Source organism: Vipera berus (genome assembly GCF_964194415.1).
Source record: "Vipera berus genome assembly, chromosome: Z".
NCBI lineage: Eukaryota > Metazoa > Chordata > Lepidosauria > Squamata > Viperidae > Vipera > Vipera berus.
Genome location: NC_138205.1, coordinates 32,214,406 through 32,319,099, shown reverse-complemented (window position 1 = coordinate 32,319,099; position 104,694 = coordinate 32,214,406). Strand labels below are relative to the sequence as shown.

Here is a 104,694-nt window from a genome sequence, read left to right as displayed (position 1 = left end):
TCCCTGATGTAAAAGTCAATCGTGATGTTTTTTCAGATGCCAGCAGGGATTCCCAAAGATGGCCAACGAATGTTGGCTCACTCGTTAGAAAACTGATATATTTCCCACCCACAAAACATAAGAGAACAATGGATTCCAAGTTGTCCAAACGATGGAAAATTAAAAATCTTTCCATCTCAAAGCTAGACAAGGGTCCCACCCTCCACCCCAACCATGTCGAAAGATTAAGATTCAGGAAGCAAAATGAAAACCGCTGGTCTTATTTGTCACCATCAGAGTTTTTCTATGTTCTAGTTTGTTGCCTGCAAAACTGAAGAGCCAACAAGTCAATGTATAGACATGGGGCATCAGTCCCAATCCATAAAGATTCTCATCAGGCAGATGGGACAGAAGACACAAATCACTGGACACAATGCCCACCTCCCCGCCCTTCATGGTCTGTTTCTCCAGTTGACACAAGACGCACACCGGACATAGAAACTGACAATGATTCATCACCATCAAGAGGAGGGTTGTGTCTCTGCAGTCCATCTAGAATTTCACCACCCCACCTGGTCTTTCACAGCCTCATACTCAACAGACGGCAAGATCATTTACTACTTTTGTTGTAGTAGTTCTTCTGACATGTTGGGCTTTACAGTACTTTCCCTGCAGTAAAATAAAGGGAACGAGGCATAGGATGAGGAAGAATAAAGACTGGGCATGGGTGGAAGAAAATTCTAAAGATGTCCCTTGCGAATAATAGTAATAATAGTTAATAATAAGATGAATTAATTTCTCTGTTGGTTTATATGTTTTTCTGCTCTCTCACTCTTTTTTTAAGTCGTGTTGGAATTTTTCAAAGTCTGCAGCTTCGCCTCCAGTTCAGAGATCTGAAAAACACATAACAGAAAGGGATAAAGAGAAATTCTCCAGGCAGAGTAAGGAGTGTTTGGGATGGGGAAGAGGTAGGAGGACTTAGGAAAGAAATGCAGATAATGTGGCTGGAGACACCAATAGTCTGGCTGGCTCAGAGTCACAGATAACAATAGGAAATGGCTAAAGGAAAAGATGGTGAGAAAAAATAATTAAGGACAATGAAGGACAGTAAGGATAATGATAAAATGTATATAAATATAAATTAGGAGACCTCGTTTACTGCAGATTTCAAATGGCTTAGGTCTGTAATGTCTTTTCATATTATTTTCATTCCCTGTTGCACTGCTATACATCAAGTTCTTTATAGTTTGTTGAATTACCTTCCCAGTACTCCTCATTACTAAACATGCTGACTGAGGTTGAAGGCATGAATTAGAAAAAACTGCAGGACTGTACATTATACACATGACATAGATATTTCCAGATGACTCTGTTTCTTATTCAACAATAGAAAGAGAATAAATGAGCCCCTACTAAAATAAAATAAAAATAGACTTACCTCCCATAATAGTGCAATTATGCTTTCAGGTCATTCACTGTTATATGCGAGCGAATGTATGTAAATCCTTGACAATAATAATGGATTACTTGGATATGGGGGCCACACTTGGGGATAGGAATTCTATCTATTAAAAGAAGTGGCTGTATATCCACATCCACAAAAGATCTGTGGCTTGGCCATCTAGCTGATTCAATGGTAACTGTAGATCTTTAGGCAGTAAAGATGACAATGAACACATTTACACAACTATGCTTTTGGCATTAGAAACAAACTTTCCTGAATTGGTATAATTGTTGTAATTTGGCAACATTTACCAGTGCTTCAATTATATTGTATTTAGATTACTACAATGCAGTAAGACTACTCTGAAGAATATGAAAAACTTCAATTGATAAAAAAATGGTGGTACCTTTATAGGCAATGGGCTCCCTAAGTTAGAGTTGAAAATTTTTTTTTTCTCATCTTAGAAAGAAAGAGGTCCTTTTTAAAAAAAATACAGAATCTGGTTTAAAGCTACTCCTAATTAACAAAGGGAAAAATGCAACCTTGCTGCCAAATATCACAGTCCTGGAGAAAAGCTCTGAAGAGTCTCAAAAATGGGGCTTAGGGTATGCGTACATTTCATGAACCATGGTTTGCTTACTTCTGGAATAAATGAATAAACAAATATTTCAATTAAAGCTTAAATAGTAGGGAACCTCTGGATATCTAGATGTTGGACTACGCCTATAGTCCTTGATTTTTGGCATGCCAATGAAAGACAACATCACAAAGACCCCACTTCTGTTTTCAAGTTTGGACTTGACAATCACAAAGCTATTGTCTTAGAAACATTACTGCAGTGGGTAAATAGATTCAACATGTTTAGAAACTCAATTTTGGCTATCCTTCCTTACTAACACTTGTCCCAAAACTTCTACCATCGTGTCCTTTATTTATTTATAGCTGCCCAATTCCATCAGAACTGTCCATCAAGGTACTTGTTTTAGAAACCTTGTGAACAATTAGATGTTGTGCCAAAACAGAGAAGACAAGAAAAAAACGTTGATCAGCAACATACATCGGGAGCAGGTCAAGGAGAAATCAATGGAGCGATGATGATGATGACGATGATGAAAGAACTGCTTGGGAGAAAAGAGAACATCATGGGAGCAATCCACTGGCAAAACAGAGCTAAACCCTTGACTTTGTGGCTTGAATAAAGGTTAAACTCCTTAAAAAGGAATGGAATTATAGTGCAATCTTGTGCTTTTCATAATAATGATCTGTAATGCTTAAATTTGTTAAATAAAGGTTAGACTGTTGAGATTTCAAAAGACCTAACATAACTGAGCATAACTAGTCCTCTGCTCATAAATCTATGATTTATCTAAGCCCTAAGTCTGAATATCGCAGCAGAAAACAGGAACTAAAAAAAGGATCTATCATCTACAATCTAGATTGAAGCAGCTCATTTCTATCATTTCTGTAATCAATCACTACCTCACACAAGTGTACTTCCAGACTAGATCATCATTTTGCGCACCATAAGATCTCTCTGGGATATAACAGCTTGTATTCTTGCCTGGCCTATCCCAAGGTCATGCTCTTACTTTGTCCAGCCACCATAATCATAGCAAATGTTCCCCAATTCTGTTATTTTTCCATCTGGCAGAACAGGAATAAAAATGTTGCATGAAACTATGTAAAACTGCAGAGGGAGCTAGTGAATAAATAGCCATTAGAGTTTTCAAGATACTCACAAAAAAGGTTTTGACTTTGATTTTGCTCCCATATCAGGCATTCCTATTACAGAAACTCAGAGCCAGTCACACACACAAATGTGCATGCATGTGCACCAACATTTAACATATAGAAGCATGAAAACACCCTGACAAACCTGACATGGTCATACTGCCTGATGCAAGAACCAAGATGTGGCAGCTTCCCTATGGCCCAGTACGAAAATCATATATAGATTTGACCATAAGATCTGTTGCAGAGTCAGTGAGGCCTGGTATGTAATTCCCACTCAGAGCAAATGTATATGAAGAAGAGACAATTCCTAAATTAAGACTGAATCCTAGAGATCTATATGGAATCTGATAGGCTGGGGTAAAATCAGATAGGTTTCTCAGATTGCAGGACCTGGGGAAGAACAATAGATTTAATAGCTGATGGAAATGTTCTCTGGTGGAAGCTTCAGAAAGATACAGTTAAAGGATTTCCACTATGCAAATATAGGATTCTGTGTGAAAAGGGCATGAGATACAATTATCAATCAGCTGGAAGGATTCAAGATCTTCCCCTCTCCTCCCAGCTGCAGGATCTATGCTTAACTAATGACTGCTTCAGATGAAATCCTGTAAGATCAAAACATTCATGCCCAGCAATAAAGGAGTTCAGAAAGGTTGGTGTGTCCCCCTCTTCCTCCCCCCCATTTGTCAACCTTTTGACAAGTACTCATATTTACAGCTATGTCCTTCCAACAGCAGCCATTCTCTCATGTGTCTCCATCCCTTTCTTTCTTTCTTTCTCCTTCCTTTTGGGCTTACAGTAAGCCCCCAGCACTGTCCTTGATGCCCACCTTCTCTTGCAGCTTGTCAACTTCCTCCTTGTGAGACAATTCAGACTCCTCTTGGATGCGACGCTGAGCTGTCTCTTTCTTGAGGAACTCAATTTCTCTGCAAGTGGAGAAAGGAGGTGGGGGTTAAAAACCCGTCAGAAATGCAGACAATACCCAATGGTGAAAAAGGAGGCATCATGCTAGCATAGGATCATAACTTCTTTTAGGCAGAAAAATGACATTTGCATTTGCATGACATGTTGTAAACTAAAAGAATGTACAAAAAGGTAAGTAGGCCCAATGGAAAAAGTAAATTTTATTTAGTATACAATTACATTTTAAATTAATTAAATATTTGTCTCTATTTAAATAATAATTTTCCCTTTTGTTAAGTAAAATGGCAATTTAGTAGCAACTTCAGCAACAATTGTGCAAACTGCGCCCAAATATTTCAAGGAAGTATGTTTGATTCTGGAATCGTCTAGCTTAGAAGAATGTTCTACTTTAAAAGAAATCTAATTGGTATATTCAATATACGCCACGGAACAGACAATTTCATTTTAAATGCTTTCTCTGTGTCAAAAATCTTTACCATAAGTGAAACATGTTTCAAAAAACAGTAATATCTTCTTCTCTCTTGAAGTACTATTTGCAAGAAATTAGATGATAGATAGATAGATAGATAGATAGATAGATAGATAGATAGATAGATAGATAGATAGATAGATATAATTCCTTCATACCTATTGAAATGGACCAGCCTTTTCATTCATCTCCAAATTCCATCCCACTTATATAAATCAGACTATAGTTTCTGCCTACAATGCACATATTTTGTCAAAAGCCATTCACTACCAATCCCCAAACTGTGAAATGGTTCATATATAACATATAAGTAAGTAAGTAAGTAAGGAAGTAAGGAAGGAAGGAAGGAAGGAAGGAATATTTTGCTTAGTTACTTTTCCTATCTGCCTCACTAGAGGGTTGTGGTGGCTCAGTGGGTTAGGACGCTGAGCTTGTCGATCAAAAGGTCGGCAGTTTGGCGGGTCGAATCCCGAGTGCCATGTAACTGAGTGTTACTGTAACTGTTACTCGTCCCAACTTCTGCCAACCTAGCAGTTTGAAAGCACGTAAAAATGCAAGTAGAAAAATAGGGACCACTACGGTGGGAAGGTAACAGCATTCCATGCGCCTTTGGCGTCTAGTCATGCCGGCCACATGACCACGGAGACGTCCTCGGACAAACGCTGGCTCTTCGGCTTTGAAATGGAGATGAGCACCAGCCCCTAGAGTTGGAAACAACTAGCACGCATGTGCGGGGGAACCTTTACCTTTTATCTGCCTCACATCCTTTATCAGCTTGATTTTTAAAAAATTATATTACAACTACTAAAGATGTTTTAAGAAAGCAATTGGAGTTATGCTTATTTTGATAGATGGCTAGATCAGGCATGCTACCCATTCTCAGTAATTGTTCCATGTGCCTACCAATCCCACTGAACGATATAGTGCTAATCCCAGGACTCTAGCTTTGGGAAATGGCTTTGTAAGCATGATAAAACATGAGCTGAAGAGATGGAGGTTGAGAATTATGAAGTGATTTCGCATTCCAGTTCTTACTTCTGTTGATACTCCTTAATAAGTCGCTTAGCTTTGCTGTATTTCCTTTCCAGAGTCTGGTACTGGGCCTGGGTCTCTTTTAAGTGCTCATCCACAGCCTGGCACAAGTTCTGAGCCTCCATCCAATATCCCTCCAGCTTCTCCATCCGCTCCTTGTTTTCTTCTACACTCTGTTCCAGCTGGGCTTTCTCAATGCGCCAACGAGCTTTCTCCTGTTCAATTGATTGTAGCTGAAGATAGAGAATATTAGAGGAAATAGTTATGTGTTAATGGATAAGTTAATTACACTTGCATTGCATGCATTTCACTTAGTGTTGGATAAAATAAACAACTAAACAAATAATTATCTTAATGAAATCAAGGCCAGACAAACAAAACCAACAAAAACAAAGAACATATCAAACAACTATTCATAAGCACCCATAGCTGCATATCTTTACACTGGAATGAAAGCTTGAGAAATTCATATTGTTTGCAAAGCCAGCAACTGTATTTGAAATCTAAACATTATCTTGATAGGTTAATATAATCCAGAGTGGCATAAATTTACAAATTTACAACCAATAGTAATGTACAGCAGGATAGAATTGGAATCTGATACTCTCCTTTTTTTTCTAAATTCTGTCCATCTGCCATCATGGCAAATGGTAGGGGGTTTGTAGAAATTGCAATTAAAAAAACCTGAAAAACATTAGGTTGAAATATGTTGTGCTATGCTTACTTTCCTTCATAAGCAACCTCATACAAAAGTTGCAACTTTTCTTTCAGACATGGATGATAATGGATAGGTGTTAATTGGAAAGGGGAAAATTAGTACTCTAAGCATGACTTGAAATAGCTGTAGACAGTATGTTGCAGGCTGGATTATTCTTGCTTCAGCTCTTTTTAATATCAAACCAGCTGACTTAAGAACCTTACAGCTTAAAACAGTGTGAAGGAAGTTATAACTGGGCAGCTAGCAACTTACACAACAGAACTCTTGTTATGGAAAGAAAAAAAATGCATTGATTTATTGCCATTGTAACTATATTTTAGAAACCATTTTTGTGTGTGGAATAGCTCATCTCAAAGATAGTAAGGGCAAAGGAAAAAGCATGTAACATATTCCAATTAAAGTTCTGATGGGCCAGAAGGAATGTTCAAGCAATAAAGTAGGAGAGGCCCTCCAACTTTTGACAAAAGATCTAGACATGGGAAACAAGGAAGGGAGGCATAACAAGACAGCTACCCAACTGGTAGCATCCTAACAGTTCAGTTGGAAAGTCAAAACAACAAAGACAATAAAATTATCCATGAAAGAATTGTACTGAATTCATACAATTGTCATGGTGGCATTTTACATACTTACATCCGAGTCATTCCATTTTAACTTTACAAAAACTCCCATACCCAGTGAGCAAAAGCTAAATATAGATCATGCCCATGTCCTCCCAGTTCACTGCTTTGAAAATTCAAAGAGAAGTCCTTCATTTGTTCTTCTGCCCACCCCATTTCAAATGCTTTGCACAGCACTATTAAAAATAGTCCAGCTATTACAAGGTACATCCATAGAGCCAGTTCTTGCAGCTTTTCTGGAAAACATTCTCAAGAATGGATTTTGGCAAGTCTCCAAGAGAAGCAAAGGATTTTATGGCTGTCCTCACAGCCTTGATTCTTACCTTTCTTTTCAGCTGCTGTATTTCAGCTTCAGTCACAGCATGCTTGATCTGGAGCTGCCAAAGGAAGACATAGGGAGTTTAACTCCTTCCCTGGTTTTCATACATAAAACAAGAAGCCCCACAGCTCATGACCGCATTTCAGTGAGAAAGGGCTTGCTTTAGGATTTATTTTATTAAAACAATAAAAATTAGGCAAAACATTTTCTAAAGATAAATAAAAAAATTAGGTCAACTTTAATTTCATTTGGATATTTCTGATGTGTTGTTAATAAAACTAAGTGCTATGAAAATGACCAGGAAGAGCAGAATTAGTTTTGTAAGCATTGCCAGAATGTTTCTCTTCTTAAACATTTTAGTCATGTTCAGGCTGCAATACTTCAACCATCAAATTATGTCCTTTTCCATCTTGATCTACTTATTATTCCTTCTCTGCACAAGATACTTTTTATTTGACTTCTGTCAACATTTTATAGGGACTAAAATTAAATACAATAAAACAATGACTGCCTTCTGCAGAATTTCAGGTGTGTTTTATCCAAGTAACTTGCATCACAGCAATTTTTGCATGCCAAGATATTTTTCAACATAGACACAGGCGTACATGTTTGCATACTTTTATCAAGAATTAGAAGTGCCATCCCTGTGCCCTCTGCTAAAGTCATCAGCACCTCACAGTTAAAAAGAGAAAACTGAGCAAGCAAGATATGCAGTACTGCATTTTCTGGAATAGCCTTTCCTTAGGACAAACAGGTAGGCACCCCAGGGCAGGTGTTTACATGCACTCTCCTGTCTTTCACCATGTCAGTAAATCAACCCTGAACAGCCTTGACTGGATTGCTTAAACAAAAACTTGCTGACACAGATTCACATGTTATTGGTGGGCCAATGAAACATTAAACATTTAATGTTTTCCAACCATTTCCAAATCCTTCTCTTTTTTAATTACCATTCATAGACTGCAGATACTTGGACCTGAGAGTTAACCATCCGCAGCACTTCATAGTACCTTTCTATAGTTGAGGGAAAAGGAGGATAGATATGGATGCGCCAGATCTGCATACCAAAGCTAAGTATTCATAAAAAGGTACACAGCCATTTTGTGCACAAAGAATGCCAGGAAGAGCAATGTGAGCTGTGCAAGTGTTGTTATGACTCATTCCCAATTTCTACTGTTTTATCATTATCACTTGCAAGATGTATGACTGGAGTCATCTTGAATGGACTAATATAAAGTGCACGGTTCTTGGTCATTGCAGAGATGAAGAAAATATAGTTTTATTAGGACTGTAGCACTAATTCAGATGTCCCAGTACCAACTGTAAAGAATATTGTAGCTCAGAGTTGGACTCCTGGTTGCTCTCTGAACTTAGTTGCTTGCACTAAAGATGTTACAGGTTGGGCAATAAAGCATCTGCAAGAAAACAACCAAGGGCCCCAGATGTCTTGCTCTCTGAAGAGTGGAACTAAGAAAGGTGAAAGTAAAAGCCTTCAGAAGCACTTTATATACTATACTTCAAAACCATTCACTCCCAAAAGAAGGTTATGACTACTACTATGACTCTACCATGTCACTAGTACTTCTGTTCTGACCTCTCCTCTCAGCTATTTATTTTGCTGCCCCTTTGCATTTTACCAACTAGCAGAAAAAAACAAAACTGTCTGCCAATCAGAATACTTCAGCAGAAATGGAGGTTGTCTACCTACAGGATTCTATCCTTCATCAGTAGGCTCTTTCTTTTGTTCTTCTTCTTCTGCCATCTTCTGCCATAATCTGGGTTAGAATTCAAACTGGATTTAACAACAACGGATCAGTCATGAAGAAAGCTGAATCACAAGGTAGCACTTTCTCTTTCTTTATAAAGCTAACAAATTTTCAGCTTCCAAATGCTGTCATGTTCTGTGGAAGCAGCAACAGAGGTGGCTGTTATGCTATTTCAGCATCACACTAAATCATTAGGGATCACAGAGTTAAACGACTATTGGCACTGCTGGTTGAGTTTTCTAGTGTTATTGTACAATTCTGATAGCTGTTTACATTATCCAGTTGCCAATTTCCATCTTTATACACTGGCGATATCTACAGGCCTGATTGTCTCACATAAGCAGATAGGTAATCATGATTGGAAACAATTTGCAGGTTGCAAGAGAAAGTGTGCCAGAGGCATGCAAAAGAAAATCCCACACACAATTTCAGCTCTACTGCTCCTGCACAAATCTGAAGGACCAGAGGCACAGTGCTGCTTCCCCCAGGAAAGAAGAGAAGAATGGCAGAAGATGGGTTGATCAGGGTTGAGATATTATTGGGTATGCTGATACCAGCCTGATATGGAGTACAAATGCCTCGCTGATCCTATCCACTATTGATCCTGATATATTCAATGCAATAGGTAGCAAAATACAAGAAGTTAAGAAGGAAAAATGCAACCAAATGAACCTGGAATTTTGATCGTGATTCATCGTGGTGTAAATCAAGTCAATGACTTCATTTGATTTTATGACTGTTTTTACAATTTTCATTAAGTGAATCACGTGTTCATAAATCCAGATCCAGCTTATCCAATGGATGTTTTTGCAGGGTTTTTTGTTGGAAAATGGGGGGAAATTGCACAGTGCAATCAGGTCTGTTCCCAAGTGCTGAAATGCGATCATAAGATAGCAGAGATGGTGTGGCAGCTGTAAGAGAATGCATTGTAAGTAACTTTTACAAATTCTGTTGTAACTCTGAATGATTGTTAAACAACTGTTCATAATCTGAGTTCTACCTATATAGCTAAGAACAACTTAAGACTGCCCCATTGTGGACTGGAAACCAAATGAACAAAATTATAAGTTGCTGACAGTAATGTTCAGGCTGTGGGTGGGTACAAATGGGAAAAGGGCCACAGAGGAATATATTCCTTGAAATTCAACAAGGGCCAAATTAATTGCATCTTAAGCTAATGTAATAATTTCCTGATGAGCCACTTGATTAGTTATCTTAAAGAAATCCTGAAGAAATGGTAAAGTACTAGAAGATAGGAAAAGGGCAAATACTGTCCTTGTCTTCATAAAAAGGGAAAATAATGACGCAGGGAACTACAGCCAATCTGTCTAATACTGATACCTGGGAAGAGTTTATAGTACATCATAAATAAAGAGGTAGGTGTTTTAAATACAATGTGATGATTAGTAGAAATCAGCACAGATTTGTTAAGAACAGATTTCTCATTACTAGTCTTCTCTCCTTTTTAATTGGGCAATTTCCTTAATAGGTTTTGAAAATGCTATAGACATAACCTATTTTAACTTCAGCAGAGACATGCTGATTAAGAAACAGATATAATAAGAAAGTGATATACTGTTGACTTGGAAATTATATTCAATGAAGGTTCTGCACTGAATTGGAGAGAAGTATTAGAGGATAATCCTGAAATTTCTAATACTTTTATTAATGACTTGAATGAAAAGATGGCAGGAATACTGAAAAGATACAATATACATCCAATGAATAAATAAAACATATAATAGGAAAATCCTCCTTTAGCAAAGATGTACAAATGACAAAAACTGGGTGAGAAAAAATATATTGTGTAAGAAGAAACACAACTGAAAACAATTACTTACAGGTTAGAGAAATTGGTTCAAAATAACAAAAATTTAATAGATTCAGATCTTAAGTGCAAGGCATATAAAGAGGGATACCTGGCTTGGTACTTGTGAAAAAGATATTGGAATATAATTGGTTATAAACGGAGTATGAATCTGCAGTGGCTGGGAAAAAATGGTTGAAAAAAACCCAATGCAATTCTAAGATGCAATGGAAATAGATTTTCCAACTCATAAGAAATATTTGGCCCACTATGCTTTGCAATGGTCATATCTGACCTTAAATATTAGTCCTGTTTGGACCATCATAGTTTAGGAAATACTCAGAGAAATCAGAAAACCACAAGGATGATTAGAGGATGAAAAACTACGAAGACAAATTCATCAAGCTAGAAACTTTGAAAAAGATGCTTGAGAGAGATATGCAATAGAATTGCTCAAATACCTGAAAGAATGTCACACATGAAACCATCATATTATTTTTTGCTTCAGAATATAGAACTTAGAATTATGGAGTTAAGGTACAGAAGGTCAGATTAAGTTATAAAAAGTCAGATTCTGACTAAATGTTAGCAGAATGTCTTAATAATAAAAACACATTTATGGGTATGCTTCATATGGAAGCAAGGCAGCAGCCTGTTAGAGACAATTTAGGCTCCTGCACTAAATCAGGAGGTTATATGCCATGATTGCCTGAGCAGGGGGTTGGACTAGATGACCTCTAAGGTCCCTTCCAACTTTATTATTATTATTATTATTATTATTATTATTATTATTATTATTATTATTATTATTAATTATTATTATTATTATTATTATTATTATTATTATTATTACTATTATTATTATCATTATTTAAATTACCCTAATTCTATTAGATCTACTTACTTCTCTTTTCATGTCCCACTATCAACAATGTTTACATTGTCTTTTCCTTCTTCACATGTTTGCTTCTGATATTACAGCTTGTTTGCTGTAATATGCTGTCATTCTTTTTGGAGTACTGAGAAATTCAAAACCTTAAGAAAACAACTCTTTCCTTTTCCTTGTGCCATCCTGAGAATCAGGTAATCCTAACAGAAATATGCAGTTACTTCAGAATCCAAATTTAAGGCTGACTTATAGAAGAAGTGAAAGACATTCAGAGGTTGTTTTTACAGGCTTTCCTAGCCTAGTGCATCCCAGGTGTGTTGGGCATTTATCCCCAACTTCACAATATAGCATTTTGGTGAGCACCAGATTGGAAAAGGTTGATTTATACAATTAGAAATAGCAGCTAAAAAGGCCAATGGTTACATTAGAACTGCTGGGCATAAAGGTTTTTTAAGTCCCTTTTCTTAAGTAATGTTGTCTTTAAAAAGCTTTTTTTTTCTTCTATCCAATCCATTTTCCTTTTTTGTTTTGTCTTTCAGGAAGCCACCTTGGGGACAGAGACTGTTTTATGAATGATACAGGATATCCCTTTATAAAAAGAGCAACAATTAAATAATAAATATTAAAGAAAGTGTTTCATCTTTTATGAGGCATTCCTCTTACAGTATAAGAAGCAGTTTACAGAAATACTATCTACACTTATAGGTAAAATTAATTCTCCCTCCCACCAAGTAATAGTTTAACATTTAACTAGGAGGAGTGCCTTAATATAAGACTATGGAACTGTCTTTGTCCCATTACATGGGCCAATCCCACCAGGTCAGGTAGAGGGAGGTATATTGTGGACCCTGCCATTGAAGAATTACAACTGGTAGGTCCATTGTGGAATGTTCTCCCCACCCACCCCCAGAGGTGAGGCAGACACCACTCTCCTGACCACCCAGACAGGGGTAGAAACATGTTCTGTGGCCTTGCTTGGAAAGCAGAGAGGAGCACGCAACTGTGGGCCTGATTAGCACCCTGAAAGCCCTCCCTTCAGCTTTTAATTAATTTTTAACATTGTTTTTATGTTCTGTCTTTTTAACTTTTATATATTGTTTCTGTGTTTTAATATTTTAATGTAGGCCATCCAGAATCCCTCTGTGAAGAAGCTGGGCAGTTCCAAAATACGATAAATAAAAAATAAAAACTTCCCTGAGAATATTATAATAGAGGCTAATTAATCTTAGTCGTAGTCTTGCTTTTAAGTGAATGGGTGATCATTTAAAAGTCAATATTGCTTTTTTGGGGGTAAGTTTTGTACTTACAAAAAAAATAATTTTGGGAAAAAAAGTATTACTGGCTTAAGTCAAAATGTATTTTAGAGTCAATAAAATACTTTTCTGAACTAATTAACCTAACTGATCTAAGAATGAACAACTGTGGATTACCTTGTTTCTCTAATCATAGCAAGAAGGAAGGAAATGCAACTGGTTTCACTACTGTGTATTACCAAATTGCTGCTAATATTCATTGCAATGAAATCTAAGTCCCCCTCTTGTTTCCCATTCAGCTACCCCTCAACGAGTTTTATTTTTAAATCCAGATTTAGTGGTAGTGCTGCTATGCACACATTTAACATAAGTTGTAAGTTTCAGCTACCTTCCCACCCATCCTCCACTTTAGGAAGCCATATACCTCCTTAAATTTATGCACTAGCTTTTCAGGATCCATCTCCACTGGAGACAGCATGTCTTCATTTTCAGCCAATTCAAAAACTTCAATAGCCATCTCATTGTTGGGGAACATGGGGCTCATCTCTTCATCTTCATCTGTAGCATATTCCCCTGTCTGCAAATAACAAAAACAAGTTTTATCATTAGAGATTCTGATGTTCATCCGGACAGCACACTAAGTACAGAACTAAGACTATTTTAAATAATTCCTTAGAATTCAGGAACTAAGTAGTAAGTTAAAAAAAAATTACACTTCCTGATTTCAAGCAGGAGAAACTTTATCATTAACATGTTTAAATGTTTTGAATAGCCAGATTCATTGTGAGGTGCAAATATGTATTTATTTATTTATTTATTTGTTTGTTTGTTTGTTTGTTTGTTTGTACAGAGTAAGGTAGGTATACAGATTGAACAATAGAGAAAAACAATAGTAAAAACAACTGAGACCCCAAGAACTATCAGGCCAGGCCGGACTGCTGGAACAGGTAAGTTTTTAAGTCGCGCCGGAAGGTGCGAAGGTCGGGGGCCATCCGGATTTCGGTAGGCAAGCAGTTCCAGAGGGTTGGCGCACCCACTGAGAATGCCCTCCCCCTGGGGGCCATCAGCCGACATTCCTTGAGCGGTGGCACCCTGAGGAGGCCCTCTCTGTGGGAGCGCACAGGACGGAGGGGTGTTGACATTGGCAGAAGGTGCTCCCGTAGGTAGTCCGGACCCATGCCATGTAGGGCTTTGTATGTCATTGTTAGCACCTTGAATTTCACTCGGAAGGCAACCGGAAGACAGTGCAGCTCACGGAGGAGAGGTGTGATATGGGAGTATCGGGAGGCCCCCAAAAGTGTCCGTGCAGCTGCACTTTGCACCAGTTGAAGCTTCCGAGTGGCTCTCAAGGACAGCCCCATGTAGAGAGCGTTACAGTAGTCTAGGCGAGAGGTCACAAGCGCATGGGTGACTGTGCGTAAGGCATCCAGGTCCAGATAAGGTCGAAGTTGGCGCACCAGTCGAACCCGGGAGAAGGCCCCCTTGGTCACAGCTCCTATGTGATCTTCCAAGGATAGCTGTGAGTCTAGGAGGACACCCAGGTTGCGGGCCCTATCAATAGGGGGTAATAACTCATCCCCGATGTTAAGGGATAGAATGATCTGAGTATCCTGGCTTGGCGGTATGTACAGCCATTCAGTCTTGTCAGGGTTGAGTTGAAGCCTGTTCCTCCCCATCCATTCACGGACCGCTTTCAGGCAGCGGGACATCACGTCGAGGGCATCACTGATGCTGTTTGGAGTTGAGATGAAAAGCTGGGTGTCATCAGCATACTGATGGTACCCTACTCCAAAACCACGAATGATCTCACCCAGCGGTTTCATGTAGATGTTGAACAGGAGAGGCGAGAGGAACGACCCCTGAGGGACTCCTTAAACGAGAGGCCTCGGAGTCGACCTCTGTCCTTCTGCCAGCACCGACTGCAAGCGACCCAGGAGAAAGGAGGAGAACCACCGCAGAACCGTGCCTCCCACTCCCAGTCCCCTGAGGCGCCGCAGTAAGATACCATGGTCGATGGTATCGAAAGCCGCCGAAAGGTCTAATAAGACTAGGACAGAGGAATGGCCCCTGTCCCGGGCTCTCCAGAGATCATTCATCAGAGCGACCAATGCCGTCTCCGTGCTGTAGCCCGGCCTGAAGCCCGATTGGCACGGGTCTAGATAAACCGCTTCATCCAGGACCTGAGGAAGTTGATGCGCCACCACACTCTCAACAACCTTCGCAAGGAAGCGAAGGTTGGAGACTGGACGAAAGTTATTCAATGTAGCTGGGTCCAAGGTGGGCTTCTTGAGGAGAGGTCTCACCACCGCCTCCTTCAGGGAGGCGGGGAAGTGACCCTCACTCAGAGAAGCAGAGATGACCGCCTGAAACCAGCCTCGTGTCCCCTCTCGAGCTGCATAGGCCAGCCAGGAAGGGCACGGGTCCAGTAAGCATGTGGAGGAGCTCAACCTCCTCATAATCCTGTCTACTTCCTTCGGAGTCACAGGATCAAATTCCTCCCAGATGACGTCGACAAGACTGTCCATGTCCTGTTCCTCCAACTCTGCCCAGTTGGAGTCCAGGCCGGTTCGAATCCGAGCGATTTTATCCAACAGATATTGACCGAATTCCTCGGCTCGACCCTGTAAGGGTTCCTCCCTCACCTCTTGGTTCAGTAGGGAGCGAGTCACTCTGAACAAGGCAGCCGGGCGATTATCTGCGGACGCGATGAGGGTGGAAAAGTAATTGGATTTCGCCACCCTTATCGCTGCGAGATAAGACCTGGTGAGGATTCTTAGTCGCAATCGGTCGGATTCGGATCGACTGGATCTCCAACGGCTCTCTAGGCCCCGTCTCCGACGCTTCATCTCCCGGAGCTCCGCGGTGAACCATGGGGCTCGCTGGGATCTGCGCCGGGTCAGGGGCCGCAGGGGTACAACTCGGTCCAGAGCCTCCGTGGCTGCCCTTTCCCAGGCTTCCACTAAGGCGTCCGCCGAGCTGTGAGCAGGGAGTGCATGTGGGTTCCCAAGCGCTGCCTGGAACCTATCAGGGTCCATTAGGCGCCTAGGGCGGTACCATCTGGTTGGCACCGTGCACCCACGGCGGGGGGGTGGCAAAGGGGAAGTCTAGCCGTAGGAGGTGATGATCGGTCCATGACAGGGGCGTAACGGTCGTGGTGCCTCCACCGATATCATCACGCCACCGTCCAGACAAGAACACCAAGTCGGGGGTGTGGCCTCCCTCATGAGTCGGTCCAGAAATTATTTGCGACAGGTCCATGGCCGCCATGGAAGCCATGAACTCTCGAGCTAGTTCGGACGATCCTCCCAGGGACGGTAGGTTAAAGTCGCCCAAGACCATGAGTTTTGGGTATTCAACCACCAACCCTGAGAGGACATCGAGTAGCTTGGGCAGGGCTGCCGCTGCACGATTAGGTGGTAGTATAGTAATATAGTAATAAGCAGCACAGAAAAGGATTCCAAGAAGAGACCAGACCTCCACCAGTTATATAAAAAAAATTGGGAGCTTAAGGAAATTCATGAGTACTCCAAATTTAGCCAAAGCATAGTTTCATTACAGTAGCTAAAATGGTCTTCACAAATGTTAATAGTGGTTTAGCTTCCCTGAATTTAAGGTTGGAGCTCTACTACTTTCCTCTCTCCCCAAAGGCAAAGAGAAATAGATTGTACTTACTTCTTCATCCTCCTCTGTATATTGGGTATATCTCTGTTCCATCATTTCTCGCTGCCATCGTTCCTGTTCCAGAGTCTGCTGGATCAGTTGCGCCACTTCACTCTGCTCTCCTGGCTTCTCCCTGCCAATAAGGAACCTAAAGGAAATTAAAGTGAATAGAATGAATGCATGGCATTAATATAATAAGGGAAATCTTGATATGGTTGAATATCTGGAGTTGGGTAGTCAGGTTATATCTCTATCTCTATATCTCTATCTACAACAGAGTGAAAAGTATTCTTGCTCTTGAATAAATATGCACAGATCTGTTTATTTCTACTCTTCAACCACAGCAAATGACAAGCAGTAAAGACTAACACACACCAACACTACTTTCTGCTACTAACTCAGGGGAAATTAACTTTTTAGTGACTTGAGTTGTATTTTTTTTCTTTGCAACAAAAGACCATAATAGATATAATCCCAAATGGCCTACAACGGTAGTACAGAACTGATGACCAGTTAAAATATTTCTTTGGAATACAGGAAGCAGTACATTCAAGAAAATTACATTTCCTGTTTTCACACTAAGGTAATGCTGAAACGGTTTACATCAAGAATTGGGCAAGCTAATTTCAGTCTGAAAAAAGTCTCTTTTCAAATATCAACTCATGTGAAAACAGGAAATTCACTGGAATGTGTGGGGTCAGGCTTGGACTTCCCTAACCCACAATCATTCAAGGAGGAGCTTGTTCTAGGTATGTTAAATTTATCTGAAACTTATGACATGAGTGTTCCTTTGCTTCTGGCTGAAAATAGGGGAACTGTGCTACCACTGTTCTGGTGGTTTGCCGTGGAAATTTGGGGGATATGATCACTGGTACTCAGCGAATGCAAACAAAACAAAAATTCTAAGTACAGACTGCTTATTACCAATAGACTACCTACAGTACTAAATGGACACATCAGAGGATTCTCGAGCCAAAATAAATTTTCTTAATGTTCAGGCATATGAGACCAGAATTTTCCTTAAATTCTTAAGGAACAACTACTAAGCTTTCGTAATTAGATTAGCACCATATGCTGGATGAGGAATTGCTCATTCTTCTTTACTAGTAAGCCTCCTTAAATAGCCACTACCATTTCTATTAATTTTGGAGAAAAACAGAAATGCCTCTTTTTTCTAACCAACAGGGGAGAGGCAAGGGAGGTAGATTCCAACATAAATATGGTTCAAAGAAAGATTTAATTTGAGTTAAGTTTAGCACAACTATCTTTAATGCTGATTTTTAATATGGGCTGATATAGTTCCCATCTTCAAAAAAAGAAAAAAATCAACCAGGAAACTGCAAACCTATCAGCCCGTCATCAATACCTGGGAAGATCCTGAAAAAGATAATCAAGCAATGAATCTGTGAACATTTAGAGGCAAAGTCAAAACAAAGCCAATATGGATTTGTCAAAAACAGATAGTGCCAGACAAATCTTGTTGCATTCTTTGACAATGTGACAAAATCAGTGGAGCAGAAAAATGCTGTGAATATAATTTACTTGGACTTCAGTAAGGCATTTGACAAAGTAGACCACAACCCACTTCTTGGTAAGTTAGAAAAATGTGGGTTAGACAGCATCACCACCAAATGGATTAATAACTAGCTGACCAACCACACTCAATGTGTAGTCCTTAATGGAACTACATCTACATGGAGAGAAATAAGCAGTGACATACCCCAAGATTCTGTTTTAGGCCCAGTGCCCTTCAATATATTCATCAATGATTTATCAAACTTATCAAATTTGCAGACAACACCAAGCTGACAGGAATAGCCAACACTCTAGAAGATAGGCTCAAGACCCAGAAGGATCGTGACAGATTTGAACACTGAGCCCTATTTAACAAAATGAAATTTAATGAAAAAAAATTAAGCAAAACAAACAAACAAACAAAAAACCAAATGCACAGGTATAGAATAGGTGGTACCTGGCTTAATAGTAGTAACTGCAAGAGGGATCTTGGAGTCCTAGTGGACAATCACTTAAATATGACCCTGCAGTATGCTGCAGCTGCTAAAAAAGCCAACACAGTCCTAGGTTGTATTAACAGAGGGATAGAATCAAGATGACATGAAGTGTTAGTACCACTTTATAATTGCTAGGTAAGACCATCCTTGGAATACTGCATCCAGTTTTGGTTGCCAAGGTATAAAAAAGATGTTGAGACTCTAGAAAGAATGCAGAGAAGAGTAACAAAACATATAAAGAACAGTTGTAGGGATTGAATGTTGTTTAATGAAAAGAAAGACTAGTAGTGACATGATAGCAGTGTTCCAATAGTTAAGAGGGGGTCAACGTATTCTCCAAGTACCTGAAGGGAGGACAAGAATTAATGGGTGGAAACTAATTAAGGAAAAAACAAACTTAGAACTAAGGAGAAATTTTCTGACAATTAATTAGTGGAGTGACTTGCCTCCAGAAGGTGAGGGTGGCCTAACATTGGAGGTTTTAAGACGAAATTGGATAACCATTTGTCTGAAAGGGTATAGGGTTTCCTGCTTGAGCAGGGGGTTGGACTTGAAGACCTTCAAGGTCCCTTCCAACTGTGTTATTCTATTATTCAAGGTTCAGAATTGGGAGAATAAAGTTGAATGCCTCTGAACACATGGATGAAGTTCTGAACAATTCCATAAAGACACCAGCATAGTTGCATCAAGCTTCCAGATTACAGGAAATTACTATCAGATTTATAAAATGTTCCACCTTTCTGCTTTCACAAATTAACCTCTAGGCAGAAATTTCCAATTTTGTGAAACAACATAATTTAAAAAAAACAAACAGAGAAAATCGTGGCTAAATTGCGTCTGTTCAACAATTAAATTGGTCATCAAACACTTTATTGGTTACTAAAATCTCTTGCCTGCAAAGGCAGAATGAGCGCTATGAAATATGTTAGTTGCCTAGCAACACATTCTCATAGTTGAAGTTCCTGTCGCTTGGGAATAGAGCAGTACGTAAGTCTCAGAGTAATGGACTGAGTTCTAGATCTGAGTCGCTATATTGTACAGGTCTTCTGATAGAAAGTGTCTTCTGTAATCACTCATCATCTGTGTCTGCTTGTGCTAGATGGGTTTGGTGACAGACCATTTTCAAGCGGCTCATTCTTTTAAAACCAACATTACAAGGACGCTGGGCTAATGCCAAGCCTTGAATTCTTAATACTGCCAGGAAAAGGCAGTCCAAATGCCTCTGGTGAAATTTTAAAAAGGCCACAGAGGCAGCTGTATGGATAAAGAACAAATAGAAACACAGCTGACAGGAAAATGCAGTGAACCCAAAGCTCAATATCACTTCCCCCCTCCGAGTACATTCAAAACTTCTTGATTCATTTCTTAGAAAATGAAACGGCCCTGACATGGAACACTTCTCTATGATGCAAAGATATATATTCTGAAATAATGGGTGTTGTGCCTCAGTTTCTATAAAATGGTCCTAATCCTAACAGGGCAACGTTGCCAAGTAAGGGTTCTTGCCAATTTCATTAAACAAAATGTCTGTTTCATAAACCATTTTCTTTAAAAAGATATTTTTAAAAACAAAATCTAAAACTTCCACCTAATTTTCTCTTCCAGTTTTGATCACAATTCTTTGGATCCTCTGCATATCTATACCTATATATCTTATGCAGAGAATGTGTGTGTGTGCGCACACACAAACACACAGAGACACAATACAAATCCACAAACTTCATCATCATTAATCTGGTGGGGATGAGATGATTTTTACTCTTTTGCCTATGCTCTAAAATCCAGCAATATCAGCACACTCCCATTTGCTTTTTTGCTTTTTCAAATGGACTGTAGGTTTTGAAGAAGAAAAGGGTAAGTAACCACAGTGGAGTGTGGGCAGGGGAGAATACAGATATTAAAAAGTTGCCATAACTCTGTAATGTTCTCTTACTCAACAAGAGTTATATTTTAAAAATGCATCTGACCAGCACTGTACTTAAGCAATGCTATCAAATTCAAACACCCATTGAGAATTTATTGTAACATGTAATACTGTAATATAATATATGCAATGTAGTACTGTAATATAACTTGATGTATACAATGTTGGCCTTCAACTGGGGGTAACAGGCAGATACTCAGCACTTGATTTCCATGATGGAGAAGGATTCCACTTACTAACCTTCATCTGCATCTTCAGCATTAGTACTTTTGTTACTATTTCAAAGCACTGCAATTAAAATGCTTGTGTCTTTAAAAAGGGTGATACATCACTTAATTTAGTAAGTGAGCTTCTACCACTGCACATCCAATAGTTGAATTTGTGCCTGATAGAAAGTAGCTAAAAATCTTTATGTCCTGTCAGAATGAAAGATATAAACTCTGCCACAAACACATATAATCATCCAACTTCTTTTATCTCTTTTGTCTGATCAGTAAAAATACTGCATCAAAGGGAATCTTTATCCTCATCTGATTCATGCTGTTTGTCATGTGAATTCCTTTTTGTTTCCATTGTTCTTGATTTGCAAATAAAGGTTCTGTTGACAGCAAATGAAAACCAAATGTATTGTTTAAAACCATTAAGACTACAGTCTCTTGGCTGCCCCATGATGTAATAAATTTGCTAAGTCAATATTATCTATCTGCTTGACATATAATCTGAAGAAGCAAAACCACGGCTGGCAGGAAAACCTATCGGTGGCCCTCTTACCCCTACAATGGTTTCACAGGAAACAAAAATAACTGCTTAAAGGAATTTTTTCCTATGCTGCAGTACAAGTCCCAATAAGATCATATTTTTCCTTTTCTGTATTTTTACACAGATAAACTAGCTACATATTCTGGTCCCACCAGAAAACTAGGCTGCACATTGTTCCCCTACCGGACTCTACCCTTGGTATTCCTCAACACAGAGGCTGCAAAGCTTTGAGTCACGCCCACCAAACTGGTACCATCCACCTCAACGATAAGGTCATTCACCTGGATCCTAAGAAAGGAAAAAAAGAAAGTTAGAAATATTTATGATGGTCATACAATGAACCATCACAGTCATTAAATAAATCACATAGCTAAGTGGATCCATTCTCCCAAATGGGCTTTTTTATGGCTAGAAAATAGCAAAAAAGTGTAGCAAATTGTGATCACGTGACCATGGGATGCTGCAACCATAGTCATAAATGTGAACCAATTGTCAAATGCCCAAAATGTAATCACATGATCATGGAGATTGTGTGGGATAGTGGTATGTGGCAGTTCTAACTGGAAGGATGGGTCGCACCTTTTTCAAGTACATTGTAACTTTGAACAGTCATTAAGTGATCAGTCGTTATGTTGGGATTACCTATATTTAAAGAGTTGAATATTATCTTTAGCTTCATCTGGTTTAGACTGAAATTAGCTTTCTTACTTTCCTCAGGGCTACACAATAAGCTTTATGGATAATTGGGACATGAATTTTGGACTCTTCCATCCAAATTTCATCTACTAAAGTATGCACATATTTCTATACATGTTTTTGACAGTGAAACGGAGTACAACGTTATTTTTATTTGTATCACTCTGGGACCAGGCCAAAGGTAAAAATACTACTGGAATAATCTTTGATAAATTTTGAAGAAAATTTGTAGCCTTTTTATAAAATTAAAAGGAACATCAGGTAGAGAAGGAAATGCACAAAGGATCTTCGGTGGGTGCAATGTGCAGAGCAATTTCTGAGATTCTACTGAGCTTTCACCCATGAAGGCCTCTGTTTATATTTTGCTGGTGTTCTGGTACTGGGCAAGAAGCCATGTTGGTTGCCATGACAGCATGCAGGAGCCCTGCTGGCATTTAGTACCAGGGCTGCTTTTCTCTCCCATCGTTCAGTTGCATGAAAATACACAGGCAACAATGAAGCATTCCAGTTCAGCAAAAGATAGCAGTTCCTTCTTTATTTAAATTAATGGTCTGCCAAATCTCAGAGGTCAATTGCTGAGGAGACTAATAGGACCATTACAATATATTGAATCCAGCTTATATTCTACCCCTTCACAATGCTTCACCCTGGGTAAATGAAGTACATGAAGAATAATGGTACAATACTCGTAAAACTGAGGCACCTCAAACAATCCAAAACAATCCTTAAAGGTCAGCTCTAGAGCACCTGAATCATTGCCTCCCAAAGTCAACCTCAATTAGGTTAATATATAGCAACAGTTGCAACTACAGGATACACAAAAGAGTACTAGATGACTTTTTTATCACTGAAAATGTTTATACAATGATCAACTTGACCTTCCTTTTAAAAGACTCATGGAAAGAAAAAGATTACTGATAATTTTTTATCATATTCTGAAACATTACATAAAAACTAACAGTTATTTCTTTATTCCACTGTAACTTTGATGGTAGTGACATAATATTTTAGTTCTTCCCCACATTACACTCTGTGAAAAGGAAAACACAGGAATGGTGCTGGACTACTATATTAGGTTTAACTATCCTTTTTCTTACTGTACTGTACAATTACTTTTATTAGTTCTACTACTTTATATATCTTCATCATTTAACCCATTTTCGTCTGCTATATTTTGTAGTACTTTTACTACCAGTTTTTCTCCTACAGTAAACACAGAACATGGAAACTTAAAAATATATTTGTTGTCCATCAGTATTTAGATTAGCTGATGAGCATTTTTTTAAAATATAAAACTTCTCACAAACCTGCAAATACTGAGGTTTGGGGGCTTATAGTCTTGTAAACATTGAATCTTTGATGTTTGTACAATAATCTTGCATTTAATTGGCATTATTTATGAGATATGTAAGTTCATGACTTTTGGGGAAAAAATGGATTGACGATGCCTCCACAAAAAGCAGAGCTGATGACTGCAGTGGAATGAAGAGCTAGCAAGTAGATGATTTCTTTGATAATTTTTCTCCTTAACTATTAACTAAAATTAACTATTTTAATTTCAGATAGTCCTGTAGTCTGGAAAATGGCCTACATTCTGAAAAATGTATGTTCCATACTGTCCAGCCCAACCCACCACATGTGCAGAGTTTGTGTCTGTGTTAAAAAACCTGAAGATGGCAGCCAAGCAGCATAATTAAATCCAACTCCTTTTATACATAGATATCAATTAAATCCAACTCCTTTTATACATGGATATCACATCACAGACACACAGAAAAGAGATGAGGTTTCATTTGTGCTGCTGCTGGGATCATCACCCTGCTTTTTTCATCCCTTGCAGTGAATGCCCCTGGCTCACACATGTGTTATGCTCTTGATGTTCCCTAGTTGGGTAATGAAACAAACAAACCAACTCAGAGAATTCAAAGAACGCTATAGTTCAAACTTATACTACAAATATTCTCTTTTATTTGAATTCAAATAATTTACCACTCAGTTATCTATACCTGAAGTTAATACTGGTATTTTCCTTTTTTCCTTAAGCATTTTAGTTTCTATTTAAAATTGCCATCAGATAATAATGTTACATCAGATTATTTTAGATCAGGCATGTCAAACTGCCGGATGCATCACGACGAAACCGCACCCACCCCATTGCTGGCAATGGGGAAAAAGTTGCGATACATTGCGTGATGTCATGTGACGTTGTGAGTTTGACATGCCTGTTTTAGATGAATGAGGTCTACAATCTTCTGTTATGAGCTTAAAATATAGCAATTAAATAAAATGAGTACAGCAGTGGATACAAATTCAATAGCAATAGCATTTACTGTAGATTATATACTGTTTCACAGTGCTTTTTACAGCCCTCTCTAAGCGGTTTTACAAAGTCAGCTTATTGCCCCCAATAATTTGGGTCCTTATTTTACTGACCTGAGAAGGATGGAAGGCTGAGTCAACCTGAGTCAATAATTCATGTAATGAGCATGGCAAGACCAGTTAAATTTCATAATCCAAAAATAGATAGTAGGAATGAATGACTGGTGGTCCTCAAAAAATAGAATTTAAACTTCAATCTCTCACTATTGACTGGTGGGAGTTCCTTTACACCTAGAATATCATAGGGTCTCCACCTGATTTATAGCACTGATAGCTAAGCCTTAGCAAATTAAGTATAAAAACACTCTTTTAACCTTTAGAGAATTAGCAAAATTAGAAATTTAAATTTCCACAAAGAAGTGTTTAATCCTTCTTCTGCCTGCTACTTCTTTGCTGAATATTCCCTTCTCAATTGTTCTTTCCATCCATGGAATTCCAAATGGTTTACGTGATTGGGACTAAAATATTGTAAACAGGAAGCATTTGGACAAGATTTTCAAGGGCAAATCAACTGCCAGGTGAAGGGTTAAAGCGTATTTTTTTTCCTAATGCAAACTGTATCCTCCAAGGACAATTTGAAGTGGAAAATGAGCTTTTGAAGCTACAGATAAGATGTAGCTAGCCTTCTTAACAATTCTTTAGGAACAAAGGCTGCATTTTGTTGCATAACACTGTTTCTATTTAATGTTTCCATTTATAATTTGTTTTTGACATGTTCATGATCTGTTATGAGAATGAAAACACAGATGCTTAAATACAGTTTCTCCTATAAAATATAACAAATAATAAATAAATGAGCTAGATAGTTTTGGAAGGCTACATCTGAAGGTATTTCTATGCAATCTGGGTTTCTAAATAAAATTCTAAGGGCTTCCCCATATGATCCGCATTGATCACATTCAGTTTATTAGTTACTATTATGTGCTTTTGTCCTTGGTAAATGAGAACCACATTTAAAAATGACTACCGGTACATTTCCCTTGATTTTCCTACCAACGTGTGGAGAGAGATGAGAAACATCTTTTGGTTTGATATATGAAATATGGTCACCTTATAACTAAATTACTTTGATGTTGGAACCTGCCTGCTATTCTAAGTGGCAAATATAACCTCTGATTACATTTCATTGGGATATTTTGCTTCAGCTCTTTAATGCTTCAGCTCTTCTAATGAAGTACAGAGAGGTGAATATCTGCACATTGCTTTTCCAGATTTGAACCACAATCCTAATGTTTCATGTTCTGCAGTAATACAGTGCATTCAGAAAGTATTCAGACCCCCTTCACTTTTTAAAAAAATATTTTATTAATTTTTTAGTTTTACAATTATAAGTACTTAATAAGCAACGTGCGTCTGGGTCTATCAGTAATTCAGTGGTACATATTAACTTTCTTAATCTAGATACACCATCCAGTGCTTCCTTTCTTTTACATTTTTCTATACTAGGCAAATACAATTCTTATATACATATACAACTGAATATCAGCATCTTTGTTACATTTTTCTAATATTATATATAATATCAGTACTGTCAGTTTAAAATAACGTTTCTAACCAAAAGATATCCTAATTGCATTTGCACTTAATATCCACTTGTTGAATCAATATCCTGTTTTTCCCAAGGTTTCCGGTTTGCGCGTGCAGTGCTTGCGGACATTCAGGAACAGTCCCCTCCCTGCCATTCGATCTTTCTTCCTTGGAGGACCCTGAAAAGGGTCGAAAGTCGCCCTGGAGGGGCGACCACCGCGAGGAGGCCCTCCTTGTGATCGCAGAAGGGCAGCAGCCCTCTGCTTGAATCCGGAGCAGCTCCTTTGGCCTGAAGAAGAGATCAGCCATTAAGATAGCCGATCATTAAGCCGCTCCCTGCCGAAAGCCCAAAGCACTGCCTAGCACTACCTAGCTCTAAGAAGCAATCTGGAGGACCTGGGTGAGACTTTACCTTTCTTATTCCCCTAACCACCTTCCTGTAGGACTTTTCTGAAAATTTCCTCCCCCTCCTTTGAAAGAACAGCAATTGTATACGTGGGGAACAAATTTTTAAAGCCTTAAAGCCTTAACAGAAATCAAGTGACTAAGCAAAGAAATCAAGCAATTTTATTTGTACTTATTAAAAAGCTTCTATTTTTGTGGGGATCTACTACGTTTACGTTTACGTTTACGTTTATTTGATTTCTATACCGCCCTTCTCCCTAGGGACTCAGGGCGGTTCACAGGGCATATATAAAAATAACGGTACAAAAGTTAAAAGGAAATTAAATCAATGCCCAGTTAAAAACAAGAATACAATACAAAAACACCAAATTTAAAACCCATAATCCCCCATCAGGCCAGACCCGCTAATTCAAATAAGTGGGTCTTCAACCCGCGACGGAAGGTTCGGAGGTCTGATGTCGTCCGGAGCTCCACCGGCAGTTGGTTCCATAATGCCGGAGCGCCCACAGAGAAGGCCCTCCCCCTGGGGGCCACCAGTCGGCATTCCCTGACCGGAGGCACCCTGAGGAGGCCCTCTCTGTGGGAACGCACAGGGCGGAGGGGAGTTGACGCCGGCAGCAGGTGGTCCCTGAGGTAACCCGGACCCATGCCATGTAAGGACTTAAAGATCATAACCAAAACCTTGAACCTCACCCGGAAGACAACTGGTAGCCAATGCAGCTCGCGGAGCAAAGGTGTAACATGGGAGTACCGGGAAACTCCCAAGACAACTCTCGCGGCCGCATTCTGTACCAGTTGGAGCCTCCGAGTGGTCTTCAAGGGAAGCCCCATGTAGAGAGCATTACAGTAGTCAAGGCGAGAGGTCACGAGCGCATGAGTGACCGTACACAAGGCATCCCGGTCCAGATAGGGCCGCAACTGGCGCACCAGGCGAACCTGGGCGAAAGCCCCCCTAGTCACGGCCACTATATGATCTTCCAGGGTAAGCCGTGAATCTAGGAGGACTCCCAAGTTGCGAGCCCTATCCACGGGGGGTAGAAGCTCACCCCCCACAGAAAGAGATGGAACATTTTGAATGTCCCGGGATGCCGGAATGTACAGCCACTCAGTCTTGTCAGGGTTGAGTTGAAGTCTGTTCCTCCCCATCCAGACCCGAACCGCCTCCAGGCAACGGGACATCACAGCGAGGGCATCACTGGGGTGGTTTGGGGTCGAAAAGAAAAGTTGGGTATCATCGGCATATTGATGATACCCAACTCCAAAACCACGAATGATCTCACCCAGCGGTTTCATGTAGATGATGAACAGGAGAGGCGAGAGAACCGACCCCTGAGGAACTCCACAAACGAGAGACCTAGGGGCCGATCTCTGCCCCCCTGCCAACACCGACTGCAAGCGTCCCAGGAGATAGGAGGAGAACCACCGAAAAACTGTGCCTCCCACTCCCAATCCCCTGAGACGCTGCAGCAGGATACCATGGTCGATGGTATCGAAAGCCGCCGAGAGGTCTAATAGGACTAGGACAGAGGAATATCCCCTATCCCGAGCCCTCCAGAGATCATTCACCAATGCGACCAATGCCGTCTCCGTGCTGTACCCGGGCCTGAAACCCGATTGGTAGGGGTCCAAATAATCCGCTTCATCCAGGACCAGAGGGAGTTGATGCGCCACCACACTCTCAACAACCTTCGCAAGAAAGCGAAGGTTGGAGACTGGACGAAAGTTGTTCAATACAGCTGGGTCCAAGGCAGGCTTCTTGAGGAGAGGTCTCACCACCGCCTCCTTCAAGATGGTGGGGAAATAACCCTCACTCAAAGAAGCAGATATAACCGCCTGGAGCCAGCCTCGTGTCCTCTCCCTAGCTGCATAAACCAGCCAGGAAGGGCACGGGTCCAACAAACATGTGGAGGAGCTCAGCCTCCCCATAATCCTGTCCACTTCATCAGTCCACTACCCTATTTTCTGTTTAAGCTGTGAATTAAGGAGAAAAAGAAATGGACTAATTGTACAAAAGCTTTATATTAATTTTTTGGGGGGGAATTTACATCTTATTCTACACGCTACTGATGACATCTTCTGGTGAAACATGGTACAACAAGTAAATGTTTTTCTATTGTGAGAGCTGACTGAATAACAGAGCTGTCCTTGACATTATTTTCAAGATAAGAGTGGGAACACCTGGCACTGAAAACAACCCTTAAGAATATTGGAGGTGGATAGTTACTGACTTTTATTAAAATAGCCTCCATGGAAGACTTAGCTGTAAACACCAACGAAATGGATGAATATATCCCCTCACTTGGTTATAAACTGATACTGGACACAATCTTGGCAATAACTGAAAAAATTAAAGCCAAACTGCAAGATACGTCTGGCAACTCAAAGCCACCAAATCAAATTTTGACCTTAAATGATGAACTGACAATCCAAGAACAAACAGAGGAAGTGGAAACTAACATTAAAATAGGAGACTTCAAAGAACAACAAATGCAACTTACAGACAACCTTGAAGTCCAAACTTCAACCTCAACTACAAAACTTACAACTCAAAAAATAATAGCACCTGAAGAAAACAACATTAAGAGTGAAGATATTAAAGGCCTTCAAATATAGTACGTTGAGGATTCAGCTAATCAAATGATAACCATAACACCAGCTACTACTTTCTACCTCAGCCAGATGGAACTTGAAGAAGAAAAAGACGAGAATGAATTAATGACAACTATACTACATCAAACATCAAAAACTGAGCTATTAAAGCAACACTTCAATGATTACAAAGGGGACACTTTCTTTGCAAAACTGATATTTGGATGGCCTCCCTGGATCCAAATAAGGGGTGTAGGAAGAAAGGGAGATGCATTTGAGAATGTAAAGGCACCAATATGGAAGATTGATTGGCACAAAAAGAAGGTGAGAGTTAGATTTAAAAAATTAAATTTGTCTCTTTTTTGGGATTTGTAAGGATAGAGCTTAAAAAACTTCTTTTAATGGATTAAGGGAAATCTCAAAAAAATATAACTTGATTTTAGATTTAGGTTTTAGATCTTTAAGGGAAAACAAAATTAAGCTTTTACAATATAACCCTGAACTATATTATAGAATCTGGAATGATATGACAAAATATAGTATTTTAATAATTGATCTACTGTTAAGATGACATATAGCATATATTAGTTGTAATGATAATGATAGAAATTCATCTCATATTTAACCCTTAAAGGAAAGTTGACTATTAGAATTGATGTATATTATAGAATTTGGAAAGGTATAACAAAATATATTTTTCTAATAATTGGTGAATTGTTAAGATGATAAATAGATTTTACTGGTAAAAAATAAAAATGTTTTGAAATGAACAATGTAAGTTTTGTTGACAGGATAATTACTCTTTATTGAAAAAGGGAAATGTGGGTTACCCAAAAATTAAGTTTTCTTTGACGTATCATAGGCTACTGTAGACTATTTTATTGCAATTAGGTAAAACTTAAAAACAGGATATTGATATGTATTAGTGAAAATATATTGAAAACTCTTTTAATTGACTAGGTTACAATTAGAAATGTATTATTTTAATTAATTTGACTATGTTATAACTAAGGGAATCAGAGAGGGAATTCTTGTTGATGCAACCTGAGTTATCTACAAATAACTTGTTATTTGCCATTGTTTATTTTTGATTACCCAACCACCGTGTTGCTTCACAAATATTTGAATGTAAATACTACAAAATTAATTAAAAAAATATCCTGTTTTTTCCACTTTTTAAAAATTCTGATTTCCCATCAGTATTCAAAGTATCTGTATCGCTTATAATTTTCTCATAATAAATTATATTTGGGCAACCAAATACTTCCCTTTTGCAAACCCTCTTAGCATTTTCATATTTCCCTACTCATACAAAAATGTAAAATTCTAGTTATAAATTCTATCTTTCTAGTTCTAATAACACTTCTATTTTTAACAATTATGTATTCTTAGCCAGTGTTTTTTTTCTAAAAAAGGTGCCAGAACTCTCATCTTGTTAATCTTTTATTTATATAATTTTATTTATATTTATTTATATAATTAAAAAATTATATATTCAATTCTTAACATAAATTTATCGTATTTAAGGCAAATGTTCATAGTAAATTCCAGTTTTGTCCAATTCTCATCTGGCAAATCTTTGAAATTTGAGCCAAGTTTAATTCATAATTGCTTTTAGTTTTTTCATCTGTTTTTGGCTTAGATCAGGGGTGTCAAACTCAATTTCATTGAGGGCCACATCAGCATTGCGGTTGCCCTTAGGGGGCCGGGTGGGTATGGCCAGGGTGGGCGTGGCCTACTGGGTGGGCGTGGCTAGAGTGCGTATGGCCTACTGGGTGGGCATCAAGGGTGCCTATGAGGCCTGGTCAGGAGTGGGACAGATCTGAGGGTCTCTGGCAGAAGGAGGGTCTCTGGGCCAGGGCCAAGGCAGTGGGAGCCGTTCCCTCACTGTTTCCAGGATGGCTTCGCGGGCCACATGAAACCTCTTCACGGGCCGGATCCGGCCCCCGGGCCTTGTGTTTGACATGTCTGGCTTAGATGAAGTAATACATCTTTCAGGCATTCACCAAATAAACTAGAAGTTGTTGTGAGCATCTCCTTAAATACAAACAGCTCATAAGCTGGATCTACCTATATTAGCAACCATATTATTGATTGCTTGTACATATCATTTTAAAGATATGATCACATTGGTTCAAGTGAATGTACTATGCCTGCGTTTCCCTCTTGACTCCCTTCCGTGATTTCTGCAAACAGCTCCCTGCCCCAATTCACTTACACGTATGACTTTCTTTCAGTGCTTATCCACTGATCTTTATCTGAAAGCAAGGGCAGCATATGAATAAACAAAAAACATTGGGGTGGCTAGTCCAGGGATCAGATAAATGGCCAATCACAAGCAAGGAGGGTAGAGAAGGAGGACACAGAACAAGGAAATACAAATATCAACAGCTATGACATTGGATGAGGAACAATAAAAGAAAACAAGATCAGTTAAGGTAGTCAAACCGAAACAGATAGGGAGGAGAAAGATTTTAAAAAGGGACAGTAAGACCAGATTGCAAGGGAAGCGATGTGAGACAGTCTGAACAATCACAATTGGCTAGAGCAAGGTCCATCACGTGGCCAACGAGCAGAGCACGGAACCAAACAGGCTTACCAATGGTTTTTCAATGCTTTCTCTGATGACGCTGGCAGAGGACCAGCAAAAGCTTAGATTAGGTAGATATGCTTTAAACGGTTACTTTTTATTGCTTATTATGATCTTTTAGCAATAAACGACTGTTTTTTATCCATCCCGGTGTTCGAAGATTTTATTTTTATACATATTGATTGCAAATTAATCTTGTAATTTTCTGTTTTCCCCCAAGCAATTAATTCTCTGCTTTTCTTTTCCTAAGGGAATGGGGTGGAAATTCCCCTTCCCTCTCTCCTCGGGTAGGATTCTTTGCTTTGGGAGGGTTTTTTCCAGGAAAAAATCTTAAAGTCGTAAAGAGAGGATAGAGTCTCACCCACTTCCATCCATGTTGCTCGAAAGTTGCTCAGTGCTTTTTTTTTTTTGGTGTCAGCAGCTTCTGACTGGCCACATGAATGTAGCCAGTCTTTCTCCTGCCGGTATGGAGGGCTTCCTTGGATCAAACGGAAGGGCCACCACCCTCCCGCGATCAATGAGGGTCCCCTCCTCCTTCATTGCCTCTCCGGGGCAACCTTTGACCCTTTTTAGGGTCTCCAGTGGGGCAAAATCAAATGCAGAAGATGAAGCCCAAGATGTTAAACTGGAAGTCCCTGACCCTGCCTCCAATTTTGTCAGTTCTGTTATGCTGCAGCCTGATTCTACAGTTGTTGAAATTCATTTTTTTCTCATTAATCTACACTCAGTATCCCACAATGACAGTGAAAACAGAATTGTGGAAATGTCTGTAAATTTATTAAAAAGAAAAACTGAGATATCATATTGGCGTAAGTATTCAGATGCTTCACTCATTACTTTGCTGAAGCACATTTGGCAACAACTACAGCCTCAAGTCTTTTTGGGTATGATGCGACAAGCTTTGCATACTTGGATTGGGGGATTTTCTGCCAATTTTCCTTGCAATTCCTCTCAAGCTCAGTCAGGTTGGATGGCAACCATCTGTGGACAGCATTTTCAAACAGGGTTCTGGCTGGGCCACTTGTCCCTGTGAGGCCCTCTACAAAAAGGTGTGTGCCTTACCAAATCATGTCCAATTAATTTAATTTACCACAGGTAGACTTAATCAAGATGTAGAAGCATGTCAGCAATGATCAAGAGAACTGAGAGGCAGCTGAGATAAATTTCAAATGTTGTTGTAAACGGTCTGAATATTTATGCTAATGTTATATTTCAGTTTTTTTTCTTTTTAATAAATTTACAGACATTTCTAAAATTCTGTTTTCACTTTGTCATTATGGGGTACTGAGTGTTGATTAATGAGGAAAAACTGAATTCCAACAACTATAGAATCAGGCTGCAGCATGACAAAATTGACAAAAGTGAAGGGGGTCTGAATACTCTCTGAATGCACTGTATTTGCATGTGCATATATGGAGAGAAACAGCTATCACTGATATTTATTAAAAAAAATCAGTCCTATGCCTAATTAATACATTTATTTTTAGAGAAGAACTTGAATGAAATATCAAAAAGGCTGATATAAAACAAACACTGTCTTCATTTTGAGCTAGTTCTCCCACTGCTGTAATGTGCATATACAGATAGGCCTCGACTTACAAAAAGTTCATTTAATGACCTTTAGAAGTTACAATGGCGTGAAAAAAAATGACTTATGACCATTTTTCACACTTCTGACCACTGTAGCATCTCCATGGTCACATGATCAAAATTTGGACTCTTGGCAACTGGCTCATATTTATGCCAATTATAGCTTGTCCTTGAGTCATGTGATCATACTGTGCAACCTTCTGACACACAAAGTCAATGGGGAAGCCAGATTCATTTAACAACTGTGTTATTAAAATAACAACTGCAGTGATTCAACTTAACAACTTAATAACTAAAAAAGGTCATAAGGTAAAGGTAAAGGTTCCCCCGCACATGCGTGCTAGTCGTTTCCAACTCTAGAGGCCGGTGCTCATCTCTGTTTCAAAGCTGAAGAGCCAGCGCTTGTCCGAGGACATCTCCATGGTCATGTGGCCGGCATGACTAGATGCCACAGGCACACAGAACACTGTTACCTTCCCACCGTAGTGGTCCCTATTTTTCTACTTGCATTTTTATGTGCTTTCGAACTGCTAGGTTGGCAGAAGCTGGGACGAGTAACAGGCGCTCACTCTGCTACGCGGCACTCGGGATTCGACCCGCCAAACTGCCGACCTTCTGATCGACAAGCTCAGCGTCCTAACCCACTGAGCCACCATGTCCCTAAGAAAGGTCATAGAATGGAGCAAATAAAATTAACAACAGAAAGTTTGGGTTCAGTTGTGGTTGTAAGTTGAGGACTACCTGTAAAAGTAGAAGAAACTGACTAAAAGCTTTTTCTAATCCTAGAAGCAATTATTGCTTTTTATGCTAGCTTCTTTGTATTTCATTAGGAAATATTACACATAAACTAAGATAGCAGTCTTAAACTGGCAATTTATTAAAACATAGAACAGAATTCTATATGCTTACTCAGACATAAGTCTTATTGACTGTTCCTATGCAAATGAGTGGAGAATTAAAGCCTAACTCCTGTCAAACATAATGAACCCTATTTCTGAATAAATCACTCTGTAAAATTCTTAGTGCTTATATTCACGTTATAAGAATACGCCCAGCACCTGAAAAGTTTGACTGTGGAGTAGAATAAAAAAAAAAGTAGACTCACATAGATATAGTAAAAAGGGAGCTTATTTTTATGTGTTCCCCCTTTCACCTTTTGAGGGAAAACAGCCAAAATAAATCCTGGTTGGAAAAAGAGAGCCTAATGTTCCTTAATCAGGGTTAGTATAATTTTTCACTATCTGTCAAAGAGAAAACTTTGAATTTTTCAGCAAAATTATTTCATTCTGGTATTATGTTAACAGAATGCTACACCGACAATGATGATACAAATATAATATATGGGAGGTGAGTTTTTAAAACTTATGTTGTGACATCTTATGATCCTGAACTTTTAGGGAGGAAAAGATTTGTCAATTTTTTTACAGAAAACAAGGAAGAAATCTACAATTTTAACGATCTCTTCTACAGCAGAGTTTGATTATGATCAATAAAGCAAGAGGTCTTGTTTTGCTATATTCTTGTTCCAAGATAAGCTTCGTTCCCAATGTAATATCAGTCCTACTGACCTGCCATCTCGATGAGCTGCTCCTCCTTCTGTCACAGTCTTGACAAATATGCCAAGCTTTTCTAGACCCATATCAGCTCCAGCCCCCATTCCAATAATACTGATCCCAAGACCCTCAGAATCTGCATGAGACAAGGAAGAGGTGAATTGAATTAAAATATGAGGTGTCAAGTCTGAAGGTTACCAGAATCTGATAATATATTCAATGAAACCTGCTACTGCAAATTTCCGCCATCAGCTAGAGGGGAATTCTTCCTGGCTCTTTAAAGAGAAATTGACTGTGATCATTCAACCTGTTTAATCAGGTCAGTTAAAAAATCTAGTAGCTATATACGTACAACATGCTAAGCTTTATTGTAACTCTGATTGATTTGGAGGGGGGGGGAAGAATGGACTTAGTGTCTTGTGCAATATCAGCTCATTTCTTTTGCTTATGGTTCAGTTCCCCCCCCCCCCCCCACACACACACACACCATTACTGCTGGGCTGGCTCATTATCATGGGAGGGGAAAGGGTGGAAGAGAAAAGGGGGAAATAGTTTTTAAATAATTAAAAGATAAATAATAAAGTGTATATAAAAAGAGTAGTAAATGAAAAAGTGCAGATAAAGAAAATAGTACAGATAAAGCAAAAGAAAAAAGAATGCTTCTTTTAATCTTCCTTCCCCTTTGGAATTACATTATAGTTGCTTTCTTCCTATATTTATCCCTTTTTAATCAACAAATTGACAAATCATTAGTTCATTTTTGTCCATTTTCACCATAGAATCCATAAACAGAATTTAGAATATATATTTCCAACAGCATCTCCCAGGGCATGTAGGTCACTACACGTGCCAAGCTAAAAAAAAAGCAGACACCTATATCAGAAAGCAGTTATATAGAAAGAAGCTAGAGACAGATGATCATTTCAGTGCAATGGCAAAGGTATCGGGTCATACTATGGCAATTGTAAACCACCACTATATTTTTATCAAGAAAACCACATGAATAAAAAAATATAAAATAATATAATGCCATATGATGTGCCACTCAGGTCAGATGACATTCAACACACTACTTAGGAATGGCCAAGGAACTTTCAGAATACTAATGGCCTTTATAATGTGGCTAGATTAAAGCCTTTGGGACATCAAGTTCTTGATTTTGCCATACAGGAAAAGAAAATCAGAAGCTGCAGTCAGAATTACCTTTGCAAACATGGAATATATGAAGCATGAATATTGGAAAGCACAACTCACTGAATATCAGCCCTCCCAGATAAACCAGACAGGAAACATGACCAGATGAGCTAATTCCACTTAATTGTAAGTCTACTTTATTGTAAGGTTATATCAACAGAATCATGTCTACTTGCAAGCCTGAAAGTAGAAATTTCTGCCACCATTTTTAAGTGCTTGGTCCATTAGGGTGGGTCCTTCCTAAGTTTTTTTCTCTGACCATTAAGTCCCTGGGGAATCCTGCCTCTCTTTTCTAATTGTTTCCTAGGCAGAATCTCTTTCCCTCATTCCCCAAGGTTATTCACACATTCCATTACAATGAAAGATGAAATAAAATTGATACTTTAGGCATCAATGAATAGAGTCTAGGATTGGACATTTCATTATTCAGAACATTAAAATCAAAGTGACATTGTTTTTATAGTTAGGAAAAGTATAGCAAGAACAGTACTTGGCTGCAATGCAATCAAGGGCCACATATTATCAATCAGAATTTATGGACAGCCCTTTAATATGATGACCCTTCAGCTTTATGTTCCAAATGTTCATGAAGAACAAGAGGTGGCCAATGAATTTTATGATCAAGTTCAATTTGAAATGGACAGAATATCAAATCAAGAGGTGGAATGCCAAAGTTGGAAATATTAAAGAAAAAGGTATAGTTGGATTATTAGTGGGGCTATGTGGTTTAAGAAATTGAAAAGCACAACACTGACTTATCAATTTCAGATATTCCAATTACTTCTTCATAGCTAATACTGTCTTTAAACAACCAAAACAATTCCTCTGTATACAACCTCTCCAGATGGAGAATACAGAAGACAAATTGAATATATTATTGCTAAAAGAAGGTGAACAAGCTCACTTATAGCATTAAAGCCATGAACAGGAGCTGACTGTGGAACTGACCACAAAAACCCAAATGTAAGAAAGAAGAAAGCCAACCAGTTTCCACAATATGTGGTAAAAGTACACCAATCATTTTCAAGGAAAACAGTAGGAATTTCTTTTAAGTTCTGAACTTCATTAGAGAACCAAAGAAATGGGAAATGAACTGAAAGAAGAATAAATTTGAAAAGATGGAGAAACAGAAGAAAGCAAACTAGATCCCAGAACAAGTTAGCAAGAGGAGAAGAGAAACTAAACCAAGAAAGATAAAAATCTCAGGAAGAAGTTTTACAAAGAGTTTCAAGGAGCTGTCAGAAGAGACAAGAAGCAGTATTACAACAACATCTGTAAAGACACTAAAGATGAAAAGAAACATGGAAAAATAAGGAAGGTGTTTCTAAATATGTCTAAACCTAGAAAGAGATTCCAATCTCAATGTGGTACTTTAAAGAACGCCAATCGACAATAACAAAGGAGATCAAAGATAGGAGGTATATACTGAAATATTGTACAGCAAAGATGCCAATATCTGTGAGGGAATGTGCACCAGGAAAATTAGTGGACAGAAGTTTTGGCAACACAGAGCTTTTTCAGGGAGAAGACAGTAAATCTCATCAAAGAAAGGTTAAAATTAAGACACTGTGCAGTCCCAAAATGGATGGGGGAGAGGGCAAGAGCTTTAGGTTAGCCACATTCTAGAATATCTAAGAATACATCTAGTAGGTTCAGAAAGATTAGTTCAGAAAGATTCTGTCAATTAAGTGTAAGCAAATAAAGGATTGGACTAGATTGGATTTTGCTATGTCATTTTTTTGTTTGGGCCTTATAACATCCAATATAGCTTAGTAGTTATTTCCCAATTACAAGAAACTCTAGTACTAGAAGATGAAGTGGGAGCAGCACTTCAATCATTACTAAGTTATAAGGCTACAGGAACTGAAAAAATATCTACAGAAAGATGGCAGGCAACAGAAGAGGAATCAGTAAAGGTCCCAAGTAAAAGGTCTTGGAACATTGGAGAATGATATAGTAGTTATGAAATTGGAAGTGGTAAAATCTACATTACAATATGAAAAAGGGGACTTAAAAGAGTGTGCGCACTATTATACAATATTCTTAATTTCACAAGCTAGCAAAATAATGCTTAGAATATCCAACACAAATTAGAGCTCTATATGAAGAAAAAGAGATGCCAGATGTTCAAACTGGCTTTAGAGAAGGAAGAAGAACGTGCAACATTATTGCTGATGTATACTGTGTAATTGAGAAAGCTAAAGAGTATAAAAAAGAAGTCAGTATGTACTTCATTGCTTATAGAAAGGCCTTGATTGTGCCAACCATATCAAGCTGTGGAACATGCTCAGAGAATGGGATTCCCAGAACATTTCACTGTCCTCGTGAAAAACCAATGTACAGGTCAGAAACTCACAGTATGGACAGAACATGATGAAACAGACTGGCTCCAGGTTGGCAAAGAAATGAGACAAGGCTACAGACTCTTCCTTTATTTATTCAGTCAGTCAATATGCTGGAAAATACAGGTAGTCCTCAGTTTATGACTGCAACTGAGCCTATTAATTACGTTGGTAGGTTATGATAATCATAAAGCAGGTCACCATGTGACCAGATCCAATTCTTACAACATTTTTTGCAGTGGTTGTTAAACAAATGTGAGCAAAACAAACATGGTGTACCCGTTGTTCAGAAAGTCTCCCTGTAAATAAAAACACAGCATCTCTTGTCAAATCCATTCTCCAAGGGGAAATGAGATGCAATTGTTGGGAAAGGCCCCAAACAAAATTTTAAGTTTTATTATTAAGAATCAAACAAGGATAACAACAATCAACCTAGATGGATCAAAGATAATGATTGCAATGCTTTGTGGTAAATAAAAAGCCCCTGTAGACTTTATATGAGTTAAATATAATAATAGATTGTTAACAGAGGGCTTTGAAGTTTAACTTTGCTGTTGGTTTACATGTTAATACCTTTCCTTATATATAGTAGATACATGACAGGTTAAATTGGCTGCAAATAGATATGTAGAAGTACCGTATATTAATTGTAGACCTGCTTTGCAAGAAGCAGAAACTATTATTGCTGCAAAATACATCAGTATTCAACTACGGGGGCATAATAGATGTATATGTGTTTTTATATTTTGTCTTTTCCATTGCTCATTTTTAAGTATCTAATTTTGCTTTCTTTTTGTAAAATTTCTTTTTTTTCTTTTTTGGAACTTGTATTTTAACTTTTTGTATAAAATAAAATAAAATTATTGTGGAAGAAAGCAAACAGGGTGGTTGTTAAATGAATCACTGTTCGCTATGTGTCAGTTTTTGCCATAAACCACAATGAAATACTGGTTTCTGGCAAAGATGTCATAAATCACAGTCATGTGGCTGTGGGGTGCTATAAATGCCCAAAATACATTCAAAAGACTGGATGGTGTGGGGAACATCAGAATTTCAAAAGTCCCCCTTTTGCGGGGGTGTGTGTGTGTCATTATAATTCTGAACAGTCTCTAAGCATCCAGTCATAAGTGTAGGACAACCTATATTAAGAGAAGCAGATTGGAAGAAGATCAGTGAAGTTTTAAAGCTGGAGGGGAAAAAAACCATCAATCTGTGGTATGCTATCACTACTATGATAGCTGGAAATGCAGTTGAACTGCAAATTCTAGTTATAAAAGTCAAGGAATATAGTGAAAAATGGGACTACAATTAAACATAAAGAAGACCAAGCTAATGGAGAAAAAACAACCAATCTTAAATTGATAATGATCCTTAATACAAAGAGGAATAGCTTCTCTATCTAGGACTGTTCTGGGGTAATGTTGCAAGGCACATGGTGAGTCAGACGGAACCAAGCACTGGGTGAAACCATAGTCAAGCTTAAGTGGAGACTAGATAAAAATGCATAGTTTGTGATTTATCTTGTTGTGGAAAGCCAGTCTTCTCTTAGCATGGTATATAAACTAGGATTTCATGATATGCAACACTTCTGCTTATTTTTTCTGGGCATAGAATGTTACATGAACACAGAAAGAGAACTTTATTCACTTAGGTTTAGGGTTTATAGCATGATTATGATTCAAATCACATTGCATTTTAAACCCAGTGTTTTCTTTATTTTGTTATTCTCTTCTTTTTCTCCTATGCAGCAGGCTGCAGGAAAAGACAGATATGTCTTATCAAAGATCTAAACTGATTTCTTGCTGAACATGTTTTTAAAAATTAGGCCGAGGGCCCTTACAGCCCTGTGAACAAAAGTAGCCTATATCTGCCATAGCAGCTTATTTTTTTCTTGTGGCTTTTCCTATGCCATTCCTAAGGGGAAAATAACTGATAGGAGAAGGGCAAGAAGATAAAAGGAAATGATTGGGGGAAAGCAGTTGAAGGTGATGAGCGAAATATGCAGCAAGCTGAAAATAAGGCCCCTTTCAGAGACAAACTAGCTTATAGTGACCTATTCTTAAAATGTGTGTGGAAAATACAAAAGAAGGGCTCATGCTGCAGAAATCTGATCAAAATGCCTTATGTTCTTTCTTGATTCCTCTAAATAGCATCCCATTTCTGCAAGTTCTGAAAAGGAAAATTCATCTCCAGACACATTTTCCTATTACCTTTTTCCAGTTCCACAGGAAAAAGATCCAGCCTTTCCACTCTTTTTTCAAGTTCATACTCTGCTGAGGCAGCCATAGGATCAACATCTTCATTTCGACGGTCATATTCCTCATTGGAATAAGTGCTGAAAACCTGGAAATGAATAATACAGAAGTGAAAATGTTCTGATTTTGAGTAAATGATTAGTGTGGAATTCATTAAACCTGGCTCATCGGCCATGGAAATTAATGCTTCTGATAATGTTTATTTATATATTCAATCAATTTGTATGGCCGGCCATTTCACATTTGTGATTCTGGATATCTCACACAACTAAAAACAACCAATAAGCAAAATCCAAGAATTAGTAAAAAATATAATAATCCTCTTTAACCAAGGTAAGGTAAAGGTAAAGGTTCCCCCGCACATGCGTGCTAGTCACTTCTGACTCTAGGGGCCAGTGCTCATCTCTGTTTCAAAGCCGAAGAGCCGGCGCTTGTCCAAGGACGTCTCCATGGTCATGTGGCTGGCATGACTAGACACCAAAGGCGCACGGAGCACTGTTACCTTCCCACCGTAGTGGTCCCTATTTTTCTACTTGCATTTTTACATGCTTTCGAACTGCTAGGTTGGCAGAAGCTGGGACGAGTAACAGGCGCTCACTCTGCTACGCGGCACTTGGGATTCGACCCGCCAAACTGCCGACCTTCTGATCGACAAGCTCAGTGTCCTAACCCACCGAGCCACCAAAAGCCCCATTAAAAACCAAATTACAACTGAGAAACAGGAAAAAAAAGGCAAGTGCAAGTCATGGATCAATCAGTGTAATCATCTGATAGGCTGTGAGCCATAATTAGATCTCCAAGTAATATGCAGTTTCCATCATTTCCCAAAGAGTATAGATAGTTTTCATTTAGTGACCACAACTAGGACCAGCAATTTGGTGATTAAGTGAAGTGGTCACTCACAAACTAATGTATTAACTGTACAACTGATAAAATTGAAAGAATTCCAGATGATTGGATGTCTAGGAATGAAAATATATGATATTCTTGAATACTGAAGAATTTAATTTCCTTCCTTGCATTTCTGTCCTAAAATGTGTGTCTAAATTACAGAAACGTGTTAACCATAGGGTTAAATTTCAGTGTCTCTCATTTTAGACACCAAACAATGGGAACAAAATTTATTTCAATAAATTTGGATAAGATTAGATAAAACCTCCTAGGGACAGCTAAAACAAAGTGCTTAAAATGTGTTGCCAAACATTTTCTAGAATAGATGAGTCACCTTGATATCACATTGATGAGTTAAAATTCATTGTTACAGAAGGACTAAGTGAATATCTAGCTTTACTTTTTGTGCGATCAGTTTCGGTTCTCAGTTCTTACTCCAAATCAGAAGCCATATTTAGATATTTTCTCATGTTTATAGGAGACAGACTTTGTTGCCAGGAGGAATTTATCTGTGAAGTTTAAACTTTCATGCCAGGATCATCCTTTAAATATATTTTTTTCTAATATTTTGTTTCCCCAGTACACTACTTTGTGAGTCTGAAATATTAAAGGGGATGGAATAAATTATGTAATTTACTAAACTATAAAAGACCATCCATTTTTTTGACAGATGTAAATGGGGACAATCAGTTTTATGGGATAAACAAACAAAACATTGTAAATTCATCTAGCAAAATGGCTGGTTTAATTTGTATTTGCAAAAATGATTTAAATCAACTCGATTTAAATCATGATTTAAGTCACTAGTAAAAAGGCTTGATTTAAATCAACTCGATTTAAATCATAATTTTTAAAGAGCAACTATCATCTCTGTCCTGCAGCGACTCATCCTCTGACCCGCTGTTGACTCACCGACAGTCCCATTCACTTTAATGGGGCGGCTGGTGATGCCGCAGTGACACAACAAGGTGAGGGACGTGGTGGGCAGCAGGTGAGTGGATGGCCCCTAACAGGCACTGCCATGATGGATCTGAAATGACAGGTGCTCTTTAAATGTAAAGACTCATTCTTGCTGGTAGTTAGAATTTTTAATATTATTATTTGGAAACAAATTGAAGGTTTCCCTATTTAAAATAATAAGCTGTCAGGTTAATAAAACAGCGATATCAGAACCGATTTTATGTTAATAGGTTAATCATACAGTTGGGAGAACTACTCAAATTCTTTTATTTAATTAAAATACTTAGAGCCTGGTACAGATGCATTTCTCTTCGAAAAATCATACAATTTGTTGTGTACATAGATTTGTAAAACAATGGGATAAAGGAATATTCCTGAACTTTGTTTTATAGTTACTGTGAAATTGTGTGAATGCATCAATGCAGTGCATATTATCTCAGCTTGCAGAGCTTGGATTCATTGAACAAGTTTACCAAAAATGTAAATATTGCAGAATATACAGCCTCATGCTACATTACTAAGCTCCATTTCATGCTGAATAAACTAAATTATTAATGTATCTTAAATAGAAAACTATATTTAGATAGATATTTACTCCAAAAGCATTTTATTAAAATAAATTTGATAAAAATAACAAAAATCCAATTTAAATCAAAAAATCCAATTTTATTTTTTTTAAAAAAATAATCTATTATTTCCACCCTGATAAATATACATAAATACACACACACACATATATATATATTTGCCTTACATTAAGGGAGAGGCAAAGCTAAAATTCCTTCCTGTATTTCTATAACATTTTTAGTGAACAGCCCACATTTGGGCAGCATCAAAATAAATACATGATTAATCTGGTCAAAGACTTAGCAGTTGCAACTACCTAGAATGCTAAGCTTGATTTTTTTAAAAAAAACACCAATTTTGTGTTGAGTGAGTCCAACCTCTTTGATTGAATTGAATTGAATCAAATATGTTATTTGGCCAAGTGTGATTAGACACATAAGGAATTTGCTCTGATGCAGAAGCTCCCAATATACATGCAAAGCACAATGAATAATGATAATCCATCATCATCATACCAATAAAAGGTGGGAGCAAAAAAGATAATAAGGGCAAATAATACTACAGCCATATTACAGTACATGGATAAATACACAGAAACATGAGGCAGCATTGTGAGAATTACTGTAGGTGTTTAGCAGAGTGATGGAATGAAGGAAAAACTGTCCCTGTGTCTAGTTGTTTTGGCATGCAATGCCCTGCGGCACCTTCCCGATAAGAACAAATATAGAAGAACAAATGACAGATTCAATACAGCTAATCCTCAAGTAACAAATGTAATGGTGCTTGCCAATTACATTCGTAACCCAAGGATTCGTAGGAGTAAATCACATAACTTGAATGTGATCACTCCCTACTTTCGCCTACTCCACTAATCGAATGTGGGGGTCATTGAATACACGAGCTATCTCAGGATGGGGAAGGCCATAGGGGAGCATAGTGCTTCTGACCACCCACGGCCTCCCCCGATCCACTGAGATACTTCATGTTTCCTCCTCCCCTCTCCATCCTGCCTGGCCAAGTCACTTATCTTACCTAGATCTCGATGATCAAGGGAGCTTTCCAGCCTCTCGCCTTCAGCAAAGATTTGCCGAGGCCTACAGGGATGAGAGATTATGGCCCTATAGGCTCTGGTCATCTTTGCAAAAAGCCTTTGCTGCCAAGAACAGAAGTCCCTCCGGGGCTCTGTTCTCAGTGGCAAAGGCCTTGAGGAAATCCACAGATCTCAGCCAGGCCTTTGTTTGCAGAGAACAGAAGCCTAAAGTACTGTGAGATCTTGTGAGATCCTGCGTTACTAATATCACATGAACTTGCAGTACTTTAGGCCTTCGTTCTCTGTGAATGCACCAAAGGCCTGAAGCAGTGAAGCAGGTTAAGAAATCAAAGGCTGGCTAGATCTTCACAAGGTGAGTATTCACAGGCCCAGTGCCTGTGGAGATCCGGCAGGGGTGGGGGAAAACAGGCAGGGAGAATGTTGTAGTGCCTCTGCTGTCGTTCATAAGGATGAATGACTGTTGTGCTGCAACATTTGTAACTTCGGGACTGTGTCATAAGTATTGTAGAGGTTATGTCATAACTTTGAACAGTCCCTAAGTGAACTGTTGTACTTTAAGGATTACCTGTAATTCCTCTATAAAACTGTATCAATAGCTCAGGAAGTTTGACCTTCCTGAGTTGATGCAGGAAGAACATTCATTGTTGTGCCTTTTTAATGATGGTTCTAATATTAAGTGACCATTTCAAGAGAATTAGAGACTAGTAGTGTATTGCAAAACCTCAGAAAATGAATCAATTCTAATAGGTCCTTGATGCTGTTTGCACATGGTAAAATGTTTAAGGTGCTAGATGAGAATGATGAGGACTTGGGTTTAAAACTACTTTTAGCAATTAAACAGCTATTGAACACAGATTTGGGCCTCTGAGACCAATCTATCTCAAGGTTGTTGTCAAGAATAATTGGAGGTGGTAAAAGATACTACCATCTTGAACATCTAATAAAAACAACAACAATTGATGTACAGATAAGCACTTGATAGTATTTTTCTATATGACTGTAATCCTCAGTAGGATTACACATACATCCTTTGGCAAACCAGTTTCTAGATTCATATAAGAAAAAGCTAGCATGCAAATGATAAGAAGGAGTCCATCTCCAAAACTCTGAGTATCCATCATTGGTTTCTTTTTTTGCCATTGGAACAGACAGTTTTATATACCCTGAAAGCCTTGTGTCACCTGAATAAATGCTAAGACATTTCTTCTGTCTTTGCCAGTAGCCCCCTACCCATAAATATAAAGCTGAAATTAACAGTACTTCACTATTTTCTCCATGGCACTTTGTCATCAGCTGCCAACATTGCCTAATGCTATAAGGAAAGTTGTAAAGTTGTAATGTTGCAAAGAAGGGCACGAAACAATTGGGCAAGATTATCCATGTTTTTCCCTAATATGTGGTTTCCCAGTGCTTGGTTAGATGATTTTATATTTAAAAGCATATGGGATTCTTTCCAGATTTATACTTAAAGCTAATTATTGAAATTAATGGACTTGTTCAAAGGATCTGTTTACAGTTTGTAAATCTCTTTGATTTAAACAAGTCTATGTACAGTATAACTAAATCTAGGACCAATGACCTCTCCAACATAGTATGGGAGAAGATTCTATGTAGATAATATTTAATATTGTAAGCCATCTAGAGTTACCCTGAGGTAAGATGGAGGGGGAGTCAATAAATTTAATAAAAAATAATAATAATAAATAAATTTCTGCTGATTTGTATTCCCCCATTCTGCAATATGCAACAAGAAATATGTGATGGATAAGCACATAAAACACATACATACCTGCACAAAAACATATACACAGACCCTAGAATTCATACAGAAGCCTGTCCCACCTCAAAAGCAGTTCCCGAATTACTCCAAATACAGTGTGCCTAAAGCCCTTTGCTGCTTTTCTTTCTCATCTTCTTCTCTGCTTTGTACTTTCTTGTTCCAGGAGACCAGTAATGACCCAGACTTGGTATCCACCTGCATATCCACACCTCTCTTATTTATCCATACAAGATATTCTTCCTTTTTGCTTTTCTCTTTCCTTCTTAAATAAAAAGGAAAATATTCCTTTCCCTGTCCTTTCTTGCTCTGATTCTTTATTCTTGCTTTTACTCTTCCCATTCTAAGCCAGGAGTGGGCAACTTGCCACTCTTAAGAGTTGCTTGTAGTCTTTGGCCCAATTTCAGCTGTCTTTTGTAAGCCATTAGTTTGGACCTTTAGCAAGAGCAACGTGTTCCTATTACAACACTCCCTAGCAAAGAAGAAGAAAGAGGGAGGACAGGAGAAAGAGAAAAAGTCAGAGAGAATGAGATGGCAGAAAAAGGAAAAAAAGAGGGGTTATCTCTAGCTTCATCCATTCATGTTTTCAACTCCACCCATTACTGGCATGTATTGTTGAAGATACATCTTCAGACTATCAGTTCTCTGCTTATGTTTCAGATATAATGCACTTCTCTTGCCCCACTTCCAATTCTTCACAAAACCTTGACTTAACTGATTCCCCTATTTTATTTTTTCCTGCTGGAGAGAACCATTCCTAGCTCTTTCCACAGGCATTTACAGCAACAGGTTCAATTCTCTGACGCCCCCATCCTCAATCTCTCATGCTTTGCTCTATCCTGTAATTGAGCCACACAGGCTGTCACAGCTAGTGAAGAAAAGCAAGAGAACAGCACCCCCCCCCTCCTCCAAACTGCTACAGCATTAATTAAGTTGCCAGGGTAGCCACCTGCTTGCCTTCACCCTGCCTTTCCAATGCAACTTTGCACCACCTCCAAGGCCTGACTTCTGTGTGGGAAGACACAGAAGTTTGGGGAAATGTTCATCTCTCCACCACAGCCACCCTAGAATAACAAAACCTTTTTCACATCTCTTGAATGCAAAAATACTATACCAAGTGGACCTGCCAAGAGAAAAATCATCTGTGCTGAGAGAGAAATAATAAGAAAGGTCTTAGCACCAGGGAGATAAATATATTTAGGTATGATTTCCACAATTCTTTTCTTTCTACTCTGTTGAAAATTATTATTTCTTAACAAAAAACTTCCAACATGTTATTTCCCACCCTCACCCCCATACTCCCTTTGTACATATGTGGTTAGGAAGGAATATTTCCTCTAATCAGAAGAGATGGTACAACACAGGGCACTAAGCTACTTATTATTATTATTATTATTATTATTATTATTATTATTATTATTATTATTATATTGTTATTGTTATTGTTGTTGTTGTTGTTGTTGTTGTTATTATTGGCCTAACATGTGTGACCCTGACCAGTGCGATTTGGCAGGTATTGAGAACCTGGAATCAGGAAGCCTCATGTAGACTCTGCCTGCTTTTCTACAGATACCCAAATTCAGGAATTCTATAAATTCTCATTTGATTTAATCTACTGATGTTGGCTGAGCAAAGGAAAATATTGTTTCCATATAACCCAGACAAGTCCTGAGAAGCCAACAGCAAAATTCCCTCTAAATGGAGTTCTTCTTATGTTGATAATCTTCTGGGGAATGTATCAAGCACCAGCAGCATGAGGACTTTTCATTGTGTTCTGACCAGCCTGAAGCCACCATTTAAATCATTCCCTGGAACCAAAAGCATTTAAAATAGCAATTTCCCACAGCGACCTGCAGCAATGCTACACTGGGGCATTTTGAGGAATATTTAAGACGTCACAAATGTGCAGTGATGCAGATGAGAGGAAGACCAGGCCAGGATTTAGTTGTAGCTGTGGACTCTGGCAATTGGTAACTGCTAAATGATGACATGTGGTAATGTCAGCTCCTTCTCTTTTTAACCATTAGAATGAATCCATATGACACCTAGACTGGTTTGCAAATAGTTGGGACCTCTCTTTTTTATATATTACTCATTAAAAATATATATTTTACGTGCATTAATGATTTCATTGCAGACAACAAATATAAATGGAGCCCATTAAATATCAGTTCTTCTCTAAACAACATATGCTTCCTTGCTCTGTAATATTGCATAACGTGGCCTTCATCACACATTAAATTCCCTTTTACCTATAACTGTATACAATTCATATAAAAGAGATCCCAGATGTGGACACACTAAAGGAACAGAGGAACAGGCACAGAGGATAAACTGAATGACAGAGCAACAGGTCATTAAAGTTAAATAAGTCCTCTAAGTCTGAGATAGGTTGACCTCAGCAGCCCAGAGGCTAAACAGAGAAATGGGCCAGATTTGGCTTGGTTGTGGAGAAAAAAAATCTCAACACATTTCAACTTTCAGCTGGGGATAGGAAGGAATGCAGAATGTCCAAGAATGAATAAGAATCATGTACTGAAGATAGTGAGAAACAATTATCAATAATAATAATAATAATAATAATAATAATAATAATAATAATAATAATAATAATAATAATAATAATAATAAGCAACTGTGGTGATTCAAGAACCCATTGTTTTATTTTATTTATTTTTATTTATTTATTTATTTATTTGTTTTTATATACCGCCCTTCTCCCGAGGGACTCGGGGCGGTGTACAGAGCAAGGTAAGTATACAGTTAAACAATAGTAAAAACAAATGAAACCCCTTGATCTATCAGGCCAGGCCGGCCTGCTGGAACAGGTAGGTTTTTAAGTCACGCCGGAAGGTGCGAAGGTCGGGGGCCATCCGGATTTCGGTAGGCAAGCAGTTCCAGAGGGTTGGCGCACCCACTGAGAATGCTCTCCCCCTGGGGGCCACCAGCCGGCATTCTCTGACCGGTGGCACCCTGAGGAGGCCTTCTCTGTGGGAGCGCACAGGACGGAGGGGTGTTGACGCTGGCAGTAGGTGCTCCCGTAGGTAATCCGGACCCATGCCATGTAGGGCTTTGTATGTCATCACTAGCACCTTGAATTTCACTCGGAAGGCAACCGGAAGCCAGTGCAGCTCACGGAGGAGAGGTGTGATATGGGAGTATCGGGAAGCCCCCAAAAGTGTTCGTGCAGCTGCACTCTGCACCAGCTGAAGCTTCCGAGTGGCTCTCAAGGGCAGCCCCATGTAGAGAGCGTTGCAGTAGTCAAGGCGAGAGGTCACAAGTGCATGGGTGACTGTACGTAAGGCATCCAGGTCCAGATAGGGTCGTAGTTGGCACACCAGGCGAACCCGAGTGAAGGCCCCCCTGGTCACAGCTCCTATGTGATCTTCCAAGGATAGCTGTGAATCTAGGAGGACACCCAGGTTGCGGGCCCTATCAACAGGGGATAATAACTCACCCCCGATGTTAAGGGATGGAATGCTTTGAGTATCCTGGCATGCCGGTATGTACAGCCATTCAGTCTTGTCCGGGTTGAGTTGAAGCCTGTTCCTCCCCATCCATTCCCGAACCGCGTCCAGGCAACGGGACATCACGTCGAGGGCATCACTGATGCAGTTTGGAGTCGAGATGAAAAGCTGGGTGTCATCAGCATACTGATGGTACCCTACTCCAAAACCACGAATGATCTCACCTAGCGGTTTCATGTAGATGTTGAACAGGAGAGGCGAGAGGACCGACCCCTGAGGAACTCCACAAACGAGAGGTCTCGGAGTCGACCTCTGTCCCCCTGCCAACACCAACTGCGAGCGTCCCAGGAGAAAGGAGGAGAACCACCGCAGAACCGTGCCTCCCACTCCCAATCCCCTGAGGCGCCGCAGCAAGATACCATGGTCGATGGTATCGAAGGCCGCCGAAAGGTCTAATAGGACTAGGACAGAGGAATGGCCCCTGTCCCGGGCCCTCCAGAGATCATTCATCAGAGCGACCAATGCCGTCTCCGTGCTGTAGCCCGGCCTGAAACCCGATTGGCACGGGTCTAGATAATCCGCTTCATCCAGGACCTGAGGAAGCTGATGCGCCACCACACTCTCAACAACCTTCGCAAGGAAGCGAAGGTTGGAGACCGGACGAAAGTTATTCAATGTAGCTGGGTCCAAGGTGGGCTTCTTGAGGAGAGGTCTCACCACCGCCTCCTTCAGGGAGGCGGGGAAGTGACCCTCACTCAGATAAGCAGAGATGACCGCCTGGAACCAGCCTCGTGTCCCCTCCCGAGCTGCATAAGCCAACCAGGAAGGGCACGGGTCCAATAAGCATGTGGAGGAGCTCAACCTCCTCATAATCCTGTCCACTTCCTTTGGAGTCACAGGATCAAACTCCTCCCAGATGACGTCGACAAGACTGCCCGTGTCCTGTTCCTCAGACTCTGCCCAGTCGGAGTCCAGTCCAGTTCGAATCCGAGCGATTTTATCCAGCAGATATTGACCAAATTCCTCGGCTCGACCCTGTAAGGGCTCCTTCCTCACCTCTTGGTTCAGAAGGGAGCGGGTCACTCTAAACAGGGCAGCCGGCCGATTATCTGCGGACGCGATGAGGGCGGAAAAGTAATTGGCTCTCGCCGCCCTTATCGCTGCGAGATAAGACCTGGTGTGGATTCTTAGTCGCAACCGGTCGGATTCGGATCGACTGGATCTCCAACGGCTCTCTAGGCCCCGTCTCCGACGCTTCATCTCCCGGAGCTCCGCAGTGAACCATGGGGCTCGCTGGGATCTGCGCCGGGTCAAGGGCCGCAAGCGTACAACTCGGTCAAGTGCCTCCGTGGCTGCCCTTTCCCAGGCTTCCACTAAGGCATCCGTCGAGTTGCGAGCAGGGAGTGCAGGTGGGTTCCCAAGCGCTGCCTGGAACCTATCAGGGTCCATTAGGCGCCTGGGGAGGTACCATCTGGTTGGCTCCGCACACCCACGGCGGGGGGTGGCAAAGCGGAAGTCCAGCCGTAGGAGGTGATGATCGGTCCATGACAGGGGCATAACGGTTGGGGAGCCCCCACCAAGATCATCACGCCACCGTCCAGATAAGAAAACCAAGTCAGGGGTGTGGCCTCCCTCACGAGTCGGTCCTGAAATTACTTGCGACAGGTCCATGGCCGTCATGGAAGCCATGAACTCCCGAGCTAGTTCAGACGATCCTCCTAGGGACGGTAGGTTGAAGTCGCCCAAAACTATGAGTTTGGGGAATTCAACCACCAACCCCGAGAGGACATCGAGTAGCTTAGGCAGGGCTGCCGCTGCGCGATTAGGTGGAAGGTACGCCAGCAGCAGGCCCAACTGCGCCCCAGGACCGTATCTCAGAAAGAGAGACTCACACCCGACTATCTGAGGAACGGTGGTCTCCCGCGGGCTTAGGGTCTCCCTGATAATTACTGCCACTCCTCCGCCCCTACCATGAGGCCGAGGCTGGTGCAGCACCCGGAAACCAGGCGGGCAGAGGTCAACCAGAGGAACACCACCCTCTGGGCCCAGCCAGGTCTCCGTGATGCAAGCCAGGTCCGCGTGCTCACCTTCAACTAGATCTCGAACAAGGGGAGCCTTATTAGCAACGGACCTGGCATTTAGGTAGACCAGCCTGAGCTCACGAGGCTGCACATCTTCGCTCCCGGGTCCTCGGGGAAGAGACAGAGGGTCGGAGCGTCTCACCGCTTGTAGAAAGCGGAGATGACCCTCCCGGTTCCTACCCTACTTAATGGACTACTTGTTCTGTATTTGATGGAATCTTGTTTGTCTTCATTTGCTCTGCCAGATTTGCTATCATGGTATTCTTCACAAATAATGACAGAATGATCTCTGTTTGAATCCAAGGTAAACCATTCAATATCACAGTAGTCCAAGTCTATGCCCCAACCACCAGTGCTGAAGAGGATGAAATTGACTGGTTCTATGAAGTCCTACAGTACCTTATAGAACTAACACCAAAAATGATGTTCTTATCATCATGGGGGATTGGAATGCTAAAGTAGGAAGCCAAAAGATAACCTGAAAAACAGGCAAGTTTGGCCTTGGAGTACAAAATGAAGCAGGGCACAGGTTGATAGAATTTTGTCAAGAGAATACGATGCTCATAGCAAACACTCTTTTCCAACATCCCAAGAGACGGCTCTACACATGGACATCACCAGACGGTCAACACAGAAATCAGATTGACTATGTGCCCTGCAGCCAAAGATGGAGAAGCTCTGTACAGTCAGTAAAAACAAGACCAAGAGCTGACTGTGGCTCAGACCACGAACTTCTCATTGCAAAGTTTAGGCTTAAACTGAAGAAAATAGGGAAAAGCGCTAGGCCACTCAGGTATGAATTAAATCATATCCCTGTTGAACACACAGTACAGGTGACAAATAGATTTAAGGAATTTGATCTGATAGACAGAGTGCCTGAAGAACTATGGACAGAGGTTCGCAACATTGTACAAGAGGTAGCAACTAAAACCATCCCAAAGAAAAAGAAATGCAAGAAAGCAAAATGGCTGCCTGAGGAAGCTTTGCAAATAGCTGAGGAAAGGAGGGAAACAAAAGGCAAGGGAGAAAAAGAAAGATACACCAAATTGAATGCAGAATTCCAGAGAATAGCTAGAAGAGATAAGAATGCTTTCTTAAATGAACAGTGCAAAGAAATAGAAGAAAACAATAGAATAGGGAGGACCAGAGATCTTTTCATGAAAATTGGAGACATGAAGGGAACGTTTCATGCAAAAATGGGCATGATAAAGGACCAAAATGGCAGGGACCTAACAGAGGCAGAAGAGATTAAGAAGAGGTGGCAAAATTACACAGAAGAACTATACAAGAATGAGCTTAACGTCCCTAATAATCACAATGAGGTGGTCACTGACCTCGAGCCAGACATCCTAGAATGTGAAGTGAAGTGGGCCTTAGAAAAGCTGAGCAACAACAAAGCTAGTGGAGGTGACAGTATTCCAGCTGAGCTATTCAAAATCTTAAAAGACGATGCAGTAAAAGTGCTACACTCAATTTGCCAGCAAATTTGGAAAACTCAACAGTGGCCACAGGATTGGAAAATATCAGTTTACATTCCAATTTCAAAGAAAGGCAGTGCCAAAGAATGTTCAAACTATCGCACCATTGCACTCATTTCTCATTCTAGTAAAGTTATGCTTAAAATCCTACAAGCTAGACTCCAGCAGTATGTAGATCGAGAACTACCAGAAGTACAGGCAGGATTTCGAAGAGGCAAAGGAACTAGAGATCAAATTGCCAACATACGCTAGATCATGGAGAAAGCTACAGAGTTCCAGAAAAACATCTACTTCTGCTTCATTGACTATGCTAAAGCTTTTGATTGTGTGGATCACAGCAAACTGTGGCAAGTTCTTAAAGAGATGGGAGTACCAGACCATCTTATTTGTCTCTTGAGAAATCTATATGTGGGTCAAGAAGCAACAGTGAGAACTGGACACGGAACCAATGATTGGTTCAAAATTGGGAAAGGAGTCCGGCAAGGCTGTATACTGTCGCCCTGCCTATTTAACTTATATGCAGAGCACATCATGAGAAACACAGGGCTAGATGAATCAAAAGTTGGAATTAAGATTGCCAGGAGAAATATCAACAACCTAAGCTATGCAGATGATACCACTCTAATGGCAGAAAGTGAAGAAGAACTAAAGAGCCTCTTGTTGTGGGTGAAGAAGGAGAGTGCAAAAGTTGGGTTGAAACTTAACATTCAGAAAACCAAGATCATGGCATCCGGCCCTCTCAATTCCTGGCAAATAAATGGGGAAGAAATGGAGGTAATAACAGATTTTATTTTCCTTGGCTCCAAGATCACTGCAGATGGGGACTATAGCCAAGAAATTAAAAGACGCTTGCTCCTCGGGAGAAAAGCCATGGCAAATCTAGACAGCACACTAAAAGCAGAGACATCACCCTGTCAAAAAAAGTGCATATAGTCAAGGCTATGGTCTTTCCAGTTGTAATGTATGGTAGTGAAAGCTGGACCATAAGAAAGGCTGAGTGACAAAGAATTGAGGCCTTTGAACTATGGTGTTGGAGAAGACTCCTGCAAATCCCTTGGACTGCAAGGCGATCAAACCGGTCAGTCCTAGAGGAAATCAACCCTGACTGCTCTTTAGAAAGCCAGATCCTGAAGCTAAAATTCAAATACTTTGGCCACCTAATGAGAAGGAAGGACTCACTGGAGAAGAGCCTAATGCTGGGAAAGATTGAGGGCAATAGAAGAAGGGGACAACAGAGAATGAGGTGGATGGATGGAGTCACTGAAGCAGTAGGCGTGAGCTTAAATGGACTCCAGAAGATGGTAGAGGATAGGAAGGCCTGGAGGAACATTGTCCATAGGGTCGCGATGGGTCGGACACGACTTCACAGCTAAACAACAACAACAACATTCTTCACAGATAGGGTTCGATGCAGTGAACAAGGCACCGGCCTAGACACTGGGGGCACAGGAGTTCTAAATCTGCTTTAGGCACAAGCTTGGCCAAGTCACTCACTTAGCCCTAGGAAAAACCGATAAGAGCAAACCATTTCTGAAATCTTGTCAAGAAATTTGCAGAGATTGATCAAGAGAGGGAGAGGAGGGAGGGAGAGAGAGAAGAGAGAGACAGAAGAGAAAGAGAGAGAAAAGAAAGAGAGGGGAGAGAAAGAGAGAGAACCATCACTACTCCTAGGGGACAAGCCATGCTCTCTGCATGCTTTCCCTTCTTTAATTTTTCTAACCTTGTCATGAGACTGTATTTTCTGGTATGTGTTTTTTTACCCATATACTAACCATGTTCAACTCTGTTTAGATTTTTGTGATATCAGCTCATATTTTAAACCTATCCTTCCCAACTTGGTGTCCAGTCTCTACAAGTGTTGGGACTATAATGGGAAATCTCAGAGCTATACTTCCAACACACCTGGAAAGTTCCCCCCACTACTGAAGGAAGCAGGGCTATTTTTCATGCAAATTAAATACTTAACTAAGGATTTAGACTTAGTAGGTAATTAAGGAGATTTGCCAAAATGTAGGGATTTTAGCCAGAATAACGGGTTGCTTTGGGTGGATCCGGCCACTGTGGTTGAAAAATGTGATCCACTGAATCCAGCCAACATAGCTTGTTGAGAAAGATTAAACAAACTAGGGTTCTTATGCAATATATAAACTGATGTGATGTATAAATTTGATTAATTTTTTTAACAGCTAGATAAAACACTCTCTTAATTGGTGAAATCACATATTCTTTAAAAAAATTCCTTCCACATTTTACCTCCACCCCATTAATATATATGCACTAGCAACAGAGAAAAGCGGATAAGATAACTGTAGTGTTATAGCAGCCTTCTCCAACCAAGTGATCTCCAAATGGGCTCCAACACCCTCTAATCCCTAAACAGCCTGGCCACTAACTGTATTGCTCTAAAGATTATAGAGCTCAGAATCCAGCATTATCTACTTGGGACAGGACTGCCTACAATAAAAATACAGCCCCTTTTACTTCAATTCAGGTTGAAGCCAGGAATTTAAAGCACAAATTCCACCTCATCCTATTAAAAAATCTTAGAAATAATTTGGCGTTCCAGTGGAACTTGTCTAAGTAGTTGTTTCCAAAGCCTTGGAGTTAAAGACTTGAGATTCAGATGCATTTGGTCCAAATACTTGAGCCATCTGGTTGATGCTCAACCTTTACCTTCTGTCTTCCACCTCCACCCCAACAGTAGATTTATTTTGATTTACACAGATAAAGATAAGAATCAATCCAAGCTGTACCAAAAAAATAAATTCTGCCTACATACAAGCTGCCAAGTTCTACCAATGAACATATCAACCTACTAAGCAGTATATGACTCAACTGGCATGCATATGGTAGAAGTCACGCATGCAAGCTAGCCAAGGCCAGGATATCTGTCATAATTCAATAGGATTTCCGTTACACATATGGGGCAAAATAAAACTACAGTGTTTGGAGGAAATAACTGTACCACCTAGAAAGCATCCATCTCCTATAGTATGCTTTTCTAGAATGACTACTGGATTCAGGAACCAAAATCCAGAATACTTGGAGGAAAACTTGAGTCCTTCAATCTTTTCCAGTACAATACAGTACTGGGTTATCATCTGTGAAATAAGAAGAGAAAGATTTCCTTCACTACAGAATAATTACAACGAAGTTCTGTATCTTGTACAAACAACATTCCTATACTTCTTGGTGATCTCTGAGCTTGGTTGTTTTCTTGCAGATGTTTCATTATCCAAACTAGATAACATCATGAGTACTAGTGATTACTAGCACTGATGACGTTATGTAGTTTGGCTAATAAAATGTCTGCAAGTAAAACAACCAAGCTAAGAGACCACCAAAGACCCATCATTTCAACCCTGAGCTACAAATATTCTCCTTTATTCCTGTACACTTATAGGCAGATCTGAGCCTTGCTAAAGTTTTTTCTTTGACTAATAATGTGCTGCTTGACAAATTCAGGAGTTCTAGTTTCCATTTCATTTGAAGAGGCACCAGGTTGGGAAAGTCTGGATTAATGTTTTACTTAAGAAACCTTACCTTTAGTTAATATTACTAGGAAACTGAGTTTTACTGCCACCTTAGACACAAAGCAACCTGGTCAACCTTGGCTCCAGGAAGAAGGCAACAGCAAATCACTTCCAAAAAATACAGGTACTTATCAGAACTGATTCAAAGAAAAAAATAGTTCTTACATATAGCTTTGTACGACAAAGTATTCCTTTTTATCTCTCTTGAATTTACTACCAATCAAGTTCACATCTATGTATTATGGGAGAGGGATAAAGAATATTTTTTTCTATCTCATCTTTATTGCTATAATACATGGTTTCATCTTTAAGGTTCACATGTTTTTTCTTACTAACCATTTAGTTCACATTCACGCACTATATTTTGAAACATAGTTTTGGGCTTTCCATTTGTAAATGCTTTCTTTCCTTATTTATGCAGGAAATAAGATTTATTTATTTGTTTGCTTATTATTAATATATTGCCCCAACCTTGCTTTCCAGATGTGTTAGATTACAAATCCCATGAGCCCAATCATCACGTAAGCTAGGAGTGATAACACTGTGGTTTAGCACATCTGGAAGACTTCCAGGTGGGAGAAAGTGGGTTATTATATTGTTTTATCCTTTTGCCCTATATGTACAATAAGTGACTCTTAGTTCAATCATAAACCCAAAATACTCTTCCCTGAAGAAAAGGCACGTTTCATATTCAAATCACAATGAAAAATTAAAGTGAAACTCTAAGCATGGTTACTTGGAACTTATTTCCATTAAAATCAATAGATTTACTTGCATTTATAGTGGAGCTATTATAGTGAAATATGTCCTATCTTCTGCCATAAATCTCACAGATGGAATATTGCTCACCCCCTATACAAAATTATATGTTATGAAATAGACTAAGGAAAAGACAAAGTACTAAATGGTATCCAAAATGAAACCATATATTCCCTCTTGATCTCACTTTCCTTCAACAGCAAATATGAGAACTTACCTGAAATACATACAAGTGTAGAATTGGTGGTTTGAGCTTATTCATGTTTGTATTGAGAAAACTGGATTATTTATTTATTTATTTATTTAATGGCACTTATATGCCACCCTATCTCCCGAAGGACTCAGGGCGGCTAACAACAGTAAAATACAAGTAAAAATACAAATATTAAAAATTAAACTATATCTATAGCCCCAACTACAACCAATAAAACCTTAAAACCATATTAAAAACCCCTTATCATCAGTCCAGGTCGGCCTGTTGGAAAAGAAATGTCTTAAGGTCACGATGAAAGGACCGGAGGTCTGGGGTCATCCGGAGCTCCAGGGGAAGCTGATTCCACAGGGCAGGTGCCCCCACAGAGAAGGCCCTCCCCCTGGGGGTCGCCAGCCGACATTATGTTAAAACAATCATACATATACACAGGCACACATCAGTAACTTTTAAATGTGCTTGATGTTTAAATTTTAAACAAAAACCAGGTGCACTATTGTGCATCTCTAAAAGCAGCAATTGCAATTTGGAAAGTTACAGCTGTTGTGATGAGCTGTACAAAAAAGAGCTCTAATTCAGATCCTGTGTTAAATTTTGATGACAGGCCACAAAACTGATAAAAATATGGAACGTATCAGTTAGGGCACGTTCTTGGTTTTTTTCCCAGTGAAAGAGGCATATTTTGCTTTTGAATGTTTAGTTACTTAATTTCAGAATTCCTCTTTTTATGTTCAAGTGATTAAAATGTTTTTTGTACTATCCTTACACGTTCTGCATTGTGGTACATGAAAGTGTTCTAAATCTCACTAGATACATGCAATTGCCCATTATCTAATGCAGGGGTCCCCAACCCCCAGTCCATGGACCAGTACTGGGCCGTGGCATGCCAGCAACCGGTCCACACAAATAAGCAAAGCCCCATCCTCAGGATGTAGGCAGCACACAGGACCAGACACCCTCTGGTCTGTGGAAAAACCTCTCTCCATGGAACCGGTCCCTGGTGCCCAAAAGATTGGGGACCTCTGATCTAATGCACCATTTTATCTATTTGATAATTTCACTTAAATCTTATATATCAAAAATGGTGAACTTGTAACCCTCCATAAATTAGCTAAACTACTACTTTTTCATGTCTCACAGCTACATTTTGGTTGGGCTGCTGGAAATTGTAATTCAGCAATTATCAGATAGCAATAATTTATACATGCTTATATGTTAATATGTTTTACTTACCTTAACATAGGTTACTTTTTCAATAGACATGCATGGCCAACTGAGTAAATACCTGAAATACTAATTACCAGAACTATTAGCCTTGTCTATGCAGAAAGACAAGTGACAAGATTTAACCACATAAAAAAATAAAAACAAACCCCTATACTGAATCTGATTTTTTTTTTAAAAAAAAAATTTGCTCAGCTTTAATAAGGAATTGCTTTTTCAAACTTCATCATCATTTTCCTGACAGAGAAGACTTCTGAAATGCTGCACAAAAACAAGATGGAAGGACACAAGAGCAGAACTTCGGCTGAACTGAAATTAGGAGCAGGATAGTAGCTACTGGTAGATCTTCTTTTCTCCATTTGCTGCTTGATCAAAGAATATACCTAGCTCTGGAACAAATGCCAAGAGTTGCCTCTCCTCCATTTTGTTGTAACTTTCCCTCATCTTTTGAGATTATTTATTTTGAATGACAAACTTGAATGTATTCTGCTTTAAGTTTTTTTTTAATCCCATTTATATCCCACCCTTCTCCGAAGACTCAGGGCGGCTTACAATCTAAAGCACAATGTGCTTAGCAATAGGCTTCATTCTATGTATATACCTGCTTATTAGGGCTTTCGCCCCCCCAAGCGGCATTATTACAAAGTCAGCTTATTGCCCCCAACAATCTGGGTTACTTAAGGAGGCATTAGCCCACTGCTCCACCAAGGCTCACTTGTTTTTTCCTATACAACAAAAAAGAATAGCTAGCTTAAAGTTACCAAGTCAGCTTTATAATCAACTGGACATTTGAGCTTGAATCTGTCAAATCCAGTATATTATACTGACTGTTAGACAGATTATTGTACGCAGATGGCCTTGAAATATATATTCCAAAACAGTTACATTTACAAAAAGAACAGAAGCATTCCACAAATCTTGGTAAGTCTCCTGATCTGATCTATCTTATGGGACTGACAATTATGGATACAGAAACATATTCTCCTTGAACTTTATACTACCTGGAAACTTTTCCAGGTTTCCAAGAGGTTTTCTAAAATTGGAATTATACACATCTGGAGGCATCTTAAGATCCTTAAGTGAAAGCAAGTCAGAGTTTTATTGATAAAAGAGAAAGAAAATTCCAAAGTTGGGGAAAAACATCCCAAACTGCTTCTGCAGACAGCCTCAGTGTTTGGACTATAAGCAGTTGGATGGGATGTTTGGAAGCAGGAAGTTCCCAGCCTATCTGCATCTACCGGTTATTTTTCAAGATAAGTTGTTAGTGGGAGTTGTCACATTTTGAACCAAGAGGTGCATACAAATGTTTCATCAATGATTTAGCATTTTGGGCAAGTGATTTAATTTGGGAAAATTACAAATAAAGGAAAGGGTTTTAGAAACAGGCATTTGTGTGCATTGTTTTTCTAATTAGAATTTCCAATGGTTGCACGAAAAGCCAAAATATTACTAAGTACCGCAATCACGTTTTCCCACACAACATGCAAGTTGGCTTGAAGTGTGAATGAAAGATTACAATCTGACTACACAGAAACACACATAGAAACACATATTTTGCAAAATTCTTCACTGCATCTGTTTTTGTTTTCCACAGCAGAGGTGCACATCTTCAGGCTCTGGGCAGCCTGTGTTCCATTTTTGTGGCTGCCAAGGTCCCCCTGATTATATTGTAGGAATTTGGTGGCATAATTTTAAGAGATAGGTTTGGGAGGGACATCTACATATAAATAAAACAGATTCTGTATGCTGAGCAACTTCGATTATAAAGATATAAAGACCATGAACCAATATTTCCATGAGTACAAACTTAATAATACGATAAAAGCACAAAGGTGCACATTGTATTATTTGGAACAGCTATTGGTTAGCTCAATCATGTATGGAAAAAACCCTGATAATTTCTGATTCTTCCATAATAGCTATATTCCTGCTGTTTACATTCAGATAGTATCACCACTATGTTAACTTGAGCAGTACTACTCACATCATCTCCAATTTAGTCCCTTTGAGATTCTGACTTCAAGCCCAATCAATCTAGCAAGTAGGGCTCATGTTCAAGGATATTGGAGTTATAGTACAAAGCAGCCAAATGCAGCACTTTCTGTATAGCTGATCTGTGCTGACTGGCAGTAGCTTCCTGAATTTTAAACAGTTCTTTTCCATCTATGCCTGAGAATGCCAGGAATTGAACTTGTGATTTTCTGCCTTGAAAGCATGAAATATTTCAAAGAGAAATATTGTGTACTAAACTAAGTCTCTATGAGACCTTCAAACCATACCTACCCAACAACAAAGCCTCACATTTGGCCTTCCCTCTTCCATGTGTTTGTGCTTGTTATGTGATGCCAACAATCTTATGGGTTTTCCCCCAGCAACTTGCAACACTGAGGTGCAACACCTTGATGGTCACCTGCTGAACAGCAAGAGGAAGATGATGCACCTTGCAAATTGTAATTCATTTTTATCAAGAATCAATGAAGTACTAAAAAGAAGCAACAGCCATCCTGCCTGCACAGCCTATGTCAATAGGATGACAGCTGGCCTTACGCTTTGATACGTCAAATATTCCATGGGTGTGACCTTTAGATGACCTTCCTCATCACCCCCCATTTTTTTCCCTGTATACTTGCTTTTGTTCTTGAGCAGAGGCTTCCCCAACTACACCAACTGAGTTAGGACTGGATATATGTTATTACTGATAAAGTAAGATGGGGCTGCAGGGTTTTGTATTTGATAGATACACTGCACACAATCCAAACAAAAGGCTGAAAGAGGAGGGGGGTATTGATTTAATCCAGCTGTTAATGGGCATATGCTCCAATAATAGAACTATTCCACCCCATTTCCTTTATCACTGACACAAAACGCTGTAGGACCATCCTGCCTGAATATTACACCTACCTGTATGTTTTGTCAGTTCATGTGAATAACAATAGATTTTGGGGGGGGGGGGGAACCCAAAACAAACCACAACAAAACAGACATTAAATTCACTAGAGGATTTCCCCTTGCAATTGCTTTTCTACAGAAAAAAATTTACCCTTGTAGAATTGCCCAGAATATTCTAACACATGTGAGGACAGATTGTACAGAATATTTTTAAGGGTGTTAATTAAGACTTCATTTGAATCAGAGATTCAGCTTTGAGATAAGGCCTGGTTTGGTGCACATGTTTACTGAGAGATAGCGGAAGCCACTATCATGAATTATTCTTGTGTAATTCCTTTAATTGCTTTGAATAAATCAGTACAATCCTTTGGTTCAGTGCTTCCTAAACTTTATTTGTTCCTCATAGTGACCCATTCTCACAATTAAAAATTATGGAGGACCCCACAAGAGTTGTTTTTTTGTATGAGTGATATCTATAGATATTTATTATATTAAAAATAAAATTCATTGTTGCTATTTTTCATAAATGTTTTATGGGATTTTAACATTGTGTTAATTTTTCAGCATGGGCTGGCAAATAATTTTCATTTCATGGACCTTTGAGAAAGTCTTGTGTTGGGGCAGGGTTCCTAGGATCACACTTTAAGAAACACTGCCTTAGATAGTCATAGACTTCTGTTATGAGGAAGAGCCTTTTTTAAAAAAAACTGTTTTGGGGGCTTTTTTGGTGGTGGTGGTAGTTGAGACCCAGGGCATATTGATTTGGAAATTCCATTTGTTTTGTTTTGTTTTAAAAAAAAAAGAGGTTTGGAGGTTGTATCTTAACTTTCAGTGGCATGATCTTCAGGTGCTCTAGGGATTGAAAACTTAGGCTGAGGAACTATGCAAAGTTAGAAGTAGTGGACAAGGTGAGGATACTGCACTCTAGCATATCTCTACAAAATAATTAGTCTCTTAATTGGACGTAGAAGCTGTTCTAAAATATGAAGGGGAAATCATGATCAAGAATACTTTTGGGAATGGGCAGATTTCCTACCCTCCTTTCTCCAGCTCTGTGTTCTACTCGGGGATTAAATGGAGATAATAATAATAATAAAGTTGGAAGGGACCTTGGAGGTCATCTAGTCCAACCCCCTGCTGAGGCAGGAAACCTTATACCATTTCAGGCAAATGGCTGTCCAGTCTCTTCTTAAAAACCTCCAGTGTTGGAGCATTCACCACCTCTGGAGGCAGGTTGTTCCACTGATTAATTGTTCTAACTGTCAGGAAGTTTCTCCTTAGTTCTAGGTTGCTTCTCTCCTTGACTAGTTTCCATCCGTTGCTTCTTGTCCTGCTTTCAGGTGCTTTGGAGAATAGCTTGACTCCCTCTTCCTTGTGGCAGCCCCTGAGATATTGGATCACTGCTATCATGTCACCCCTCACCCTTCTCTTCATTAAACTACACATACCCAATTATCTACATAGGTTGCAATTTCCATGGGTGTAGACTAAAGCTACAAAAAGGGGCTTGCAAACAATTCTTTGTGTGCCCCTCAAAGTTTCCTTCTTCAGACTTGGTGAAGTCTTTCCTTCTTCAGACTTTGGAGAGCACTGTAACAAGTAAAACAGATGACTTAAGCCTTACAAAAGCTGAATTCCTTTAAAAAACACTGATCTACCTGAAAAGTGGGCAACATGACGTTGTGGGGAACAGTTCTAAACATGCCACAGGAGCCACATAAAGCCTGCAAAACTAATCCTGCTAATGTAGACAAAGCCCTGGCTGTTTTTTTTAATACACATATAAGCTGTCTTTTATGTAATTGCATATATGGTTCCAGGTGAACAGTAAGAAACAAACAAACGCATTTTACCTTAAGCATCTACTTGTGCCTCTAACAAAACCATAGCACATAGTTATAGATAGATACTTCATCTCATAAAAGAAAATTCTTCTTTCCCCTTGGCCTGACTCCCATTTTCTTCCTTCCCCTTTTCTTCTTCCTTATTTTTCTTTCTTGAATATTTAAGTTGTCACAATTTTTCTTTGGACCAGTTTCAGCAGATGACCTTCACCATCTTATTCAGGCCCAGTACCAACTCCTTCCCCTCTTTTAATAAAAAAAAAAGAAATGAGTTTAAACATGCTGAAAGCTTCTCAGTTCTTTTACCTCTGCAAATACAGGTGTAACCTCAACTTATGATCACAATTGAACGCAAAATTTTTGTTGGTAAATGAGAATTTGTTAAGTGAGTTTTGGCCCGTTTTATGACCATACTTGCCACAGTTGTTAAGTGACTCACTGCCGGTGTTAAGTTAGAAATCAGGTTGTTAAGTGAATCTGGCTTCCACATTGCTTGTCAGGTCACAAAAGGTGACCCTGGGACCCAGCAACAGTCATAAATATGAACCAGCTGCCAAGCATCTGAACTCTGATCACATGATCATGGGACGATTCAAAAGTCATAACTGTGAAAAACAGTCATAAGTCACTTTTTTAGTGCCGTTATAACTTTGAACGGTCACTAAATGAATTGTCGTAAGTCGAGGACTATCTATATTCATTTATCTTGAACAAATTCCTCCATGGAGGTGGCTCAAGTACAATGATGGCAAAACCTTTGGGCCTGACATGTCAAAAATTCAGTACATGCCTAATTTGGTTCTGTTGGTGTGTCTCATACACATACTTAATAAAGAAGAAACAATTCTCGATCTTCCCCCTATCTAGTCAAGGGGCACTTGGCAGCAGCGCTGAGTCTGGGCCTAAAGCAGAGGCAAGGACCTCTTTTCAGCCCTAGTTATACAGGGATGCGAGCCTTGGAGAACAATGCAATTGACCCAGTGGTCCACAGAAACTTGTGTGAGAACAGGGCACTGCTTTCTAGAATAGTTGTTGTTGGATGTTGCTGAATGCTGGTGTGTCACCCCAAACATTGTGCTATGTCACCTTTGACATCCATGTCATAGGCTCACCATCACTGTTCTAGAAAGTAATGTGAATAACTTAAGTCTTAGAGCGTCATTGCAGGTTTTTTTCTGGGTTATCCTATTTCTTTTCTTTCTTTGAAACAAACTGTTCCACTGTTGGAAATCAGGGAGAAGGAAATGAGGCTGAAAGCTCAGCTGGCAAATTCATGACAAAGGTGAAATCAGAACCTTCACTATCAGATTCATAGATCAGTCTCACAATTGATATGTTATACCAGCTTTTTAAAATTACTTCTATAGTCCACAAATTTAAAGGTAGTAACATAGTAATGTTTACAAAATGAAGCATCACAGCAGCTTGAAACTTGGGAACTATCAGAAACAGAGGCACATTTGTAATAAATGACACACAGCAACAACCCTCTAACTGAATTTTTAATCCTGCTCTGTTCTCTAGAGTTATACAAAATAAGATATTTTGTGGAAAATAAAAATGAAGATTCCCCCACTGACTGCCATTATTAAACTTCCAGCACATGGATACTCACATCAGAGTGCCAGGTTTTTTTTTAAAGAAAAACTCATCAAAGATTGTAAGAAATTAGACTGATATAAGGCCTGGGTTCATACAACCCACTAACTAGATAAAAGTACAGTTGGATAATTAGTGGTTGCTGAAAACCAGTTATTATCTCAGCATCTTGTGTGAACCAGATGACTGTCACTTAAAGCCATTATGTAGTTTACTGTTTGCTAATCGAAGAAAAATTGATGCCTTTGAACTGTGGTGCTGGTGTAAATTACTTATGTACCATGGAAAGCTAGAGTAACTAACAGAAAGGTGTTAAATCGTACAAAACCAGACACGTCACTGGAAACTAAAATCGTAAGACTACATCTGATTTACTTTGGCAAGTTATAGATGCAAATTCATCAGAGAAGGCAATGATGCTAGGAATGGTTAGTGGACAAAGAAGAAGGAGTAAGCAAAGAACGCACTGGCTGGATAACATCAAATCTGATGCAAAATTGAACATAGAACAATTAAGAAAAGCTGGGCTTGACAGGGAAGCATGGAGGATGCTTGCCTATAAAGTCACCAAGAATCCGACAAGACTAAATAATTAAAAACAAAAACAAGAGTTTACTGCTTGGGCACAGCAATTTATGTGAGCACAGCAACTGTGTTATGTACACCCAAGTTTCAGGTTAATCATCAATCAAAGAGATGAAATATCAATCACAGAACTCTGCAATCTCTTTTAATAGAGCTATGAGAATGTGAATTATGATTCAGCTTTGTGCTTTCAACTTGTATATCAAAACTACAATGAAATGGTGGGTTACAGTTACTGCATCAAAAGAAAGAAAGAGTTAACCCAGAATTTCATTATTCGAAAGGCAGAAAACTCAGAGATTTTAATGTTAGGATAAGAAGGGTGGATGACAGAATAAAATGGGGAAAAGAAATAACTTGTTTTTATAAAAAAAAACAAGAGAAAAACATAGCCTCTTTTGATAATCATTTTATAATTAAACACGCAGGAACAGTTTCTAAGTATTCTAAGCAAAAACAATTTATATCCTACATGAACATACACAATTATAATTAAATAACATTTTTATTGTTCAAAGTCAACTGGTCCTTTCAGTAACCATCCGACAAACCTATAATACAAAACCAGCAACCAACAAGAGAGGTTCACCATAAAAACTCTTACATTTATCATTTTGAGATGGGGACACTGAGATTTTTAAAGTATATTTGTTTCCAAAATAAAGACAACCAGTTTGGTCTAGTGGTTAAGATATCAATCTAGAAACTAACTAGAAATTTGATACCAGAACCAAACCCCAGGAGATTCTGACTTCTTTCTTAGCTAAAAACCAACTGTGTGACCTGAAGCCACTCACTTTTTCTCAGCACTGCAAAAGAGGTAAGGGCAAACCTGTTCTGAAAAATGCTGCCAAGAAAACTATAGGGGTTAATCACCTGAAGTCAAAACTGATTTCAAGGCATAATTTTTTAAAGATCCCCAAAATAAAGTTGAAATAAATTATGATACTGTTGACCAAATAAATCTATATTGGCTACACTTTCTACTTTGTTTTAATTTAGACCTGCATGGGCTCTTCCTATTTCACATACCCAAATCCACTTGCATAACAAAAAACATTACAAAAATGCCCCTGAACCTGAGAAAAGTTTATTATTGATATATAAGCACTAGTAAATAAATAAAGCATCCTACACATACTTAGCCTTCTCTTCCCAAATGGTACTTATAGCAAACATAAAAGGAGGGATGGAATAGCTGTGTTTTTATATTGAACAGAATGGAGATATTTTCAAATTATACTGCAGCTCTTAATATTGCATTTGTATTCACTCTTCCATTGTTGAATATATAATTCAGTCAAGCTCAGAAACTCCCTTCTGTTTAATATAAGGAATGGGATAAAATATGAGTAATTGGCAATTATTTGTAATTAGCTATCCTTTGGTATATACCTGGAACCTACTTAGACATTTCTATGTTAGCAAACGTAGTTCACATCACTGATGGCATTCTTCTGGTCTAACTGTGGAAAACCATTTGAGTTTAGATACAACTGTAGGGAATCCCAAATATGAGGGGGCTAAGCTAATTCAGTATTGCTTAGTTACAAGCTGAAGTGAATGACTGCTAGTGGACTCAAAACAGCTATATTTCTATGTCTTAATAAGGTAGAAGGTCAGCATTATAGACATACACATTTCACTCTTTCTGTATAAGAGTATTGGAAATACAAATACCGTGTTCTCATTTTGGTAAACAAAATTTCTTAATATGGCAAATAATGTTACTTGTTTGGAAATAGTGAAAAAAATGTATGACTTTTTTCTTTGGTATGAGCTAAACTGGTAAATATATTTTCAACTACAATTTAACATCTCCGTTTTTCTAGTGCTGATAACTGTAATTTCTCAGTTTTGATAAAAGGGAACCTTTGTATTGTTTTATTATCTGATCATACAAACTGGGGGAATCATTGAGTATTCTAGAGAATGGTAAAAAGCCCTGAAGACAATGAATTGCTGATTAATCTACCTGATAAAATCTTGGTCATTCTTGGGAAGAAGCATGTCCACAAACAATTAAAGCAAGTTATACTTAACCACACAATAATTAGCTGCTATTTTTTTTTAGAAAGCAAAGTGCTACTTTAAAAAAAGCAAACAACCAAAAAGGCAGCTTAATTGGGTAGTTCTCTAGGTCAGAGTTCCCCAACCTTTTGGGCACCAGGGACCAGTTATGTGGAGAGAGGTTTTTCTGCGGACCGGAGGGGGCATGATTTTGTGTGCTGCCTGCATCCTGCAGATGGGGCTTTCCTTGTTTCTGCGGACCAGTTGCTGGCATGCCGTGGCCCGGTACTGGTCCACAGATTGGGGGTTGGGAACCCCTGCTCTAGGTGTCAGTCAAAAGCTAATTTCCAAGATATTCTTAATGGTCATTCATTAAGACCACTGGGCAAGGCATGATCTTGAGCAGCTACTGTTACCAGTGCCAAGCTTTCACTTTTTATATTCCAACAACAGCTATTATTATTATTATGAGTATATAATACTTTGCCTTGCCATAACTCTTTTCTATTCTTCACTTGCTCTTTCTCTAGATCAGTTTGATCTCTCCAATACTCAGTAAGCCTTCATGGTGTACTAGTCTCAGTACATTTTCTTCATTGTCTTTTAGATATTCTCCTAATGTCCTTTCTTCTTCAACTGTCTGGTGTACTTGCAACAATACACACCCACCTATTTTCTTTCGTAAGTAGAGCCTGTAAACATCATTGCATGGAAGAAGGGCGTGATTCATTATCACTATTTTTCTGGTCTCTCTATCCAGGAATTTTAATTCTGCCTGAGTCCAGTCCATTATTTCAGCTGTAATGACTGGAATTGCCCATGTGTTGTCTTGATGGTATTTCCTCCACTGAGTTTGGCTTTTAAGATCTTCTTCACTTTCATGATGTCTTTACTTCTAACCTTCTAATTTCAGTGTGCTTAATTTGTCAGCCGAAAGATGCCTATGTATTTGTAGTGATTGTCTTCATCCAGACTCTTGCTCTTATTTTCATGGGGCTTCATAATTCCTTTAGTTTTTCACTATTTTTCCCCTTCTGATGCAAGGATGACACATTTAGTCCAAACTTTATTGAAATATATTGTTTTTATATATATACCAAGAGTGCTAAGCAGCAATTCTATTTTAGATGGTGTTTTTTTATACAGCCTCAGATTGTCCATGTGAAGGAGATGGGATAGCATGGCAGATGTTTTTGATGTTTGATAGGCATGGCCTGATTTGTTCAGTATTGTTGACAGAACAATAAGTGCAATGACAAACAGTAGTCCTGATAGTGAGTCTCCTTGAAAGATTTGTCTCGATATCAGCTTCTCCCAACCTATCACCATTGATAAGCAACCATGTCTTCCATTGTGCCGTTGATCTTTAGACAAAGCTTCTGATGTTTTTACTAACTCCTGTTATTTCTAAGTACTTAATTATCCAATCATGTGGCAGGGAGTCAAATGCCTTCTTGCAATCAATCCAAACTACATTCAAGTTGGTCGTCCTCCTCTTGCAGTTTTCAAAAATGATCTTGTCAATTAAAAGCTGAGCTTTTGTTCCTGTGCTATTTGGATAGATTCCTTTCCGCTCAGGTGGAAAGAGCTTGTTTTCAACTAAATACTGCTGGACTGCATCAGCTACCACACCAGTTAACAAACTGAAAGTTATTATTGCCAGAATTATGATTAATAACAGAATTAAAGTACTGGTTAAACCAGGCGGAACATTAGCTCACATGGGAGAGTCATACAAGAGAATCATATCAAAGCACATTTCAAATTGCAACTGGGGTGGATTCATTATTGTTTGAGCTTGCAAAATAAGGTCTGAAAAGAAAGACAAAAATGGGATTTTTCTCAAAATAGAAAGACTTTTGGCATAAAAAGTTAAGGGCACTTGTATATGAAAAATAGCTGGCAGTAAAGAATTAAGCATTATTAACTCACTTCTCTCCCCTTATTTAGAATTCTCAGGTGAATATGCCAATGAAGATATGTAGTGGAATTATATTGATTTAATTTGTTATCAAGATATTAACAAGTGAACATAATGTTAATTGAATATAAGCTCACAGTTCTCCTTATCTGTAACCAACATTAGGCAGGACAGCTCTTCAAATAAATGAAGTCTTATAATACAGAAATATTTTAAACAAATCTATCCTATCCAGAAATGTGAGCTTTAGATGCTGAGATCTTCCTGTGTTTCTGAGCTGTGGAGCCTCTGCAGAACAGCTACAATCATAACTGATCAAATGAAAAAAAAAACAGTGGGGAGGGGAATTGCAGAGGAAAAGAAGCAGAAAGATTAATTCTACAAACATCTGCTGTTTCAAGCATTCAAACCCTTCTTTGCCTCTGAACCAGATACAGTTCTTAGTATCATTAACAACTTTCCATCTTCACCCTCTGCTATCTTGAGAGCTGGAGAAAATGCATAAAATAACAAAAGCAGTAATAAAATCTTTCTTCCTTGGTCAGAAATAAGCAACTCACATCCTTCCAACCTCAATATATTGGATTATAAGTCAAGTTGCCATAGCCACTAGATACACTAAGTAGGGATGCTGGGAATTTTAGAAGCTGCACGAAGAGAATATTGAGAAGGAGTTGTTCTTTATCTCTGTAATGGCTAGAAAGTCTGCCATTTCTGTCAGCAGATCTGGGTTAGGAAGGATGCTAAATATCTTCTAAACCATTGGGATATGAACCAAAATCCTTTTCCCCCCCCCCCCCGAAATCTCTCTTGAGACAAGCTTGATTTCAAAGCCAGATGAGAACGCAGTAAAGTGATAGCATTGAATTCCCCTCTTAAATGCTAAGAAACTATTTTCACACTTTTCTGAATACGATGAGAGCTGCTTTGCATGTGCTAAAGGAACTGATCCTAAAATATAAATCAAAATATAGCAAGCAGATCTTTTTGTTTAGGCTTATTTCTATGGTCATAATGGTAGAGTCTTGTATAAACTATGGACCATGGAAGTTGTAATTTAAATTGACAAGTGAATTCTGAGATTAGTAGGCCAAACATAAGTGGAAAGCATAGGGTTAAGATGTCTTTAATACTTATAAAAATGATGTGTGTAGAGAGTAGGCAGAAAAGGCTCCCCACCACCACTTTTCCATAATACTTAAGCTTCAATCCCAATAACAGTCATTAGCAGATGATTTCAGTTAGACAATCCGTGGCATTTGCTTGCTGTGGGATGCAATAACAGCCACTAGGTCAAATATTTTTGAAAAGTAATTACCGGTAGATTCATCAGACTGCCAGTGGCAATTAGATGTAGTGGCTATATGCAATCCCTGGATTATAGGGGAAAGCAAGTGGAGTCAGATTGTGTTCACGCTAACTTTGAAGGCTACCTGGATGCAAATTTTTAGTCACTATGGGAAGGAAAATGGTTTTTGGTCTAAGCAGCAGAACTGTCATCAGAAGTAGCATTTACTTTTTCTCAGGACCTGCTTGCTAATACACATTGTGCTAGAATTCAACATCCTATTTCCAAAACAATAGGGCCTGTAAGCATTAACGCTGGAAATGATGGGCATTTAGTCCATGTGGAGGGCATGAGGGTAGGGAACAATTCTTTGATAGACTGTTTTGCAGAGGGCACCAGGAGTAAGATATTACATACCTATATATCATTAACACCAACAAATTTCAAAGACTGGTTTTTAATTTTGTTTTGCTATACAATAGCAAATCATGCTATGCCAATTGAAATATCAGGCTAAAACCATTCAGGTTATCCTCTATGATGATTTTTCTCAATCTTGGCATCTTTAAGATGTGTGGACTCCAATTCCCAGAATTCCCCAGCCAGCATTGTTGTCTGGTGTGGTGTGACATCTGTATTGATTTGACTTTAGTTATTATGAAAAGAGACTCATACAACAGCTCACAAAATTAGTGAAACCTGCCTATGAATACAAATGTCTTTAAGAAACAAACAAAATAACAAAAAATGTTATTCAGCTACCTACTGACTAACATACTCTGGAGTTCAACCCATATCCCTATCACATATCAAATATCCCTACTGTTACTTTACTTTAGGCTGTACAAATAGTAGAGAAGCTGGACAAAACTCAAAAGATGGCATTCTACATTTTAATTTTTTTAAAGGGATGGTCTCATATTTGTTTCCCTTTCTCTTATGTCCATCTCATGTTCAGGAACAAAACTGAACAGATGGCTTCTCAGCCAGCAAATAGAGGCTACTAACCAAGGGGATAAAGCAGCCTATCTCTTGAGGAGGGGGTAGGAAAGGATTATAACAGCAGGAGTTAAAGACAGAAGAAAACATCATTCAAAAGACCCTATGGCTCAAAGATTAAGTTCCAATATACCTGTTGCTCCAGACACTACAGAGGCAAGGCAAATTTCTTCCCTAAAATTATTACCTGGATTCTCTTTTGTAAAACCTGTAGATGAATATCCTCTAGCTATTTTTTAAATAGACAAATTGTATTTGATATCCCAATTTATTTGTTTTTGCAGGTTTTATTTATTTAGAAAATATATTGCTGCCTACTCCCACATGGTGATTTAAGGCAGCTTACAAGACGCCTTGCCATCATCAGTTGGTATCTCTGACTGGCACTGATAATTAAAATGAAGGAATATTTTGAGTATTTCACTCTTATCAATCTTACCAATAATTGATATGTAGGTAGCTTTTAAAAATGTTCTATTTCGAGGGATGCTTTCAAGTTTGGCTCTTTGGTCAAGGAACTCCTGCAACCTATTAGACAGCTGTTAGCATATAGTATATTTGGGCACTTGATAGAATCCTAGAGTTATAGATCCCATGATCTATAAGCCATTTAATATTTCTTTAAAAGGCTTCAAATGTTTATTTCTCAAAATGTTCCAAACACACATTTACAAATGTGAGGAAATTTTAAAGCAGGGGTCTTCAAACTTGGCCCTTTTATGACTTGTGGACTTCAACTCCCAGAATTCCTCAGCCAGTGTGCCTGAGGAAGTTTGGAAAACTGGAGTATATTTATTTTATCTCTAAATGTGACGTTTTCTGATGGTATCCGGACAGATCAAAAGGAAGCTAATTTCTAAGAAGATAAGGGGCATGTTAAAGCATAGTCTTTACCTCTTGAGAAAGCCCTGGTTTTGATTTCTATTGAAGGTGCAATGGTAGCTTATGGCTTCACAGTCCTGAAATTTTGTGCAGGCTTAAGAGCAACTTTTTTGTGCGTATTAGTCTTAAGTCTGCCTAAAGCTATCTGGATCAGACAGATGCACATTAAGGATTATTGTACTGGGAAATCCACTCTAAACAGGGATGGCCAAAGAGATTGGCCTTGCATAGAAAATCCTCAACTGCATTAATTTCAAGTGGATTCCTATTTATCAACATTATCACCATTGGGAAATCACAACTTCATGTAATCTTAGAAATGAAGCCAGGTCAACAGAAAATCAGACAGAAAAATGAATAACATTAGCTTGTTACTTTTTTGTGTACTACTTTCATATGATTTGGATGAAAGGTCCTTCTCTAAGCTAAATTTAGAGAGATATTATAGCACTGATTGTAGAATATATTTTTCTGCAGGATATTATTTTTCCAAACCCAATTTTCAAACAGAGAAGGAAAACCCAGATCCTAGATAACCTGGATCAGGGTCAATTAGGATGGGTTAGACTCAACCAGTGGCCAGATTCAGCATTAGGCCACTTCCCACGTTCTTAAGCTTAAGAGTTTCAACCTAGAAATAAGGAGAAATTTTCTGACAGTGAGAACAATCTATCAGTGGAACAGACTGTCTTCAGAAGTTGAGGGAGCTTCATCACTGGAAGCTTTCAAGAGACTGGATTGCCATCTGTCAGAAATGTGTAGGATCTCCTGCTTGGGTGGGGGATTGGACTAAAATGACTTACAAGGTCCCTTCCATCTCTGTTATTCTATTCTATTCTATTCTATTCTATTCTATTCTATTCTATTCTATTCTATTCTATTCTATTCTATTCTATTCTATTCTATTCTATTCTATTCTATTCTATTCTATTCTATTCTATTCTACTCTACTCTACTCTACTCTACTCTACTCTACTCTACTCTACTCTACTCCACTCCACTCCACTCCACTCCACTCCACTCCACTCCACTCCACTCTATTTGCTTCTATTCTATTCTATTCTATTCTATTTTGGGAATCAGCTTTATGGGTTCATTCACTTCATCTGTGGCAAGTAGCAAAAGGCAACAAGAAACCAAACATATGAAGAAAGTAGTCATGATATATGCAAGGACACTTATGTGAAGGAAACCTTTCTTTCATAGCACTATTTTTTCTTCAATATTGCTTTGTTTAGAAAACTAACACAGATAAACACCTGAGTTTTAAAAAGTAACGTAAGTCCAGAGTTACAACTACAAAAGCATCAGCCTCCTGGTAAATACAAACCAAAATGAACAAAATCTCACAAGATATCTCATGACCATATTACTGCATCATACTGTACTATCAAACTGGCAGATACTGTGGCTGGAACAAACTAAGGTAGTCCTCAACTTACACCTACCGTATTTGTTTAACAACTGTTTCACGTTATGGATGGTGTTGAAAAAAGTGACTTATGATTGGTCCCCACACTTACAACTGTCACAGTGCTTCATGGTCACATGATCAAAATTTGATTGTTTGGCACTTGATATTTATTTACAATGGATCACACGATCCCCATTTACAAACTTCCCAAAGAACTTACAACAAATATAATTAATGGGAGATTAATTACAACTAACATCGTAAAATCGAGTGTGACTCACAATGACCACATAACTTATTAATGGAACTTCCAGTATCAGTTCAGAAACTTATGCTGAGAACTATCTGTTATTGAATTTTGTTCAGATTATACTTGAAGGCAGAAATTCTCATTTTTTTTCTTTTCTTTTTTTTTTTTTTTTGCTTGTGGGCTCCTGAACTTCATTTACTTTTCTGACCCCGGTCATAATCACTGCTAGCTAGAAAAATGGTACTTAATCATCAAAAATGCTTATTAATCCAATTATTAGTTGGATAATTATTAATCATATAAAGACCATGCCACACTACAAAAATGCCATGGTCCCTGAAGTGGGGAGACATATGGTCCATGTTAAGAATCACTGTTCTCAAATATGGATGGCCAATTTGCAACCAGTTAGCTCCAGGCAGCTATTACACTTTTTTTAATGAGACTTTCAAAAGCATCCTGAAACTAATGATTCTAATTTCTGCCTTTATTTTTTTTAACAGTCTACTATGTAGGAGAGACAGACAGACAGACAGAGAGGGGGGGCAGAGGGAGGGGGAGAGATTGAAAGAGAGAGAAGAGGTTCAGAGAGAAAAACAGGATAACTGGAAAAGAGAATTAATGCCCTCATCTACTTCTGGCTCTGGTCCTCTCGTGTGTCCTTCAGACCCGTCAACCATTGGAATGCATTCCCTGATTGTCCCTGGGCTAGGATGGCAGAAACTGTTTGGGCTCTACTAATAGAATTTTATTTTTATTTTTTTATTTTAATTCCATTTATATCCCGCCCTTCTCCGAAGACTCAGGGCGGCTTTACAAACTTAGCAGTAGCCTTCATTCTATGTATATGCCTGCTTATTAGGGCTTTCACACACACCCCAAGCGGCATTATTACAAAGTCAGCTTAATTGCCCCCAACAATCTGGGTCCTCATTTTACCTACCTCGGAAGGATGGAAGGCTGAGTCAACCTTGAGCCTGGTGGGATGCGAACCTGCACTAATTGCAGGCAGCTGGTGTTACTTAAGGAGGCATTAGCCCACTGCTCCACCAAGGCTCTTGATGTACAATTCTGCAAAAGGGTTTAATGCAGACTTTTCCTACTGCCATATTATTATCCTGGCAGATGAGGCCATCCCAGCATAATACATAGTGGGTTCTGTTATAAAGTATTATTTCAGTTCTTCTGAGAGAAAACCTTTTAAGCTTTTTTGAGGTGGGGTGGTTCGGAGCTGGAGGAGTAGAGGTCAATGTAACTGCTTTTAATTTTTTTATGAGAGTAAATGATAAAGTCCTTTGGTGTATGAAAAAGTAACTAAGGGGACATATGCTAGTCACAGGCATGGGGGCACTGAAGTAGTGTAAACAGAAAAACAACTTGGAGGTGGAAACCTCAAATCATGTGTAGAAAGGACCAAGTACCACATATTTCTTAACAGCTTGTTACCATTCTCCCATTAAGAATGTGGTTCAGAAATCTACGCTAGTGTATTATAATAGTAAAAGGGCATATCCTGGGATACGCTAGACAATGCTACCTGAAAAGAATAAAAAATGGTCTTATCCCACAAAAAAGATTTGTGGTATACATTTTCACACTTACCTAAGGGCCAAAAATACCCATGGGTCTGTTAGCTTTCCACTATACTACAAGGTATTTTGCTTTTGTTGGAAAACATTAAAACAGCCAACACTCATGTATAAAATCTGGCTAGTTCAAAATTTCTCCTCTGTGTGTGTGTGATGTGTTTGTGTCCCCAATCATACCATTTCAAGCAACAAGCTCTGAAAGAATTCTCTGTTGTATTCATATATAATAGTATGCCATTCTCTTGCAATGAGCTCTCATTAAGAATTTAAATACTCTGGTGCCTTACTTTTACTTGTTTTTTAGCAGAGTCAAGTAGATTCTTCTTCTGACCATTGATTGAGATATGGCTCCATATCTTTCAAACTAGTTAGAATACCCTGCAACATTGATATCTGGACTCCAATCAACAATATACTGGGATGGGCTACTCCACTTTCTACTCTGTATGGCAAATCACATTGTTAAAACATTCCTCTAGGTCTGGGGTAGGAAACCTTGGCTCTTTTATGACTTGTGGATTTCAACACCCAGAATTCCTGAACCAGCCATATTGACTCAGGAATTCTGGGAGTTGAAGTTCACAAGTCATAAAAGAACCAAGGTTGCCTACCCCTGTTCTAGGTTATAGAGAAAAAAATCCACTTTCAATAATATATCTAAGGTTTAGCATCTTATGTAGTACTCTAAATATCAGTGTTTCCAGGATTTCAGTAATCTTGGTATTTTGCAAAATGTTTTGTGGAATGCCAATATCTTGCAAAATTCAGCAGTTTTGTAAAATATCACTTATGTAAAAAGATTTAATTTTAAATCAAAGTTGTAGACTTATACATGGCATTTACTAAAACACCAGACATCTTATCTATCACCTGAAGGCATTGTGTTCCGATCTGTTATATAATCTAGATCAGGGGTAGGCAACCTCGGCTCTTTTATGACTCATGGACTTTAACTCCCAGAATTCCTGAGCCAGCCTGGCTCAGGAATTCTGGGAGTTGAAGTCCATGAGTCATAAAAGAGCCGAGGTTGCCTACCCCTGATCTAGATAGACCCTTTCTCCTTTAAGTACTATATTATAATAGGTGGTTTTTCTTTTTTAAAATAATTCAAAAACTGCATCTGCTTATATTTAATTTGAAGTGATACCATAAACAATATCATGTCAAAAATTTGCTATTTCTTTCTGCTTCATGTTTGGCTCAAGTCTTCAAATGATGAAGAAAATTGTAGAAACTGAAGTATCCATTATCTTGCAGTTTGCTCAATAGCACTATAACTACCCGTATTTTATTATCCATAAGAGCAGAACAAGGAAGATGCTTATTCTTATATAGTGAGCTGGTTGGACAGTACAGTACAAGCTAAGCATACCTACTCAGAAGCAGATTGTATAGAATCCTTTTCAGACCCCCTTTTCTTTTTGTTCACAGCACTCCCACCCAAACTATTCATTTCACAAACACTTTCCCCATCCTGGAGAACAGACATAATTTTTTTGCCAGAGAACTGACGTGATTTCTTACAGAGGGCTTTAGAAATTAGGCCAATGATTCCAGATTGCTCACTCTTGACTTAAATAATTAGCCAGTGTGATGCAGTGATTGAGTTTTGATAGAGTTAGTCTACTGTAATATGAAATTCCTTGCAGGCCTTAGGCAAGAACAAGAGCTCACCTGCCCAGCATTTTCTTACCATGGTGTCCAACCTAATTACCAATACTCTATGACACTTTAGAAGCAGAGCATGAATGCATAACTATGTTCTCACTAAAATATCCCAGTAACTGGTATCCAAAGGCATACTGGAAGACAGTATATATGTGTATGTGTACATCAACTGGTCCTCTTTTAAAGCCCTGTTTCTGCAGTCAATTTTTGATATTTATGGCAGTCTGTAATCATAAAAAAGATTGTTTGACTGATTACAATAACAAATTTCACAATTAAAAAGGTATCATAACAGGTATCGGTCTGTCCATCCAAAAAAATAAAATAAAATCAAATTCCACAGTCAGATAATACTTTTATTAGGAGCACCCAAAGTGACATAGAAGAATGTAGTTTAGAGGTAGCCTTTGCTTACCAACTTCCTTGTTTAGTGATCATTTGAGTCTACAAAAAAATAGCTTTGCAACCAATCTTCGTATTTGTGACTATCACAAATCACATAGTGACATGATAGCTATTTGGGCGCTTTGCAATTGTTGCTCATTTATAATTGTCACAACATCCTGTGACCATATGATTGCCATTTGTATGTTTTGTCAATGATTTGCAACAGATTTAACAGAAAATAAAATTGTAAGTTGCAGTCATGTAATGTTTCTGTTAGCAACCACAATGATTTGCTTAGCAACCAAAAGGGAAATGATGTTAAAACTCTATTGCAGTCATGTGATTTTCTGCTTAGCAATTGCACACTGAGCAACAAAGTTGCCAGTCCCAATTGTGGTCGTTAAGCAAGGACTACCTATGTTAGGATTCAAGGCTATAAATGCCTTGGTAAGGCCACACCTGGAATACTGCATCCAGTTTTGGTTACCACGATGTAAAAAAGATGTCGAGATTCTAGAAAGAGTACAGAGAAGAGCAACAAAGATGATTGGGGGACTGGAGGCTAAAACATATAGGGAACGGTTGCTGGAATTGGGTATGTGTAGTTTAATGAAGAGAAGGGTGAGGGGTGACATGATAGCAGTGTTCCAATATCTCAGGGGCTGCCACAAAGAAGAGGGAGCCAAGCTATTCTCCAAAGCACCTGAAAGCAGGACAAGAAGCAACGGATGGAAACTAGTCAAGGAGAGAAGCAACCTAGAACTAAGGAGAAACTTCCTGACAGTTAGAACAACTAACCAGTGGAACAACCTGCCTCCAGAGGTGGTGAATGCTCCAACACTGGAGGTTTTTAAGAAGAGACTGGACAGCCATTTGCCTGAAATGGTATAAGGTTTCCTGCCTGAGCAGGGGGTTGGACTAGATGACCTCCAAGGTCCCTTCCAACTTGTTGTTGTTGTTGTTGTTGTTGTTATTATTATTATTATTATTATTATTATTATTATTATTATTATTATTATTATTAAATGTTTCCATCAGTTAAACATTGGAAAAAGTTAGAAACGGGAGGAAAAACAAGGACACCCAAAAGGAGGCCCAGTCTAAAGCTATGAGAGCTACAAATTTAACCTTGATAGGAGTTGTAAACAGCGTGTTTCTTTGTGACATGTGAACACAATATGAAATTCCACCTAGAATTCAGAAAAAATAATAGTGACTCTTCCTATCCCAGGAGTGAAATCATAAAAGTCGTAAGTGTCCATTCAATCCAGGGTTCCATCCTACCTTCACTAAATGTCCCACGTAGGTCTAGGAGTATTATATTTTCTGTATATTGTGCATCCATTTATGTTTATGCATCAAATCACTCTCTTCCTTGCCTTTTTTTTGAGCCAAGAAACACCAAACATTGTAACTATTACTTCTTGGAGGAATTCTTTCAGCTTCTTGTCATTACCATTACATTTCAACCCAAATTTTAATCAGAAATGAAAATCCATGCATTCAGCACATCTCAAATGAACACTAGGTTGACTATAATGCTACAAGGATAAAAGCATCCTAGCAGCAATTTTCTTCTGTCAAATGTTACTTTTAGTTGAGCCCAGAATTTCCATTATTAAGCAAAATAGTTAAGTGAACTCTGCCCCATTTTATGACCTTTCTTGCCATAGTTGTTAAGTGCATTACTGCAGTTATTAAGTTAGTAACATGGTTGTTAAGTGAATCTGGCTTCCCTGTGCAAAAGATGATCACATGATCTCTGGACACTGCAACCTATCATAAATTCGTGTCAGTTGCCATGTGTCCAAATTTTAATCACTTGTGCCCATGGGGATGCTGCAATGGTCGTAAATGTGAAAAATAGTCATGTTACTTTTTTCAGTGGCATTGTAATTTCAGACAGTCAGCAAACGAATGATTGTAAGTCAAGGACTGCCTGTATAGCAAGCAGCAAGATTCTCTTTTGGTGTTGAATTACTGCTAGCCTATGATTTTAACAGGGCTTTAAATTGTTTTAACTTATAAACCAGTTCTGACAGCAGTGGGGGTACTGATATAAAAGAATTAAGTAATCCCATCTTTAACAGAACAAGATGTTGCATTAGGAGTAGAGAGTTATCAGTTCAAATCCACCCTCAGCTTTAGGCCATCCATTAGCCGCATTCACGCAACATGTTTAACTAGGTTCATTAAAACCTAGTAGTGCACCCATATAATATGCTCTTTTTTGTGTGTGTGACTCAGCTCAGCATATTGTATAACTGTAGTCAATTGGATTAAGTTTGAATGGCTGAATTGACCAAGATAAGCATGTTGTATAAATTCTCTCTCTCTGCCACACCTATCCCATAGGAGAGTTGTAAGGGAAAATAGAGAAAGGGTCGCTATGTATACCACTTTGAGCTCCTAGAGAAAGATGGATATAAATTTAATAAAAATGAATAAATAGGAAGAGCTGCTCCCTTTCAAATTCTAACTTTGTTTATATAACTCCTACTTTGTTTTAAAATAGTTTATATTATTCCCTCCATCCATAATGCACTATCCACGTTCCCCCATCCTAAGTGGGAATTTGTTTGGTTCAATACTAATTGCTAGGACCGCATTTCCTTGAAATACATTCTTTCATTCCTTGTTGATACCTGGGAGGGTAACAGATAGGTAATGGCATTGTAGTATTTTTTTATATATTAGTTCAGGATTGCTTGTGGTCCCAATATCAATGATGGTTGCAGCATTTGGACTGCAGCACTTAAATCAAGCCACCTATGTCCAGTCCAGAGTTCATGCACAATTGTGTACTTGTACTCCAGAAATCCAGCAGACTACCAGTTTGAATTTAAAAGTTTCTCTGTCAGGTATAATCTTTCCATTTGTCATAATAAACAATAGCTTTAAGTCTCCCATATGTTAGTTGCGAAGTCGTGTCCGACCCATCGCGACCCTATGGACAATGTTCCTCCAGGCCTTCCTGTCCTCTACCATCTTCTGGAGTCCATCTAAGCTCACGCCTACTGCTTCAATGACTCCATCCATCCACCTCATTCTCTGTCGTCCCCTTCTTCTGTTGCCCTCAATCTTTCCCAGCATTAGGCTCTTCTCCAGTGAGTCCTTCCTTCTCATTAGGTGGCCAAAGTATTTGAGTTTTAGCTTCAGAATCTGGCCTTCTAAAGAGCAGTCAGGGTTGATCTCCTCTAGGACTGACCGGTTTGATCGCCTTGCAGTCCAAGGAACTCGCAGGAGTCTTCTCCAGCACCATAGTTCAAAGGCTTCAATTCTTTGGCGCTCAGCCTTTCTTATGGTCCAGCTTTCACTGCCATACATTGCAACTGGGAAGACCATAGCCTTCACTATACGCACTTTTGTTGACAGGGTGATGTCTCTGCTTTTTAGTGTGCTGTCTAGATTTGCCATGGCTTTCCTCACAAGGAGCAAGCGTCTTTTAATTTCTTGGCTACAGTCCCCATCTGCAGTGATCTTGGAGCCCAGGAAAATAAAATCTGTCACTACCTCTATTTCTTCCCCATCTATTTGCCAGGAATTGAGAGGGCCAGATGCCATGATCTTGGTTTTCTTAATGTTTAGTTTCAACCCAAGTTATATATAGCTATATATAGCTTGGCTATATATAGCCAATCCCATATAGCTAGGATTATTTCCCCTTTTGGGCAGATATATTTATAGAATTCAGTGCCAAAAATGACAAAAGGATGTGCAGCATCTTAGTTGGCTTTAAAAGGCATGTAAGAAATTTGTAACTAGAATCATCATATACAGCAGCAATATAGACATATACATTTGGATGATGGAGCCATGTAACAGTACAAATAGACCTTCATTAATGACCATAACTGGGACTAGAATTTCTGTGCTAAGAAAGTTGGTCATTAGGTGAGTCATGCCCAATTTTATGATCTTTTTGCCACCATTTTAAGAGAATCATTGCAGTTGTTAAGTGAATCATTTAGTCATTAAGCAAATCTGGCTTCCTTCAGTAACCTGGCTTATTGGAAGCTGGTTGAGAAGTCACAAATGGCAATCACAAACCCCAGGTCGCTATATCATAAATGCATGCTAGTTGCCAAGCAGCCAAATTTTGACCACATGATTGTGAGAATGCTGTAAATGTTATAAATGTGAGGACTGATCATAAATCATTTTTTTCTGTGCCGTTGTAACTTCGAATGGCTGCTAAAAGAGGACCTGTATTACCTGATGGGGGTACTTGGGTTTTTTATAGGATTGTTTTATTATTCTGGTTTTAACTTGGGCATTAATTTAATTATCTTTTAATGTTTGTACTGTTGTTTATATTTATGCCCTGTGAACCGCCCTGAGTCCCTTTGGGAGAAGGGCGGTATAAAAATCTCAATAAATCTAAATCTAAATCTAATCTTTATGCTTTATTTCATAGTGGCCTCTAGATTGTCACTATTGTAAACAAGGTGCTACGCATGATTTGTTCTGAATCAATAGCACTTTTTTATATTTTTGTATTGCACTCTAAATTTCAGGGCTCCTATCCCAGATTGTCCGAGCTAAGCTATATCTTGGGAGATATGACATAGTTCTCATGCCTAACCTTGCAGGGTTTCAGCATTCATAGATGAGAATTCACGTGAAATTACAAAAACATTCCAGAATTTGGTGATTTCTGCAAGATTTGAAAGATTTTTCTCTTTAAGTATTATACTGCACCATATTACATTGCATTGTTTGAAATGAGGACATTTAAGATCATAGCTGATTCTGGGGGCGACAGGCACCTTGGCAACTATACACTATATGCTGACCTGTGATCTAAAGTAGATGGCAAGTAAAAAAAGGTGAAGGGAGCAATAGTCAGTGAGTCCTCTTGCCCTAAGGTCTGTCCTTGTAACCTAGAATTGATGCTAAATGTTAGACAGTAGCTGGCAAATTGAGCATGAAAGGCTGCCACTCTTATAAGGCCACATATCCCGATTTGGGTCATATGTAATGGAGATTGGCAAGTGTCCCTGACCGCTTTACCCAGAATGAAAAGAAAAAAAAGAGTGGGATGGAACAGTGTTTTCCAATATACCTGAAGGAAGCATGCTTGAACACTGCTTTCTGCTCTAATACCTTGCTACCCACCTACAACAATCTGTCAGTTGAGATGGTTGCATCACCCTCTCCAGTGCTATTGAAACAAATAGAAAGGCAGGATATACACTGACTGAATATGTGAAAGCTAGGACAACTGCTAACCTTGTCCTCAAATCACTCCCACCCTCTTATGTCCAAATTTAGCTGCATGGCAGAAACATTCTAACATCATCAAGTGATTGGATGAGCACAGAGCATAACAAAGAATATGTTAGCATTCTAAGAATTTGGGATCATATATTTTACTTCTGAGATAGACTTCTCTATGTAGCAAAGTCCATCCACAAATAGACCAACCTACATATATACAGCAACAGCGGACCAAGGACCAGCGTATTTGACCAATCTAAGATAGTCTCATCTAAAAGAAATGCTCATGGAACTATGAATTGTAAGAACTGAAGTTAATGCAAGAATGTACTAAATTGGTGGCCATCCAGTTCTTGCTTAAGAACCTCCAATGGGCAATGGCAGGAAACCATCATTATTCAAGGTAGGCTGTTTCACTGCTTTAACAGCTTTAAACATTAGGAAATTCTTCTGAACTCTTTTAATTTCAGACTGTTTCAGTCTCTATTCTACTCTCAGTTTCAACAGAGAATTGGGCCATCCTCACCTGGATGTGACTGTCTTTCAAATATTTATAACTGCTACAAACTAGTATTTGGCAAAGGTGTGATAATACAAAACAAAACAAATATAACTTCTAATATAGGGTCTCTTAATATAATTTGGCAAAATTCTTTCTAACTTCCCATATCTCACATGCTTAACAACCTTCCAGAATCACTCCAAAAAGATCACACATCATCAAGCAACCTGGTGATGGCAGTCTGCGGTTTTCTACAGCAAGGGTCCCTAAAGTTTTGTGCTGCTAGGAACACTTGTCCATTCACAAAATGGCTGCAATGGAAGAACATAACCAATTATAAAGCATTGATTTACAGGCATGTTATGTACCATCGCTCTCTATCTGCCACCTCATGCAAAATGCTACCACCTATTCCTGATTTCATTTTTTGTGTACAAGAAGATATATATCTACCCTAAGCAATTAATTACATACAACCCTTATTTTATTTCCTAAGAAATAAAATCTAGATATTTTTTTGAAATTAAGATGATACTGATGTTGGATACTTTCTTTCTTCTGCACCATGCCAACTTTCCATTTTTTTTAAAAAAAATCTTTCTTTAAAAATTACATGTAATTTAATGTAAGTTATTTTAGCTGTGAATGGGTGCCAAGAAAGATGTATTCTGATACTAAAGATCACAGTGGCCAGCTTTTAATGTCCAAACACATTGGACTACAACTGCTCAACTTTCTGACTACCAGGCTCACTATGAATTTACTGTATTTTTGTTGTTCTGGATCCCATGGAAACTTGAATGGATTTATTGTTCACAAAAGCTTGCCTGTCAGATAAGTCCCTTCTTCCATGACACCCAAAAATAAACAATAATTAAACTATCTCCCAAAGATGTAATATTTATACACCTCTAATTGAAAGACATTGACTTTTTCAGGATACATCTAAACTTATACTGATAGGAGCCAAGTTACCTTGGGCAGTGAAGTACTTATCCATGCCCATTTCTAACTTGCAGAAACTTAACTCACAATTCCTACATTCTTATCTATAGCTTAAATATATATCGTTCAAACTGCGCTAACCCATGATATGTTTTAATAATGTCAGAGTGCCCTAGTTCACATAATTTCTGGATTAACAAATTACATTTTGATTTGTTAATTACTAAAGTTACAAAATGGGCTAGGTTCACACAATATGCTAGACTAGGCCAATATGATAATGGATAACTGGTATTTCAGCATGTTTAAGGAATCCAAACATTATCACAATATATGAGTTAGTCTATCCACAGTGAGCCAGCATGGTTTATTTGGGCACTATATGTTGTACACTTGTATTGCATTAATCTGGGTTTAAGGATTAACATGAGTACACCCAGTCTGGTATAAATCTTACTATAATAAAATTGAACCATGATTTGCAAATTTCATCACTCATTTCATCATACTGAGTTGAAACAAAACAAACCTTGTTATAGCCTCCCATCATGTATAAACCTGGCAATCTCACCTTAGATTCCATCAAAAGTTATATTCCTGCATGTACTTTTTTTTCTGGATGGGAGTCCATTTTTCTCTCAATTCAATTGCCTTTCCTATGGAAAAGCAGAAACCCACCCATCTCTGATCTACCTTGGCAAAATGGTCTTATAGTGTCAAATAAAACCCAGTTAAAGCTGGGAAATTATGCCTGATATGCCTTTTATTCTTCCAATTTGTTTGGCATGGAGTGGGAACGTAGCTAATCAAAGAGTCCAAAGGGAAAGGAGAGAAGGGGAAACAGATAGCAATGATCATATTCCTTAATTTGTCAGTGACTTAATCCCACCATCACACACACACACACACACACACAGAGAGAGAGAGAGAGAGAGAGAGAGAGAGAGAGAGAGAGAGAGAGAGAGAGAGAGAGAGAGAGAGAGAGAATGTATAGCCCCAACTCAGAGAATGAAATGTGAGAAACTGAGCTTTCACATCAAATGTGTTATTCTTCCTACTACCAGCAGCCTGCTGCAAACGGGTCCATTTATATACCCTCCCTACCTCAGTGTTTCATGAAAGCCATGCTTTGCAAAAAAAGAGGATGAAGAACAGCGTTTCTCTTCCCATCCTCCTTTGTAAAATCAAGTCTCTTCAGCATATCTCAGTCTGTTGGATTGTCAAACAAGAAAATGCTGTTTTGAATCTCTTCCCTGCTTCTCCTATTCCTGGTTTTTGCACATAAAACAGAGGGGGGGAAAACATGGTGAGATCCATGATGGCACTTTCAATCATGACACTGGTACAATTCTTCTAAAATCACTTTTGTTGATATATAACCTGCAAAGGCAATTCACTAATTCAGTTCTTAACTCAAGTGAAAGGCTAATCCTATCAAAAGTATCCCTGTTCCATTATCTCTAGGATAGAAGAGTTTTGCTACATTCTCCCTTCAATATTTAAATGCACAAACAAAAGCCAACATAAATCTCTGCCTAACAGATTTTAATGAATTAAGGGGACATTTGCCTTAAGCGTTGAAAATTCAAGGCCTTACAACAGTAGGCATCAGTGAGAATCAGGTGAAAGGGTCCTCTTTGCCTAAGATATGTAGGCCTTCCCAAAATTAAACCTGTAAGTTGGAAGCTATTTCCGATGGAAGATGGAGATTTGCACATCTGAAGGATCCTCCCTGCAAAGCTTCCTTGCACACACTTCCCCATCAAGAGAAGAGAGGTGCACTAGGGAGAACATGTGGTTTAAAATATCTTCTGGATAGGCTAGTTCCTTTTATGCAGAGAATTGTATTTAATGAATGAACAGCAATTCTTTATGAAAAAGAAATCTTCCTTATCCTTACTTAGAGATCCTGAATAGGTTTACAGTAGTCAGAACATAGGATTTTAGTCTCATTTTGCGAAAACTAGGCCCCAGAGCAGATCCTTGGAATTGTCATTCATGTTGATAATAACAACCATGTCCAAGGACCACCAGACTTCCCAGAATCCAGGTGTCTTTTACAGTCACTATAAATACTAGATTCAAAGGCCTACCTGTATTGGGGCTGTGCTGAAGTGGATCTTGCGATTAGGGACAGCCTCATCCTCTTCTGACAGCCCAGCGATCTCGACACAGCTAGATTCTGGTGCATACAGTCCATCACCATCCTCATCTTCATCCAGCCCACTCCCTCCCGAATCCTCCCCCAGTCCACTGTAGGCACTAATGTCCACCAGGTCAGCCTCAGAGAAGTCCTCCTTCTTAGACTCATCACCCAGGTCATTCTCCTCTGGTCCCTCAGCCTTGGCCACTTCCTCACAGTAAGTGTCTGCCAATGGGCCTGGAGTTTCTAAGTATCTTTCACCACCCAGCTGGCCATTTTCCAAGGCCGCATGCACTGTGACCTCAGCCTGAATCACCTCTGCCCTGAGAGGGTCAGGTGCCTTAGAGGCTTTGCTGTTCTCATCTGCCACTGCTGCTGCTGCCACCGCCACCTCAGCTGCCTCAAATTCCTGTTCAGAGTCTCCACTCTCTTCCACTTCCACAGGCTTGATCTTGCGCACTTCTTGGACCTTCTGAGGACGTAGCCCCATGTTGGAGTCCTTATCCCCTGCCTTTGCTGCTACTGACCCACCAGGCACCACCTTGTTTTGGGCTTTGTCAGTCTCAGGTAACCTTGCTCTTACTTGGAGTGCAGGCCCATCACTATTCCTGGTTTCCACCTTGGGCCCTCCTTCTGGAGTCTGGAGGAAAACCCTGGACCTTTTGCTAACAATTTTGGAGTTGAGAGGCCCAACTTTGCCAGGGGCTTTATGAAGGTTATTCCTCAGGTCAGCCTTCTCAAAGACAGCACTGAGTTGACTTACAGTGGGAGAAACAGCCTCTGTGTCTAGCTTGTCTAGGGATTCTGTGCTGCCGTTGAACCTCACCACCACATCCAACTTCCGGTCTTGGAAGCCAGCTCTCTCCTTCCTCAGAAGCAGTTTGTTGGTGGTCTCCTTTTCCTGGAGACTCCTCTCGAAGATCTTCCTTGTCTCCTGGAGCTTGGACAATGGCTTATCTGTTTTGGAGTCAAACCGGCTCACCCTCTCGGATACACTGGTGCCCAGTTTCAACAATGCACTATGGTCTACATTCTCATTCAGACTGCTGGCCCGGGGCAAGGACAACCGGACCGGCTTCTCCTTCATCTTGGCCAGATCAACTGCTCCCTCCCCTGGTGGCGGTGCAGTGCCCATTTGCAGGAACATATTTTTGATCCGATGGACATTAGATCCATACTTCTTGTTCCTGGCTTTCTTGGCCTCTTCACTGTCAGCTTGGCCCAGGGCATCTTTGGAGGCTTTCAGAGCTTGGATGCCAGCTTCATAGGCGTTCCGGTGAGGTGAGGCACTCCTCAGGCCACCTCCAGCCCCATTGCCACTGGTGGTACTGCCCCCACTGCTGCTGGTGCCACTGCCCCCAGGATTATTATGGGACTCAGTCTTCATCATGGTTCACCAAATCTTCTGGTGTCGCTGACACCACATAGCCTCAGGCTTCCTCCACCCACGGGCCACCCTGCCTCCTCTTTCTCCTTCACCTCTAGCAGCCGCAATACAATCACATCGCGAGAACCCGAAAGGGGCAAGGCGGCACCGCTTCTTCTCTACCAGGCAGCGCTCATTGTGTGTCAAGGAAAAATGTGGTCAACCGGCGACGAGGGCGGCGAGGAGAGAACCGAATCCAAGGAGCTTCTGATCCACGGCGGTGGCAGCGGGAAGGCAGATCCTTCGAAGGGTCTGGATTAGATGAGGCCCATTGCAGCCGGCTCGTCGGATGTGTTACACCTCCCCTTCATCCCCCCTCCTCCTCTTCCTCTCCTTCCTTGTCGCTTTCGCTCGCTCGCTTTTGCAGCGCGATGACGGAGACCAAACCCTTCTGCAAACGCCACAGCCTGTCGCTGCTTAAAAAAAAAGTGGAGGGGGGAAGAGCAGAAGGGGGAAAATGAAGAGAAAGAGAGGGGGGGAAACCGCTGGGTCTTAAAGTGATCACACTCCTTGCACCTCCCTCGTTTTCTGCTATGGCAGGAAAGGAAGCAAAAAAAAAAAAGGGCAGCGACGCGTTCTTCCTCTCTTTTTCTCCGCCTCCCCAACCCCCCGTTGCTTTCTCTTTACCGAATAAGCGAAAATGAGTCCATCAATCCAATTGTAAGAGGAAGGAAGAGATGCGGTTGGGAGGGAACCTCGGCTACGCCAGCTTTTGGATTTACCTCGCCGATGAATTATTAAAAAAAATAATCATGACAATGTAATCCAATCCCTTCCGCGTGTCGTCTGTTTCACGCCTTATTGGCATGGGGGGGGGGAGGCGCGGTTTAAGGATTTGTGTCTACCCACACATATGCCCCCATCTCACGTGTCCTTGCTCCAAAATTGGATTAACCGTGGGCGCCCCTTCCCAGGAATTTGCCCACCCTGATATTTTCCAGTTCTTTGGGGACTGTGTCACCTCCGAATTGCGGGCAGTGCCACTTATGCTGTGGGGATTCATCTCCATTTTAAGGCTGAGTTGTGTTATTGAATCTAGTAGGGGAAACACTTTTTCTGACCCTTCCACGGGGAGTGGCTAACCCTTGGCCCATGGCCCTCATGCAGCCTTGGACAGCTAATAATGTGGTCCCACAAGACCATAAACTTCTAATATTATGTGCTTTTGTATACATTAACTATGTTACATATTTGGCATAAGACAATTCCTCTTCACTCAGTGAGGCCAAAAGATTGAACACCCAAAAGGTCCACAAAGATTGTTTATATTCATACAGTTCTTTTAATCTGGATGGGCATATGAATAATCCATTTGCTGGGTCCCACAATACACTTAAGTTTTGCAAAACAGCTGCCAACATGTTAACTGAACATAGCCAAAACCTGTGCCCAACGCAATGAATTTATTTGGGCCTACAAAAAAACAATAAACCAAGATACCACTATTATTTTCTAGTAAAATCTTTTTTGACTCAGAGACATTGCCACCATGGCTGTTTATTTTACTGGCATCTTTTTCTCAGACAAATGTAATAGTTTATGCTCTTTTTACACTATTACAAAGTGTGCTTTGATAAATACAGTGCTTTTAAGCATTCTAAATGAGCTTTCTTAATTATGTTAAGTGACAAAACAAATGGAATAAGTTGGGGCCAGGGGAACAAGTGTTTTGTAAATATGGCTACAGAAAAAAAATCCAGCCAGTATATTTAATTCCAAGGAGAAGGTTCTAACTTTAAAAAACATGCAAGGTCTAAAAATGGATGCTGCTATGCATATGGGCACATAGAATAAATTTATGACTTACCTCAAGAATATTCCCTCCATTAAGACTAGAGAAAATAAATTACAAATCTTTTCCCCCATGCCATGCTAGTGTATATGCACAAACTTGCATTTGCTCATTCCTTCATTTGATAAAGGAAAATGTTCCAAAGTACAGTAAGATGATCTGATAATCCTTAATAGTTATTCAAAATATTATTGTTAATGAAGCTATAAATTAGAATTATCCATCTTAACACATGAAGCGAAAGCATTCAGTACAGTTTGCTGTGCTTCCAGAAATAATTATGATTGATAGTGAAATGAACAGGAATAAAGACAGAATCAGTCCAATAGATTATCTAGGCTCAAACCTGCCAAGAGTGACTGGCAATGGAACTCCTAAAAATTTTTTTTTCAACTAGAGGTGCTAATTTTGTCATAAGCAAGGCTTTTTTTCTCATAGAACGCTCAGAACGGAGTTCCGGCACCTTTTTTGGATGGAATCTTGTAGAGTAGGCAAGGCAGGTTGTATGACATGTGTGAGTTCCGGCACCTTTTTCTTTTACAAAAAAAGCACTGGTCATAAGTAGTGCATAACTGACATGATGCATCCACCCAAGTTTAACCTTGTATTCAGGGCTTTTTTTCTCATGGAATGCTCAGAATGGCGTTCCGGCACCTTTTTTGCAAAAAAAATGCTTTTGCACAAGCTGTGCTGCTATTGGCTTAAGCCTATTGCAGGCTTTGCTCTTTTACGACTCATGGACTTCAACTCCCTGAGTCAGTTATGCTATTGGCTTTTGGAAGCCAATAGGAATTGCTGCTGAGCTTGCCAAAAGACCCAGCAGGCAAACATTGCAGCGAAGACAGGAACATGGCACTCTTCCCTGCTCCCCAACTACACCATCTCAACTAGGTAAGTAAGATATTATTTGAAAATAGGATATCCAAGTATGACTCAAGGAAATTTTCCCTGCATGGAGGGAGTAGTGATTTGTTTCACTTTGTTTTACTTTTTAATTGCTGTAGGGAAGAAATAATGATTAGAAAAAGGCAGGAAGTTATTTTTATTAGGAAGAATTCATTTATCCCATGCTAGATCTTTGGGAGCTTGGTACCACCAGCACAGAACATTTGCTTTTCTGAAACTTCATTCAAATTCAATTGCTGATAGGGGCATTTGAAAAAAAAGTTATTTATTAAATTTATATGCTGACTATCTCACCAGGATGACTCTGTAGTCAAGGAGAGGGCTTGCAACTTCTGTTTGTAGTTATCCACGGTTCTGCACACTGAGATAATCAGCCATTGTACAAATACAGAGCCTATCATGCTTTTATATTTATATGGAACAGATACATTACCTGAAATTTTTGGAATGTGTAAAAAATTTGAACCAGCCCAGAAACTCATTTCCCATTGTTTGTGTATATAGAAAGTAAATCCTGAAATAGTTTTGGAAAGAGCAAGGACTTTGATTAAATGGAAATGTTGCTAAGCATAGAACTGTTGAGTTAATTTGCAGCTGTTTCTGCTGTTTTCTTTTTATGTGCTTATGATTTTACATCACATTTTAAAATCAGCCAAATTGAATAGGAATAAGATTGTGACTGAAAGAATACTAATTCTGGAATATAGTAAATATCTTTAACAAGTAACGTTAAATTTAGCTACTGTAGCTAAAACTGGAAATTATATTTCTAAAGCATTAGTTTTGATCATTGGAAAGAAAAAAGATTTAACATTTATGATTCAAAAATATAAATATATGAGAAAAATGTTTTTAAAGACCTTTGCAACTTGTTTTCATACTGTATATACCCTGCCACAAAGGAATAACTAAAATTATGAAATTTAGAATCTACCAAGCTTCCCTCCCATGGACAGAAGACAATCCATGGGAAATGTGAATCTGTAATGCATAGCTTTAGCAGCAATAATAAATCTAATTATGCTATGCATATTTAAGTTAGCCAAACCCTGGAGCAGTGGTAGCAATCTTCTATCACAATGGCAAAGCCCTTTAAGATTATATATTGTTAATCATATAAGTGAAGAAATGAGGAAAAGTGTGGTTAAAGAAATTGTTTGATCCAATAATAAAATTTCATTGATAATTGATGAATCAACCACAATAAGCAAAAAAACTACCCTCATAGTATTTGTTCGATGCTGTATCGAAGGTATGGGAATGAATTCACCAGTAAATTTGTTTTAGGACTTGGTAGAACTTGAAAAAGTAACAGTAGAAGAAATATTTGATTCCTTACTCCAATGTCTTTACTCTTATGGGATGACAGAAGATTATTTGAAAAAATATTTGATTTCTCTGGCATGCGATGGCGCCGCTGTGATGATGGGATGTAAAAGTGGAACGAAAAAATTGCTGTCAGAACGTTTTCCTTCTATTATAGTTTGGCATTGTGCTAATCACAGACTAGAATTATCAGTAGGTGATGCTGCCAAGGAAACTTCAGGAATAAATAGATTCCAATCATTTATTGATAAACTGTATGTCATATACCATGCTTCACCAAAGAATAGCTGAGAGTTGCATTCATGTGCAGAATTACTGCGGACTGAGCTGCTGAAAATTGGAAGAATTTTAAGTACCTGATGGGTGTCATCTAGTTTGCATACAGTTTTGGCTGTATGGAATAATTTTGAATCCCTTGTGTATCATTTTGAACAAGCAATGCATGATCCCACAAGAGATAAAAATGATAAATGCACTTACGATGGCTTGAAAAGAAAAATAACATCTACAGAATTTTTATTGGACCTAGGATTGATGTGTGACGCTCTCCAAGAATTGTCAGATTTAAGTTTGGATCTACAGGACCGCAACATCGACTTGTATAAGGCAAATAAGAAAATAAAAATACTGGTACAAGTTTTTGAAGAAAGAAGACAGAACTTTGGGCCCTATTATAAATGTGCTGTTGCTGCTGTAAGTGATCTTCGCTTTCGTGGAGTTTTACTTCACAAAAGAGATTCAAAAAAGGATCTTCCCATTGACCCAAGTATATTTTATACAAAATTGAAAGAGTCAATTGAAAAAAGATTACTTGATAGCAAAGACGATGAGTTGGCATATTGGTCTCGCGTACTTGATCAGAAACATTGGCCTGAAGTTAATACTCAACTGACATTTAGAGAAGTGGAAATTAGAAACTTATCAATCAGACTGCAACTAAATGAAAGAGAAATGATTCATGGATTCTGTGAATACATTCTCGAAAAGATAAACTGCTGCATTTGATACGGACTCTGACTACCATTCCTATTTCTTCAAGTGAATGTGAATGTGGGTTTTCACAGATGAATCTAATTGCCACCCCAACAAGAGCTTCGTTAAAGACTAAGACAATTTCAGCACTTTTGTTCATCAAACTTGTCAGACCACCTCTGAGACTTTTCAATCCTTCAAAGTACGTTGATCTGTGGTTACTCAGAGGACGACATTCGGCCATAGATACTAAGAGCAAGGGAAGGAGTCAAGAAGATTTGCCAGATGAGAATTGGACAAAAGTTTGGAATTTTCTATGAACATTTGCCTTAAATACAATAAATTAAATGTATGTTAAGAATTGAATATATAATTGTTTAATTATATAAATATATAAATAAAATTATATAAATAAAAGATTAACAAGATGAGAGTTCCGGCACCTTTTTTTTAAGGAAAAAAGCCCTGCTTGTACTGATTTAACCTTAATGTAAAGTGGGGCAGGGTGAGGCATATGTGAGTGAGTGTTTAGAACAATACATTTAGCCAGCTGTCACATGTCTGACCTACACGTTACTGATGTGGAAAAGTGAATATGGTGAAGCAAGGTGTGTATCCTGAATGAACCTATTCAGTTCAAACTCATCTCTTCATGTGTGACCTATTAGTCAGGGTAAACATAGGTCTAGCTAGCACACTTCTGAAAGAGTGTTAAACTCAAATGCAAAAATAGTGTAAGAAGTAACACAGAAGTGGGATCCCGAATGAAGCAGGAAGCAATGATAATCAACAAGCTATGTTCTCAACTAGTGTTGCTGGCATTGAGTAACCAGAGTTCAGTTCTGATTTCATCTGCTAGCAGCATCCAGAAAAAAAAAACATTAGATGGCCATGTGGTACACAGAATAGTGACTGACTTGCGTGTAATTACAAGAGTTATCACTGTAATTACAAGAGTTATCACATCTAGCCCCGCTAAAAACCAAATGGATAAAGCAAAATATATCCCTAAAATAATAAAAACAGTATAGTTGTGTACAATTTCTCTTTGGCAAAAACAGTGGAAAATTGAAATTGATCCAATGGTAACAAAATGAACAACACATAACTGGCAGAATATGGCTTTTTCCTAGTTTAAACCAACTTATACAAAAGGGGTGTCAAACTCGCAACATCATGTGACATGTCGCAATGTATTGTGACTTTTTTTTTTCCATTGCTGGCAATAGGGTGGGCCCGGTTTTGCTATGATGCATCCAGCCCGTGGCCCAGCAGTTTGACATCCCTGTTATACAGGTTGAGACTAGCATACTTGAAAAAGACCAGTAAACCTATATTTATAAGAGCCAAACTCTTAGGAAAGTAGTAGATAAGTACTGTCCATTCTCTTTTATAATCCAAGACAATCTGGTCATGGAAGGAATTTCTCAGAGACTAGGTGGGAAGGGGCATATCTGAAGCAGCCTAAAATAATCAGTGGAGCCAGACAGATCTTAACCTCATTACTGAACATATCCATGACAAAACATATCCATGACAAAATCTGTATTGGGAAAAGAGGAAAATACTTTAAATCTGGAACAGCTAAACATGACTCTGCCTGGAGAGATCAGCACAGCTGATGGTGAGGATAAGATGAAGATAATATCCTGATGATAGGGCATTAAAAATAGATACCAAGATACCACGTCTCTGCCATAGTTAGGAGAAAATGAAGAAGAGCCCAAACCTATGAGAAAAATATAGCTATTCTCAGTATGTTGTACAAATATAATCACTAAGTTTTGATTAAGCTTATCATTTGAACACTGAGAAATACTGATATTGCATTATCTATAAACTTTTGAATTCCACTTTAATTGCTTTCCAACATTTTGATTATTGATTCATTCATTAATTCATTGATTCATTCATTAAGTCTCATCAAGAACCTATAAGATGGCAACAAAGAGGAATACTGCTGGACCATCATCAATTTTTATGATGAACTGATACCATCATTTGAATATGCAAAGCAGAGACTGCTTGCAAAAATTATTTTGTGATGCCTCTTTCTCATGATTCATTAAAGAAAATTACTATAGGGATGTGATTTGCATTTGGAGAACATGGCTCATTTTATGAAAGTTCCTCCATTTTACTCCTAAAGGCTACATCCAATGACCATTTTAAAATTATTCATTGCATAGTACAGAGACTGCAAAATAGGATGCTTTCAAGGGTTGTTCATATGGCAATGGGTATTTACAAAATCAATCTTAGCAAATACTCATAGAAAATGTCCTTTTAAAATGTAATATTGTTTTATTAAGAGTGTATTTAAGATTTCTTGTGTGTATACATTTTCCAATTACATTGAAGCATGCATAATATGCTTTGGAAGAGCTACTGTTCTTTCGATTATGATGTGTAGCAGAGTTTTTCAATCTCAGGAATTCTAAGATATGTGGACTTCAATTCACAGAATTCCACACCAGGAAATTGTGAGAGTTGAAGTTCACACTTCTGAAAGTTGCCAACTTGGAAAAGCACTGATCACTGTCCTGATTTTTTTTTACTGTGAATTTAGGCCATGTAAACTAGTGATATGGTGCTCATTTTTGACTTGTTATAAGTATAGCTGGATTATGTCTATTTTTACACTTTACTGGGAATATTACTATATTACAGAAGTTACATATAAGATCTAAATTAGTCCTCCTGCAACCATTTCAAAGAACCCAAAGCTGCTTTGTTCAGCTGAAATGTGTCATCTGTGAACAATGATACGAAATGAGGAAAAGACAACTTTTGAACTAATACAATATAAATAAAATTGCCTTACATAAACACAGGTTTCTAGTAGTTTGCCTTAGTCAATGGCTTCTTTCAGGATAGCTTTTCAACTTCCTAGTCTAATCTACTAAGTTTTGCACCCTTTCCACTTCATTGCCCTTTCACATATTACCCAGTAGCGAATTTAGTTTGCCAATTTCCTGATCCATAAGGGGGCCTTTTGCTTAGTGTGATAAATGAACCTTCCCACAATGGCTAAGCATTCTATTTTGAGCCAAGCCATTATAAGTTGTTGTACAATAAAAAGGTGAACAATGTGAACTTAATATGAACCCAGCTTTATTGGGCTTGCTGTACCTCCATCACAAATACATTAACAAATGCACATTGGTTACACTGACAAAGTGCTTGGTTTTCTCAAAAGTTTTCATGTTATGCTCTTTTGGGGAGTTCCTGCCTAACCACAAATGTTTCATATCTGCCAGTCCTCCTGTAGTTCACACATCATGCATGTGGAGAATCAAATCCATGGATAGAAACAAGTAACTGGCCATATCAGACAAAGGGGGAACATCCTAGTTGCAAAAGAGTTTGCTTTAGAAGGGGAGGAGGGAAGGCATTAATGCATTACTCTGAGGGATCACTTGTAGGTTAATCTTCTTGGTTAGGCACACCCTCTTCACAAACTGAAGAGCTTATGTTTTGTTGTCTCTTTCTGCTTGACGCATGGCTATGGCCTTTGGGTCTGTTGAGACAGGCATTGTAAAGAAAATACTAGCTGAGACTCAAAAAAAGAACTGAACATCAAGGAGATATTTTGCACCTTAGCTCATCCAAGATCATATCCTGTTCTTTTTTTTATTGAAAAGTTTTACAATATATTTTTAAATACAAACACCCCCCCTCCTCCACCTCCCCTCTCCCCAACCCCTCCCTCCCCTCCCCCCTCCCCGACTTCCCAGAGCTGAATACAGGGTATAAAAATACAAACAAGCATAATCTAAAATATGCTAACAATAATAAGACATTAAATTCTGTCGCACTTTAACTCTCCATCGTCAAAATATTAATAAAATAACTACTAACTAGTTATACATCATATAGATCCAGTACTTATTCAAATGCTAAATGAAACTTTTTAGTCCCATATTTCTTCTGAATATATTCAATCCATCTCCCATCATATCCTGTTCTTGAGCCTAGGGTTGGGAGGAAAGGAAGGGTAAAGAGAGAGAGAAGAAAGAAGAAAGGGCCCTGAGGAGCAGGAGGCTGACTTCCCTTTTATGCTTATGGTTTCCTTCATGCATCCATGCCAGAAAAAAAATCCTATTCCAGCTTCTTCATTGTGCTCCTCAATTCAAAGATTAGCTTCAGTCATTCCAGCAAGAGATCTTGAGGAGGAACTCATGGCTGCAAATTATTCTGATCCCAGTAAAAGCCTAGAATTCTTCAGAAACATGACGATGGTGTGATGCTTCTAGATGACTCCTGTAACCAGGGCTTTTTTTCTCATAGAACGCTCAGAATGGAGTTCCGGCACCTTTTTTGGATGGAACCTTGTAGGGTAGGCAAGGCGGGTTGTAAGACATGTGTGAGTTCCGGCACCTTTTTCTTTTACAAAAAAAGCACTGCCTGTAACAAAGGGGAAATCACTCTGCATATGACTGGAAGCTCTTTCAAATCCTCAGTTTGAATCCTGAAACTTGAAGTTCAGAAAATGTACCCTGATGCTAAATGGATGTGAAAATTGAGAGGGTAGCATATACAGTTTTCATAACTTGGAAAATTTCTTTTCAATCTAATGGTTTCAAAATTATATTCCTGTATTACATATCCCATTATTTCCTTTTAGCAAAATTTGCTTTCACTTTATTATCACACTTTCTTTTCAGCTGAGTTTCTTTGTTTACACCAAAATGTATTCAAAAAGCAGAAGGGGGAGAGTTAAAAATGAAAGCAGCAGCCTAAAGTTAAGTTCTTCAAACCTGCACCTTTTAAACAGTAGGAGCTATGACTTTGTAACGCTCAGACAAATTGGCAGTGATAGGATTTGTTTTTCAACCAATCCATAAAGTAGTATTCTGAGGGAAATTTCAAAGTGAGTGAGTTAAACCTTAATGTTTCACCATCCCAACAAATTCTTGCATTGCACAGGAAGTGTGAGAGAGGAAGTGCAAACCACTGATGCTTTTACTAGCATCTCCTCTGCTACCCCTAGCTTGAATATCACTAATTGCACAGAGAATCTGAGGACATGATAGAAGCAGCAATTAACCCAACTAGGGATGTCTTACTGTTTCCATATCAAAGGAAATAAAGACCTTATTCTTAATTCTGGTGCTCAACGTTTAAAATTTGTTGGCTACATTAATTAGGATGACTTCTGGTATTCTTTCCACTTTATAAAGGATTTTTATTTATTTCTTTTTCCATTTTCTCCATCCTGATCTGATTTATTTTCACATTTGAACTTTCTTTTGCTGGCTTTTCCCATCCACAAACAGCACCATGCATACTCCAGTTTTTGTCTAATTCTGCTTATTTTTCAGAGAATTATCCTGATGACAGAAGTCTGAAGCCCTTTGCCTCATTTCTAATATTTTGTTGGGCTGGGGAGAATTTTTAAAAGTGGCCTTGTTTATTTTAAGCTGTGGACCAACCATTTACGTTCTCCTTACTTTAGCCTACCCACTAACAGAATCTGGTAAAATCGCAAATACAAAAAGCCTACCTTTTCCCCGGGCCATGATGGCAGATCAGGCTTATAACTATTCTCTGTAGCAATGGAATAGATGAAGCTCATAATAGCAGAGTTAGAAGAGACCTTGTAGGTCTTCTAATCCAACCCCCTACTCAAGCAGGAAACTCTGTACTATTTCAGACAAATGGTAAACCTCCAGTGTAGGCATACCCACAACTTCTGGAGGCAAGTTATTCCAGTGATTAATTGTTCTGTCAGGAAATTTTTCCTTAGTTCTAGGTTGTCTCTCTCCTTGATTTGTTTCCATCCATTGCTTTTTGTTCTGCCTTGGAGAATAGGTTGACCCCCCTCTTCTTTGTGGCAGCCCCTTAGATATTGGAACACTGCAATTATATCACCTCTAGTCCTTCTTTTCATTAAGTTAAAGGTAAAGGTTCCCCCGCACATGCGTGCTAGTCATTTCTGATTCTAGGGGCCGGTGCTCATCTCTGTTTCAAAGCCTAAGAGCCAGCGTTTGTCCGAGGATGTCTCCATGGTCATGTGGCCAGCATGAACTTCCGAGTGAAGTTCAAGGTGCTAACAATGACATACAAAGCCCTACATGGCATGGGTCCGGACTACCTACGGGAGCACCTTCTGCCAATGTCAACACCCCACCACCCTGTGCGCTCCCACAGAGAGGGCCTCCTCAGGGTGCCACCGCTCAAGGAGTGTCGGCTGGTGGCCCCCAGGGGGAGGGCATTCTCAGTGGGTGCGCCAGCCCTCTGGAACTGCTTACCAACTGAAATCTGGATGGCCCCCAACCTCCGCACCTTCCGGCGCGACTTAAAGACTTACCTGTTCCAGCAGTCCGGCCTGGCCTGATAGCTCTAATTGGGGTCCCAGTTTGTTTTGATTATTGTTTTTCAGTACTGTTTCATTATGTTTGCCTACCTTACTCTGTACACCGCCCCGAGTCCCTCGGGAGAAGGGCGGTTTATAAAAACAAATAAATAAATAAATAAAATAAATAAATGAGTAGACACCAAAGGCACACGGAATGCTGTTACCTTCCCACCGTAGTGGTCCCTATTTTTCTACTTGCATTTTTACGTGCTTTCGAACTGCTAGGTTGGCAGAAGCTGGGACGAGTAACAGGCGCTCACTCTGTTACGCGGCACTCGGGATTTGACCCGCCAAACTGCCAACCATCTGGTCGACAAGCTCAGCGTCCTAACCCACTGAGCCACCACGTCCCTTCATTAAGTTAGACATACCCAATTGCTGCAACTGTCCTTTGTATGTTTTATCCTCCAGTCCTCTAATAAACTTTGTTGCTCTTCCCTGCAAGCTTTCTAGAGCCTCAACATCTTTTTTATATTGTGGCAATCAAAACTGGATGCAATATTCCAAATCATTATAAAGTAATATTAACACTTCATGTGATCTTAATTCTATCCCTCTATTAATGCAGCCTAGGATTGCATTGCATTTTGCCAGTTGCAGCACACTGCTGACTTATATTTAAGTGATTGTCCAGTGGGACTCCAAGATCCTTCTCACAGTTGCTACTATTGTGGTACTACTCTATACTTGAGCGTTTGGTTTTTCTTGCCTAAATATAAGTCACTCAGTAGGTCACTTAGTAGATGTAACTTGGTAGGTGAAATGTGGCCAGTCACTAGCTAGACTTATATATTACACAAAACCTGATTGATTGATTAGTTGTCCAACTCAGATGAGCTCTGTAGTTTGGTTCTCGATTAGATCATTTTCCTACTAATGCCTCAGTCTTATAGCATCATCCAGCCTCTACTGATGCAATGTAAAGCCTCTCTTCATTGCTGTCACAGTGATCCAATAACAGCTGGATAGACACTGTTCAGTGATGTATTAGGATTAATCTTAGAGTGTTTTTATTTGGGTCCAGCCACTGTGGCTTATAAACTGCAGCTTATAATGCAATGTGTGACATTATTTTTATATCTCCACCTAATCTACTTTAAAAGACTGGTAAAGCAAAAATGATGGCCTGTGTCAGTAGCTCCAGTATCATTGACTTTCTAACTTCTCAATTATTTTACCTACAAAATTGGCCAGCAACTAGTAGAGCGCAGGATTTGTGTGTGTTTTCCAGTAAACTCCAATTATCATGGCCCACTGGCTCCAAACATTAGTAGAAACCACTAGGAAGACAAAAAGGCTGAAAAAGTCCTTATTGGCAGATGGACTAGTCTTACCATGTTTTTTGATATAAGGAATGATCTTGGCTACAAATTCAACTATTGGGGAAGGCAGGAGCTTAATCCCTGGAGTTTCCAGAGACCAGTTGTCTTGTGGGACCCTGGAGAATGATTGCCTCTCATTGTTGTTCATCCTTGGTAACAGTGGTGGTCATTAGAAGTACTGGTTTCCAACTTCCATAGCTGTCATATGACATATTTGGTTGTCAAAAGATTGGGAAGGCTTTGTTGGCTTGAAATCCTGGAATTTGTAGTTTCATCACATCTTGGGGTCCCAACATTGGGCAAGGCTGCTTAAGACAATCCTGAGCTAAATGGACAAAAATAGCTTCCAAAATCTTGATACTTCCTCTACTACTTCGTGCAACTGATCAACTCTGGATCTTCATCAAGCGATAGTCATCAATTTGGTAATGATGGTAATGGTAATGGTTTTCAAAGCCCTACATGGCATGGGTCTGGAGTACCTTAGGAATCACCTGCTGCCAGCATCAACGTCCCTCCGTCCAGTACGCTCCCACAGAGAGGGCCTCCTAAGGGTGCCGCCGTTCGGAGAATGCCGTCTGGTAGCTCCCAGAGGGAGGGCGTTCTCTGTGAGCGTGCCTGACCTATGGAACCGTTTACCGGTTGAGCTCCGGATGGCTCCTGACCTTCGCTCCTTCCGACGCGACCTAAAAACACATCTGTTTAAGCAATCCGGTCTGGTCTGATGGGTTCTGTTTTAATTATTGTTTTTAAGATAACTATTTGTGCATTCTGTTATTTATGTTCACTGTTCACCGCCCTGAGTCCTTAGGGAGAAGGGCGGTATACAAATCAAATAAATAAATAAAATAAATTTATTTTGAGTGCCAAAAGGTAAGTTTCCTTCTCCACAAAACCTGCAAAATATTCTTAATCTGGGAGAGGGAAGTATGAAATATCCGAAAGGCATTAATATCTAATTGCCTGTATTATTTCAAAAAATTCTTATGCTATTTTTTACTCATAATCCCATTTCTTGGACCTGTAATCATAACTGTGCTCACCTGAGTGAATGTTCAGTTCTGGATTGGTTTGTAGGTCATCAGTAAGTTGTTTGAACATGAAGCTTCCAAATCAGCAATATGAATTAGGATTTGAATGTATTAATCCAGGTCTGAACTAGAATGATGTGAAGACGCAGAAAAGACATCCAGCTACCTTTGCCATCAAGCTGACTACAGCTACATGATGACAGTTTGAAAATAATAAATGTGTGATGCTGTTTTCACTGATGTTTCTCCCCTGATATATTTTCTACAATGATTTATATTTTCCAAAAAGAGTTGAAATGAAAACTAGGAAAATATTGCTTTTAAAAAAAAAAGAATTGAACTTTAAAACCAAAATGAACATGTCAATAGTTGGCCTTCGAACATTTTTTTTCTATTTGAATGTTTATTTCTCTTTTTACTCAGTGTTGCAGCAGCATAAAAGCTAACATCAGCAACATCCACAATATTAAAATACATATATTTCATAAGAAAGATGAAGTGATGAAATATTGAGAGTCAGTACCTGAGGAATTATTTTTTATTTATTTTTATTTTAATTCCATTTATATCCCGCCCTTCTCCGAAGACTCAGGGTGGCTTACAAGCTTAGCAGTAGCCTTCATTCTATGTATATGCCTGCTTATTAGGGCTTTCACACACACCCCAAGCGGCATTATTACAAAGTCAGCTTAATTGCCCCCAACAATCTGGGTCCTCATTTTACCTACCTCGGAAGGATGGAAAGCTAAAACCATCTTAGATCAATGACTTTGAAAAATAAAACAGTGTCTAGAAAGAATAGATTGTAGAAAAAGAGTCATTTTATAATAATAAAGGGAGAGATAAATTTTACTTCTAATTACTGTAAAGAAAATCAAAAGCTATTTATTTTTATCTCTTTTTTTTGCTTTTGCCCTTTTAGCTCTTTCTTTGATTTCTTTTTTCTTCTTTTTCTAGATTTTGTTAGTTTCTATCTTCTTTCCTTATATGAATGAAACAGATATCCAACCAAATGCCTGAAATATGAAAAGCTCACTCACAGCTTGGCTGCTGCTCCTGAAAAGATCCCATTCGTCACCACCAGCCAAATTCAATATAAGCATTTGCCTGAACAGAAGAATAGTGGCTATTGGTTTATTTTACTTATTTATTTATTCATTCACTCAAATTTGTAGACTGCATCTGTCACAGTTGCAATTATAAGTGTTTTCCAAATGTAAATAAATTGAAAAATGTCTTATGACAAAAAAAATTTACCAAGCACATGAAGGATAACAATGAAATCAATTATAAAATTTCAAATATAATGCAATATCCTGCTGTATACAGATTGTCCTTGATTTACAATAGTTCATTTACGTTAGTGATCCTTCAAAGTTATAACCGCACTGAAAAAGGTAATTTCTGATAGTTTTTTACACTTATGACCGTGGCAGCATCTTCATGGCCACATGATGAAAATTCAGTTGCTTGGCAGTTGGCATGCATTTATGACAATTGCAGTATCCTGGGGTCATATGTTTGCCTTTTGTACTTTCTGACAAGCAAAATCAATGGGAAAGCCAGATTCACTTAACAACTGTGCTACTAATTTAATACCTGCAGTGATTCACTTAACAATGGTGGCAAAAAAAGGACACAAAATGGGGCAAAAGTCACTTAACAAATTCTCACATTTCAACAGAAAATTTGAGCTTAATGTGATCATAAGTGGAGGACTACCTTTATGAGGGAGCTGTAACATAAACCTTTCAGATCTGCTGAAAAAGCCAAGTCTTAAAGTTTTATGAGCACCTGAGGATTAATGTTGTATGGATTTCAAAGGGATTGCTGTTCCATGGGGCAGCCACTGCCAACCAACTTAGTGCCATTGGAACATTGCCCATGTTCACTTGGTCATCACCAAATGATACCTTAGATATGTATCATAATTCCAAGCGATTTGCTATTCTAATGATGGTGCCACACTGTGGAGATAGAGACAACCTCTTATAAATACAACTTATTGCTCCAATTACAGGCTTTTCCGATACAGATTCTATTTTTAAAATAACAATAAACACTATGCCAAAACCAAAACTTTGTGAACCAGCATTTAGTTCTTCATATGCTGCAGGAAGCAAGAAAGCTATAAATTTATCTAGAAAATGAAAAAAACATGCCTTTTTTGAAATATGTGCCTGTAATATCTCATTATCTTATGGGGAGATAATCATGATAGAGAGGTGCATCATCATCATCATCATCATTGAGTTAGGAGGGACCTTAGAGGTCTTCTAGTCCAATCCTCTGCTCAGTCAGGAAACCCTATACCATTTCAGACAAATGGCTGTCCAGTCTCTTCTTAAAAACTTCCATATGCATATTGAAGTAGCCAAGGACCACTCGGGACGACAGGCTAGTAACAACAGGTTTATTTAAGAGCAAGGCAAACATAGAATAACTTGTCCGGCTTTTATAGCCGGCAGCTGGTAGCGAGGACCAATCAGCGGTGTTTAATTTGGCGCCGTGTCAGGCAGGGACCAATCCGCGTCGTCTTCTGTTGACAGCTCCGGCTTCCGCGTGGCTTGGTGTTTTGACAGCCGCGAGCTGTCAGTGGTCGCGCCTGCGCTGTGCGGTGGATGCTTTGACAGCTCAGGCTTCCTCGTAGTCCGGAGTTTGACAGCCGCGAGCTGTCAGTGGTGGCGCCTGCGCTGTGCGGGGAACTTTGACAGCTGTCAAAATTCCCGCGTGTTTTCCTGTCAGGAGGCTTTTAGTTTAACACTTTAAACACTGCCGTATTATTTGAACTGTTAACATATATACATCTCTATTTAAGGATTGTTTACATATATAACACACCCCTTACCCCTCCCCTGGTTCGTTTCTTTCCTCTTGAATGTTTGAGCCTGCCCACTGATAGTCTTTTAGGTAGGTGGGAGGTCTTCGATTTCTGGTTGAGCGGCGAGGGGGTGGAGGGTGGCGTGGTGCTGGTCCTTCGTCTTGGTGTTCTTCT

At 39.0% G+C, this 104,694-nt stretch overlaps 1 protein-coding gene across 1 annotated transcript; it reads right to left on the bottom strand.

Annotated features, from left to right (window-relative positions):
* Nucleotides 1-257: 257 nt before the first annotated feature.
* Nucleotides 258-88,306, bottom strand: PPP1R9B (protein phosphatase 1 regulatory subunit 9B). The gene is made up of 10 exons (XM_081345529.1): nucleotides 86,514-88,306; nucleotides 40,385-40,517; nucleotides 34,654-34,774; nucleotides 21,493-21,597; nucleotides 16,627-16,762; nucleotides 13,379-13,531; nucleotides 7,244-7,297; nucleotides 5,586-5,815; nucleotides 3,987-4,083; nucleotides 258-872 (listed from the first exon to the last, which is right to left on the bottom strand). Exons 1-10 carry the CDS (start codon nucleotides 87,951-87,953, stop codon nucleotides 819-821), a joined length of 2,523 nt encoding a protein of 840 aa, XP_081201655.1. The 5' UTR covers nucleotides 87,954-88,306; the 3' UTR covers nucleotides 258-818.
* Nucleotides 88,307-104,694: the final 16,388 nt, after the last annotated feature.

Coding starts and splice junctions, on each gene's coding strand:
- PPP1R9B (XM_081345529.1), bottom strand. CDS start 87,953: ATGATGAAGACTGAGTCCCATAATAATCCTGGGGGCAGTGGCACCAGC. Junction 21,598..34,653: donor GCAGCTCATCGAGATGGCAG/GTCAGTAGGACT, acceptor TTCCTTTCTTAG/GATCCAGGTGAATGACCTTA. Junction 13,532..16,626: donor ATACAGAGGAGGATGAAGAA/GTAAGTACAATC, acceptor TGTTATTTGCAG/ACAGGGGAATATGCTACAGA.